This window comes from Ostrea edulis, chromosome 6 (assembly GCF_947568905.1).
Source record: "Ostrea edulis chromosome 6, xbOstEdul1.1, whole genome shotgun sequence".
In the NCBI taxonomy this organism is placed as follows: domain Eukaryota; kingdom Metazoa; phylum Mollusca; class Bivalvia; order Ostreida; family Ostreidae; genus Ostrea; species Ostrea edulis.
Genome location: NC_079169.1, coordinates 8020143 through 8164321, shown reverse-complemented (window position 1 = coordinate 8164321; position 144179 = coordinate 8020143). Strand labels below are relative to the sequence as shown.

The 144179-nt window shown below is 35.2% G+C and overlaps 5 protein-coding genes across 12 annotated transcripts in view; 2 read left to right on the top strand and 3 right to left on the bottom strand.

Moving 5' to 3' along the window:
- Positions 1–14289, bottom strand: part of LOC125646381 (zinc finger protein 271-like) — an 18085-nt gene extending 3796 nt beyond the window's left edge. The window contains exons 1-7 of the mRNA XM_048872625.2: positions 14155–14289; positions 9511–9583; positions 8447–8492; positions 8200–8305; positions 6368–7024; positions 2359–2534; positions 1–494 (exon numbers count right to left, since the gene is read on the bottom strand). The exon at positions 1–494 is cut by the window's left edge and continues 3796 nt beyond it. Of these exons, the coding sequence (XP_048728582.2) occupies positions 1–494; positions 2359–2534; positions 6368–7024; positions 8200–8305; positions 8447–8492; positions 9511–9583; positions 14155–14167 (1565 nt within the window). The 5' untranslated portion in view covers positions 14168–14289. The remainder of the gene's footprint in view (positions 495–2358; positions 2535–6367; positions 7025–8199; positions 8306–8446; positions 8493–9510; positions 9584–14154) is intronic.
- A 2089-nt stretch (positions 14290–16378) lies between these two features.
- LOC125647979 (sperm-associated antigen 16 protein-like) lies at positions 16379–26244 on the top strand. Of its 2 annotated transcripts, XM_048874859.2 has the most exons (16): positions 16379–16493; positions 18791–18868; positions 19249–19316; positions 19598–19630; positions 20612–20736; positions 21493–21630; positions 22358–22465; positions 22554–22744; positions 23176–23318; positions 23460–23593; positions 23894–24037; positions 24194–24294; positions 24462–24673; positions 24797–24862; positions 25210–25401; positions 25874–26244. In XM_048874859.2, exons 1-16 carry the CDS (start codon positions 16454–16456, stop codon positions 25982–25984), a joined length of 1884 nt encoding a protein of 627 aa, XP_048730816.2. In that variant the 5' UTR covers positions 16379–16453; the 3' UTR covers positions 25985–26244. The 2 variants fall into 2 exon arrangements, with proteins under 2 accessions (XP_048730816.2, XP_055997439.1); XM_056141464.1 differs by lacking the exon at positions 19598–19630.
- A 481-nt stretch (positions 26245–26725) lies between these two features.
- Positions 26726–27471, bottom strand: LOC125647980 (uncharacterized). Its single transcript, XM_048874860.2, has 2 exons — positions 27304–27471; positions 26726–26857 (listed from the first exon to the last, which is right to left on the bottom strand). Exons 1-2 carry the CDS (start codon positions 27397–27399, stop codon positions 26732–26734), a joined length of 222 nt encoding a protein of 73 aa, XP_048730817.2. The 5' UTR covers positions 27400–27471; the 3' UTR covers positions 26726–26731.
- Positions 27472–34800: 7329 nt separating this feature from the next.
- LOC125646164 (sorting nexin-14-like) lies at positions 34801–72722 on the top strand. 2 transcript variants are annotated; one of them, XM_056141461.1, is made up of 32 exons: positions 34801–34966; positions 35086–35154; positions 37372–37423; positions 37603–37682; positions 39053–39131; positions 39496–39539; positions 40102–40189; positions 44564–44648; positions 44854–45010; positions 48216–48291; positions 48437–48481; positions 48597–48677; positions 48822–48942; positions 52313–52468; positions 54215–54272; positions 54491–54557; positions 57459–57517; positions 58958–58996; positions 61334–61401; positions 62295–62359; positions 62887–63134; positions 63269–63318; positions 63872–63975; positions 64310–64412; positions 66099–66139; positions 66345–66415; positions 67870–68093; positions 68375–68539; positions 68661–68691; positions 68848–68912; positions 70564–70655; positions 70838–72722. In XM_056141461.1, exons 1-32 carry the CDS (start codon positions 34869–34871, stop codon positions 70895–70897), a joined length of 2841 nt encoding a protein of 946 aa, XP_055997436.1. In that variant the 5' UTR covers positions 34801–34868; the 3' UTR covers positions 70898–72722. The 2 variants fall into 2 exon arrangements, with proteins under 2 accessions (XP_055997436.1, XP_055997437.1); XM_056141462.1 differs by lacking the exon at positions 58958–58996.
- Positions 72723–77803: 5081 nt separating this feature from the next.
- Positions 77804–114883, bottom strand: LOC125683760 (B-cell CLL/lymphoma 9 protein-like). Of its 6 annotated transcripts, none has more exons than XM_048925207.2 (7): positions 114734–114883; positions 92240–92306; positions 90275–90326; positions 87912–88186; positions 86964–87017; positions 86197–86555; positions 77804–83883 (listed from the first exon to the last, which is right to left on the bottom strand). In XM_048925207.2, exons 4-7 carry the CDS (start codon positions 88087–88089, stop codon positions 80608–80610), a joined length of 3867 nt encoding a protein of 1288 aa, XP_048781164.2. In that variant the 5' UTR covers positions 88090–88186; positions 90275–90326; positions 92240–92306; positions 114734–114883; the 3' UTR covers positions 77804–80607. The 6 variants fall into 6 exon arrangements, with proteins under 6 accessions (XP_048781164.2, XP_048781166.2, XP_048781165.2 ...); XM_048925209.2 differs by lacking the exon at positions 114734–114883 and adding an exon at positions 114509–114622; XM_048925208.2 differs by lacking the exon at positions 114734–114883 and adding an exon at positions 93126–94632.
- Positions 114884–144179: the final 29296 nt, after the last annotated feature.

The following is a 144179-nucleotide window of genomic DNA, read 5'->3' as shown; positions in this document are numbered from 1 at the left end:
ATCTCCGGCGTAACACACTCTTCTTCCTCATTATCAATTTCAATGTCTGGTTTCTTCAGCATTTCCATCTCTTTCTTCATGAAGGAAACCTCCCTTTTAAAGCCCCGGAGTTGAAGTCTCATGGTTCTCATATGTTTATGAATATCCAGATAAGCATTCTTAGCAGGGATGCCATCTTCTCCTCCTTTACAACAAATCAAACACCCTTTTGTGCTTTCTCTGGCATGTTTCCTGAAATGAAATTTGAGGGCATCTGCATCGAGGAAACACTCGCCACACTCCCTGCAGCCATAAGGGCGTTCCCCAGAGTTTATCTTTATACGTCGAAGGAGGTCCATTTTGGCAGTAAACAGGGTTTTACAAGCATCACATCTACCCGGAATATCCTCAGCATGCATTTTCTCAATTTCACAATCAGCTGAGTGAATGCGAAGATGAAACTGCAGACTCCTTTTGTGGAGGAACTGCTTGTCACAAATGCCACATCTAAATGGCTGAAAACATAGAGCTAACTTACAATATAGTCATTGCATGGAAATACAGAAAGTAAAAGTTCAAAAATACAACAAGAGGCCCATGAGCCACCATATTCAAATGAGTCACCTTGTACATAAAGAATTTTAAAACTGGAACATTTGTAGTGGCTTATAAATAATTATCAAGACTTGCTATTATTGGACCAATATATACACTACATTTTAGGCAATCAGGGGCATAATGCAAACACATTTGAAAAAAATACACACAAGTTATTTTACTCACATACACATATTATTTAAAATAACATATTTTTCGATCTTATTGGGTCATTGATTTCCTCTGCAATCTTCCTTTTTTTAATTTCCTGCCAATGTATATTGCATTCTGGGATTCAATGATGTAAAGGAAGAAGCAGTACACACTCTAATAAACAGCAGAAGACATGTAGCAGGTGTAGACTATATTTTCCTCATTACCTTGAGGTGATACTTACATTTTTAGGGGACATTTTTATCAACAAATGAACAATTTTCCGCACTTCTTCGAAGAATTTGAATACTTTTTCCTGATTAAGCAAGCTTATGAGTAAAAGAAACATTTATTTTCATCTTGGGTGTTCCAGCAAAATCTGTGGTGCACATTGTGTGAAGTGAGGGGGGTTTGACACAAAATAACATTAAACAAGTTAACTAAAAATAACCTATTCAAGTGATCAAAGAAAGGAGAGAGAGCTGTAATTGATGAAGGACAGAAGCAAAGAGAGCTAACTCATTGTGATGAAAAAATACTTTTGTGCATTACTTTTCTAAATCTAATGCATTTGCAATATGCCCCTGAATGTTAAGGGATTGCTTAAATATTATTTTCACAAATTGTAATTATTTTATTGCTCTTTGAAAAATTCTTAAAGATTTCCACTGACAATCTTATATCTCTACTATTCAACAACTCTCATCTGTTATAATTAACAAATATTTGTTCATCATTTACATAAAGTGAAAGAAGAAAGTATCTTGACTGACAAAAACATGGCTATGTACACAAGCAAACTTTACTCAATCAGAAGAGTGAGTTTTCAAGTCAATTGGAGCTTTAGTGAATTAACACATGCACAGCGGGAAAATATAGTAGAAAGTAGGTGTGTGTATTGTATACAGGGAAATATTCGCCCCTGTTTTATTTTTACCCTTTTGCCCTCATTTTCAGTATGTGTATTTAACGGCAAAAGTAATACAGGGTGAAAATAATCCTGTATACAGTAAAAAAAATTTGAAAAGTGATGTAAAAATATGGAGATATAACATGGTTGTTTGCAAAAAATAATTAGGGATCTATGACTCTTTGATCTACCCCAATCCCACCCCCCCCCCCCCCCCCCCTGCAGTATAACTAGAGCAGTAAGTGACAAGACGCTCTGCCATGATTCCTGATTTTCTGTTTGCCACTGTTCATATGAACAAATTATTCTAAAATTTAATCATCAAACCTATCTGATTTCTTTTTTTGTTTGCCACTGTTCATATGAACAAATTATTCTAAAATTTAATCATCAGACCTATCTGATTTATTTTTCTGTTTGCCACTATTCATATGAACAAATTATTCTAAAATTTGATCATCAGACCTATCCTTTCTGAAAAAAAACCCACTTTGTAGTTTTTATGTAATCTTGTCCACAGATAAATGAATGCACAAACGGGAGCAAAAACCCCTATTGATGAAGGTGAAAATCTACCCTTGGCAGAAGTGAAAATCTACCTTTGATAGAGGTGACAACCTACCCACCTTGATGAAGGTGAAAACCTACCCACATTGATTAAGGTGAAAACCTACCCGAGTTGGCAGAGGTGAAAACCTACCTTGGCAGAGTTAACTAACCTTCTCGCCAGTGTGTTTGCTCTGGTGAGCTTTGAGGGAGTGGAGCTGTCTAAATGTCTCGTTACACACGCCACATTTGTAGGGGCGGTCCCCAGTGTGGAGGCGTACGTGGACCTTGTAGTTGGAGGAGTAACTGAAAGATTTCCCACACTCTTCACACTTGTAGGGTTTCTCTCCTGAAATGGGTGATTAGCACTGTTCAAATATGAACCCAAAAGGCTGATATTTTTTTACAACATGATCTAGTCCATGTACATAATCAATACATTATGTAAATACAATCTCTGATCAAAAATTCCTAATACATGTAGAAAATAAAATTCTATTTATCAGCTCAGGATAATTTTTTTTTTTTACATTCTGAATCTTACTTCTTTGATAAATACATAATCATTCACCTCATTTGCATAATGAGAAAATGATATGAACTCCTCTATAATGGTATTGTAAACACGTAAATTTAAGAATTATTTTTTGGTATCAAATGTTTGTGACAGTATTTTCTTCTGTGCTTTGTTCTTGGACAAAATTTTTCCAAAGAATAACTGCTGCATAATCAGAGAGTGCAGAAACTGACGCTTGGACGGATGGAATAATGCATGGATGACAATCAACTGATGAACAGTGATCCCTTTATGATTTTTTCTTTGTGCTTATATAACTGCATGTCTAGGGGTTAGATAGAACTAATTGGTTAGATAGAGTTACACGTGCAGATAGACCTATGTAGTTAGATTATGTGACCTGAATCACAAGGTTCGATAGATTTACAAATCACAAGGTTCGATAGATTTACATAGTTACATGGTTACATATATATAGTGACATGGATATCCTATTCCTGTTACAGAATTACACACACATATATCTTGTGCTTAAATGTGAATCTATATAACTGTCTATGTTATATGTAACAGTATGGAAATCAAACAAGAGGCCCACAGGCCTTATCAGTCACCTGAGTACTTGTTAAAAGCCAATCTAAATAACTTAAATGCCCTAAAAAGTGCATATACTGATGAAAGGCGTTACATACAGTACCCGCAACGTTATTCTTGACATTCCTATCATGCTCTATCGTGCGTGTATCCTATCATATCATGCGTGTATCCTATCATATCGTGCGTGTATCCTATCCTATATCAGGTTTTCCGTTTTCTATCGTGTTTTGCGTTTATCAGGTCTATCATGTATCGTATTTTGCGTGTATCAGGTTTTCCGTTTATCGTAAAAATCGTTTATCTTGTAGCTTCGGAAACTATCGGGATCGTATATTAAATCTAATGAAAAAGTACAATACTTTCCGAAAGCTTTATTCGTTTTGTTAAAGAAGCTATTTTTAGGAATCGAGGAAAGACAGTATGTTTGAAGGAAAACAGAAAGCTGTCGATTTTAAGGCAGAAAAAGAGCCATATGTCTGTCCAGAGAGTGTGAAAATTTATCACAATTTCATTCTAAGTAGTCTGGAAAGTAGGCAGTGGTTTGCCGAGCAAACCGAGGACAGTAAAACTGAAAGCTCCTACATCTGGAGTTCATAAAGATTTCCTTGTCTAGAATAAATTATTTGTAATTAACACTAACAGAGAAATAGGAAGTTCCGATCTGAAAGGAAAAATCAGTAAATTACATTGTTTATTACATATATTTTAATAATGGTTCTTTTTCTTCCGATTTTTTTCCACCTGTATTCAACTTATATACCAACTACTGAACTTGTGTGCGTTCTTATCTATCTGATTTTGTGTATCACCCGTGTTTTGACAGTAAACATTCTCAGGAACATTGTATTTCACACATTTAGAAGATTAAGTTTTAAAAGAGTGCAAGGGTATTGCATCTCCCAAAATTCTGCTCAATTGGGCACGATTCAGCTGTCATCGTTGTTTTGTTGTTTTTTGTTTTTTTTTATTTGTACATGTACACATGTACCAATAGTCGTACGTGTAGATACTGGAAATTTATGCTGGTTTTGATGATTATTTGAATTTTTTACATGCTAAACACAAACATTTTAAAGCGTTTCTAAATTGCGAATTTAAATCAAGCCGGGTTTCATATATGTTTTTTAATAGTTTATTCATTTTTTGTTAACAAAATATCAATTCATATAAATATGTTCCAATTACTTATGACTATCAATTATCACTCATAGTGTAGAAATACCTAACATATGAGCATATGGTGTAGTGCAGTGGATTGTTTTTAAAGCGGTCATTATGAAAATAATTGTAGTTGTTGAATGAGCGGTGAACTCAGAGCTTGATGCAAAATAACCTCCTCCTTGCTACACACAAAATATTACTTGGTTTTATTTGATATCCAAGATAATAGACATTAGAATAAGAGAGCTATTGAAGCATGATATCACTACATTATATTACATTTTGTTAATTCCCTGTTTAATTGCTAAACGCTCGGCATTAAGTGAGAATGTCATGGGTCCTCGGAGATGACCTTGAAAACAGACACCCCGTGTCACAGTAGGTGTGGCACGCTAAAAAAAACCTCACTGCTCAATGGCCGTAATTGCCGAGCATAAGCCTAAATTTAAAAGCTCTTCACCGGTCATGGTGACGTCTCCATATGAGTGAAATATTCTCAAGCGAGACGTTAAGCAAGATAAAAATCAATCACTCCCTGTATGATTCATATATTAAACATTAGGTGACAATATACGTTTTAGAATCATTGGCTGAGAAAATTCATATAGATATCAAATAATACCGCATTTAGTTTAGTTTTCGGATGTTAGCTGTAATGACGTTAAAAAAAAAAACATAAATAGAATTAAAAAAAACAACAAAAATAAACGTACAACCGTGGATAAATAAATTATACGTTTTAGGTATATATTGAATATTGAAATCCTTCAATATTATTATCAACATAATGTAATTATTTTGTACATATCAAACTTTCGTTCTGTCTAAATTGTTTCTAAATTTACAACATTTCTATCAGGTTTTCCGTTTATCGTGAAGATCGTTTATCGTGTTTTGCGTTTATCAGGTCTATCGTGAAGATCGTTTATCAGGTTTTGCGTTTATCAGGTTTACCATGTATCCTATCGCATCGTGCGTGTATCCTATCCTATCGTGCGTGTATCCTATCCTATCGTGCGTGTATCGTGTTCTATCGTTTATCATGTCAAGAATAACGTTGCGGGTACTGTAATATACATGTGTGTATTAACAATTGACTAATTTTAACCCATCCTAGAGTCAATATCCTGTGGTGGCAAAACTTTTCTGCTGCTTTTCCTAAAGATACATTTATATTTTATACTACATATCAGCAAACTAAAAGAAGTCCTTCAGATAATAAAGACAATAATCACTATATAATGGTTTTGGCTCCACCCTGAAACCTAATCCTTACCCCCCTCCCCCCTCTCATGAAATATACAATCTTAATTTGGGAAAGGACTACCTACCCCTTCTAAATATCTATTTAGTTTCAATTTAGTATCAATAACATTACGGCAGATATAATTTACACGTTTTGCACATATAAACTATATATACCAAGTTTGGCCCTGCCCTGAAGTCAGCAAATCAACCCTAGGAATCATGAAATTAAAAATTGTGGTAGAGGCTCTGCTCTACATCACTTTCCATTTAGTTCTTCTTAAAGATATGCAGTTGTAGAGAAGAAGATTTTTGAAAATTGTTAAAAAAAAATTGGGTAGTTTTTGCGCCATCCCTTAGGTCCTAGGGATGCATAAGTCCAGAGATTTACAATCCACATGTATGTCCCCTTTGTTCCACAGATGCTTCATACAAAATTTTAAAAGAAATGGAAAGGAAATTATCAAGAAGTTAAAAATGTTCATTTGTTAACACACAATTGTCTACTCAGGTGACCTAATAAAAGATTTTTAAATATAAATATATTTACATGGCTATACAGAGTTGACTAGAAATAGAATAAAAAGGTTAGTGTTTACATACATGAAGCCTTACAAGGTTAAATAAAATGAAATTCCATGATTAAATAAAATTACATGTACCTGCATGTATTCTTAGATGGTTTTGTAGATGTTCATTTTTGACAAATGTTTGACTACAGAACCAGCATTTGTAGGCAGGGTTGGTGATATGAATTTTCATGTGGGCAGACAGTGCCGTCTTGTCGCGGAGAGCCTCGTTACAGACTGAGCATTTGACGGTGGATGGTCGGTTGTGAATTCGCAGGTGGCTCTGTAATGGTCCCCGTCCACTGAATGTCTTGGAACAATGATCACAGTGGTAGGGCCTGTCACCAACATGTTTTTGAATGTGCTTCTTTAATTCTGACTTGGTATGGAACTGGTCACAGAATGCACACTTGTACACAGGCTCATGACTGTCTTCATCCACCGTGGTCACCTCCTCTGTTCGAACAACTTCAGCAACTTCCTCTTCTTCTTCACTGGCTAACTTCTCTACATGGTCTATAACACAGTTTACCTCCTGTTTATTTTGATTGACTTCCTGGTTGGTTGTCTTGTCTTCCTGGTCTGTATCCTCAGCACTGCTTGAAGCACCCTCCGTGTCAGACACAGTCTTAACTTGCTTGGTCAGTGATGCGTATTCGTGTTGGCTCAGTGGTTCCAGTACTCCTCTTTTCAGTCTGTTTTTTTCTATGGTTGCCTTCTCTTCACTGGCTATAATGCTATCTCTCATACCTGCAGAATATATTAGAGCATGGATTAACACATTCATTCTATGTACAGTAAAGCACACTTATAATGAATTAACACTTATAGAGAAGTGATTTTCATTCCCTGTAATTATATGTTCACAATGAATCAAAATGGTTTATCCTTTCTTCTTTTTTTTTTTTAATTGATTTTTGTAGGCATAATAAAGTACATAAATATAACAAGTCATATATAATTATCATTATGCGCGGATAGTGAGAAAGAGAAAAAGAGAGAGAGAGGCATGTTTTAAGTAAATAGAAAGTTCCATCTGTTCCATTGAGTATCAAATTTTTTCTTTTCACCATTCTTATCCCTAGCACTTCCCTACAAGCATGTTTTACCGTACATGTATGTTGAGTAGTTCAAATCCACAAGAGTTTAAGACACAGAATTAAGATTCAGTTGCTTGCTGTTTCTTTCTAATGATGTGTGCATGTTTTTGATTATCATTTTATGAAAGGTGAAGATAACAAACAGTGATCAATCTCATAACTCCTATAAGCATTACAAAACATAGTATTGGGCAAACACGGACCCCTGGATATACCAGAGGTGGGATCAGACAAACACGGACTCCTGCATATACCAGAGGTGGGATCAGGTGCTGCCTAAGAGGAGTAAGCATCCCCTGTAGACCAGTCACACCCGCTGTGACCCCTATATTTTCATCAAGTAAATGGAGTTTGAATGTAAATACAGTACATTCTTCTTACACATGATATGATAGTTTAGTTACCAATCTATTCATTTATAATAAGAGGGATTTCATAATAGTAAATTGGAATATACAAAAACTAAAAATACAATGTTTACTTTTTTGTGTAAATAAGCATTTTTTTTTTTTATTTGAAGTGCTAAATATACAAAACTGAAGTTTTTTGTTTATTCCAGTTATAAAAATTAAAATACATACATTCATCATAAAACTGGTACATAAACAAAACAAAAACCTTTAGTTTACACTGATTAATGCAAAAATGGTTTATTACCTTGAGAAAAACATTGCAATTATAAGCCACACTATAATTATCTAAACTACATGTAGTACTAAATCAAAAGGATTCTAAAGTCATTGAAATAAGTATTATTAGATTGATATATTTCAAAATCATAAAAACCTATAGCAATATGTGAAGAGGCTATATTGGGTTTCATACCTAGCAGCAGACTGACACCTTCAGTGTCGTGATCGTGGATAGAAACTGCCTCCACAGTGTTACACTTCTCTACTGTTACCGGGGAGACCACTGTTGCCGGGGAGACCTGTTGTTAATCAATATGAGCATACACTGTACACAGTTCCATACTAACATGATAAGTGAAAACCACACCGTACTGACCGTGAAACGTTTAATACGTGTTAGAATAATAAGATTGTTCTGAAGTCTTGGGGTGGGTACAGACCTTGCCCTTCTGTGACGCGGTCATCTTGGATTCTTTGGCATCACCACTTTAAAAAAAATCAATGAACTTAAAATTAAAATATAATAATTAGTTTATGAATATGGAAAAAATTATTCAATCTAATTAAAATCAGACTTCTTAGATCCGCGCCGAATACTCTGCATTAGAAGATCTGAAATAACCCAACTAGGGGCCATGTTCATTTGAACTTTATGTTAGCCAATCAACACCTCGCCTATGAAGTCATCGGTGTTTACAATTCAAGGAAAATGGATTGTTTGGTTTAAAAGAAAACACATCGCAGCTACATGTGACGTCACAATGCACCATTTACGTCGACTGGCGTTATATTCCTCGCATTAATTAAGTAAACCATCTTGAAAACTATTCAAATCGTTACCATCCCTATTCATACGTAAATCGCATTTCACAATTAATTTAATTTGGGTGTATTTTACATCGTACGATTTGTTGTTTGGATGAACGGAATAGATTAGGCATTGCTGCGAAAGTTTAAAATTCCTTATGTGAGAATAAACAATTTTATAGTCTGGAATATACTTTGTGGGAGAGAGATTACTGAAATTTATTTACGAATTGCCGGTAATTAATCGCCTAAATAACCATCATTGTTTGTATGGCGCAATCTGACTGGCTGATAGTTCTTATGAATATTCCAAGCGAAAGGTCATGCGGACATGACGTCACCCCTATGGGGTAATGTCAGATCCTATTGTAGCAATTGTGAGCATATCTTAGGATCTGATTTTAATTAGATTGAAAAATGATTAGTCTGTAAATGTAAAATAAGGAAAGATTTATATCTTAAGAATTTTTTTATTTTAATTTTTTATTATTCGTGCAACAAAAAATCAAGATGTTGTATGTGACTCAATTTATTTTTCAAAGTCTTTTTTTCACCAATTTGTCTAAATCCCCACTGAAAATCATGCCTCTTTTTACAATTGTCATTCTAATCATATACATTTGACCAAACCAGGTACATGTGTCAGCTTTTTTTAACTGACACTGGCTAAACATGCAACAGGTATATATGTACGTACAGTGTCACATCAATCAGTTGTCTGGCGTTTTCTGTCGATTCTGTGGATCGCTCCGGTACTTTCGGCTCTTCCCCTAAAGCAAAATAGTTTCAAATAAATGACATCACTATACATATGGCCTGAATAAAATTGTGTTTCCAGTTTAGGGCTGAAACAATACACCCCCTTCGGGATATGATATATATATATATTACAATACTTATGCCACAATTCAAAACTTTCAATATGATATAATTTAACAGAAAAAAACAATATGAGGGAAAATCAATTATCAAAATTCCCCATCATAATTTCAAAAGCAACATGTTCCCAAACTGCCAAACGGTAAGATGCCTGATGGCTCTGTAGTTCAAACCGATAACGTTCATTATTATTTTCATCAGACTCAAGGCAAACAACAGTCTGAATGTTACTTTGTCCCACATGCAGGTAAAAATAATACATACGGGCCAAGTAATAAACTATCGAACCGAAAATTGAGGTAATGAATCGAAAATTGAATGGAGCATTTATATTGATTCAAAACAGTATAGATATTTCAGTGAATCGTTTCAGCCCTATCCCAGTTATGATCCCAAGATGATTTATGTCAGTTTTAAGGAGGAATGCTACACCCGAGAAATTTGATATTGATGAAAAGTGAGGGATATGTACAATAATATTTCAAAATTAAAAACTTTGAAGTTTACTTTATTTAGTAAAAATGCAGTTTAAGTAGAAATTAACCTGGGGAAAAAATTAAAACCCCTGTTGGACTCGAACTCACGATACACAGCTCAGCAATTGACCTGCTAACCTACTGAGCTACTCATCTAGGCAATTAATTCTAAAAGGAATAGACACATAGTGTTGATATTTATACTTTCATTTGTTTTTTAAAAGGAAGTCAGCCATTATGATAATGTAATAGAATACCTCCTTAAATAAACAAAAGTGCACCACCACGGCACATGATACGCCTGTCACATATTGTTAACAGTATAGATTGTACCCATTAAAACATTTTTTTTTATATCAACTTAATTAAATGTCACAGTGACCTTAAAGTAGGATGCAACACACCTTCTACCTAAGATGCATTAGTTGACCAATTTTGGTGATTCTAGGTCTAATAGTTTTCAAGTTATGAGCCGGACAAGTTTTTGCCATATATGGCCATATCTTCTTAATGAAAAGTCACAGTGACCTGGTTTTAATGTGCGACACACCTTCTACCCAAGATGTATCTACAGACAAAGTTTGATGATTCTAGGCCTTGTAGTATTTAAGTTACGGGTCGGACACGAAAAAGCTAACAGACGGACAGACAGACGGATATCTTCTTAATGAAAAGTCACAGTGACCTGGTTTTAATGTGCGACACACCTTCTACCCAAGATGTATAGATCTACAGACAAAGTTTGATGATTCTAGGCCTTGTAGTATTTAAGTTACGGGTCGGACACGAAAAAGCTAACAGACGGACGGACAGACGGATATCTTCTTAATGAAAAGTCACGGTGACCTGGTTTTAATGTGCGACACACCTTCTACCCAAGATGTATCTACAGACAAAGTTTGATGATTCTAGGCCTTGTAGTATTTAAGTTACGGGTTGGACACGAAAAAGCCAACAGACAGACGGACATGAACGCCATACCATAATACGTCCCGTCTTAAGACGGGCGTATAAAAACCCACTTTATCTCTTTATTTTATTTTATTTTTTTTTTTGGCCCGCAATAAGTCATATTTTCATATTTAAGACTTTAGTTAAACAATTGGTCAGACAAGTAGTCTGAAAATAACACATTGTTTGGGTGGGGTGTCTAAATTTGAAACAAGGTACGTAAATATGTTTAAAGCAATTAAAATAACAAATTAAAACCACTCTCACTCTGGAAAATCACTGTCTTATTCAACACTTAGTGTTTAGCAGTCAAAAGAATCGCCCAGATGAGTAATGACATTGAATATCCTGGTTTACGACTTTACCAGTCAAATACCATTCAACAAATCCCCTAGCAAATCTATTCCTGTAAATTCATCCTGAATTGGTCAAACGGTCCCCAAAATTTAGTCAATTCATACCCTAATAGACTTTTACATGGTCAATAATGTTAGTCATTGCACCCCAAAGTTTTAGTCAAAATTGATAACACTGCAAGCTAAATACAACCAGTATTTCATCCCCTTCAAGATTGTCTGGTTCTTCTGTCTCCAAAACTTTCAACCCATCCTTAATGAAGTTTTATTTGTGTATTTTATGAGTTGGTCAAATCATTCTCTGATTTTGGTCAATCCATCTCAAGAGACATAATAATTATTACAGCTGAATACAGCAATGAGCACAAATGCACAATTTTCTTTAGAACGTGCTGGTATAATCATTTATTAATGGTATAATCATTTATGAACCAGTTTCAGGTTTTACAATATTATAATTTAAAGTTTGACAAATTCAAATAACAGTGTTTGCAATGATGATTTCAAAGCCTGTACCCTGATATGTCTGGGATTTTTTTACCTCTTCAATCCAGGGGCCAGGGCCTTCAAATTTGGGGAAAATAGCGATATTTGATTGAAATTGTGAAATTTGTTTCATACAAATGGATAAGAAAAACAAGTATTTGATAATTTATTATTAATGTGGCTGGCTTAAACAAGTTTTTAATTTCCTGTCTTGGGCAGAGAAAAAACGGACGCAAATTTTTTGCAAGAGTGGCACTGAGGTTGGATGGCCCCTTGTGGCATATTCTCATCAAAGCATCCATCATTTGGGAATTTTTTGGCATCATTTTGGAAAAAACACCTGCTTTTCAGCATTGAGAATGGGGCCGAGAATTTCAGCCCTCTAAAAGACCCTAAAAAAATCCCTGTATGTGATAAATATAATAATTGAACAAGATATGATTATAATCTGTCGATAATGAAGTCTCCCAAACGAAGTATGTAATGGCTGTATAAAAGTGGACATTTTCGTGAATACTACAATTTCTCTAATTCTACTCTCATTCTCCATTTCATTCTGTTCAAGATCAGATTAAAACTCTGATTCACTCTCACAATCACCTGTGATTTTTTAAGGCCCATTTTGGGTCTTAAAATTTAAATTAAAATTCCCCCTCCTAAAAATTGCCAATTTTTTCCCAATTTAGCTTGCATTTTTCCCCATGACAAAATTATGAAAGGAAAATGTATTTGAAAAAAATAAACATTCGATGTCAATTATATACATAAGACTTAACAAAGAGTTACGGGAATGATGATTTGGATAGAATGGTTGAAAATTTTAGAAGGTTAAAGAGAATTAGATGTGTAAAATAAAGATAATATAACGTTTGATATGATTTTAAAACTTATTTATGATAAAATTGATTTTTCCCAATTTGACTGAAATGTCGACAATTTTTCCCAATACAGAAGTTCTGAGTTCACCAAGAGTTATTTCCCTTTGTCGAACTCTTCCATAAATTATGACGTAAAATATGATGACAGTGGGTACATTTGCTAATTACTATCGTTATATTATTTCTTAAAAGATGATATCCAGAGTTTCTGAGACCATCCTATCTCAGGGAAAAGGCAACTTTAGTGAGTTTATGAGTATTGGATAACAAAATGGCTCAAACAAATATTGTTAATTGCCATCTTTCTTTGATAAAAGCGTTACTCATGTAGAAGAGGAAACGAATAATGATTCAATAGCCAATTTGATGATCTTATTCAAACAAATTATGCTTGATATGGCCAGATACCAGTGATTGATATAAACAAAAGTTACACTTTTATTATATTAATCGTACGTAATCGTTATGTATAATGCCAGTCTACGATATAATGTATACATTGTGTACCCACAATACGTCATAAAATGCGAAAGAGTTCGACAAAGGGAAATAACTTTTGGGTAACTCCGAACTTGCGTATTCAAAAGCCACAGGACCCTTGTAAAAAAAAATGTAGAAAAATCACTTATCGTTTTCATTCACGAATTAGGGCAGCTTTATGTGACTGTATAATCTCTTCACATTCTAAATGAACAGACACAGTTGAAAAACAAAAATTTTGATCCAGAAGAAGAGGTGGACTTTGGGAAGGGAAAAGTCAGTCCTATCTCCACACTAATGGAGCTAGTCTTGCCATTTTCTTTTTATATTTCAGACATTACAGTACTATAGTAATTTCATCAGACATTTTGATTTTCTATCAGTTTTTGCAAGTAGGATTGATGGTTTTCGGAAACTTTGCAATGGTATTACTAACTTGTGAATGACCATGAATATTTGCCCTACAGTTATCCAAAAGAGGTTGGTTAGACCATATTTGGGGAAAGGGTTGACAAAATTTTAAGGGACAAGTTGACGGGGTCGGTTTTGTTAGGGAACAGACCGAGGGCACCCTACCTGGTAACCAGTTTATTTGAAACTGAAACAGGGGTTAAGTGTTATGACAAAATGATAAATGAACAAGAATCATATATCCTAACACATTTAAATAAAGAAACTTTATATGAAATATCAGACATCCAATCTTTGGGCAATATGGTGACAAGCAGATATCATACACTACAGCACATCGGCGTGTCTGCATACAAAACCACGATTGTTTTTGAAAATATAAACACAACATCAAACTATTGATACGTAAAATGTAAAAGCTTACCTTTCCCCTCCATTTGTACATATAGACAGCAGTACTGACGTTCTAGTTGGCGGCAAAATAGTGATTTTTTATATAAATTAGAGACCGATTGCAAAAATTAACACCGGAAAAGAAGACGTCAAAATACTAAGAAAACCATTACGTCGATAAGACAGAAAGTTTAAACCCGGAATAAACAAAATAAAAATGTAAAAATATAATATTTGGTGATAGTGATATTATGATGAATAAAACGATGGTACCAATAGTGTTCAATACATCATCAGTTTTGCGCTGCTTGCGTATACCTATAATACCTTGACTTATCAAATTCAGTATTCAAAAATATTCACAGACATCAAGTCAAATCCGAAATCATATAGGTATTCAAATGCTTAATTTATTGACGATTACCGAACATGAGGAGTACATCATAAATTAACATCATATACTAGTATATATATAACATAATACACATTTTCAGATTAACCACAATTGTCCTGATTTCTCAATTCAGTGTATCTTAGATTAAAACACTCATTCAAATATTGACAAAAATGCTTTGTGAATGTATAATTTTCAGGATTCGTGAGGCTTTTTATGGAATTTTCATTCAAATTAATCACCCAAATGTTCTGAATATTTATTCCTTAATTAAGTGATCGTATTTTGTACAAAATGATAGGAAGTGTTTCTCATCCTCAACCTCATTCAAGCAGAATTTGCAAAATCTATTAGATCGTGGAAATGGAGGTGTACAGTATCTCCCAACCTCAATATTGAGGTTGGGAATGTGCACTTAGTCTTAGTTTATTGAGTAGAGATCTGTAAGCTTTTGGTAATGTAAATTTCAAATATTCTTGCAATTTAAAATTATAATTGTATATTCAGCTATGAAATACAAGTTTTCCACAATTTGTTTGTTTTATAAATTATCAAATTGATTACATATTTTATTTTCATAATAGTTTCTTAATTTATTGCTAAATGTTTCATATAGGAAATCTCTAGAGAGGAAAGTCCAATCATCTTTGTAATAATACTCAGTGATTTAGTCATTCTTGGACTAGTTTTTATATGAGATAACTTTTCATCCTCTTTAAAGACATCAATTAACAATGGGTTATTATTTTGGGATGCAAATTCCTTCTTTACTTTTTTTTTTAAATTTAATACCCCCCCTACACACACACACACAGTCGAAGTTACCATTTTTTTTTTAAAGACAAAGTTACTAAAAACTTTGTTTCCTTATCTTTCTTCCTTAAACAACGAACATGATGAGAGCAATCAGGATATCTAAAACTGAACTCGTTTAACTTTAAATAAAGTAAAGTAAAGTAAATTTTATTTAAAGTCGGCACTATATACATTCAACATATCAAAACACAAGCTCTGTAGAGCTTTTAAACCGACTATCACAGTCATGTATATCAAGGACAAAGACACATAGCATGCATGTACACATATATACAAACATATCACAGATTAAGAAAAGAATACAAAATAAAAGAAAACTTTCATGCAAGAATATACAGATACGAAAGCATAAGACTAAGAGGAAGAAATAAAATACTACAAGCAAGAGTATATGTATATAAAAATCATCATTAAATTTCAAGTCAATTAGCTATGTTTGTTGTTTCAAGTAAAAGCTGGATAGTATAAGAATTTTTGAAAATAATTTAAATATAATTAAAATCAATGATGGTAATAAATTAATCATATAAATATAACTCTATTATGGATTGGTATATTCGTTTCAAATGCACGTGATAAACGATTGGTATTGTCCTGCAAAAATTTGTAGTTTTAACGTCTCTGGGCGTGAGACGTCGATTATTGGATTGATTCTATATGTGTCTGTATTCTAGTTGAAAAGTATTTACATTGGTATCCCGGTACAGAATGGCTGTAGATACCATTTGAACTTTGGTTTCTATAGCGAAGTTGTACCGGGTTATCAATGTAAATGAATATTGATAAGACATGATGATCTTAACATATGTTACATGTAATATTTTAAATACTGCATTAATATTCAGTTTTGAAAAATGAACATATAGTTATTAAATCGTTACATCTTGACAGTAGTTTGTTACAGAATCAAATTATTGTTTCTGATTAGAAATTGGGGAAATTTCCGAAATCTTTGGTGTTTATTTAATCTAAATTAAACGAGGAATGTCTTGCAGGTTGTTTTCTGTTTTTGTTTTAACTGTAGTCGAATTAGTTCAGCACTGAGTTAACTTTGCATTCAAGTGCTCTCCAGTACGAGGAGGAAATAAAGCTCAATATTTCCTTAGCGACGATCTTCACAATGATGGCAGAGGAAGAAACCGAGAAATTCTACCTGCAAAGTAAACCTTTTTCATGCATATGTTTATCTATCATATACAGCCATTCTTCATTTTGAATATTCTACACTTTCATGTCCAATGATTCACGTTTAAGTCCATCAGAGTCTAATTTTCAGCAGAGTCACTAGTAGTACTAGTACTAGACAGCTAGAAGTACTTAGATCTAGGTCCTATACGGTATATCATAATCTCAACGAGATTCGTCGAGGCTGGACATTTGGACTGACGCCTCTTCCGAATCTCAGACAAGTGTCACCCAAAGTGATTCGGAAATCTTGCCTGAACTTCACTCCAAATAATGAAATATCCAGCCTCGACGAATCTCTCTGAGATTAGGTATATATCAAAGACTAACGTACTAATATGTCTTACGACGTTACCGTGTTTGAGGGCGAAGCAAAAGGTGTTGGCATTAGTATCTAGATTCATAACTGGACAAAAAATATCCTGAAATATTAGCACCTAACGTATGAGGACAGAGCTCAATCAAAGTATTCTAACTTTAGACATTTTTGATCCGCCTATTCATCGAACGTGGGAAACTCTATGCAACTGATATAAACAGTGCATTGTGACATCATATTCAGTGTCAGTGTTTAGCTAATACGCAAACAGGAGACATGGTACATTATATGCGGATTATATATGATTAAGAAAATAAGATTTACATGCTTTTACGGATTTTATGTAACATCTCAGAATGACATGAACTTGGGTACATGAGATTCAAAATGGAGAAATACATATCCATGCGCTAGTATTCGAATCGACGCCATTGGGACCAAAATTTTCAAGTTCCATAGGTATGGTTAAATTTTTCAAGTTTTCTATATTTTCCTTTTAAACATGAATATACGTGTTAATTACTTATAGGGAGAGCTCTGCTCTCACATCCCTTCGGGCTTTGCTCTCTACTAACATACATATAGATGATTAATTTTAATAGTCCCATTTGTAAAAGAGGATCCTAAATGTGCACTTAATATCTCACTTCTTCAAACAGCAGTCCAATCACCAAGGAATATAAGAATAAATTTGAATAGCATCTTTTTTATTTCCATTTAAGGAGTTTCTTTCTTATACCCAAGAATGTTGTACACCATTGTTATATAGTAAGAATATTTATTTTGAAAAAGATAAGTATAAGATAAGGTTTAATATGTTTTATGGTGTGACCGTAATCCAAGATTCCTCTCTGACTCTTACCTCCCACTTTTATATTGTGACATGTGTGGAGGTGAGTCAGAGAGAACTCATATTGAAAAGTGGGAATTCAAAAGTGATTTTCGCTGCTTTACCTACCTCTTACAACTTTATTTCGCGGATCTATCTTCCTAGACGCGAGGATTCAGTTATCAGATTCCGAAGATTATTCTACAAATAGATGATTAATACGATCCTATCACCGTTTAAATGATGGAATTTTGTGTGTCTATGTGCTGACGTCATGCACTAAGAAATTAAATGGCGAGGCGGCAACCTATTTCAAGTGATGCTTCATTTGTCTGTGTTAGGGCCGTTTATATGTAGTCCACTCTGGCTCTCCCGCACATGTCACAATATAAAAGCGGGGGTAAGAATCAGAGGAATCTCGGATTTTTGTGACCGTTGAGATGAGTGAAATTAACTCTTTTAACATCTTGCAACACGACTTTTGACATTTAATCCGCCTATATTCATTTAATGTGGGGAACATAACACAGTCGATGTAAACAGTGCATCATGACGAATCTGTGAAGTTTTTTCTTTTAAACCAAGCCATTATCAACAACAATAAAACAGACGAAGGGTATGAAAAAGCTTGTCTGGAATTCAAAAACATTTGTGATACTTTCCAAACAATTTATTTACATGTATAGGGTTGTCAGTGAAGTATATAACACACATTTTTCCAAAGCACTATGGGTAATCCTGATGAAATCTCAGCAAATCACTTGACTCAAATGTGTAATCATTGGTGCGAAGTCATCATGTCACTGCACAATGCAAATTTTGCTTGCTATTATACCAATTCTGGGCCCTTAATTGAGGGCAATAAAGCATAAAGCTTGCAACAATGCATACAATTACATGCATCCATAGTTATCTTTGGCAGTCATCATATATTTATCATTGTAAAATTGCAGTGCAGGATTCATATACTTTGTCTTCAAAAAGAAAGCACAGGTACTGTGCTTGGTATAACATTGCAAATTTGAAAAGCATACTGCTTAGATATTTGTTATTATCAGGTTTTGATTCAAAGAGAGCTCTAGAGAATCAGTATTTTCTCACGTCTTTTGTGTTTTACTGTACAGAGGAGCAGTTGACGGTGGACTCCGATGATGAGTACCAGTATGAGGAGGTCCCCATTGATGAGATCTTTATTGGGGCAGGTATGAGCATCAACCAAGAACTTTTGACTATTTCATTTAATAGAATTCAGTTTTAACTGTTTATTAATATTCTAGTCATGCTAATTTTATGTGCATTGACTGTTAATTCTTAAAATCTGTAGTTTTTTTGTTTTGTTTTTTTTAATATATCAGAAATTTCTCTTTGATAATTCAGTTTTATGATTGATAGTTACAGAAATGTATCATTAAGCTCTCTGGAGAAAAATTTGAATATACACATGTACCATTTTCCTCCAGAGTTCTACAAGCATCTATCTGATTCAGAGAAGAAAATAATAATGTCTGAATTTATAAACTATCAATTCTTCCTGAATAATAAACTTTTAGAGGTTCACATGTAATGCATTTGTTTATTGAAGAAACTGAAGAGGACCTTGACCTGGCAGTGAGGACCATAAGAGAAGCAGAAGAGGATGCTCTGGTAACTGTAAGTCTCGAGAACATAATCAGATAAAAAAAAATCAGATCAATTGTTATCTGCTATAAATGTTAGTGGAAAACACAAATATATTTCTGTTATTTACCTACAGTTTACAACTACATCTGAATAGATTGCATTTTACTGATTTTAAATGCTCTACCATATTAGAAAATAGAAACAAAATTGCATGTCTGAATGAGATAGAACATTGCATGCTGAGGCAATCTCTCTATAATGTAGAATGTAGAATATTGCATGTCCTGTACGTTATATTCCTGTACTTTTAGACTCGCACCGTCATCAGTTTTAGGTCAGATGAGGTTAGTTTCTCACGTTTAATTTTGCTAGTCCTGATTGGGTCACTGCTTTTCTCTTTTCTTTCACAATATGTTGCTAGTCAGGAGAACTGTATTGTGTGCTAATGTACATCTATGCATTTGATCTGCTATATATTTGCAGAGTACTTAATACATCAATATAATTCATTTTAATCATTGGGATAGATATTCAGAAATATCACCCCCAAAAATTGAAAATGACATTTTTTCTTAAAGGCCTTGATTGAAATATTGTTTGTTTCCACTATTTTGACCTGTGGTTATATAGGCAGGTGCAATAACTTGATGTATGGATATTAAATATTTATTTGTTAATCTGAAATGTTAATGTGAATATCCAGTTTGACAAAACTTATCTACTTTTTATTGATGGCATTTAAATCCAATGAATAACTCTACATGGCAATTTATTTTTTTTTTCACTTTGAAATTTAAACATGAAAATCAATATAGAAATGACAATAAATTGTTTTTAGTCCAGAAATATTTTCAGAAAACAGGCGTTACCCCCAAAAAATGAATTTAGTCCTAAAGGTAAATTATTAGCAATGAAGCAAATTGCGACATTTGTCAAACATTTTATGGCAAAGTGAGCTGGCTTACTATTAAAGCCAAAAATTAAAATGCACCACTTAAAATTCTGTCATTTTAAATTGTGTTTGCCTTCAATAATGATCACAACACAATGCCTCTTATATTAGCATTATTGCAAAAGCCCCTCCTGTATAACTTCCTGAATATCATTAGGTCTCTGTTTTGTAACTTTCACAAAAGTTCTTACACAACTTTATATTCTAATGGGAAAAATTTCTTCCCATTGCCTCATTTTTGTTGCACAAACTTAACTTTTTGTGATTTTTAAGTAACTATTAAATCAGCTCTGAACCACACTTGATTTTAATTGTATTTGATGTGAGCTATAATCATAGCCATGTGTTATAGAAATTTGTTCTGGTCTTGTAGTCTCAGAAAGATGGTCTGGCAAAGGCCTCCGTCACCCAACGCCCTGAAGTTGTGGATGACTTTGTGCGTAATTTCCTTGTGAGGATGAATATGGATAAGACTTTGGAGTGTTTCCAGACAGAATGGTAAAGCATTACAATGTAACATCTATAATTACTACCTACTGCAAAAAGTTTAAGCATAAGACGGTGCAGTTGCTGCTTAGTGTATGCAAGGTTAACTCCATACTCCATACTCGCATTATTATCTGATGAAAGTATATTGATATAGAAAGTGTATTTATTTCCATTTATTAGAGTTAAAAGTGATAAATTAATAAATACAATATATAGGTCATACATATACAGAATGTCATGTCACATGTCAATGTCAGAAAATTGCAATTTTTCTTAAACAAAATTTCACAAAAACTGGTTATAACGATATAATAGTATTCATAGCAATTTCATGAAACTGTTTCTTTACAAAAATATACATACAAAATGTCTGTGAAAAATAAAGGAAATCTAGTGTATAATGGACTTGATATAGAAATAATTGAAAACAGAGTTATTGCCCTTGGATTTAATTTTTTTTAAACATGTCATTGCCTGATTATTCATTTATAACTTAGACTTTTGAAATATCTTATGTTTAACAAGATTTTTTTTACAAAATTTATGTTCTTGTCATGCATAAATCTAAATAAATAATTGATTTTGCAAAATTATCTGTCACCTTTTCATGCATACATGTTACTTAGATGTATCCACTTATTGTGAAAAGGTTGAAATTAGATAGACATGAAGATAATTTCCTTGGAAGGGTTATACATTAATGATTTACACATTGGAAATTCAGCCATAGAAACTGTGTTTAAGATCCCCTATCTCTGACTGTAGGTATGAGCTTCAACAGAGAGGCTTGCTCCACGAAGAGGACATTGGTGTGGTCCCCGACATCTACAGCCGGAACCAAGATCTAGACAATGATGTCAAGTTCCTCAAACATGAAGTCAACAAGTACAAAGAGGCTGCCATGTAAGTCAATGTTAGCCAGCAATAGAGCTCTAGTAAACTGCCACGGAACAAGGATTTTCACAAACTCTAATTATAAGAACCAATAATTACTGTAGCATAGGAGAGAGGAGAAAATCTTTGTCTGCACCGGGAATCGATCCCGGGACCCCTGTATTACTAGTCAGGTGCTCAGCTACCCAGGCCGATATCTATGGTCCAAATAGCCCTATTTACTACATTCCTCCCTCCTTAACTTGTCTTCACTCTCAAAGACACACACAACCCATATTCCTTTCACCCATGGCGGGGCAACCTGCCTTGCAAGGGTGGTCAACGGCACCAACTGTAGTATAGGAGAGAGGAGAAAATCTTTGGCTGGACCGGGAATCGAACCCAGGACCTGCATACTAGTCAGGTGCTCTAACCACTGAGCTACCCAGGCCGATATCCACGGTCCGTATAGCCCTAATTATGACAATCACAATAGCATCTATAAATGACATTTTGGGTGATACACATAGTCTTGAATTCATGCACTTGGTTTGTTAACATTTTTGTGACAATCAAATTTATTGATATTGAATCTTTGTTTGATTATGAGCACAATTTTATGTGTTCTATAAAGAAACGTCTCCTCAATGGGGAAAAGTTGATAAGGGTAGGTTATTATAAAGTCTTCATCATGAAGGAAATGAAACATTTGGTAGGAAAAGCAATGTGAGTAACACATCTGATGCTTTTTTTATAGGAAAGCTAAGGAAACCTATGTAAAGCTGAGAAAGGAGAGGGATTACCATAGAATGCATCATAAAAGAGTTGTCCAGGAAAAAAACAAACTAATCAATGACATCAAGAGGTAACTGACAGGAAATATACAGAAAACTTGTAGTTGTATGATTATATCTGCACCTTTCAATCACAATTTGTCACATTTCTTATCCCAGACTAAAGCGACATTATGCCCAGTATGAGCCCACTCTTCAGCAACTAAAGAAAAAATACGAGGTGGCCATGAAGGAGAAAATGCTGTCCAAGCTTGAGAAGGACCGGGCAGTCGGACAAGTGGCCGGGCTTCAGAGTACGCTAAAGAGCATGGAGTCCTTCAAAGGAACACCACCCAGAGGATTTCAACCAGGTACCACCAATATACCAAAGATCAATGGGCCAAGGGGTTTTCAGCAGCAAATTCTTATACATGTCTATTTTTATTTCGAAAGAAAACTTTTGCACATTATCTACCTCATCTCTTATACAAATAGATATATACGCTGTAGATTCCTAAATATACGCAAGGAATTTACTATCGCGTAATTTCGCAAGAAGCATCAATCGCAAAAAAAATATTTCTCGTTTTTATTTTTATATTGCTAAAATACATGCAAAAACACTTGATCAACAGAGCTATTGTGAATTTACTTTTTCGTGATTTGACGTCAGTGAGTCATTTTGCGATTGTAAGTTTTCGCATTAATTAAGGAATCTACAGTATATATAAAGCTCTAATTCTGTGTAAGTACGAATAAACAGTGAAAGGCTGAAATTCACAATATCAACACATTGTTACAGCTACTCAGTCGGGTAAGAGGAGGGACTGGGAGGTTGATGGAGAGGGGCGGGGACCGACCCAGAGGACCCTAGCAATGGAGAGAATGAGGGCTGTGTCTGGAGATGTTAGGGACCTGCCAGAAAATTACAGACGCCATCCTGATGTATGTGTTAAGGCCATCTTGGTAGAATAAATACGAAATCAGAAAACATTTGTGAAAGATACAAGATTGATGATATTTAGATTTCTCTAGTTTTCCATGTGTAGAGCTGTGTTTTGCTTTACAAGTAATTTATCCTTTCAGGATTCCGAATTTCCAAAAGACACAGGCATCAATCCAATTTTGGCTCAGATAAAGGGTCCAACTGGTCATCTGGCAAGGAGTGGGGGATTCCGATTGTCTAATACATTCCAGGCCCACTCTCATCCCATCAGCAGGTCAGGAACTTTAAATTCTAAATGTGAATTTCAGAGAAACGAGCTATAAACAAGTGAATCCGATTACTGTGAAAATTATCAGACAAATACATAAATTTTATTTTTAGACTCTGTAATTTGTTCATCAATACCATGCAAATATGAATGAATTTATAAAATGATTCTCAATAAATTGAATATTTTCGTATGCCAATAACCTAATGAATTCATACATTTCAAATGAAAAGTAATTGACACTATTAAATGTAAGGCTATAAATATATGTTCAATTGTAGTTTTCAATGCATAACTATTATTCAGTGTTGTGCTGCATCCTCGGAAGCAAATATTGGCCACTACAAGCGATGATCATACGTGGAAAATGTGGGCAGTGCCAAGTGGTGACATCATAATGACAGGTGAAGGTCACACAGACTGGGTCTCCGATTGTGACTTCCATCCCTCGTAAGTTCTAGTAGTATTTTCAGAAGTAAACTACATTTCTATTGCATGTTACTGTTAATGATTGAATGCAAGCACAATTCTTTTTGAAGTTTAAATATATGCACTTCTATATGACTTGTGTAGAAAAGTCTTTGGAGGCTGGACATTTTTTTTCAGTGGTTCTAAGTTGGTGACTTCCAGTGGTGACACAACAGTGAAGATTTGGGACTTTTCTAAAGCAGAATGTGTACACACCTTCACGGACCACACACACGCAGGTGAGAGGGCAAAGGTGTATATAGCTCTCAACCACAGGGCTCCACAGTCGTATCTATCACTTGTTGCATAACTGAGCGAATGCATTTTCAAGAAAATTTCCACAATATATTGATTGAACAGCTATACTTGTGGTTACACTACGTTATCATCTGTTTGTGTGTTTCAGTGTGGGGCTGTACCTGGCACACATGTGGGGACTTTGTGGCCTCCTGCTCTATGGACAACACCTGTAAACTCTGGGATCTGAACAGTCTACGCTGTCGCTTCACGATGCGGGGCCACGCGGACAGCGTCAATAGCATCGAGTTCCTACCATACTCTAACACACTCCTCTCCAGCTCAGCTGATAAAACACTGTCACTCTGGGATGCCAGAACTGTGAGTTTTGTTTGTTAAGTAGGCGATGTTTAGGGATGAGATTTTGATGAGATTTGTAATTTAAAACAGTTCTTACATATTTTGCTCCACTTACATGTATCTGTTCTTCCTTTTGTACTTCAGGGACTCTGTGCACAAACATTTTATGGCCACATGCATTCCGTCAACAATGCAGCCTTTAGTCTGAAGGTATGTGAAATGGTGTATTATTCACATCCTCTTTCTAATTTTAATCTCATATATCTAAGTTCTGCAATTTTTTGTCTGTAAACATTCATCATATACAGTCTTATTTTCACTTTTGCCACAGTTTGAATTTTTTCGCAATTTTCCCCATAGGCCAAAACCTAAAAATTAATGCTGCAGCAAATATAATCTAACCATGGAATGGTCATAAAAAACAATGAATTTCAAAGTGCACGAAAACAAGACATGAAACTGTGAAAATAACAAGGAACAAGTTTAAAAGCTGTGTATAATATTGTTAATATACATTTTTGTACATGCAGTTGATATGAAGTTTTGACCTTCTATAGGGTGATACAGTGGTGTCCTGTGATTCGTATGGAACTGTCAAACTTTGGGATGTCAGAACAGTGGCCCCTATGGTCAGTTTTGATGTGGGACCTCATCCTGCCAACAGGGTGATTTTCGACCCCACAGGAGCTGTCGTGGCCATCGCCAGTAATGATGCCACCGTGAAGATGTATGAAGTATCAAACGGGAGAGTAAGTATAATTTATAGGCATCAGATGTTTATCTAGACATGTCACCCCTCAGACAGTTGGTACATGGTACTAGTTGGGACTTATAAATTATGAAGTAGATACCTTGCTCTTATTTTAAAAACATGGACGATTCTGTACTTACGTACCCTTTGATACATACATGTATACAGTATACTCCTACATAGATTAAAATCCTCGATACATTCATAATGAGCAGTGACCTCCCTTTTTCCACTGATGGAACAAGTTGAGTGAAATTTCTTGCATGCATGTGCATATATTGCACAAGAAGGGTCTTTAAGTTGCAGTTTCACAGATCTAAGACCTGTTGTGATGATTTCTTGCATGCATGCCCATATATTGCACAAGAAGGGTCTTTAAGTTGCAGTTTCACAGATCTAAAACATATTACATGTATGATGATTACACAAGATACCACGATTAACAACAACTTCTCTACGTGTGTTTGTAGATTGGAACCTTGGTGGGACATGAGGATGCTGTACAGTGTCTAATGTTTGACAAGTCGGGAGAATTCATGGTCTCTGGAGGAAGTGACAACACTATCCGTATCTGGTCATAGTTTACGCACACTCCACATGCTTGACATTACAATACGCCAAGACTTTGGAAGACTGTGGAATGTGACTTGCATTTGTGCATCTCAGTGATACAGATTTAATTTTGATGATTGTAGATTCTAATTTTTCTCTCTATGGATGAAAATTAATAACTAGATCTACAAGTGTTATTGTCATATAGGTTAATATATTATTATTGCATCCTGTTTGTTATGAATGTCCATGCTTTTTATATGTCTATGATAAAATTAAGTATAATATATTTGAAAAGGTTGCCTCCCTTATTTAACTGGAAACAAAAACCAGACTTGAACAGTTATTCTTTTCTTTCTTTTTTTTTAATTCAGACTGAGCATATTATGAAGACACAGACAAGAAAATAAGATTTGTAAAACAGTACATATCACATTCAAATTCGCACAAATATCTATCTGAAAAGCAAAAGAAAAAAAAGAAAAAAAATAATAGAAGCTAAATCTCTATATATCTATCTGAAATGCAAACGAAGAAAAAAACCAAATTGATATATTCATTTTGAGAACATATTGATATGATAAATGACATCAGTGACTCTTTTGCTAAATCTCTATATATCTATCTGACATGCAAATGAAGAAAAGAAAAACATAGATTGATATATTCATTTTGAGAACATAATGATCATTAAATGATATCAAAGATTATTTTGCTAAATAGGAAAATATATGTTTTGTAAAGATGTTAAGAATTAAGTAATACCCACATGCTAATTAGCTTCTCTCCAATTGCATAGCTCCATTAGGACACATGTGAGCGATATGGGCACTCATCATGGCCAAGTCGTGATGGGAGACCATTGTCTCATTGGCTGCTCCAATCATTTTTATCATTGACAACTGCACAAAATGTTGGCATATTTCAAATCACAATATTATGAGACAGATTGAATATTTCGTGTCAAATATTGTCCATCCAGTTTTATAGATGGGCATATATATTTGATGCTTTTATAAAAGATCTGTTTGACAACATTCTCTGACAAGGGTATCCTACAGCTGGAAAATCTCTGAAGCTCACAATATTGATAAATGTTTAGAGTGCATAAAGAAAAACATGAATTTGCTATGTACTATATAGAGATTTTGTCAATTATATTTGATGTGTGAAACACGTGGATTATTGGCAGATATTGAGGCATCATTGTTACATTCACTGCATGGTGTTACATTCATGGAGATCAATATTTTCATACCTTAACTTAATTTATAGTATACATGTAATTTGAATCAAGCAGGGGGGTAGGGGTAGGTGTAATTAATCTACTGTGTAGAATTATATGTACCTCAATCTCTACAATACTGGCAGCATCGTGAACCTTCATAGCTTCAGCATCGTCCAGCTTCATTAGGTAACATTGGGTTTCAATCTTCATTACCATGATATGCTGCAGATGTTGAATAACAATAATCAAGATATACTCGTTTAACAGTCTGGCAACGATTTGTAGCTTAATTGTCATTATGTTGAAAGGAGATATTTGATATTCCTTTGGTCATTACCACGGTGACTGGTTTACACAAGTTCTCATATATACGTCAAAAGATTTTCGAATTACTGACCAGAAATAAATTTTTCAAAAATCATTGCAAAATAGCTCACTGAGGACCATCCATGTTCACTGCAGGTAAAAAAAAAATCAAAAACTTTTGCAGTGTATTAGAATTTTAAAATCCTGGGAGATTGAATACACTTACGGTGTTGGCGTCGAAGTAAAAAGTGGAGAGTCCGTGTTCGTTGTGCTCGTGTGAGTGGGTGTGATGTGGGAGGTTGGTGTGAGAAGGGTCGTGGGTAGGGTGGGGGTGAGCAGTGTGGGTGTGATGTTGCACGGCCTGAAAAAAAAACCCCAGAATGTACTTTATCAAGTGGACAATACACATACGAAATCTATATTAATCAGATGCAACGAATATAATTGTATATTGTTTAACGTCCTTCTCGAGAATCTTTCCCTCATGTGGGGATGCCACCGTGCATTACCGGTGAAAGGCTGTAAAATGTTGGCCTTTGTTCGTCGTTTATGGCCTTTGAGCAGGGAGGGGTCTTTATCATGCCACACTTGCTGTGACACGGGGCCTCGATTTTTGCGATCTCATCCGAAGAACCGTCCCATTTAGTCCTCTCTTACGACAAGCAAGAGGTACTGAGGACCTGTTCTAACTCGAAACCCTACGGATTCCAACGAATATAAACATACCCGTACCATACATAGTCAGTTATAATCTTAAAAATATTGTTGGTTTGTATTTGTTTTTAATTTTTTTTTTTTAAATTTGGTCAGATATATACTTTAGATTAAATGTTTTACCTGCGCGGCTGCTACTATCAAAGCTAGAACAAAAATCATGATGCGCCTGTACTGTGTGGAACTTTCAAACGACTAGAGCTAAACTGCGGTCTTCCATTATATAAGGAAATTGGAAGCGTGTTAATCCCCTGAAAATGACGGGTGTCACGGTCTTTATCCGAAGAAGACGATGATCTGCGACACAGGGGAATTAACATGTTGTTCAACCATTTAATATCGTCTTATGATAATCCTTCAGGGTGATCCCATCTGAAGGTTGACCTGAAATATCCAAAGCATGAAATAGATCAATACGAACTGTTTTAATATTCACAAAAACGTTAATATAATATACTTAACAGTAATGACCTGAGTGGTACACCTTGCCCTATGCCTGTGCGATGTTTAGAGAATTTGCCTATTATATGAGGATATTTGCATTTCAAGCTGTTTTCTCTGCGATTCCAATGTGATTCCATTATGATAGTTCCCCATATACTACACCAGCATGTAAATTTCTCACTTGCATTAAAATCATGCACTCAATGGGCAGGTGCTATTAAAAGTAACATGGAATGCCGTGTGGTGTTTCAATTTCTATTAGGCAATAATGATAATAATTTTGAGATGTCGGTTTTATATTTTCATTTCAAATATGAATAATCCCGTGGGGATCCAGGTTAGAATAGGTCCTCAGTACCTCTTGCTTGTCGTACAAGGCGACTACTTAAGTGGGACGGTCCTTCGGGTGAGACCCCAAAAGCCGAAACCCCGTGTCACAGCAGGTGTGACATAATAAAGACCCCTCCCGGCTCAAAGGCCATAAGCGCCGAGCATAGGCCAAAAATTTGCAGCCCTTTGCCGGTAATGGTGACGTCTCCATATGATTAAAAAATGTTCAAGTGGGACGTTAAACAAAATACAATCAATCAATCAATCAAATATGAATATAAGGAATCGCTGTCTAGTTTGTTAGATGTGTAAGGTGACTAACGACTAAGCCTACCATGTTTTCCACTGCGGTTAATCACCCGTACCTAACAAACTAGACAGTGGTTGCTTAAATACCTAAAATAACTATACATTACATCTTACATGGTGTCATTCATTCAATTTTAAACGACCTAGCTTTCTAAATTCCGTCAAATAAAATAATCACAAATACCTTTTATGTAATCCATTTACAAACAAGAAAAATTAGAGATATACGGAATAACACCCCCCCCCCCCAACAAAAGGGGGCGGGGTACTCTTTTCCCAGAGGAATCGAAGATCCCAGTGGTGTTGTTTTACTTTGAATTGCTCCAAAATGGTCACAATTAAATACATGTATTCATCCTTGCTAAATTCATGTATCTGTTGAGTCCTGGCCTTTGGATCCGTGCATCTTATACATGTTGATTCTATTTTGAGCAACAATACTGTGACTCAAATGTATCAACTATTTACATTATGTACTATAATTATGCAGAGCTATAGCGCCACCATATAAAACAAGTTAGTGTTGTAATGTATTCTTGTTATGTGTCTGTCTGTCTGTCTCTCGCTCTCTCTATCTTTCCCTCCCTCTCTCTCTCTCATATGACAATATCTTCAAAGTTCGTTTACAGAAATATTTCCATTGAAAGAAAAGTGTGTCTTGAGATAGAAGGTCTCTGCCCAGGCTTCAATTACAAGGAAATTTTAAAAGATTCACCAGGTTCAACTGAATCTAAGTGATGCGGGTCAGCAAACCTGATATCAACACGGATTCCATCGCCAGTAATGTTGATACGAACGCTGGTCCAACTGATGTTTCTGCATCAAGTGCATGCAATGTAACAACGGCGGATCCAGAAAAGTTCTTGAACGCGGGGGCGCGGGGGGTTCATACCCTTTCCGTCCCAAAGGACGTAAGCTTTATTCTAAAACCTAAATCCTAATCTTAACTTTAAAACCCGAACTTCGCTTATACCGCTATCAGTATAGCTTTACCAGTAACCGCAACATCTTAAAAACACACACACCCTTGAAACCTTGGCCTCATCCTCACAGCGTCGTATAGGGGTTCCGAGTCCACTCGTGGCCGTGTGACGTCCCTCATCCTCACATGCAACGTCAGGGGTCTAAATACACTCGTAACCGTAGGACGTCCCACAGAAGTTCTGAGTCCACGCTCATCGCAGTGGGATGTCAGGTACGACCACGGATGGAGTCAGGACTGTGGCAAGCCCTTTTACTATTTATTCGAAAAATAAGATATCTCTTTAAATTAAAGAGATATCTCTTGTTTTAAAGAGATATCTCTTTAAAATGAGAGATATCTCTTAATCTTAAGAGATATCTCTTTAAATTATATAAGAGATATCTCTTTCACTTATAGAGATATCTCTTTCACTTCGAGAGATATCTCTTTTACTTTTAAAGATATCTCTTACACTTAAAGAGATATCTCTTTCATTTTAAGAGATATCTCTTTCATTTTAAGAGATATCTCTTTCACTTAGAGAGATATATCTTATACTTTAAGAGATATCTCTTTCACTTAGAGATATATCTCTTTCACTTAAAGAGATATCTCTTACTTTGAGAGATATCTCTTTTACTTTGAGAGATATCTTCTTCACTTAAAGAGATATCTCTCTAAGAATTCCTAGAGAGATATCTCTCAAAGTATAAGATATATCTCTTTAGTCGTTGAAAAAGAGAAAGAGATATCTCTTTCCAATATTTTTATTAGTTTGAATACTTCAGTGCTCCTCCCTAAAATGGAAATCTTACCATGATGGCTGGGGTGTTGCTAAAACGCGGAACGGAAAATAGAACGGAAAACGGAAAATATATGCAATAATGTCATGAGGAGGTCAACATTTTGCAAAATCAAAAGGCTTATTTTGAACAAGGAATGCAGAAATTACAGAGAGAACAGGAAGTCATCCTCAGAATCCACCATTTCATATTGATACCTCATACTAAAGCATTATTATGTATTTTTACACGGTGTGTTTTGCGGATGAATGTACCAAAAGTGCTTGCTTAATATTTTGCATATAGTAAGTTTTAATAAAAATATTAAGCAAGCGCCTATTGGCACCATCATTTTCCCCGGCTTTGTCACCCCCCCCCCCCACCCCAGATTTTAACAGTATGTTGTTTCACAAATGAAGAAAAACTAAATAAGGTAACATACTGAAAAGAATTGAATTATGATTTATTACTTTATTCTGGCTGGTATGGTAAGAAAAGATTTTATGAGCCCATCCAATGAATAAAAGGTACACCCCCTCCCCCGAAAACAACATTGTAAAAGATAAAATAATTCTTTGAACAATTTCCCCTAAACATAGCCTTTTTAAATCGAACGTGCTTTTAATCGAACTACAAATGTTTAAGATAACTGAATTTGAATTTAGTTCTACACCTGGTACAATAGACATTTATGTATCACATCAAATTTTAAAGCGAACGAGTCCGGTGAAGAAAAAGTTTTGCCTCATTTGGGATGAATCTATGCGAAAGTTCGTACATTTACCGATATCCTGCGGATTAGTGTTGAAACTGAAGAGATACAGCTGGAAAGAAAGATTGAAACAAAACCTATGTTAACTAGGGTGAAGTTTACGACCAATAGTAAGAGGAATTAACAGATTCATTTCATAATATATGAAGTAGCTAAAAACCTAACACAGAATTTATACTTGAATGGAATTAAAAGTCATCTCATTCTTAATCCAAATGTTAAGCTATACAAGTATTAAAATTAAAAATTAACTGCCAGAAGTCCGCACTATTTAGGATTGGAGTGTTGCGGTTACTAAGTCTCCTGTTAGTTAAAAAATGATAAATCAGACAAAAGATGTTTAACTTGTTGACTAAATAGGATCATGAATTATTATTGTTTTATACATATCACACTCCTTGTTGTAAGTACACACATACACGGTATTATGTGTAAATACGTGTACATGTGCGTCAGTTAATGACGTTTTGCCACCGGGGGGGGGGGGATAAACCACGTGTGTTCTTTTCATTCTCTACCCATAGGTTAGGTGTCACTGCTCGCTAACACCCCTGTCATTGCCAAAATTTCGAAATTCTTGTAAAATGCCTTGTAAATCTTTATACTAATGTTTAACTAAATTCAATTAATCAATTTATAATGCAAAATTTTAAGATAATGTTGTTTTATCGCTTGTAAACAATTCCCAAATTGTTGATTTTAATCAAAATGGACCCCCCCCCCCCCCCCCCCGATTTTTACCATTATCTTATGTACATTAATCATTCTAATTCTTAAATTCTGTTCCGTTTCGTTTTCCGTTCCGCGTTTTAGCAACACCCTGATGGCTGCAATCCCGTGGGAAGATTTTGCTTTTTACCGCATGTGAAATGTATATATGTACAGGTAACAGAAAACAAAGACAATAAATTGATGAAATATGCGAGCTAGACTAGATTTCGCCTCTCGGCAACTTGACAATATTACCCCAACCACCTGTAGGCTGGAAGTATTTTCAATGAATACAGGGTAACACAGCTGTGCTTTCTTTTGTGATCTCGACCTTCTGTGACCTGAGACATTTACAAGTGTCTGTCTTCTTCAGTGAACGTTTACCACTGTGTCATCTCTCTCTTCTAGTTCATCTCCCTGTACCTCTGCATGACCATGCTGTCCAATGGCTGTGTTGCCATAATCCTGTTTGCCTGTTTTTCACAATGACCAACTCCTCAGAGTCCAATGCCAGGAATTGTTACAATTTATTTTTCATTCTCCGATTACCTTCTCTTGATATATGTTGATATCGTTACACGTCACAACACGAAGACTCCGCACTAATGATACAGTGGGCGATCCAGACGGGAGGGGTGTCGGGGGTTGGACCTCCCCCTTCGTCTATAAATTTTGTTAAAAAGGTAAAAATAACGCACTTTGAGGTTGGAATCCCTTCCTTTGAAAACAAATATTAATGGTAGACCACCCCTTTCAAAACGTCCTGCCCCTGTGATATACTGTCCTTTCAGTCAATCATTATTGAATATTGTAAAATGGAAAGGTGAAGATAACGAACTGTAACCAATCCCACAACCCCCCTTAGGAATACAAAAAGGAGAGCTGGGCAAACTCGGACCCCTGGATATACCAGTGGTGGGATCAGGTGCCCAAGAGGAGTAAGCACCCACTTTCGACCGGTCACACCCACCTTGAGCCCTATATCTCGATCGGGTAAACGAAGTAATCCGTAGTCAAAATCAGTGTGCCAATAACGGCCTAACAATGGGTATGAAACACGCCAGACAGCATTTGACCCAAGGATAAGTTGTATTGGTAAACTAGATCGTTATAATGACCATATAATTTGTGAAAAGCTGACGTTAAACGAGACGGTTGAAACCTCTGTAACATCAACTCGTTTGTCAGAAGCATGTCTCGATTTAAAAACTGATCATACGCAGAACAAGCTCTTGCGTATAGAATCAGTTGAGAGATATAAACACCACATGCAGGTGACAATGGAGTATTGCTACACAACTATGGGAAGTCGACAATGGAGAAGCTGAAATCATCCTGTTTGTCACAAAGCTGAATTGTTAGTTTGTTGTTAATGTAAATTTTCAATAACATATCTAACTATGAATTAGATGTGGAGGACCCTCGTACGTGTCTTTTATTTCGAGTTCACTAGGATATATATTGAATCAACATATATGAGTGAACATGATTACATGTATTGTTAAATAGATCAAATGTTGTCGATATATATCTAAATGTCGAGTTGAATTGAAGGCCACAGCTAGCAAGAATTTTTTCTTCTCGTGTAGAATTAAAAAAAAAAAAATCTGCCTCATTAGAATATAAAATCGAGTCAGCTAACAACGGAGCACAACTCGTGCCCCAGGGAATTCCAACAAACTGTTGAAAGACCTGATCACCAAAACTACGAAGATATATATTGTCAACGAGGAACTCTATATTAATGTAGCATATTTTTAATTCAAATTCAGAGCACCTGTGCGTGGAATCAGAGAGGTGTTCAACAGAGTAATTTTTTATAGATGACTGATCACTAGATATGGATATCTCCTTTTTTCAATTTTTGTTGAAGAAACAACTATGGTGTCAAAAAGTCTAGACTTCAATTCATCGTGAAGAATGGTCGCGTAAAGTGTTGAAAAGTCATACGTTTTGATGTTGTTGACCTGAGAAAAGTTTTGCTATTTCAAACATACTAAAAGTTCTTTACATCTTTTGTTTAGAATCCAAATTTGATTTACAATCCTTCTGGCATATGTAGTGACACAGTAATTAAGTTATTAAGTTTCTTCTTCACAGCTGTTAATATTTTCGTGAGGAGCAAAGAAAGGGTTGGTAGAACATCTACTGGATCCAACACTGTATGATATATAGCAAGTGCTGGAAATTCTAAAATTTTAACATGCACATGCCCATTCCGTATACATAAGTTACACTTATCTGTGATCGAATCAACATAAAGTCAAACTATTTAGCTCGGGCTCGTAGTACATAATTTTGAGGCGTAAGGTGGCGTTGGAATTTGTTGACAGTCTGGCTAAAAATTGTCAATATGATTCCTTGGTATATAATCAAACACTATCTGCAAAAACACTCTAAGTTTTGCACGTCGACAATAATCCTTCTTCTGCTTACATTCATCTTCAACAGGTAAGAATTGTTGGTGAAGCGCAGCAATGCAATATGTGAGGACGGTTCGAATTTGCTCATAGTTACATTAATTCTGCTGAATTTGCGCCCAGTTTTATGAGATTTTATTTTCATTTCAGATATTTTTCACTCATTCTTATAATATGGTCATTTATATTTGGATTAGCAGCCACTTATAGCTGCATAAGGTATGTGCTAATGATAGATGAAACGTGAGTAAAATAAACAGGTCCAGTCCAAAGACTATTTCTACCTACGTAGCTCTTAATAGCTAGGTATTTAAACCTACTTTAAGTAGCTACTCCTACTTACTTTCACCTGTTTTTAAAAATACAGATAAATTATATATCCTATGGCTAGTGATGTTCCAATCATTTATTATAATAAAAAATCAGTCGATTATTGGCAAATTCTGAGTGCTCGATTATGAAAATTTTATTCCAAATAATCGGTTTTTAGATTTTGGTTTCTCAAAGACCGTACTTTTTAAAAGAATATTCCTGTCATGACCTATCTATTAACCTAATTTATCGAAATGGCGGTGCACATGATAGCGAAAGTATCTATATCCGGGGAATAAAGCATGTTCACATGGTCAGATAGATGTACTTTGATTCAGGCATATAAACAAAGGTCCACCCATCAAAGAGAATATTGATGCGAACAAAGCCATGTGTGAATTACATAGATAAAACCACTTTCAAAGGCCACTGCACGTACGTATCTTGTTTTCAATATGCTGACAATAGATCTGATTTGTTTTTGTAAGTTAGTGACATGAAACTTTGATATTCAGGAATATAACCGAAGCAAACTATATCCAATTTTGGCGCGTAAACCCTTCTAAAAATCATATTATCTTTTATATATGTAATTAAAGGATATTAAGAAAGTAAAAGAATAACAAATACACACAGAAAATATTCATTTACACATTCTCAGCTGCAATAGAAACATTGACAAATACAAACATAGAAAATATTTATTTACACTTTTTCAGTAGATAAATGACTTTATCATAGAATTTCTCAATGTCCGATTATAATTGATAATTAGTTACAGTAAACCAATTATCGATTATGAAATTCTCACCGATTCCCATCACTACTTACAGCGTGACCGTGTTTTAGGGCGAAGTAAAAAATATTGGCATTAGTATCTAGATCCATAATAGGACAAAAAATATCCCGAAATATCAGCACCTAACGTGGGAGGACAGAGCTCAATCAAAGTATTCTAACTTTAGACATTTTTGATCTGCCTATTCATTGAATGCGGGAAATGCTATGCAACTGATGTAAACATTATTAATTTTTTCTCCAATATTTTTGTGGTAGTCAGTGTAAGTGAATTAAGAAATTTGGTACACACCACATTGCGCCATTCCAGCGTTTGGTCATAAAATGCAAGTAATGGAAAAGGTAGGTAAAAATAGCTACCTGGAGTAGGTTTAAATACCTAGGTAGCTAAATGTAGCTATGTAGGTAGAAATAGTCTTTGGAGTGGACGTGTTAAACCACAAATGGTTAAAGTATGCATGAAATAGTGAAATGTTTATATTGATTGACAGTAAGTATTCATGCAACCAGTGAAATATAAATCATTAAAGACTAGTCATGAAATTATTATTTTAAATTCTATCCAAATCTAAATTTGAAGTAGATCTAGTTAAATAATCGGAAATCTGAACCTTTTCCTTGAAATAATAATTTATATGAAATGTATGATTGCTACTCACAGGCACTGTGTTGGTCATTAAACATTTTTGAAATGCTAAACAGAGCTGCAGCATTTTTTGTTTCCAGTCAGATTTCTACTTTTATATTTGCATTTCCAGCATTGTCCAGATAACTGCCACCTATGATCCATATCACACAGGGGGCCAGTCTAGCCTTACAGGATTAAATGTCAAATTCAGTCTTGCCGCCATTGTCGTTAACCATTTAGCTGGCCGATATATATTTGTAGAACCGATCAGACTCAATCTTATCCATGTCATTGAAAGCGGACTCAAAGAAAATCCCGCCTCCACATAAATATACACTATGCCAACACTTTCTAAAGAAAGTTTGGTACATTATATTATGCTGAACATTACCCTGGTTCGTCCATCTGTCTTAACTTGAGAAAAGAACTCATGGATAGATAAACTTTAAAGGAATCTTTATATATATGCAAGATAAAGTTCCATGTTGTTGAAATCAAGTCAAATATTTAAAATTATGAAGAACAACTTGTCAAAACAATGCCAGGATGATGTAAATATGCACTTCAGTTGCTATTTTGATTTACGGATTTGACTCAACTTTCCATCTATCAAACTCTTGATGACTCAAAGTTTTATCAAGGTCCCTTGAACTTCGAGTTATTGAGAGTCACCTATATTCTTTTTACCATCTTTTCAGTTCAGACACACTTTTACCAAGTTTCCTGTTTATGTACCAGCGGATGAAAAAGGCAAGTCACATTCTCCTCAATAATGTTTCTGTAGTACATTGAATTTCATAATAGTATAGAAATGAAAAACAGTAAGTTCTCACAGTATTTAAAACACATCTATTGACTTTATTGCAATGCTAATGGGGAAAAATTGAATTCACAAAATAATCTGGGTAAATATGTTTTATGATTTGTAGGAGGCTGAGGAAGATGATGAATTTACTCTAATGAAAACAGTGTGTACTGTTTGTGGCCAGCGTCGCTGTCCAAGACATAGGTATAGTTGTCATATATCTAATGTGTCTACCAGTTCAGATCCTACTGTCAACAAAACTTAATTAGTAAAACAAGACACAGGTTCAGCTGTCATATCTAATGTGTCTACCAGTTCAGATCCTACTGTCAACAAAACTTAATTAGTAAAACAAGACACAGGTTCAGCTGTCATATTTAATGTGTCTACCAGTTCAGATCCTACTGTCAACAGAATTTAATTAGTAAAACAAGACACAGCTGTCATATTTAATGTGTCTACCAGTTCAGATTCTACTGTCAATCGGTCAGTTTTCCTCAGGTAAGTTAAGTGCTGGGTGGGTCTAATTTTAGGCAGGTGTGAAGCCCCAAGGGCACCCTGCTAGCTGTGTATACCGTCCCCAATACACAGGACGTTATCTGTGTTACCTGCATTACCTGTACGTTTTCTAAACATTGATAAATTCAGGTAGTCGTATTTTTCTTGTGCAGGTTAATCAAAATGTTAATAATTAAATCTAATGAATCAAACAAGTTTTAAAGGCTCAATAATTTTATTTTGTATAAATGAGGACATTAGCCTTTGAAAAATTAGGAAGAATATTCTTTATTCTAAGTTTTCTTGTATCATTAAACTGCTAAACATTGTTTCCGACAGGAGTTCCTGCATATTGTGGCAGATTTTCTGGCCATGTACTTTTATCGCCATGTTTCGAGGGAAAATTACGCTTTAAGTTTTCAACTGAGTTTTAACAAGATTTCTTTGACGTATTTACTCATAATTAATTTTTCTTCCTAAACATTAATTATATATGATTACCCAATGTTTCCAACAATAGTCAGTACTTTCTGTTTAGCATAATCAATGTCCGTGTAAATTATATTTTAACAATTCATAATCATCAACCGTACCCATTCCTAAGCATAACCTACTATAATCTATTATAATTGTATGCAAAATTTACTACCATTATTGTGTGACTATCTCTACGTGAAAAAAGCCAAAACCGTTTCCCTCTCGAGCTGGTTTCCACGGTAAGCATAAAAAGATTGCACAGGCGCCTTGATCGCCAGATAAGGTGTACACAAGGGCTAATAACTAAATGTCCATCAATTTCTAGCATCCAATCTGAAGCTTAATTTCTCCTGAATGACGAGGGTTCACAGACCAGGTAAATTTGAAGGCGGTGCTTATTTTCTTGGCCTTTAATGAGTAAAATAAGACACAAGTTGAGCTGTCGTATCTAATGGGTCAGCCACTGTCACACCAATAGGGAGGCTACTGTCAACAATATTAAGTAAAACAAGGAAGGAAATGAACCGAAAATTTTCAGAGTGATCAGTTCTTCCAAATCAGTGTTTGAAACCTAAATAAAATACAATTTTAAATTTCAGACCAGAGCTCAACATACTTGCATTTCAACCATGGACTTACTTAAAAGTCCGAAAACGAGTGGATGAGTCTATTGAAGAGGTGTGATACTTTATGCAGTTAAAGGACATTGGATACAAACACCCCTCCCCTTAAAATATATCCTCCAAGAAACAAGTTATAGTAATTTGTGAAATATTCTGTATCGGTTTTATTATTGCTGCATCTATGCTTATTCTTGCATTTTGACCTAAAGCTGGCATTTATATCTATGTTAAAATTTATGTTTACGATAAATGAGTGGGGTCATTTGAGGCCAGGATCTAGTAATTGATGGGTACCTACTGACACATTTCTGAATTCTAGGCATAAATTATTTCAATCATTATCGAATATAGTGTAGTCATTTTCCTTATAAATCTTAATACATTACATCTTTAAACAAGATTTCTGTCTTGTATTTCAGTTTGCAGACATTGTTTTAAAGGAATTTCTTTACACCTGGTACAGGTATGTACATGTATGTGAGGGAAATTAGCTGTAATTCTGTGCCATCATGGCCAGTGTATCTCTTGATAATTCCAATCTTATTTATTACAATTGTTTTGATTGGACAAAAATAAAGCTGAACAAGATTTTACACATCAATAAATCCGAAAACGCGATGTATTCATACACGCCTGAAAACAAACAACATAGTGCGGGGAAACTATTCAAATTTTTGCAATTGTTAATAAAGTGAATGAATTGGAATTATAAGAATCAAACATTCTTTTGGAAGAATTTATCGATGTGTAAACTCCGGACATTTTACTCACAAACTTAGCATAAAAGTGCGAAGCACTTTTATTCAGTTTGTGAGTAAAATGTCCGGAGTTTACACATCGATAAATTCTTCCAAAAGAATGTTTAATCCTATATTAAATTGTAAAATAAGGACGTTGATATAGACTAGTGATTGGCACGTAAAATTAACTATGCAGTATTTTTATTACTTTCACATTTCCGAGTTTGAATTTAAACTTCATTTACAAGTATAACTTTGTATAATGCTTGATATGGCCTTGTGTAGAGATCTCAGTGAAGACGAAGGCTTTCCTGATGAGCTGAAGACCAGCATTCGATTCTTGGCCTCTGTTCTACTTAGAAGATTAAAGAAGGTACAGTGGTGTCATACAATGTAATGTATAATATAGAAAGTATTAAAAAGAAATTAAAGATATGTTGTGTAAGAGTACAAGTCCATTTATTGGTTACTGTAGCTGATTAAGCTGACAGCTAAATTCTATCTGGTATTAACATTACCAGTCCATTTATCGGTTACTGTAGCTGACAGCTAAATTCTATCTAGTATTAACATTACCAGTCCATTTATTGGTTACTGTAGCTGACAGCTAAATTCTATCTGGTATTAATATTGTCCATTTATTGGTTACTGTAGCTGACAGCTAAATTCTATCTGGTATTAACATTGTCCATTTATTGGTAACTGTAGCTGACAGCTAAATTCTATCTGTATTAACATTACCAGTCCATTTATTGGTTACTCTAGCTGACAGATAAATTCTATCTATCTGGTTTTAACATTTTAGAATCATCACCACTCACTTCATCGTCACAAACCACGGGTTATTGTTTCATTCTATTTCACAAATTCTTTTTGTGAAATAGAATGAAACAATAACCCGTGGTTTGCAACGATGCACTCACTTCTACTCTGCCAAATGTTACAAAACAAAAATAAAAACTGGAAAGCTTTTTCACTTAGCAAGATTAATTAATATGTATGCCCAAAAAATTACATCTTCAAATACACAGTATAGAACATCCAAACTTGAGAGAGAGAAATCGTTATGCTGTTTACGAAGTATAAAAAAACCACACTATCAGTTTTGCTTTATAAAACACATTCATTATATGCATGCACAATGTAAATCATTTTCAATCAAGGAAGCTGAAAAAAAAACGTACATGTACAGTACCCGCAACGTTATTCTTGACATGATAAACGATAGAACACAATACACGCACGATAGGATAGGATACACGCACGATAGGATAGGATACACGCACGATACGATAGGATACACGCACGATACGATAGGATACACGATAAACCTGATAAACGCAAAACCTGATAAACGATCTTCACGATAGACCTGATAAACGCAAAACACGATAAACGATCTTCACGATAAACGGAAAACCTGATAGAAATGTTGTAAATTTAGAAACGATTTAGACAGAACGAAATTTCGATACCTACAATATAATTACATTATGTTGATAATAATATTGAAGGATTTCAATGTTCATTATATACCTACATTACGGACAACGTGGATTTCTTGTTTTCCGCGTTCTCGCGATGGGAAAAATCTAACGCGGTAATCTATAGGTAACTCATGAAAATCGCGGGATGACTATCAGTTACCTGTCCCCGTCGTGGTAACATTTGTTTAAAACCTTGATCGGTTTTGTACCATATAATTTCTTTAATCCCTGGCCGTACGTTTTTTTTTTATTATTATTTATGTTTTTTATCACAGCTAAAATAAAAAAAAACCTAAGATATATACGGCATTGAATTCATTACTTGATATCTATATGGATTTTCTCAGCCAATGATTCTAAAACTTATATTGTCACCTAATGTTTAATTTATAAATTATACAGGGAATTAACTAAATGTAATATAATGTAGTGATATCATGCTTCAGTAGTTCTCTTATGCTACTGTATATTACCTTGAATATCAAATAAAACCAAGTAATATTTTGTGTGTAGTGAGGAGGGGGTTATTTTGCATCAAGCTCTAAGTTCACGGCTCATTCAACATCTCAAGTTATTGTCATAACGACCGCTTTAAAAAAAATCAACCGCACTACACCTGTTAGATATTTTTACACTATGAATGATAATCGATAGTCATAAGTAATTGGAACATATTTATTTGAATTGATATTTTGTTAACAAAACATAAATAAACTGTTTAAAACACAAACAAAACCCGGCTTGTTTTAAATTCGCAATTTTGAAACGCTTAGTGTGTAAAAATTCAAATAATCATCAAAACCAACATAAATTTCCAGTATCTACACGTACGACTATTGGTACATGTGTACATGTACAAGTAAAAAAAACAACAACAAAACAACGATGACAGCGGAATCGTGCCCAATTGAGCAGAATTTTGGGGGATGCAACACCCTTGCATCCTTTTAAAACTTAATCTCCTAAATGTGTGAAATATAATGTCCCTGAGAATGTTAGCTGTCAAAACACGGGTGATACACAAAATCAGATATAAGGACGCGCACAAGTTCAGCAGTTGCTATATAAGTAGCATACAGGTGAAAAAAAATCGGAAGAAAAAGAACCATTATTAAAATATACATGTATGTGATAAACAATGTAATTTACTGATTTTTCCTTTCAAATCGGAACTCCCTATTTTTCTGTTAGTGTTAATTACAAATAATTGTTTCTAGCCAACAAATGTTTATGAACTTCAGATGAAGGAGCTTTCAGATTTACTGTCCTCGGTTTGTTCGACAGACCACTGCCTACTTTCCAGACTACTTAGAATTAAATTGTGATAAATTTTCACTCTCTCTGGACAGACAAATAGCTCTTCTTCTGCCTTAAAATCGACAACTTTATGTTCTCCTTCAAATATACCGTCTTTCCTCGATTCCTAAAAATAGCTTCTTTAACAAAACGAATAAAGGTTTCGGAAAGTATCGTACTTTTTCATTAGATTTTATATACGATCCCGACAGTTTCCGAAGCTACACGATAAACGATTTTCACGATAAACGGAAAACCTGATACACGCAAAACGCGATACACGATAAACCTGATAAACGCAAAACACGATAGAAAACGGAAAACCTGATACACGATAGGATAGGATACACGCACGATACGATAGGATACATGCACGATACGATAGGATACACGCACGATAGAGCACAATAGGAATGTCAAGAATAACGTTGCGGGTACTGTAGCATGAATCGTATGATTTGAACAGTGAGATTACATATATGTATATACTGATACATAAGTGAAATATGTGTGATTTAGATTGATGTAAATTTACTGAAAGTACAGGTTTGTTAGAAATTCTGCAGCAATATTTTTATTTAAATCATGTAAATGGATTTTTATGTTTTTATTATTATGCTCCCCGAACAAATAGTTGCTGTCGTGTCCATCTGTTTGAGCTCATATCTCCTAAACCTTTCATCAGGAATTGAATAATTGATCACAGGTGTACCTCAAGACAAGGACTTTTGGACTAAGGTCTCTCAAGGTCATTTTGGAAAGGTCAAGATCACTCAGAACATATAAAAGTTCGTTATTCAGCAGTGTTTGATATAAAAGTTGCTTATTTCAAGTTTTTGAACATGTTATCACACAAATAAGAAATAGGTAAATGACTTTTGGACAAAGGTTACTCAAGGTCACTCAGAACATATGCCTTATGCATTGCTACTCATCATTGTGTAAATGACTTTCAAACAAAGGTCACTCAAGGTCGTTTTGTAACGGTCAAGGTTACTCATTCAGAACATATGCCTTATATATTTAAAAAAACCCTCATTTCAACAATATAGTTATTCATCACTGCGCAAATGAATATGGACAGAAGTCACTCAAGGTTATTTTGTAAAGGTCAAGGTCACTCAGAACATATACCTTATACATGAAGAAAAACCTCATGTCAATGATATTTCAACAGTTATTTATCATTGTGTGAATGACTTTACAAAAACATCTCTTCATCAAGTCATTTATCATATGAAGCAGTTCAATGGTGACATGCAGTTCAGGCAGCATCCATCACTTTTACTGATGTTCTTGTTTTCGTTATATTTCTCTGTTTTATGTTTGTCTTATTTTTATATCATTTTAATACTGAGGTAAATCAGGAGAGTAGGAAGCCGGGGATTTTTTAAGGGTCGGTAGGGGGCCGAAATAAGGCCCCATTCCCTATGCTAAAAAGCAGGTATTTTTCCCAGTTTTTGCTTTGAAATTCCCAAACAATGAAAACAAATCAAGCAGGGTAGCCAAATCGTTCATAAATCTTCTTCACAGGCCCACAGATTACAATTTTTGCTTCAAAATTCTTAAGTAAACCTAATTTTTTGGCCTCTGCTTATTTGTAGGAGGTAAGCTTTGACCAAATTGAAAGTCAGAAGGAGCCCAAATATACCTTAAAGCACTCTGAATTGGGTTTTCCCCCTATTTCTTTGTATGAAACATTTTCCCCAATTTCAAGCTAATGTCGCTATTTTTCACAATTGGAAAGGCCCTGGCCCTTGAAATCAAGAGCTTAAACAACCCCCGAAAGTTAACCAAGCCTCTTGTATGTAGTTTCGCAGTCAACTTGTTCTTGTTTTGTGTTTCCCGTGGGGTACTGGTAGTTATCTTTAAACCTCTGGTCAACTCATACACTGATTCTAGAGTAGGAGTTCACTTAGTCAGTTGTATTTGTCATATTTCATTTTAAATGTTAATCATTCCAGGTGGATATTTCAAAAATGGTTAGTGAGAAATTAATAAAAGCAGCCACTCAACACCTACATGTTTATTTGGAAGCTCGTAAGCATGGTAAGTAAATCGTACAATATCATTATGAAAGTGAAGTATCAAAGCATGTATGTCAAGGATAATACAGAGATTTAACATAGATTCTGCAGCTATTGTTGATATTCATTAGTTTGAGAAGATTAATTATGTAACGGGGATGGTGATATTAAAGAGTATTTTTTACTGTTTGACCTTTTGACACTATGCATAATTTTGTTATGTATAGCTTCCCCTGGAAGTGACCTCCAGCAAGTCACCTTGGAACGCTTGGGACCCAACATGCATGTTTCTATGCTGAGTCGAAAGTGCGAGCTGGAGTACCTCCGTCGACTGGTGGAATCCCTGTTTCCTTATATTCTACCTCCGCAGGCAGTCAAGTCTCAGTAAGTGGGGGATACAAGCTTAGCAGGGGGATGTTTTTATTTGTTTGTGTCAATGTCGAGAAATAGATAGATTGTATAACTGTGTGTTTCTGTTATTTGGATTGTATAACTGTGTATTTCTGTTATTTGGATTGTATAACTGTGTATTTCTGTTATTTGGATTGTATAACTGTGTATTTCTGTTATTTGTATTGTATAACTGTGTATTTCTGTTATTTGTATTGTATAACTGTGTATTTCTGTTATTTGGATTGTATAACTGTGTATTTCTGTTATTTGGATTGTATAACTGTGTATTTCTGTTATTTGTATTGTATAACTGTGTGTTTCTGTTATTTGGATTGTATAACTGTGTGTTTCTGTTATTTGTATTGTATAACTGTGTATTTCTGTTATTTGGATTGTATAACTGTGTATTTCTGTTATTTGGATTGTATAACTGTGTATTTCTGTTATTTGGATTGTATAACTGTGTATTTCTGTTATTTGTATTGTATAACTGTGTATTTCTGTTATTTGTATTGTATAACTGTGTATTTCTGTTATTTGTATTGTATAACTGTGTATTTCTGTTATTTGTATTGTATAACTGTGTATTTCTGTTATTTGTATTGTATAACTGTGTGTTTCCGTTATTTGTATTGTATAACTGTGTGTTTCCGTTATTTGTATTGTATAACTGTGTATTTCCGTTATTTGTATTGTATAACTGTGTGTTTCCGTTATTTGTATTGTATAACTGTGTATTTCTGTTATTTGGATTGTATAACTGTGTATTTCTGTTATTTGTATTGTATAACTGTGTGTTTCTGTTATTTGGATTGTATAACTGTGTATTTCTGTTATTTGTATTGTATAACTGTGTGTTTCTGTTATTTGTATTGTATAACTGTGTATTTCTGTTATTTGTATTGTATAACTGTGTATTTCTGTTATTTGGATTGTATAACTGTGTATTTCTGTTATTTGGATTGTATAACTGTGTATTTCTGTTATTTGGATTGTATAACTGTGTATTTCTGTTATTTGGATTGTATAACTGTGTATTTCTGTTATTTGGATTGTATAACTGTGTGTTTCTGTTATTTGGATTGTATAACTGTGTATTTCTGTTATTTGTATTGTATAACTGTGTATTTCTGTTATTTGGATTGTATAACTGTGTGTTTTTGTTATTTGGATTGTATAACTGTGTATTTCTGTTATTTGTATTGTATAACTGTGTATTTCTGTTATTTGGATTGTATAACTGTGTGTTTCTGTTATTTGTATTGTATAACTGTGTATTTCTGTTATTTGTATTGTATAACTGTGTATTTCTGTTATTTGGATTGTATAACTGTGTGTTTCTGTTATTTGGATTGTATAACTGTGTATTTCTGTTATTTGTATTGTATAACTGTGTATTTCTGTTATTTGGATTGTATAACTGTGTATTTCTGTTATTTGGATTGTATAACTGTGTTTCTGTTATTTGTATTGTATAACTGTGTATTTCTGTTATTTGTCTTGTATAACTGTGTATTTCTGTTATTTGGATTGTATAACTGTGTGTTTCTGTTATTTGGATTGTATAACTGTGTGTTTCTGTTATTTGGATTGTATAACTGTGTATTTCTGTTATTTGGATTGTATAACTGTGTATTTCTGTTATTTGGATTGTATAACTGTGTGTTTCTGTTATTTGTATTGTATAACTGTGTATTTCTGTTATTTGGATTGTATAACTGTGTGTTTCTGTTATTTGGATTGTATAACTGTGTATTTCTGTTATTTGGATTGTATAACTGTGTATTTCTGTTATTTGTATTGTATAACTGTGTATTTCTGTTATTTGGATTGTATAACTGTGTGTTTCTGTTATTTGGATTGTATAACTGTGTATTTCTGTTATTTGGATTGTATAACTGTGTATTTCTGTTATTTGTATTGTATAACTGTGTGTTTCTGTTATTTGGATTGTATAACTGTGTATTTCTGTTATTTGGATTGTATAACTGTGTGTTTCTGTTATTTGGATTGTATAACTGTGTGTTTCTGTTATTTGGATTGTATAACTGTGTATTTCTGTTATTTGGATTGTATAACTGTGTGTTTCTGTTATTTGTATTGTATAACTGTGTGTTTCTGTTATTTGGATTGTATAACTGTGTATTTCTGTTATTTGGATTGTATAACTGTGTATTTCTGTTATTTGGATTGTATAACTGTGTATTTCTGTTATTTGTATTGTATAACTGTGTGTTTCTGTTATTTGTATTGTATAACTGTGTGTTTCTGTTATTTGGATTGTATAACTGTGTGTTTCTGTTATTTGGATTGTATAACTGTGTATTTCTGTTATTTGTATTGTATAACTGTGTATTTCTGTTATTTGTATTGTATAACTGTGTATTTCTGTTATTTGGATTGTATAACTGTGTATTTCTGTTATTTGGATTGTATAACTGTGTATTTCTGTTATTTGTATTGTATAACTGTGTATTTCTGTTATTTGGATTGTATAACTGTGTGTTTCTGTTATTTGTATTGTATAACTGTGTATTTCTGTTATTTGGATTGTATAACTGTGTATTTCTGTTATTTGGATTGTATAACTGTGTATTTCTGTTATTTGGATTGTATAACTGTGTATTTCTGTTATTTGGATTGTATAACTGTGTTTCTGTTATTTGGATTGTATAACTGTGTATTTCTGTTATTTGGATTGTATAACTGTGTGTTTCTGTTATTTGTATTGTATAACTGTGTATTTCTGTTATTTGTATTGTATAACTGTGTATTTCTGTTATTTGTATTGTATAACTGTGTATTTCTGTTATTTGTATTGTATAACTGTGTATTTCTGTTATTTGTCTTGTTAGAGGCATACTTAGCAATCATGTTTATGATGGGATACATTATGATGTGGCAACATCTCTGACAATGAAATGGCAACATCTGATTATGACATGGCCTTATTTGTCTGATTATGAAGTGGCAACATCTGATTATGACATGGCCACATTAGTCTAATTATGAAACATCTGATTAAGACATGGCAATGTCTTGTCTGGTTATGATGTGGCAATGTCTTTTCTTTTATTTAACTTTTAATTGTAAACACTGATCATACAATATGATGTCAGCATCATCATACAAGAACAGAGACTTGATTAGTAATTTGATTATTTACTTTATTGTGATGGCGTCTTTGTAATTTCAGCTGTACATGTGCTTTGATCAGGGAGATTTTGGCAGGCTCAGTCCTACTTCCTGCTCTAGATGCTGTAGCTAACCCTGTAAGTTATCCATAAATTTATGGTCAGAAAAAAACATCACTGATAGCACTGTTGCTTTATAGTTAATATAAAACTGTGAGCTGTGAATCTGCATGACAGATTCATTTCTTATCAAACCCCAGGTACAGTGTTTATTCTTTTGTAGGATATGGTGAACAACTTGATACTCATTTTTCTTGATAAGACACCAGTAAGTACACTTATCTTCCAGGCCTTTGTGTATAGAGCTGTGTATATATATGTAGCTTTGTTGTTTAGTAGAAGCTTGAGATAATTTGAACGTGATAATTTATCCTGCCTTTCAGCCTCCGGTTGTCACAGAACCACTATCTCTATCTGTACCATTCCTGGAGCATTTTGCTAAACCTCTCACGAAAAATAAATCGGTATGCGGAGCAATTACACTATCTGAATGGAGTAGAATGAATTATGAACTTATAAACTTTAAAAACATTTATATACACTTAATGGTGTATAAATTATGAATGCCGGCGTGACCTGTTGAGTATTAATTGTTTGTCTGTTTATAGTGTCTGAGAGTGGAACTCAAGGACATTCTGTGCAGAGAAAGGCCTAAACATCTGTATCCATTCATGCAGTTCCTAAAAAATGAAGGAGCAATCAATGTACTGCAGTTCTCATTGGCTTGTGGTAAGTTCTCTTTGGTTTGTGGTAAGTTCTCTTTGGCTTGTGGTAAGTTCTCTTTGGTTTGTGGCAAGTTCTCCTTGGTTTGTGGTAAGAGCTCTTTGGCTTGTGGTAAGAGCTCTTTGTGTTAAGAGCTCTTTAGCTTGTGGTTAGTTCTCATAGGTTTGTTGTAAGTCCTCATGGGTGTGTAGTAAGTCCTCATGTGCTTGTAGTAAGTCCTCATGGGTGTGTAGTAAGTCCTCATGCTCATGGGTTTGTAGTAAGTCCTCGTGTGTTTGTAGTAAGTCCTCGTGTGTTTGTAGTAAGTCTTCGTGTGTTTGTAGTAAGTCCTTGTGTGTTTGTAGTAAGTCTTCGTGTGTTTGTAGTAAGTCCTCATGGGTTTTTAGTAAGTCCTCATGGGTTTTTAGTAAGTCCTCATGTGTTTGTAGTAAGTCCTCATGTGTTTGTAGTAAGTCTTTGTGTGTTTGTAGTAAGTCCTCATGGGTTGTAGTAAGTCCTCATGGGTTTGTAGTAAGTCCTCGTGTGTTTGTAGTAAGTCCTCGTGTGTTTGTAGTAAGTCTTTGTGTGTTTGTAGTAAGTCCTCATGGGTTGTAGTAAGTCCTCATAGGTTTGTTGTAAGTCCTCATGGGTGTGTAGTAAGTCCTCATGTGCTTGTAGTAAGTCCTCATGGGTGTGTAGTAAGTCCTCATGCTCATGGGTTTGTAGTAAGTCCTCGTGTGTTTGTAGTAAGTCCTCGTGTGTTTGTAGTAAGTCTTCGTGTGTTTGTAGTAAGTCTTCGTGTGTTTGTAGTAAGTCCTCATGGGTGTGTAGTAAGTCCTCATGGGTTTTTAGTAAGTCCTCATGTGCTTGTAGTAAGTCCTCATGGGTGTGTAGTAAGTCCTCGTGTGTTTGTAGTAAGTCCTTGTGTGTTTGTAGTAAGTCCTAGTGTGTTTGTAGTAAGTCCTCGTGTGTTTGTAGTAAGTCCTCGTGTGTTTGTAGTAAGTCCTCGTGTGTTTGTAGTAAGTCCTCGTGTGTTTGTAGTAAGTCTTTGTGTGTTTGTAGTAAGTCCTCATGGGTTTGTAGTAAGTCCTCATGTATTTGTTGTAAGTCCTCGTGTGTTTGTAGTAAGTCCTCATGGGTTGTAGTAAGTCCTCATGGGTTTGTAGTAAGTCCTCGTGTGTTTGTAGTAAGTCTTCGTGTGTTTGTTGTAAGTCTTTGTGTGTTTGTTGTAAGTGGTCATGGGTTTGTGGTAAGTCTTATTGGACTTATGGTAAGTTCTCTTTGGTTTGGGGTAAGTTCTAATGGGCTTAAGATAAGTCCTCATGGGTTTGAGGTAAGTTCTAATGGGCTTGAGATAAGTCCTCATGGGCTTGAGATAAGTTCTAATGAGCTTGAGATAAGTCCTCTTGGGCTTGAGGTAACTTCTCTTTGGGCTTGATAATTTTGATTGGGGGGGAGGGGGTTGACAAAAGCTGGATGAATTTATTTATTTTCCCACTGATGAAAGATTTAACACACTGTCTGTATTATTCTGTACAACTGCTTTTTATACGCCCGTCGAAGACGGGATGTATTATGGTATGGCGTCGTCCGTCTGTCTGTCCGGACCTTGTGGGCAGGATACAGACTGAACCATAAGCCCTAGGACTTTACAACTTGGTACATTTGATCACCATGATGAGAAGAAGATGCCTATTGTTTTTCAAGGTCAAAGGTCAAGGTTGTAGTATCACTTATTAGGAAAACCTTGTGGGCAGGATACAAAGCGAACCGTAAGCTCCAGGATATTATAACTTGGTATATTTGATCATCATGATGAGAGGAAGGTGCCTATTGTTTTTCAAGGTCAAAGGTCAAGGTCGTAGTATCACTTATTAGGAAAACCTTGTGGGCAGGATACAAACTGAACCGTAAGCTCCAGGATATTATAACTTGGTATATTTGATCACCATGATGAGAGGAAGATGCCTATTGTTTTTCAAGGTCAAAAGTCAAGGTCGTAGTATCACTTTTTAGGAAAACCTTGTGGGCAGGATACAAACCGAACCGTAAGCTCCAGGATATTACAACTTGGTATATTTGATCACCATGGTGAGAGGAAGATGCCTATTGTTTTTCAAGGTCAGAGGTCAAAGGTCAAGGTCGTAGTATCACTTATTAGGAAAACCTTGTGGGCAGGATACAAACCGAACCATAACCTCCAGGATATTATAACTTGGTATATTTAATCATCATGATGAGAGGAAGGTGCCTATTGTTTTTCAAGGTCAGAGGTCAAAGGTCAAGGTCGTAGTATCACTTATTAGGAAAACCTTGTGGGCAGGATACAAACCGAACCGTTAGCATATTTATGAAGTAGCGCATTCTAAGGCTATCCCTCTTTATATCTTGATATCCATTTCTACAAGCATAATAATGAATTAGCTCACAGAGGAAAGTGCTAACTTCACTAAAATATGAATCCCACTAAAATATGTTTTCCTTGAGCAAAATCTACGGGCGTATTATGCCACGTTGGCGTTGCTCTTGTTACTAATATACAAAGGACTTTAACATTCATACCTAGAGCCGTTCAAATATTGTATGAACATGACTTTTATTCCACCTTCCACAGGACTTTAACTGCACTAGTATTGACGTATATATTAACATAACTGCTAGAACATAACTGCTATACTCCAAACAATGTTACGGGGAGGTACTGTATGTTTAAATTAGAATACTTGTCTGTCCATCTGTCTGTCTGTATCTAGGCATAAGTTTGTCTGGACATACTGTATTCTGAGAGACTGACATGTGGATTTTCCTGAAAATTAGTACTCTTTATTCACCATTTAAAGATGTGTACGTGGTATAAAGATGTGTACGTGGTAAAAAGATGTGTACTTGTTATAAAGATGTCTATGTGGGATAAAGATGTGCATGTGGTATTTTCCTCATAACTGGGCATTTTATCTTCCTTTTACAGGTGTTTTTTTTTTTCAACTTTATAAACTTGTCATTTTGTTTTAGATTTTGTAAATACATGGTTGTCTCACAGAGACTATGGCATAAGTTTAGGAGAGGGTATAATGGAATAACTGTGTCTGTCCATCTGTCTAACCTGATCCCAGAGTAATAGGAGAGGGTATAATGGAATCACTGTGTCTGTTTGTCCATCTGTCTATCCTGAGCCCAGAGTAATTGGAGAGGGTATAATGGAATCACTGTGTCTGTTTGTCCATCTGTCTATCCTGAGCCCAGAGCTGTCCCAGTATTGTACAGTGTGCATGTTTATATAACAGAACTGTTATTCCTCATTACAGAGGACTTTAACACGCGTATACTGAGCCCAGAGCTGTCCCAGTATTGTACAGTGTACATGTTTATATAACAGAACTGTTATTCCTCATTACAGAGGACTTTAACACGCGTATACTGAGCCCAGAGCTGTCCCAGGGAGATTTAGTGGAGCTTCACAACATGGCTAAGGACCTGTACAGAAGTTACTGTGCTAAAGATGCTGTTGATAGAATTAAGTTTGATGAGGAAATTGTCAGTGAGCTGGCAGAGGGTAAGACCTAGAACACATTACACAATGATCTGAAGTTTGTACAATATATAGGTGACTCAAAGTTCTTGATCTCTCAAAGCGAAATCACAGTCCCGATTTATTTCTCTAATCTATGCAACTAAACAAATGTACTGTCGAAGTTCTCGATTTCTTTAAGTGTTTGGGTGCCTTAAAACATATTTCATTGTTTTTCACTCTTGATCTCTATGAATGTTGAACACACGTAGAGCGAACGGTGAATACACCCCTTCAATCATACACTATGTCCTGAATATTTTTAGGTAATTGACTTGATTTCAACAATACAGAACTTTATTTTGCACAGATAAAAGGATTTTTTAAAGTTTATGTATTTATTTGTTCTTTTCTCATGTTGAGATAGATGTACATTTACAAGACAAATTTCTCATACATGTCACTGACCACACAGAGCACAATCGTCACAATTTTCAGTCGCCTTACGCAAAGCACATACTCTGTTAAATAACAATGTTTCTTCACCATGTCTCTAAATTATGTTCTCCATATTGCTGTCTCTCTATCAAGTCCAAACAAGTCGTAAGTATGGGTATAGTCAATTTACATATTGAAAACAAAGTGTAGGGAGGGGGGGTTGTATTGACCAATCATACATGTATCAACCCTTCGAGGAAATCAGGCGATGCGTTACCTATATATACACTCGATGAACACGGTCGAACTAACCCCAGGCATTCACGGTTATACAGGGAAGGTCCTAGTGGAAATAACTTAGAGAGATCAAGAGTGATAAACAATGAAACATGTTTTATGGGACCCAAATTTCACTTCGAGAAATTGAACGTTTGAGAGATCAAGAGTAAATTTGTTTAGTTATATAGGGAAAACAATCGAGACTGTGATTTAACCGCGAGAGATTGTGGACTTCGAGAGATCGAAGTTGGAGCCATCGAGAGTCACCTGTATGTTGCTCCTCGTTCAGAAGAATTGTAGTCTGAAATATATTACAGTACATTTCATTCCCGTATTACCCACGGAGTTATGTACGGTCTTCTGTGTTAGAATTCTTTGTGTGCAATTTTACCATTCTCACAGAGTCTGGGTTTATGTTCATCCTCAGACCCTGTAGTCAGCAGAAACCAAAAAGGCCAATCATATGCAGAGTTTTAATAAAAGCCTACTAAATCTAGAGATACCTGTGTGTTGCTTTCATTGGTAACCATCGGGCTTGTTGAAAAACGAAAAGTGAGGGAAAGCATGTTTTCTTTGTACGTCTCAATAATTTCACAATAAAAACACTATCTGGGACGAAAATTATGTCTAATTGTTGTTTTGCGTTATCACAAAAGTCTTTGAAATGATTTTGATTTTTTATTGCATATTTACATAACATAGCACACTATGGCATCATAAATACATTTTGTTGTTTATTAGAACTATTTCGATGAGGTTGCTTATTTGAACAATGAAAATCACTGATTGGCTAAATATCCCATGATTTTCCTCATCCTCATAGAAATCCAGGTAGTCGGTGAAAGTTAGCATAAACAAAGAATCTGATGTGGAAGAATACAATTGTACATGTGCCTAATCTTTTTCTATTGATTTTAGATAGACAGCCATTAATGTGTGCATGTATTGTATTTAATAATGTACTTAATGGGCAGTGTAAATTTGCTGTTTTTCTCTTTGAAATAAAAGTTACAGTTGCTGTAAGCTTTATCGACAGATTCAGTTGTTATGGTGTTCTGGCGTTTTTCCTTTTAGTGGTCGACAGTCCCCCGGACCAGGTTGTGAAATTACGGACATCCACCCCTCTCTTCAAGTAAGGGTCGACCAGACAAATTTAGAATTTTTAGGATAAATAAAGTCAGTAGATTTCAGTCCTTTAGAAATATAAGCTGAAGATTTTGTTGATTATTACAGGTATCAGGGTAATATTCAGTATTCATAAAGACATGTTGATGTAGATTGATGAGTTACAGGATTTAAATGATTGTGTTGTGTCTGTTGTGCTCTGAGTCTTGTATTTTCTCTCTTTAGGGCGTATGATCACACCTATGACCTACTGGAGAACACATTTCTACCTTTATTTCATCAGAGTGATGATGTAAGTCTGTAATATTCCTACATAGAAAAAGAGACACACAAACACCCCCTCCCAAAACAAACCAAAGGCACACAAACACTAAACAAACACTAAACAAACCAAAGACACACAAACAAACACTAAACAAACCAAAGACACACAAACACTAAACAAACACTAAACAAACCAAAGACACACACAAACACCCCCTCCCAAATCAAAACCAAAGGCACACAAACAAACACTAAACAAACCAAAGGCACACAAACTCTAAATAAACACTAAACAAACCAAAGAGACACACAAACACCCCCTCCCAAATCAAAACCAAAGGCACACAAACTCTAAACAAACTCTAAACAAACCAAAGACACACACAAACACCCCCTCCCAAATCAAAACCAAAGGCACACAAACTCTAAACAAACACTAAACAAACCAAAGACACACACAAACACCCCCTCCCAAATCAAAACCAAATGCACACAAACACTAAACAAACACTAAACAAACCAAAGACACACACAAACACCCCCTCCCAAATCAAAACCAAAGGCACACAAACTCTAAATAAACACTAAACAAACCAAAGACACACACAAACACCCCCTCCCAAATCAAAACCAAAGGCACACAAACTCTAAATAAACACTAAACAAACCAAAGACACACACAAAAACCCCCTCCCAAATCAAAACCAAAGGCACACAAACTCTAAACAAACACTAAACAAACCAAAGACACACACAAACACCCCCTCCCAAAACAAAACCAAAGGCACACAAACACTAAACAAACACTAAACAAACCAAAGACACACACATACACCCCTCCCAAATCAAAACCAAAGGCACACAAACTCTAAATAAACACTAAACAAACCAAAGACACACACATACACCCCCTCCCAAATCAAAACCAAAGGCACACAAACTCTAAATAAACACTAAACAAACCAAAGACACACACAAACACCCCCTCCCAAATCAAAACCAAAGGCACACAAACTCTAAATAAACACTAAACAAACCAAAGACACACACAAACACCCCCTCCCAAATCAAAACCAAAGGCACACAAACTCTAAATAAACACTAAACAAACCAAAGACACACACAAACACCCCCTCCCAAATCAAAACCAAAGGCACACAAACAAACACTAAACAAACCAAAGACACACACAAACACCCCCTCCCAAATCAAAACCAAAGGCACACAAACAAACACTAAACAAACCAAAGACACACACAAACACCCCCTCCCAAATCAAAACCAAAGGCACACAAACTCTAAATAAACACTAAACAAACCAAAGACACACACAAACACCCCCTCCCAAATCAAAACCAAAGGCACACAAACAAACACTAAACAAACCAAAGACACACACAAACATCCCCTCCCAAATCAAAACCAAAGGCACACAAACTCTAAATAAACACTAAACAAACCAAAGACACACACAAAAACCCCCTCCCAAATCAAAACCAAAGGCACACAAACTCTAAATAAACACTAAACAAACCAAAGACACACACAAACACCCCCTCCCAAAACAAAACCAAAGGCACACAAACAAACACTAAACAAACCAAAGACACACATACCCCCCAAACAAACCAAACACACACAACCCCAAACAAACCAAACACACACACACAACCTCAGACAAACCAAACACACACTCACAAACCCCAAACAAACTAAAGACACACTCGCAAACCCTAAACAAACCAAGCACACACTCACAAACCCTAAACAAAACAATCACACACACACACAACCCCTAAACAAACTAAAGACACACTCACAAACCCAAAACAAACCAAACACACACACACCCTAAACAAACCAAACACACACACACACACACACACACACCCTAAACAAACCAAACACACACTCACAACCCTTAAAAAACCAAACACACACACAAACCCCAAACAAACCAAACATACTCACACAACCCCTAAACAAAACAAACACTCACTCACAACCCCTAAAAACCAAACACACACACTCACAACCCCTAAACAAACCAAACACACACACTCACAAACCCCAAACAAACCAAACATACTCACACAACCCCTAAACAAACCAAACACACACTCACAAACCGTAAACAAACCAAACACACACACTCACAAACCCTAAACAAACCAAACATACATACACAAACCCCAAACAAACCAAACACACACACACAACCCCTAAACAAACCAAACACACACTCGCAACCCCTAAACAAACCAAATACACACTCACAACCCCTAAACAAACCAAACATACTCACACAACCCCTAAACAAACCAAACACACACACTCACAAACCCTAAACAAACCAAGCACACACTCACAAACCTTAAACAAACCAAACACACACACACACACACACACACACACACACACACACACACACACACACACACACACACACACACACACACACACACACACACACACACACACACACACACCCTAAACAAACCGAACACACACACACACACACACACACACACACACACACACACACACACACACACACACACACACACACACACACACACACACACACACACACACACACACACACCCTAAACAAACCGAACACACACACACACACACACACACACACACACACACACACACACACACACACACACACACACACACACACACACACACACACCCTAAAAAACCAAACACACACACAAACACCTCAAACAAAGCAAAGAATTTTAAATGAAATAATCTACTTAGTGCAGCCATGTTCCTGTCCATTAAATCGATATCCTGACATAAAAGACCCCTGAGCCTTTACTCATGTGTTTCTCTTACAGATAAAACTTGCACAATTATTTAACCATTTATAAAGGTGCTACATTTGACTTTTAAGGAAGGTTGTCTTTATTTACAGTATTACACCATGTTGTGTGGAAGCAGAGAGCCTAGCCAGGTAGCACGGGCGATGCCAAAGTAAGTATTGAGGAATGGGAGGGGGGGGTGTCTGTTCGTGTCTGTTCTTAACAAGAATGAAAATCGTCTTATTGTATGACATGGAAAGGACTATATGTGTGATAAGAAGGTCTTGACATTCCTACTTTTAATACCATTTTTTGGAATTTTGACATACATGTATATCTACCATTTTACATGCAGTTTTATTTCTTGAAAACATTAAGCACTGACATGGACAAACTTTAAATTCGTGTCACTGATTTATGTTCCAGCACACGTGATACAAAAATTTGGGTTTGTTGAAAGCTGTGCTTGGTGTTTTCTGAAAGAATTGCATTCATAGAATTAGCACCTTAAATAAATTTGATTAGAATTTAAAAATTGCATCACTTTTGATGTTGTGTACTTGAAATGACTGTAGAAATTAGAGACGCAGTATAAGCTTCTGAAACTGTATAGGACATGATCTTTGATGTAAGTAAGAACGAATCCAGCTCTGAAACTTTTAAATGTTGAGTATGGCTGTATCATATGTTGTCCTTTATCATTCATTGATGATTAACAGTTTCTAATATATATAAATATAAACACACACACACACACAAAACACACAAACAAAACCAACAAAAAACACTAAAATGACCAAGTGATACATAATCAACTCTAGTTTTTATTTTCTTTATATCTTGTTGTCATTTCTATGTTTTGTATGCCTGATAGGGCATAGAAATGTTCAGTGTTGTAAAAATCTTTATTTTATCTCATTTTTTAGTTTTAAAATTGAGTACTCATATAATTTTTATCATTCTTTTCTTGCCTCTTGTTTGAGACTCTTTTGATTAATTCAATCCTTTCTTGTCTTTGATTTATGAAACTTATTTTTTTCAGTAAATTCACTATCTTATCGGGGTTGCAAGTAAGCTCATTAACTTTAGTAGCCATGAGAGCTACTGAAACTGCAACGTTCAGAAGCAATATAAGAATTATAACAAGTAAAATTATAGATATTGTTGATTGACATTGACTGATACTTTTGATAAAATGGAACCGATCGTCCATCTGTTTTCTTGTAAAACAAATATTTATTTTCATGATTACAGAATATTTTCTATTGGAAGTCCTTTTGTTTGGGTTTTTTTCTTCCTGTATATAACACCACAGGGTTCTGTCATTCTGATGCGAATGTCTAACACTCTCACTATCAGACAAACATTTAAATGCTATGCATTTTATTGGGAAAACAAAAGTGTGTATGAAATAGAAAACTGAAAGTATTTCCAAAAAGAAATCTGCCTTCCAAGTGGGTGAGACAAATTACAACTTTTGGTCACCCACTGTTAAATTGACTCACATTGGTGAGTGGGTGAGTGCTTATTTGCAACCCTGCTGATACATGTTGATAGGAAGTGTAAGTCTGTGTCCTTTCTGTTCTTTGATTTTTGGACCTTTTGATTTCAGTTTGTTAGCCCCTCCCAGACCAGCTCTCTATAACATTAGGTACAGCGACATCACCAGACTCATTATTTCAATACTGAGTCTGCAGATCCTTAATCGTAGAAAGGAATTTCAAAGCTTATGACCTGATCAACTGATATGATAACAACCTGAAATCTTATATTGATTTACTAAGTACAATTTTTTTTAAACTTTTACTTTTCACAACATTGTGATAGTTTTTGCTTTGTACATGTATTGTTAAAGTATTAATGTACTTCTCTGAGTTGGTTACCTTAATATAAGTATCTAAAAGTCAATATAAGTATCTACAAGTCAATATAAGTATCTACGAGTCAATATAAGTATCTACGAGTCAATTTAAGTATCTTTGAGTCAGTATAAGTATCTACGAGTCAATATAAGTATATACGAGTCAATATAAGTATGTACAAGTCAATATAAGTATCTATGAGTCAATATAAGTATCTACAAGTCAATATAAGTATCTACGAGTCAATATAAGTATCTACAAGTCAATATAAGTATATATGAGTCCATATAAGTATCTCTGAGTCAATATAAGTATCTACAAGTCAATATAAGTATATACGAGTCAATATAAGTATTTACAAATCAATTTAAGTATCTACAAGTCAATATAAGTATCTACAAGTCAATCAGATGTTCAGGTCATTGATCACATGACATCAGTTATTTCCACTAACATTGTTCTCTCTCCTGTAGATTAGACTAACTTCTGTACATTTATACTGCATTGTTTGTGCATGGTCCAAATACAAATATATCCATGTATATATGTATATTGCATATCAAGTTAGTTTGGCAACAAGGAATGTGGACTTTTTAGGATAAAGAGAATTTTCCAAATTTAAAATAAAACTGCAAAAATTTCTGTTCATCTGAATATTTAAGGCTAAGGATATTGCATAGAACAAAAATCCTCTGAACACCAGAAAATTAAGAACCAGCTACATTTTTGGTTATTGTGACATCACATTTGGTAAATACATGTATTATAGAAATATTTGTTTCAGGGGAGAATTTTTAAATGGAAAGGCATTTGAAGCTAATATTTGAATATTTGTTCAGCCCATAAATTTTCAAATTGGAAAAATGTTAGAAAAAGTTTGAAGATGCACTCATTGCAACAAACACTTCTGGTGTATTTTTGTCGTGTGATTCTTTTGTTAGGGAATCTCTTCAAAATATTCATGATGCCAAAATCATACCAAAGTATCCAGTGATTATAGGTGTATCTAGATGAATGTGTGTTTCTCAATGTTGTTTTTCTTTCATTCATATTATTTCTTCTCTCATTCCCAGGACAGTTCTATCTCTTACAAACTTTGTATATTTGTTCTGTTTTTGATGTATAGTCATTAGCAATAAGTGCTGAACTACATGGTAAATGTTTGATTCCACAACATTGGGGCATTCTCAGTATTCTAACTCTGGCAGATTTACGTTGGTCCTTGTCAAAATCGACATTTCTTCATTTCATACATGCATCTCCAAACACAAAAGAATCTGTAAGGAACTGGATTTACTTGAAGTAAAAGTAATTGTATTGAAAAATAAATATCCTAAAATCACAAATTTTCATGGAAGAATGACTCTTTAATACAGTATTTGTTTTTTCCTTTGCTTTAAGAAATGAAACTTATAATTCTTTATTTGATGCATGTATCAAACGAAAAATTGGATGGAAAACTTCATCAATGTGCGTAGCTCTCTCTGTCATCATAATCAATGAAAATTAACTCCCATAAAAATAAGGAATTTTACTGTAAAATATTTCTCTTCTTTGGATCAAAATTACCAACAAGTTACTCAGATACAAGTATCTCCAAAATTAAAGAGAGAAATCCCCCCACCTCACCCCACCCCTCCAAAATAGAAAAAAATAACACCAACAAGATTCTACTCCAATGGGGAATGCTGGACTGATGTATATAAGTACAGTAGTTGTAGGGGGCCATATCAGTATATCTGTTATAAGCATGGTTGTTGTAATATATATTGAGGTTTTGTTGAGCTGCATGTGATATAATTAATACTCAGTTATTCATGCATTTGAATGTATGCACATTTTACAAACAAGTTGATATATTTTATGGACCTGTTTTTATGGTTTATATACATACAATATATATACATGCACTGAATTTTTTTCTTTATCTGAAGATCAATAACATAGACTTTTTTGTGCAGTTTACGTAGATTTTCTCTGTGATATAAATTTCCTGATACATGTGATTTACAATACACAAACAGATCTGAATGTTTGATATGTTGTGTATTATTTTATGTATTTTATCCACATATTATGCATCATCACAAACTATTGAATAAATCTAATGCCTTCACAATCTTCAGGCCGGTGGAGAGGAGGGGCTTTGGTCTCTCCAATATCGGGACCAAGATCAAAGGAGTGTTCAGGAGTGGTCAGTATATCTGTTACTTTTACTTTCACTTTTATGACTGGTATGAATTCAATGATTATTACAGCATGCCCACATTGAATTATGTTTGTAAGTGGTTAAATATGATTAAGAATTTCTTTATGAACCTTTTTTATGCCCCCGAGATCGAAGATCGGGGAGCATATTGTTTTTTTCCTGTCTGTCATTCTGTAATCCTGTCTGAAACTTTAACCTTGCTAATAAGTTTTGAACAGTAAGTGATAGAACTTTGATATTTCACATGATTATTCCTTGTGACAAGACCTTTCTGTTGGTACTAAACCTTTTGACCTTGACATTTGACCTAGTTTTCAAAAAATTGACATTGGTCATAACTTCTAAATGGTAAATATTAGAGCTTTCATATTGTACATGAGCATTTCTTGTTACAAGATCTTTCTACTGGTACCAAGGTATTTGTCCTTGTGACCTTGGCCATCTTCGGAATTGGCCATTATCGGGGGCATTTGTGTTTCACAAACACATCTTGTTTATAACTTCACTTATCGTAATGTCTAATGTAAAAAGCAATAAGTTAATAAAATCAAAGTCATCATTTAATATGCAAATAGCCATATTTTATTCTTCTGTTAGGTTTATCAAACTTTATGGTGCCTTTGTGGGACCCTCCATGGACTTAGAATTAAAAGTCTAGTGCACTCAGAAAAATAAGACTTCAAAGGTGCCGACAATTTTAAAGGTCCACCGTGTTTTGGACAAATTTTTTCCACCGCGTTGCGTGGAACATGCATTAAACTCGTGTCGTGCACTGTACATTCTTCTTCTGTTAGTTTTATCAAACTTTCATGGTGCTTTTGTGCGGGTTTTGTCCAATCTACAGCCCCAATGCTAATTCTTTGATTTGTTTGCTGTAGGAGAAATGAGATCACTTCCAGAAACGGCGCCAGATTTTGAAGATTCTGACAAAATCACAATAAGTGTGAGTAACAAGTGTTGTACTGACTTACTTAGATATAATCTAACATATCAACTGATCGCTGTCTGGTGATAACTGATAATGTATGATGAGATATAATGACACGCAATAATATGTAATGACACATAATGATACACAATGATTTAAAATGATACAAAATGATACGCAGTGATACGTAATGACACATAATGATACATAATGATATGTAATGATATGATACGCAATGATACATAATATACGTAATTTGTGAACAATTTCATTGGCACATTGGTCTGTGTTTTTGTGGAGAATTTCTGGCACTGTCCTAACCTCTCTTGACAACACTCACAAAATGTGTTAACAGTCTGAAGAATGAAGTCCTCCGTGATACATTTCTTTTTATTCTAAGTCCTCTGTGAAACAAGTGTTTCTTTATCTTTGCCAGTTCTATAATTCTGAGTGCTCTGTAAAACTGAAATCTTTCTTTATTTTTACCAGTTCTATAATTCTAAGTGTTCAGTAAAACTGAAATCTTTCTTTATCTTTGCCAGTCCTGTAATTCTCTGGATGACGAGATCTCGGACTCTGTCATTGGGGACGGAGAACTCCCCGATTTTACGGAGATAAACATCCCCGATCTCAGTACATGGCGTGTTTCAATCCCGCGTATTGGAGCGAGGCCTGACCCTGATAATATGAGGAAGCAGTTTTTTGTATTCATCATAGATGTCCGCAGGGTAGACATGTCCAACGAGAATCCTGGAACTAATTCTGGCAAGCCTAATTGGGTTGTGGCAAGGTAATTCATAAAAATATCAACAAAACGCAATTTCACCGATCTACATGTAAATATGTAATATACAAAAATATTATGTGGGACATTTTATATATTTGTATTTATTTGATTTTTATAAAAACCTTTTCTTATTGCAGACGTTACCAAGAGTTTTATGTACTGGAAAACAAATTAGCTGAGTTTCATGGTATGTACTAATGTTATGTCTATGATAAAAAGCCCGTCATCGTGCTGTATAAATGTGTATTATCAAAAGTATTCAAATTTACATGTTACGTATGTAAACAATCGTGTATAAATGTGTATTATCCAAAGTATTCAAATTTACATGTTACATATGTAAACAGTCGTGTATAAATGTGTATTATCCAAAATATTCAAATTTACGTTACGTTTGTAAAGAGTCGTGTATAAATGTGTATTATCAAAAGTATTCAAATTGACATGTTACGTATGTAAACAGTAGTGGTGTATGAATATGTATCATCAGATGCATTTAAAAGATAATGTTGCCTTTGTCACCAGCAGTGGTTACTTTCTTCTGTCCATTTGTCAGTTATTCTGCCCATCCTTTGTGAATCTCACACTTAGCAGTCAATATATATATTATTTACTCTGAAATTTTAAACTTGATACATGTATTTACAGCATGCATGTAATTATAATGCTAGAATTAAATAGATCGATTCTGTACCTGTGTGATTCAAACTTTAATGATAAAGTTCTTACCAACTCTACAGAAGGCCTTCTTCAGGATTGTAAACTTCCTCCAAAAAAAGTGATCGGAACCAGCAAACAAGACTTCATTGAGGGCAAGAGGGACCAGTTTGAGACATATCTACAGGTGAGGAATATATCTGTTACTGAGATATCAGAATTATTGAGGGCAAGCGGGACCAGTGTGAGACTACTCTACAGGTAAGGATCATATCTGTTACTGAGATACCAGAATCATTGAGGGCAAGCGGGACCAGTTTGAGACTACTCTATCGGTGAGGAACATATCTGTTACTGAGATACCAGAAATTGTAGTTATAGCAGTTTTCTTTCGATAATTTCAAAAGTTCTGCTAAAATTTTAAAACATCTCTTACATGTTCATTTACCATGGATTGAATGTAGACATTGCTTGCTTGTGCTTGGGGTAATTTTGTGTAACGTAACTTCATTTTATTTCAGAAATTGTTGACTAAGCCATATTTGACGGGCAGTCAGCTCTTGTACAATTTTCTGACAACAGAAGAGGAATTTACAACAGGGTTTCTCCCGGATATCAAACTCGGTAGGCCTTGTATGATGTCCAGATCATCATGCCATTTTGGGTGTATAAGTAAACAATTTGTCTTGACTCTTTATTCCGATGTGTAAATTACATGTGAGAAACAAATTTCAAAGTGAGATTCAGATTTCAATTTTTAAAAAAAAAAAATGTGTTTGAAATAGAGACTGTAGTTATACTATTATACAGTGAAACGCTGCTTCAGCAAACACTCCTATAATGAATTCATGGTTACAATGAAGTCATTTTTATTCCCTGTAGTTTTAAAGCATATTATGAACCCATTTGATATTGTGAATTACTTTTACAATGAATCAAAATTGTTCATCCCCAACACTTAGCTGTAAGCGTGTTTTACTGATTTAACAAAACAACATGACTTGCAATTTTCATTTTCTCAGTTTATCATAAATACCTGCAAAATCAACATATAGTACAATGTAGATATTTAATGCTATATGTAGTACTTTGACTATGAATCAAGAAATTATACGTGTAGTAATGTCATGATAAACCATCAGCTGATATTTCTGTAGCCTAATTCGGCACCATTCAGTGCCGTTCCATCTGTCAACAGAGGGGCACACCAGGTCACGTGCTACAGGCTTTAACACATTAGACTTCTATTTATAGAATGAATGACAATACCAGACAACTGCGGATCTTCATTGAGATTTTTGTCAATGAATATTTAACCGAGTTGCAACAAAGTTGAACTCGGCTATTGGTTTGGTGATGCGGGCGGGCGGTTGGGCGTCAACAATTGGTTTCTGGATGATAACTCGAAAAGTTTAAAATCTAATCAAATGAAACTTTGATATATTGTTGGGTACCAGGTAAGGAAGACCCCAATTGATTTTGGAGAAAAATGGTCAAAGGTCAAGGTCACAGTGACCGAAAATAGAATGAAAATTTCAGAAAAATTTAGTTTCCGGATGATAACTCAGAAAGTTTAAATCCGAATCAAATGAAACTTTGATATATTGTTGGGTACTAAGTAAAGAAGACCCCTATTGATTTTGGAGAAAAAAGGTCAAAGGTCAAGGTCACAGTGACCGAATATAGAATGAAAATTTCGGAAATATTTGGTTTCCAGATGATAACTCGGAAAGTTTAAATCTGAATCAAATGAAACTTTGATATATTGTTGGGTACCAGGTAAGGAAGACCCCTATTTATTTTGGAAGCATATCCTTGCAAAAGGATTTATAAAAAGCCTGAATAATCAATATGGATGATGATGATGATGAATATTACTGATGATTATACCCCGTGCAGTGTTTAGTTTGTGAGAAAAATAACACTTAACCAACTTCTGGTTAGATTTCACCAAGAGTAAGGTAAAAGTTGCATGTTACTCATTTCAAATGGCATTCAGAAAGTTCGTAGACCTGCTCGCCTCATTTCTCAAGCTTCCTGTGGTCTAGGAAATGTGTGCTATGAAACCCTTTTATCTTGATTCCAATCTATATGGGTGTGGTGGAATTTTGTGTACAATGTTAACAAAAGTATGTCAGGTATCAATCTAGAGCTCAGGGCATTTATGAGAAACTGAGGAAATGAAAATCAATGATCATATCGATCAGTTTCCACCACACTATTAGTAATACATGTACATTTATTTAAGTATGGAAATAAAAATATTGCTACACATTATATTTATATCTAGAGGATTTTTATCTCTTACAGGCAAAATGTTCAAGTCAGGGGCAATGAAACTCGTGAAAGAGGTAGGTTTGTTGACAATGAACAGGATGAAACTTGTGAAAGAGTAAAGTTTGTAGACATGAACAGGATGAAACTTCTGAAAGAGGTAAGTTTGTAGACATGAACAGCATGAAACTTGTGAAAGCGGTAAGTTTGTAGACATGAACAGGGACTATTTGTGGATGTGAACTGTGTGGGCTGTGATTTTTATTTTGAGTTTCTTTTCAGAGAGGGCAGCACCTGGATCTGTACCTGAATTCTTTTGAACAGTCAACTATTGCTTCGCCTCCTAAACCAAGGTATAAAAAAGTTTCAGCAACTCAAAAACATGTACAATATTTAAAGAGAAAGGCAACCCTAACCACATTGTTGCTTTTATGAATAAAGTATTACCTACTGATATCGTAAATGACAATCTTTAACAACAAAAATCCTTGCTTAATGATCAAATCAATATTAATCTATCATTTATTTTAAATAACCCACGGCTAAGAGAGCGGCCATTAAAGTTTAAGTTATGACGTCACACCATCAGTTCCAGTTTATTTCATCAGCAGCACTGTAAACATGACAAGTCACAAACAGTTAAGTTTGGAGTCATATAGATTCCAGCCCATTCTTTTGCAAGAAGAAATTGAGAAAAGAAGATGTTCAGTCCAGTTACACACCATGCAGACGGTACACCTTTCTTCGTACAAATGTCTTGAACCTCAACTTGTCATTTCACAAATGATGGATCCACAGTTTACATAGTCCTTTCTTTTCAGATGACTTGGTTGGGTCAGGAATTTCAACAAAAAAAAAAATTCCTCATCTCCCCTTCGCATTGTGCAATTAATAAGCTTGACAGGAAGGCATCAAGCTATTCATTCGTAAAATTTACCACATGCACGTCTTTGATGACCTTAGAATCTTATCGAAATTGGAACAGATGGTGTGATGTCAAAATTATTGATTTTTGTGGTCTTGAATACAAAAGAGTTCCACATCATGGTAGCCTCTATAGATGGTGGGAATTTCAATTTTTAATGTTTTCAAATTAGTACTGAATCTTATCTAGGCCGTATATCAACAGAATAGTATGACAAATGTTTAACATATAATTAATCATATAATTTATTATGTAAAATTTTTTGGGTTGCCTTCTCCTTTAATTGTGCTAAATTTATTGAAAGTAATAAACACTTGCATGATTAATAGTTAAAAACGGCAGGGTTTGAAATTAACAGTCGCCCACTTGCTATTTGCAACTAAATTTCTGATTGGGTGACTTGAATTTTTCTTCAATACAGTGTATTTAACAGATCTTTAACGCTGTGTTCTTTTCAATATAACAGGTGTACTAATATGTGGGTGACTGAATTTTGATGTAGGCCCTAAGAATTGCAAAGTTCAGTAGCCTAAGTGGCTAACAAAGGGGTCAAATTGGTTTCAAACCTTGAAGAGATAAACTGTGTGGTGTACTTTGTTAAGGCTATGCATATTTAGAATTTAAAATTAGAGCTGATCTCTATATGGAATAATCATTAACACTTCTGTCATGTGTGATAATTGATGAAATGAGGATTTCGTATGAGTCAGTAGTATTGCTTCTGCACTATGATTTAAATCATGTTGAAATAAATTTATACATGTAGTACATGTACAGAAGAGTACAGCAATTTTTTTTAACATTGTTGAATCTTATTTTTGTGTTATTTTTCGCACCATTGAGAGAAACACACACGCAGCCATACTTTGTGATATATTTTAGCAAGCTGGAGAGGAGGGGATCTGATGTGTCCCTGAAGTCTACCTCCAGTGAGAAGCTGTGTGCGGGGTTATACGAGAATAATGCCAACTACTCCAACGACAGCATCTGTTCCAATCTGTCACGAAGTTCTGATGGATTGGAGTGGTATCCCATGGCAACCTCAGACATGGATACCTACAAAGGGCAGGAAGTTGAGGGTGCTTACGATATAATTGTGTACATTGGTAGGTTTAGTTCCTGATAAAAGCAGAATTCTTTGTCCTTATAGTTTATTGTTAAGGAATATGTAAAAAAAAAAAAAAAAAAAAAAAAATAAACACTGCTAAAAGAAACTTGCAGGTGTCATAGACATAAGATTAAATTTATTAGGAGCTCTGCATCTTTGTCACATTGTGGGATGTGTTTTTAGCGGTACAGAGAAAATGACGTTATCTGGGTGCCGTTTATTTTTGCACTCTGTATGTTTCGTTAGGCTCTTGTACTGTACAATGTACCTCTCTTGCAGCTCGTTTTGTCTATGGTGTACCAGACTGGTTCCATCACTTACTGATGACTGGTAGAATTCTCTTCAAATCCTCACTAGAACATTACTTGCAGTTATTTATAGAGAAGAAAGTTGAGCAGGTTACTCAGGAGCACAGAGTCGTGGGACTTGTGCATTTACTCAGGGGTAAGTGGACACCGTGGACTTTGTAGAACTATTTGTCGCAGACCGTTAATAACTTGAGAGATTTGTGAAGACAATGCCTGCTCTTAAGACTTTTTTACACTACGACATCTTTTTTTTCCAGATGTGTTATTTTTTGACAAAGATCCTCCAAGGTAAATTTTTTCATATAGATTCTGAAAGCAATTTCAGTTTATATTAGAAGTAAAATTTCATTGCATATTTGATCAGATTTCAGTGGCTCTATAGACTTGTTTTAATGAACATATAGAGCACCATTCTGTCTTCTATATCTTAACCTGGTTCTTTAGGACGGATGAACAGAAGAGTGAGCGATTCAGAAAATGTCTGCAGGGTTGTCTGGATTACCTTCCCAGTAAGTTCTCAGCCTTCAAAGTAGTTTTTACAGTTACATTAAAGGGGCATGGACACCTTTTTCTATTAAGCAATCTATTTGTAAACATGTTTTAAGTTCAAATAGTGTCCATGCCCCTGTAAGGTAGTACTCTACATCATCATAATGGCTGACTTCCTTTAAAAACATGAATAAAAAAATCGATATCAGCAATATTTGACTTTTCCTTTTAAATACCTAGCAGAGTAGCTCAGTAGGTTAGAATACCGACTGCTGAACGGTAGGTCACAGGTTAGAGTCCAGCAGGGGTTTTAAATTTTTTTCAGATTACCTTCTACTAAAACTGTATTTTTTGACAAAATAAATTAAATTTGAAAATTTTCATCTTCAAAATATTGTTGTACATATCCTCCACTTTTCATCTACATCAATTTTCTCTGGTGTAGCAACCTCCTTAAAGCATTTAATGTATAGCTATTACATTTCCTATCTAATAAACGGATGGTGTGATTTTTGTAATCATGGTATCATTTTAAAGGATTTATCAAATGAAAATAATCCAACATACATGTGGGAATGTACAAAGTTCGGCTCTACTGTTCGATTTCTTTCACCCTGACTTTCATTTTGAAGGCTATGGGAAGAGCATATTTCATTAAAATATTTCCAAAAGAAATTGTATTTTCATGCAGATATCATGATAAAAAGTTACTTAAACTTTTTCTTATAAAAGTATTAAATAAAATTAATCATGATTAATGGCAAATATTTTTTTTTTTTTTTTTTAGAAAATTAGATCTTTCTTATTTAATTGAGGGTGGATAACTCTTCCAAAAAGTTTCACTTGCAAAAAGATCGACTTCTAATTATTTACCAGTCATGTGAATTTGATCTAATTCACTTTCATCATTATCTATAAATAAACCTTTATCTCCATTTAAATCATTCAAAATTGTTCAAACACCTAAGATACATGGAATACCTTAAATCCCTGTATGACTGGAACAGAACCAGGGTGTGTTGTTCGTGCAGTAGGTAGCACCATAACTTCTCACTGAGGTAACATGATCTCGAGTTTCTCACTGATATTACAGAAGATTTAAGTTTTTGTCGTATGTGAGAAAATAATTATGGTGGTCACTTGCTCAGACACTTTCCTTTGGGTATTAAGATTTCATTTCATGGTAATCTTTACAACAAATCAGATAAGATTAGAAATGTGTTACCAAATGCCTGGAAACATAAATCCAAGTATCATAATGTAACATTTCACAGCTTTGGTTTTCTTTTTTACCGAGAGAATTGTTTGACTATAGAACCTCCTTTTTGGAGTAGATTTATTGTTTCTAGAATCTGGATTCAGTTTTGGAAATCCATGCACAATCAAACTCCCCAGATTTTTCTTCTGGATTAGGTGTTTTGACAAAATTCACATAAAATCAAACTTCCCAGATTTTTCTCCTGGATTAGGTTTTAATGAAATCCACATACAATCAAACTTGGATTTTTCTCCTGGATTAGGTTTTAATGAAATCCACATACAATCAAACTTGGATTTTTCTCCTGGATTAGGTTTTGATTTAATCAGTTGCCATAACTAAATATAATTTCATTGTATTAACTACAGACTAATTTTCTTTATTTTGTCTGAAATATTACATCATTGTTGAAGGTGCTTTTGTCTCAATGGTTGGTAGAAGGAACCACGAGCAGGGGACAAAACTCCTATTGGAAGTTCTACAGCAACCCAAACTGAACAAGCAGGTAACCCATTTTCACATTTAACTGTCAGTTAAGGATACTCTTTAATATTGTAAAATTATCTCCTTTTTCGTTAATTCTCAGTTAAGGATACTCTTTAATATTGTAAAATTATCTCCTTTTTCGTTAACTCTCAGTTAAGGATACTCTTTAATATTGTAAAATTATCTCCTTTTTCGTTGCAGTTGTCCTATGTGTTTTTAGACATTCTCGTTCAGGAATTATTCCCGGAGCTGAGAGGATAGACCTTATTAGTACTTTAGTATCCTTCATCCACCGTGTTGTTCTACAAACACTCACATTTTACCTGTGTTTGTTACACTCAGTCAGTGTCATTTTGGAATTTAATTCTCATGGTAGGATGTAGTGAAACAGTTGATTTTAAACAAAACAAAAAATGAAATGAAATAAAAACAGTATCAAGAGGTTTGATTTGATGTACAGTATTGGATGTGGATTTGAATTGAAAAGTTTTTATTTTGTTGTTGCGGTCTTCTAATTACATTGAAAAAAGTATGTAAAAGGTGTATTTTTAGGTTCCCCCGAAGTCAATTTAATTGATATTGTTGAGTGTGAAGAAAACAATTTCTAAGGTAATATTTGAAATATAAAAAGGGTAAAAAAGTATTTATTGTATGTCATAATATTTATTTTGTCGCAGTTTGAAACTGAAAATGGCTGGATATATTGCTGTCAGCGTAGAGAAAATCAAAATGCTCTTTGTTAACCGAAATGATTTGGATTTTTTATAGTTTGATTGTATTGTGCAGATATAGGAAGTCACAAATTTAAGATGGTACAATTTTGATCAAGGGAAACTTTAAAGGGATTGGTTCACAATTTTTTATAGTAATATTTTTCATTTTTGATGGTAAACATTAAAAATGTAACTCATTTAATGTTGACAGCCAAAATTTTGACCTTCTGAATGCAAGAATAAAAGCAATATTTTAGCCTTAAATCTTTGTTATGTAAACAAACATTTGAGTCTTTTTATGTATACAAACAAACAAGTGAAATATTGATTTTGTGATATAAAGCATCTTAATTTTGCATCGTCATAAATTTGAAGTTTTAGATGAGACATTTTACCCCAAAATTGCTTGAAATATGAAAGATATAATAAACTTAGATCGATATCCATTTCTTTAAAAAAAATTGTAAACAATAACATACCGCAATCTTTGTTTACAAAACAAATAATAAACTCTCTAAAATGAGCTTCTGTGATAAAATATAACGTAATTTTTTATGGGAACTCTTTTAAACACATTAGACAGTAGATTTTGATCATTAAAAGTGAAAAAGAAAGTTTTAGGGAAAATCGTGAATCGGTCTCTTTAAGTTTCTCTAACATTTGTGTACAGCAGCAAGGTCCGGCATTATTATAGAATTAAACTTCAATGTTATCTCTCTCCACTAATTTCATCCTACATTAATGTATTTATGATGTTATTAGATTGTTGATATTTATTATATTTGTTTTTCTGTCCAAGAAATGTTTTGTGAGAGTATTACATGTAATACTATGAAGGATAGATTTTTTATTGAATACTGTGATATGCATGTATGTTGTCACGTTTTGAATACCTTCTAAGTGTGATTTTCATTCTCTCTCTCTCAAAAAAAAAGAAGTATGAAGTGTTGGATAAAATAAAAAAAAATTCATTTGTTAAACAGTGTATTAATACTATTTGGCTGACAGGTTTTTTTTTTGGGGGGGGGGTGTTGTTAAGACATGCTCCATGTTGACAAATTTATAAAATACCAATGTATTAACAAAAATTAAACACATGACACATATATGGTTAAGCTTAGTTTTAAATTTTTGGGTTACAGATTAGAAATTTTAAAACTGCAATCATCTTTGTAAGAATTCTGTCTCATTATTTGCTCATGATTATGGGAAAGCTCTGTTCAAAAATGTGTTACACAATATTGTGTAAAGTGATGTTTTATTATTTTATTTCACGGTTTTATTGCAGTAATGTGAAATATTTTGTTGAATTGCATAATCAAACTGTACATGTGCAATATTGTTGTCTGTGATAATAAATGTGTGACACCCTGTACATGGCCTTTTGAATTAAGGAGGTATTCTACATCATCGTAATGGCTGACTTCCTTTTCACACATGAATGAAAATATGAATTTTAGCAATATTAGTCTAGTCCTTTCAGACTTGATTGCCAAACTGAGTAGCTCAGTAGGTTAGCACATTGATTGCTGAACTGAAAATCGCGGCTTCAAGTAAAGCAAAGTATTAACGCTCCCAATTTTTTTCAGATTGCTTTCTGCTAAAACTGTTAGTTTTTTTTTCTAAATAAAGTAAATTTGATAGTTTTCAATTTCAAAATATTGTTGTACATATCCTCCACTTTTCATCCATATCAAATTTCTGTGGTGTAGCATTTCTCCTTAGGTCCAAATTCTCATATAGGGCAAGATAATTCGGGTGCATGTTGTAGCCCATGGTCTGATCACCTCCATCTGAAGATTATGTCCTAAATTTGGCAATTTTAACAATTTACCAGGTCTATGAATGCAGAAAACCCCTTTTTTTTTAATTTCTAAAATTAAATCTGTAGTCTGTTTTTAGTGTACGCAGTTTAGCGTATTTTTCTCATTCAAACTTGTCTGTACTTTTAGTGATTCACGATAAAATGTAATGTATTACTTAACTTTGATATTAAAAGATATCAAAATGCAAGTTGTGCTGATTGATCTTGATTAAAATTTTCTACATCAGACTCTTCATCTAAAACAGTGTTGGGTACAAGATAAGTATATTTGAATGTAGGCCTAACCCATTCATAAAACAATTTTCTTATGAAATTGGAAATCATTTCTATTTATTTCAAATTTTACTTTTTACCATGTTCTCTTATGGGTGAAGGTCTTTTTTCATAAACCAAACACAAGTTTATACTGGTACAACGAACAGATTATGTTTTTAAATTCATCAATCCTCGATGATTATTTGTTGGTCTCTGGTTGATGGAAAAGCATTGAGGTCTCAAACACTATACCCAATACATTTAGAAATTTGGATGTTGATATAACAAAATTACACTATTGTGGTTCTTAAGAAATTCTACAAAGTTTCTCTAGATATTCCCGTGTAAAAATCTAACCCCTATTCAGATCCCTCCCTGGTTTCTTACTAGTCTGGGCCTATGGTTCAGTAGTTCTGGATTGTTTAACAGACTTGTATTCCCTTCACCAAATGATGATCGATGGCAAGTTTGGTTAAAATTGGCTCAGCAGTTTGGGAGGAATTGGATTATCTTTTAAACAAATGAAAACAAATTTAAATTTGATCAGAAAAGCTCACTTGAGTCTCTGGCTCAGGCGAGTTAAAAAGTCATGAAAAGTTGCAGTAGTTCTCCAGAACAGAAATGCCACAGCATCCTTAGAGTACATTAAATTTGTTCACAACTCCAAAGAGAACATGTCCTGAAATAGTTTTTATGCATGATGAATATTGTTTTCAACGATGCCATGAAAAACTTGGACTGCAAATGATCTCCTATCTAACAGTAAGTCATTGTCAAAATGTGCAAGCATGTATAGTGTAAATTCATGTTCGGTCTGAATTGGGATGTTTGGGTAGACCTTGGGCATTCTAGATTTATCTACATCAGTCACAAAGTGTACATGTTTCTGGAATCAAGGGCAAAGGTGTACATAATCTTCACCCTGTACAGGGCATGTGTTGGTAAATGTACCGAAAAATTCAATATGTGGCTGAAAAATGGAGAGGTAAAATGTGCAGATTTTTCTCTCAGACATACTTTGTTAACTGTAAAGTATATAAGAGGATAATTTCCAGTGTATTGTATGTAGTCATTTACAAGAGTTCAAAATTTATTTCAAACAAGAAATGTTTGCAAAAATAGATGCCCTCCATGGTGCAAAATTGAAAAGGGTTATACACATGCATCATTTAATTGATAGTAGTGCCAAACCAATTCAAAATATTGAGCAGATAATATCTTCCTATTTCAGGAGTGGATTGACCATGTGACCTATAAATCAATAGGGGTCATCTACTCCTTATGCTGTATCAGTGCACCAAGTTTGGTGTTAATCAAGCAACTGATTCTTAAAATATAGGAGGCAATACATTACTATGTCCAATTTAACCATTGACCATATGAACCCAAATTTTATAAGGGCCATCTACTCCTTATGATGCAACAAGTTTGATGTCTGCCAAGCAAAGGGTTCTCAAGATATAAGTATGTTCCTATGTCTAGTTTAACCCTTGACCAGGTGACCTCAAAATTAGTATGGTTATCTCCTTATAAGATGTATCAGTGCACCAGACAGTATTTTCTTATGTCCAGTGTCAAACAGACCCAAGTCATTAAAACAGGTAGTGACAGTTCCATCACCAAATGCTCGGCATCAGGTGTCCTCGAAGATGACCTTAAAAATGGATGTCCTGTGTCACAGTAGGTGTGGCATGCTAAAGAATCTTCACTGTTCAATGGCCGTGACTGGCGTGAGCACCGAGCAAAGGCCTAAATTTGGAGCCCTTCACAGGCAGTCGTGACATCTCCATATGAGTGAGAAATTCTCGAGAGGGACGTTAAACAAGATGCAATCAATCAATATGTCCAGTTTGACCCTTGACCTCAAAATCAATGGGGGTCATCTATTCATTACGATGTACTAGTGTACAAATTTTGATGTCTATCATGTAAAGGGTTCTCAAGATATTGAGCAGACAGTATATTCCCATGTCCAGTTTGACCCTTGACTTTTGACCATGTGACATCAAAATCAATAAGAGTCATCTTCTCCTGCAGATCTACCAGTGTACTAAGTTTGATGTCTGTCAAGAAAAGGGTTCTCAAGATATTGAGCAGACAGTATATTCCCATGTCCAGTTTGACCCTTGACTTTTAACCATGTGACGTCAAAGTCAATAGGGGTCATCTACTCCTCACATTGTATCAGTGAACCAAGTTTAATGTCTGTCAAGGAAAGGTTTCTCAGGATATTAAGTGGACAGTGTTTTCCCATGTCCAGAGTGGATTGACCCTTGACCTGAAAATCAATAGGTCTTCTTCTACTCGTAACTAACCCACATATAAAATACCATTACGATCAAGTGAATGGCTCTCAAGATATTGAGTGGAGATGTGGTCTACTGACTGAAATGTGCAAAACAATATGCCTCTCTTGAAAGGGGGGGGGGGGGATAAAAATAAATGGAAAATGCCAAAATTAAATCAACAAATATTTTCTAGAATGACATGGTATTATTCAGATGAACACTGTATGTAGGCATTTACAATATTGCATATTAAAAATATATTTTTGTGAAAATAAAACTTAAAAATTCTAGTAATTATCTTTTTTGTACTTAATTTGCATTAAATCTTTTTTAACTCTTCAATGAGGATCGATGTCCTCAGCTGCTGAAGGTCCATATTGAATATACTACACGTACTACACTACACCAAATTCCCTTGATTATAAGGTGTAAACCAAAAACATCCGTTTAGACCTTCCAATTTCTGAACATTTATTGGTGTGTACCTGTGGGGTCACTGCTGGGGAACCAATTTAAGGTAGCTCACTACACTAAAGCTTATACTCTGTATGACACCATGTCACAAGATGGCGATTTAAATGTTTTGTGAAATTATTTGTATCGATTGATTTGTTTATCATCGTAGCTCAGTGGTTAAAGCATTGGGCTGGTGAACCGCAGATTTCGAGTTCAAATTCCCCAGTCTTTTATTCATGCGTGTTGAAATAATTTTTTAGAAAATCATGTTTTTATCCAGATTTTGCCTTTTTGGCATTTAAACTTATTGTATATCATCATATCTTTTATAACAAGAGATGTTTGTAAAACACATATGCCCCCCATGGTGCAAAATTGAAAAGGGTTATACACACATCATTTAATTGATAGTAGTGTCATCAATTCAAAATATTGAGCAGACAATATCTTCCTATGTCAAGAGTGAATTGACCATGTGACCTAAAAATCAATAGGGGTCATCTACTCCTTATGCTGTACCAGTGTACCAAGTTTGGTGTAAATCAAGCAAATAATTTTTAATATATAGGAGACATATATTACTATGTCCAGTTCAACAATTGACTTTTGACCTCAAAATCAATTTGGGTCATCTTCTCCTGAAGATGTACCAGTGTTCTAAGTTTGATGTCTGTCAAGCAAAAGGGTTGTCAAGATATTGAGTGGACAGTATATTCCAATGTCCAGTTTGACCCTTGACCTTAAAATCAATAGGAGTCATCTCCTCCTGAATATACACAACTGTACTAAGTTTGATGTCCGTCAAGCAAAGGGTTCTCAAGATATTGAGCGGACAGTATATTCCAATGTCCAGGTTGACCCTTGACCTTTAAACATGTGACCTCAAAATCAATTGGGATCATCTTCTCCTGAAGATGTACCAGTGTACCAAGTTTGATGTCTGTCAAGCAAAGGGTTCTCAAGATATTGAGCGGACAGTATATTCCAATGTCCAGGTTGACCCTTGATCATGTGACCTCAAATCTTCTCCTGAAGATATACCAGTGTACTAAGTTTGATGTCTGTCAAGCAAAGGGTTCTCAAGATATTGAGCGGACATTATATTCCTATGCCCAGTTTGACTCTTGACCATATGACCTCAAAATCAATAAGGGTCATCCACTCCTTAGGATTTACCAGTGTGCCAAGTTTGATGTTTTTCAAGCAAAGGGTTCTCAAGATATTGAGCGGACATTATATTCCTATGTCCAGAGTAGATTGACCCTTGACCTGAAAAACAATAGGGGTCCTCTTCTACTCATAACCAACCCACATATGAAATATCATTATCATCAAGTGAATGGTTCTCAAGATATTGAGCGGACGTGGTCAACCGACCGACTGGTGCAAACCAATATGCCCCTCTTCTTTGAAGGGGGGCATAATTAAATCAATTCCTACTGATTTGAGAAACTATTTCTAGGTGTAGTGAGCCACCTTAAGGTGTCTCAGATGAAATTCTCATCTTCAGTCACTGCATCCATCTTAATCAATGTCCCCATTCCAAAGTAGTGGGGAAAATTAACAGCATAGGGGATGAGTGATAAAACTGCACCCACTCCCTCCATCCTAAATAAACAAGGAACATGGGTGTTGTGAATGACATTTTAATGTTTGAAAAACTGCCTACATAGAACCACATTCAGTCTCTCCAATAATCAACATTTTGTAGAAAAATTATAACCAATCACTCGACAGATTCTAGTTCACAATAAATTAACTGACAAGGAAGGAAAGGACACGTGCAACAGTTCACACACTGAATGGCACGTTCTGCGACATACTTTACAGTGTCAGACTGATGTCTCAGCAGTCCACAGTATAAAATGTATCAAAAATAGAATTTTCTACTCTGTACTTTAATTCCTCTTTTCAACAATTGTTAAAACTATCGAGGCTTTCACCTGAAAGCCCTGGTTTGTTCAACAATGTAGTTTTTGTAGTTCACCTTCCAAAGAAAACAAAATAAGCATGGATTCTGTTTAACAGTTTCTTCTTCAACAATTATTACAAAATATATGTATTTATTTTTCAATATCTTGTACTTCATTGAAATAGTTTTAGTAAGAGAGAGAGAGTCTTGAGAAATAGTGAACGCAGAGAAGCTACATGTTGTCTTGTTATGGAGCCACATTGTTTTGTCCAGAATTCACTCATTCCTCACTTGTTTTATAAACTACGAATAAAAGTCTAAATATATTGGTGCTTGTATTGCACGAGTAGAACTTCAGGAACAATCAAAGGTCAAGATCAAATCTCCTTGACAACAGATATATATAACAGTAATTATATAATCCTTCTACATCAAATGATATGCTCTTTGTAGACCATTAAGTACAGAATGAAGACTTATTTACAATAATATGGATGGAGGTTTATCATCAATGAAACGATGATCATATAGTTCAATGTACATGAGATATTTACAATATGTAGACATAGATATAATAGACATGTGTATATAATATATATATAACTATCAAGTCTGATAAAAATGGTATAAGTGTAGCCAAAAGTGAAGTCCTAATTGAATATATCAAAGAAAAAACTGTAAGTTTCAGGAAAAAAAAATGACAAAAATATACATGTCAACAACCACTCATTAAATACGTCATGCTTTGCTGGGTGTTAAAATCTTTTTTCGATGTTTAATCAATGGCTTAAAAATGTTTGAATACATAACCCACTTAGCAAAATCATTAAATATTATAATATCACTGACAGATGTAAACATAAACTTGTGTGATGTAAAAATGAAAGACATTTTAAAATCCAGAGAAAGTATGAATCCAGGCTGCTTAATGCTCAATTTGGCATCAGAAAAATCTAGAAGTAGATCCTTTGGTTAAAAAAAAAAAAACAAAAAAAAAACAACCTGTAAAGCTATTTGTACAATATACTTCCCAAATCCCAAGACAAATTAGAGGGAATAATCGTCAAAGAAGTATGCCCCTTTCTCAGAGAGCTCCAAGTTTTACTATAGCTAAGTTCATAATCCCCTCTATCGATGTAAATGTGGATATTTTCCTGTCAACCATTGTCATTTCTGTGATGTTCATATACTGTGTGGAGTAGTACAAAACAACTGACGCACAAAAAAACAATTTAGGCAAAAAATTCCGTATCGTGTCAATAATAATGCGTTTCTCCGCAGCATGCGATACCCTGTTCCAAATTTTACTCCGTACCCTTGTTCATATTATCAACACAAGTGCATATACACTAAAACTCATAAAAAAATATTGAGCTTTTTAAAATAATAGATCTTCATCTGAAAATCTTACAAATTAAAACTTGCTTCTTTTTCCTATATCCAAGATACAATTCTTTAATAATTTTTTCAGACAATACCACTGAAAAAATTGGATTATGCATGTAGCACTGATCCAAAAGTTTCCACCAATTTTTCAGTTAATACCTAAATCAAAGGGTCACTTCTTATTATCATAATTCCGTTCATTGATTTTTAAAACTATTTATAATACTTTATTTAGATAAAAACACTACACACTATATCCTATGTTCTGACGTTAAGAAAGTTTAAAACGATGTGTTGAATAAAAACATAACATCGCTCCGTATATTTTTCAGTTGATGCAGGAAATTAAAATTTTTTTCTATCCATCAAAATTGCGGGATCATTATCAATCTGACAAAAATTAAATGACTAAAACAATCATCAAGAGGTTTGGCCTTTACCAAATCAACCATTTTCCTGTTTGTAAATCTTTCATGGATGCTGATATTAGGGAGAAAATAAGAGTGAGAATGCTTTTGAGTATTCTGATTCATCTGTCATTAAGTAAAATTACACAGTACAATAAAAATTTGGTAGCACTTTGAAAAAAAAAAATTCTTGGTATCACAACCTGCAAGTAAACTGTCAGCCTTATCAAGATATTGTATACAGTAAAACACAGTTATAGCCAACATACTTATGATGAATTCACGCTTACAGCAAAGTAATTTATATTCCCCGTAGTTTTAAAACATGAACTTATTGGATATAACGAAATACTTTTGTAATGAATAAAAGATGCTTGTCCCAGAACTTTGATATAAGCATGTTTTACTGTAGTACAAAATAGCAGCATCAACTTCTCAAAACATCAGCCTTTAACAAAGTAGACTTTGTAGAAAATCCATCTTGAAGCAGTAACTTAACAAAACATCAATACACATGTACCCTAGATATTAGCAGACATTGTTTGATATACAATTGATGTGGTCCCTGACTAACAAAGATTGTGACTTTTTCAAGCAGTTTTGAAACCATATGTACATGTATACCCTTAGAGGACACTTTATGTTGACACATTAATGAAAGTAGGACAGAGAAATTCACATAATAATAACAATAACAGGTTCATCACTTTATATTGTACTGTAAGGTCACTATGGCCCAGGCATATTGGGCATCATGCCCATATACTGTCCACCCGGGCCAGGGCCTCCAATCATTCCCTCCATAGGTGACATTTGTCGTGGACGTCCTTGAGAATACAACTGTTGTTGGAATTGTTGATACTGGGCACTATAAGAAGGGTTTCCGCCCTGCGGACCCCCCATAGCCATCGCAGGCCCACCTGGCATTCTCATTCCTCCATGCGGAGGCATCTGTCCTCCATGAGGTGGCATTGATGGCCCAAAGTTGCTCATTGCTGACAATCTTGCTGCTGAACTGCCCCCTGACATCATTTCCATTGATGTTGGCCCTCTGCCCCCAGGCATCATCTCTGGTGGGAACCCTCGTGTTGGCCTCCTAGACCCCATTGGTCCCGCCATCATTGCTGGTCCTGGCCCCATCATCTGCTCAGGTCCTATGTCATATGGTGGTGAATTTGGATGAGACATTGGACCCATGGGGTCCATTGCCATCATCCCCGGTGACACTCGCATGTTGCCCTGCATCATACCCTGTTCATTCGGCCCTGGCATCATTCCTTGTGGCATGTTGCCCATATTTGAACCCATGTGGCCTCCCATACTCTCAGCCATGTTATTCATCATCATTTCGTTTATTCCACTTATTGGAGGCCCACCGGGTCCAATAGAGGAGAACTCGGGCCCTGCTGATCCCCCCCGCTGCATCATATGTTGCGGAGGCATCCCTCCCATCTGTGGACCTCCCGCGAATGGGGACATCCTACCTGGCCTCATAACTTGATCTTGGGGGTTGGGGAAATACTGCATTTTAGAGGTGGGTACTTTCGAATCAAAGTTGTTCATTGGTGATGAAAATCTTTGCATAAAGTTGAGATCAGGAGGTTTCTGTGGTGCATTTGGCTGATTGGCCGGTGGATGGGCAGGCAGATACTGAATTGTATTGGGGGTCTTAGACTGAATTTGTACACTGGCATTTCCCACTGTATTGCCAGGGTGCATGCTGGGAGATGCAGAGCGACCACTTTGTTGGGATTGGGCCTGGGCCATCATCATTTTGTTGCCCATTTGAACAGATGCTTGTTGCTGCTGGATTTTATTAATGTCTCCTTGACTCATGCTGGGGTTACCCATCATGGCTTGACCCTGAGACATGGACACAGATGCAGGGGGCATGTTGGGATGTCCTGGCCCTTGGGCCGATACTGGCATACCTCCCATTTGCTCCATATTCATTTGTTGCACATTCATTTGAGGATTTGGATAATTTGGCCCTCCAGGGCCTGCATTGACACTTTGGATATTCAACTGTTGTATGGACATGGTGGCATTCACAAATGTATTGTTAACACTAGGTGTTGTGTTTGTTTGTGATGACATTTCTGTTGATGACACAGATGAAATCGTTGAGGATTGCGACGTATTTGTATTTGATGTTGCTTGCTGTCCTTGCATCTGAATACTATGAAAGGGTCCTCCCTGCATCATGTTTTGTTGCATTTGATTTGATAAATGTTCAACTCCCTTTGCTAAGTCCGCGAGGGATGATGATGTGATGTTGGAGAGTGATGATTTGTTTGATGGGGTAAGGGGAGCACTAGATGACACATTTGTTGATGACATGGTATTAGCTATAGAGTTTGTCACAGGGGGTGGGTCAAAATGTGAGAGTCTCATGTTGGCTCCAGAATGTGGGCTAGGGCCTGGTACTGACATCGGGCAAGGCCCTGGGCTATTCAGTGGTCCTCCACTAGACGTCTGGCTTGAGTTGGACATAGGACCTTTATTTGTTCCTGAATTCATATGCATGGGTGAATGAGCCACTGGATTTGATCCAAACTGATTTCCAGGTCCATGGCTTTCTTGTGTACTGGGGTCACGATATGCTGAGTTAAGCTGTTTTGTAATTGTTAGTTCTTGTCCTTCGAACTGGTTGAGGTAATTTATTTGCTGAGGAGAGGGTGTAGGTTGTAGATTTTTGTACAGGTCCTCCTCAATTTCGGATCGTTTCCTTTTCTGTGATTGTGCATGTTGTGCATAGCTAGGCGGCGGCTTACTCACACTCGTTCCAACACTGGTTCCCGAGGAAGGTCGACTGGGAACCAGGTCAGGTAAAAGAGGCTCTGGGTTACCTACACGCTGTAGTTCTGAAGAACTACTCCGACGTGACGATTTTTGCTGTCGTCCATGCATGGGACCAGACATGCCAGGGGCCACAGCACCAGATCCTGGCATGTTAGTCATCATAGGATCAAAATGTCCACCGGAAGTCATCCCAGGATTCATCATACCAGGTCCTTGTTCGAGAGATCCAAAAGAAGACCTACGTGGTCCTTGAGAGAACATGTCATGTGAATCAAAAACACCCTGTGAAACCATTGGGGGAGACCCAAGCGGTCCATTACAGTTCGGAGAGGTAGAACTAACAGAGCCACGTTTTTGAGCAATTGAGTGTTGGTATGAAGGTGGTGGAGGCCCATTTCCTGACATTTCCATGTTGGGATGATTCATGCGCTGAACCATAGTTTGCCGGTGTGTTTTCTCAATGTAGAATTCACGCTGCAAACGTTGCCATTCATGTTGTGCTGGAGTTACATTATGCATCCCTTGTGGGCCTGGACCCCGAGGTCCCATAAAAGATGGCCCGGGGCCATACTGAGACATGGGCATCATGCTATTCGGAGACCCCATCATGCCATCAGGTCCCATCATGCCTTGTTGAGGCATCATGTCATGGCTAGGCATACTCTGCTGTGTGTTCATTCTTTTGTGAGGTGGAGACATCATATTCTGCTGCATCATTTGTCCTTGCATTCCTTCCTGCATCATTCCACCTGCTACTGCCTGTCCTGGCCCAAACTGTTGGTGTTCTGGAAACAACATTTCTTGTATTTTTTGCAAGTTCTGCAAGGCATCTTTCCTTTTCTTCAGCTGTTCGGGAGTTAAATTCTCATTGGGGACTTTCTGTTGACTCAAACTTGGATTGTGTGGACCCAATGGTATACCCCCCATTCCTATCACATTAGAATCAAACACCTCTCCCATCATTCCTCCCTGCCACTGGGGCATCCCTGGATTGTTTCCATTTCTAGAGTTCATCATGGGAGGGAAATTGTATTGTTCCTGCAGCTGAGCATTCTGTTGCTGGACCCACTGTTCCACGGAAGAGTTAGGAGGGAAGGTTCCCCCCATTCCTGCCGGGTTCTTCATCGCCAGGCTTGGCCTCACATTTCGTATTGGCATGCCACCAGGACTTCCAGCAAATGGATTTATTTTCATCTGATGTTTCTGAAAAAGCAAACAACAGTCCTAAACAAATATATCAAACATAAACCCATTCTAAATCAAATTGCTATTCAATACACCTGATATAAGGTATATTGGAATTTCACACTACATTTAACACCCATCGGGATATGATGATAAATCAACAAATTAATCTGTAACACTCATTATCAACTAGACCTATCCTATTGGGATCAACACCCACATGAAGTTCACAGATTTGAAGCCACAGGAGCTTTTACAGTCCCTCCATATACATGTATAGTGAAGTATCTGTCTTTGTTTTACATCCCAATGAGAAGTCTTCACTCATATTGAGACATCACCAGCTGTAGGTGAAGTGCCTCCATTTTTCAGGTCTAATCCGAAAGACCCACACTCTCACTTCTAAATGCCAAACATTTGGCAAAAGAGCAGTCACTACCCTGTTTTTGTCTTAGGTCCAATGCATCTAAGGAACAAGCAGGGCTTAAACAATCCCCCACCTCCCCCCCGGATGAAGAAGTGAACACTCTAATTTGCATATCTTGAATTTTTCTCTATTCTGTTACTTCTGTGTCATTTACAATTGATGCCCATAGTTTTGAAAATATTTTCTTCTAGTCATTTTGTTCAACTGGAGACGAAAGTCAGTACTTTTCAATTTTTCAGTTGTGTGGATGAAGTGATGATATTCTACTTCACTGTAGATTTCACTGAAAATCGAGTCCCCTATCACTCCCCACATCCTATTTTAGTGATAATTGATACAACAGTTTTTACATTAAGCAAGAAAGAGTGGTATGGTCCCATAACCCACATGTTTCATAATTGAAGAAATTTTATATAGTATGTACTAATGATGTCAATATTCTATTTTGTGTGAATGATCACAATAATTCATCTCAAAGTGTTCCTTGTATCAATATTGAAAGAGGTATGACATACCAATGAATTAAAGATAAGACCATTCTTTTTATCTGTATTCAACTGTGAAATGTAAAATTTACAGCGCAACCATAATAAATTCAAACTTAAAGCCTGAGCCATGTTTTATTTGTTTCTGTTTTGAATTAGTCTGCACATAGCTTTACAAACCCCAAGTTCATGAAACAAACTACCATTTTTCAAAAGACGATTTAGCTCTTTCCATTTGCAATTCATTAATGACATTGACTGGCACGTACTGCATTAAAATACAGTAAACTTGCTGGCTTTAGTCACTTAACATAAAATTGTGCTTTGAAATACATGCCACATATATATTCAAACAGGCTGTAATACCATTGTCCCTCTGTATCACTGTTTTCATTACACTGTTTTTCTTCATTGATGGTACCGTTTTCAAATTCTGACTCAAATGTATATAAAAAACTTAATATTCGTCCAATGGTAAAACATTCTGTTTTTATAGTTAACACCTCCCAATTACCCTTTCATTATTCAGATGATGAAAACCACTTTTCTGCTATTGTTTTTTTTTTTTGGTCAACATGTTACTATTCTTTTTTTGTATGCTGCTCTTTACTTGTATGCCCTCAAATTGGTTTCAATAAATCTAATCTAATTTATTGTTTTAATTGTGGGGGTGTTCATTGAATTTGGACTTGCGTTTTTCAAAATTTTAACCTAAGGTTTCATCAATATGATGAGATATGGCCACCACAAAATTTCTCCTTGACCTTACTTTCCCCGGATGATGAGTCTCTGTGTCACCTATAAACAATTAGTGCTATTTTCTTACAATACCCCCTCTCCCAAATAATAAATAAATCTTAAAAGTTTTCTTTCACTGACCTTCACCTTGTCCAAGTGACCTTTGGTAGAATCAAAATAAACTCTCAGATCATGAAAAATCTTTGGGTCAATTTTGACTATCTTATTTTTCTTTTTTACACGGTAAAGAATATCTAAATTTGTCTGTTAGTGACCTTGCCCTTTCCCAAATGATTTTGGGTCAGGTCATGACCCATCCTCAGGTCACAGGCAAATAGATAAGCCAAACATGAACACCTAATCTTGCTTTGTTACAAAGCTATGGCCCAGACAAAAATTTCAAATTTACATCCAAGTGACCTTGATCCTCTCCAAATGACCATGGGCCTTAGGTCACAAGCAAAATCCAACATGAACATTAAATGATGCTTTTTTTTTTGCAAAGTCATGACCCAGACACAATTTAAAAGTCAGACAGACATGAACAAAATAGACAAGAATGATTCCGATACTACCCGTCAAACTTTATGGATGGTGTAATAGTAATTACAATGCATTATATTTACAGGATATTATATTTTCTCCATGTTGAAAACTTTTACTGATCACAATATCCTATACCTGCAGAAACTTCTTTGTGCTGGGTTGGTCCATGTGGAACGACAGAATGTTTTTATACTGTCCTGCCATTACAGTCTCAGCTGCATCGTTTGCCATCTGCGTCGAGAACACAAAAATCTGGCTCTGCTGCTGCATGAACTGGGATTCTCCACTAGTGGGTGGGGCCTGCTGGGGGTGAGGTACCATGTGACTGGTTGGAGGAGTTCCCTGTGACGAGATGGGTGGGGCTGCTATGGGGGACTTAGACATTTTGGGAGGCTGGGGCGTCTTGTTTGGCCCCAGTGGAGTAGGGACTGGCTTGGCTGGCGAAGATCTTCTCTCATCTGGATCCTCGCTGAGTACTTCTGCCAATGTTTGAGCTGACAAAAGAGAACAAAGTATAACAATTAGAATAAAATAGGCCAATTAGCAAGTCACACTTTCCCTTTATTTCTACTGGTTGATTGATAGTCAATAAATTACATCCTTCTTATCTATTAGAATATTTCGATTTTTAATAAAGTCAATACTCAGTGTCAACCAACGCATTGTACAAAATGTCTCTTACGCAAGTAAAATGGTTTGTTTCTGCACCCAAGAAACTATGTTTGGTCTCAATATGATGATGATTTCTATATGTCTGTTTTGAGTAAACCTTCAAGTCCTAATGATGATTTGAAAAAAATACTTAAAAGGAAGCTAATTTTCTAGCACAAGAAGTCCACCTGCTTCCATCACATGACTTAAGATTTACTAACTTTAAACAAAAGACACCATGTCCTACTTACGGGGCAGTTTCTCTTCCTTCACTTTTGGTTTCTCAATGGCATGATTGTTGTTATCTGAAGATACAAAAAATTCAAATTAAAAAAAATTTAATACGAGGTTCATGGGCTACACTGTTAACCTGTGTCATCTCCAGGTTACAGAGTTCTAATTAAAATCAATAAACCCTAGACCTCTTCAAGTGATCTCAGTAATTTGTTTACCAACATCCACCTATCCATACATGAATGATTGCCTTGATACACCCCCCTTAAATAGACCTTAATCCTAATGTCTTATTAACAGTGTATTCTTGGATTCTGGAATTGTTGCGATTCTTGGAATTTACAAAACTGTCAGAAAAAGTCAATACTCACAACTAATTAGTAATAACAACTTCAAAATTATATGCCAAGTTAGGTTATATGCCAAATCAGGTTAGTCACAACTAATGTTAAAACACTATTTCATTAAAAAAAAATTAATGTCTTTTTCAAACAGTTTTTTTAAATTCCATGATAATGCCAGAATAAAAAAAAAACCCAGTACACATTCTTATTTAAAACTTCTGACTGCATTTGTGATTCCATCCAGGTTCTAGACACCCTTTCTTTTAGTCTTGTCTTCTCTGGTTCCAGAGGAGAACAAATTTCATGCTATGTGCCAATTCTGCTTGTATATAACCCAGTGATTATAAAGAAGCATGTGAAAGGTTAACAGATAGAGACACCAATACAACAAGCTTTTATCAGAATCATTTTTACTTTCTTTTTGATTTTTTCCCCCTTTTAAATCTATCTCAAGTTTCAATAGCAATTCCGTATTTTCTACATAAACATTCCATTATCCAAAAAATTCACCATATAAATAAGTTATTTCCTATTAAAAAATTCTGGAAACAATAGCTCACTAAAAATTCATCTTCAATGAAATATATACTGAAGACAAGACTTAAAACCACTGGTACAAACCTGTTTCTCCATTGGTCAGTTTATTGCTGGGTGGTCCTGAGGGGTTAGTGGTGCAGGGAATGGATTCCATGTTGCGTTTCTCCTCCATAGGTTCCTCTTTGACTTCGACCTTGACCTCTGACTTGACAGCAGTGCCATTTAGTTCAGTGCCCATTTTCTCGGCCGACTCGGGCAGCATGTTCGTGGCGGACAGCGTGCCCACACCTTCCCCTGTCTCCAGATTCTGTTTTGCTTCACTCTCCAGTTTCCTGCTTTATATAGACTTCTCTATTTTCCTGTAATTCAACAATACAGAAGAATTTTAACAGTTTACAAAATGTATGTATGAGCATGGTTATTTTTTTTTTCTTTTAGCATTCAAGATGAAATTGAAGTAGTGTCACTGCATAAGAAAAATCAATAACACCATCAGGTCTCTACAAATATTAATAAAGGGAAAAAAGTGTTGGTCTCTCATTGGATCATTATTTCATTTGTCATAGAAATCTAACAAAATTGACTACACAGAAGATCTTCGGTTTCCTTCAGCTTTACATACATTTCTTGCATTTAAATGGCCAGCATTTTAATTAGCATTAATATCGATATATGGGATATGAACCATGACTTTACTGAACTTTTTTAAAACTAACATAGATACCCATTCTAATATAACACATAATTCTTTAAACAAAAAAGCTTGCAGGTCAACCGAAGTAAATTATTTACGTATGCTGATAGTGCGCGATCTGCCTTTACGACACCATAGCAGATTCCGCAACACACTACATTAGAAATCAATAGACACAGGATTACTACTATAAAAGTTAAATAATCACACCATCACTTCCCTCTCCACTGCCAGCTACAGAGACTCTACGAACCTTTAATTATGTTACATTCTAAAAATTAATTTTCTCCCTTTTTTTCTTAGTTTGCAGTATGAACTGCAATTTAAATTGTTGATGATGGGCCTGGTGTACAGGAAGATCAATATAACTATGCTCAATTAATCACAAAACGACTGATCATGTTAAAAAAACCAATTCACACCTGCTTCTGTGATTTTCCTCTAAATTATGTTAAACCTCCAATTTCAAACCAGGTTATATAAACTCTCTGCAGTACAAAAACAGTCAATTGGAAAAGAAAAATCTAATGTGAAGATCCATTGTGAAACAGTGCAACATCTTGTCTGATCCTTCAGTTAGCAAGCATTCATCAGATGTTGCAGCGCTGTATATATACATGATTATATATCTCAAATGAATTAAAAAAGATATTTTTTTTAAAATACGAAAATTAAAGAAAATAGGTCTGGCAGTTTTAACATTGATGAGAATTTCCCTCCTTAGGATGTGGCATACAGCTAGATTCATTAGGAAAAAGGGTTTAAATTAGTGTTGATGATATGAAAATAAGAATTAACACCCCCCCCCTTTAAAAAAAAAAGTAGCTTGAGCTTTTCTGTAAATTTTCACATGGTCAATGTCTTCTGCAGAAGATTTAAATATAGCCACATCAAACTTTAGCAGAACACACTCTCCTCTAAAAATTGTAAAGTCTACTATACAAATAATCATTCATTTAAATCTACTTTGTTCTGACTCCATGACCATTAAAACTGAGAATGTAGTGAAGTTGAATTTTCAAATTGATCTTATCTATGGAATATGGATTTATAAGTCAATGAAATTCAATTTGAGACAATGTTTTAACAATGTAAGGGTACATGTATTTACATACATATTCGTAATTTTGACTTGTCAATGAGTCTATTCTCAGTTGATGGTCATGAGACCAGACTTTTAGATAATAGAGTTGTGACCAAAAAAATGCTGGTTTTAAGACTGGAACAGTTCAATATGGAGAGAAATTAATATATAACAGGTGTTCTGAGGACTATACAATATAAACTGTACACAAACAAATTTGAAGTGGTTTATGGACATTGCAGCTGACTATTTATTTCATATCAAATTGAAGGTTATTTTCATAAATTGCTTGGGGTCGATAGAAATGTGTTACGTCCAATACAATTTTAGGAGTTGCTAGTCGAAATGTTTGACACCAAAAAAAAAAAAAAACCACACAAAAGAATTGAACATTTCAGAGTTGATTAAATGTGGTCATAGTCTAAAATATTTTTAAAAATTGGTAAATTATTGCACTTCTTGCATCATACTGAGAAAACTGTGATGATGCAATATGTTATAAAAACAATCATAGAATGAATGTTTTTCTGTTAGTTCAGGAATGACACTACAACCACTGCGAAAAAAACCGGACTTTGAATGTTTGGTAAAAAATATTGATCAACAACTGGGGCTAATAGAGGGGCTTAATATTCCTAGCTCCTCCACAACACAATTAATGGAACTTACCACATTAATATGCCCTGATCATGTACACATCGTGTGTTTGGCATTTTACCACCTGAAACAGAAAATATGATCATGATCATCACCTAAATCAAAAGTGTGTTATCCGGTTCAATGAACTAATTACACACCAACAGCACAAGAAGTTAGCCACTAGGACACCAGATATACCCCCTTTACTTATTGATATTTATTTCCTCAAAAACAATACAAGCTTCACTTGTTGTGTGTAGTTAAATTATCTTTAAACTTAGCATGCAATACATGATTATAACACAGGAGACTGCTCTCTGTCCCTCCACTCTCCCTAGCCTAACAATAAAATGACAGTATGGTCTTCTTCCCTCCTCTCTCCAGCCTAACAATGGCAGTATGGTCTCTCTCTCCAGCCTAACAATGACAGTATGGTCTCTCTTTCTCCTCTCTCTTTCCAGCCTAACAATGACAGTATGGTCTTTCTCCCTCCTCTCTCTTTCCAGTCTAACAATGACAGTATGGTCTTTCTCTCTCCTCTCTCTCTCTCTCTCCAGCCTAACAATGGCAGTATGGTCTTTTTCCCCCCCCCCCTCTCCAGCCTAAAATTGACAGTATGGTCTCTCTCTCTCCTCTCTCTCTCAAGCCTAACAATGGCAGTATGGTCTCTCTCTCCTCTCTCTCCAGCCTAACAATAACAGTATGGTCTTCCTCCCTCCTCTCTCTCCAGCCTAACAATGACAGTATGGTCTCTCTCTCTCTCTCTCCTCTCTCCAGCCTAACAATGGCAGTATGGTCTCACTCTCTCTCCTCTATCTCTCTCTCCAGCCTAACAATGACAGTATGGTCTCTCTCTCTCCTCTCTCTCTCCAGCCTAACAATGATAGTATGGTCTTCCTCCATCCTCTCTCTTCAGCCTAACAATGACAGTATGGTCTTCTTCCCTCCTCTCTCTCCAGCCTAACAATGGCAGTATGGTCTCTCTCTCTCCAGCCTAACAATGACAGTATGGTCTTCCTCCCTCCTCTCTCTCTCTTCTCTCTCTCCAGCCTAACATGACAGTATGGTCTTTCTCTGTCCTCTCTCTCTCCAGCCTAACAATGACAGTATGGTCTCTCTCTCTCTCTCTCCTCTCTCTCTCTCTCTCCAGCCTAACAATGACAGTATGGTCTCTCTCTCTCCAGCCTAACAATAACAGTATGGTCTTCCTCCCTCCTCTCTCTCCAGCCTAACAATGACAGTATGGTCTCTCTCTCTCTCTCCTCTCTCTCTCCAGCCTAACAATGGCAGTATGGTCTCACTCTCTCTCCTCTCTCTCTCTCCAGCCTAACAATGACAGTATGGTCTGTCTCTCTCTCTCCTCTCTCTCTCAAGCCTAACAATGGCAGTATGGTCTCACTCTCTCTCCTCTCTCTCTCCAGCCTAACAATAACAGTATGGTCTTCCTCCATCCTCTCTCTCCAGCCTAACAATGACAGTATGGTCTTTCTCCCCCCTCTCTCTCTCCAGCCTAACAATGGCAGTATGGTCTTTCTCCATCCTCTCTCTCCAGCCTAACAATGGCAGTATGGTCTTTCTCCCTCCTCTCTCTCTCTCTCCTGCCTAACAATGACAGTATGGTCTCTCTCTCTCTCTCTCTCCAGCCTAACAATGACAGTATGGTCTTTCTCTCTCTCCAGCCTAACAATGACTATGGTCTTTCTCTCCTCTCTCTCTCCAGCCTAACAATGACAGTATGGTCTTTCTCTCTCTCCAGCCTAACAATGACAGTATGGTCTTTCTCCCTCCTCTCTCTCCAGCCTAACAATGGCAGTGTGGTCCCCGGTGACAGGAAGGTCAATGTTTTCTGTTTTTCTGGTGCTTCCTCTTTTTGTCTCTGACAGATACACAGCTTAAAAGCATTACACCCCAATGACACACAGTGTTTCTTCCTAGTGACTTCTGTTAAGCATTATATATGTTGTCACTTTTTAAGTCATTTCATTCTTTCTTTACCTGACATCTTTTCTTTCAGTTTTACTTCACCATGTCTGATTTTTCCCAAATTCCTTTCACATTATATCTGAAATGATAATGAAAGAATGGTAAAAATTAATGCTGTTAATCTTCACCAATAGCATATGACAACACATAACATATACATGAATTTCTTGTTTTGGGTCAGTACAATTCTATCCTTTTGTCATCTTTTTCTTGTACATTTATAATGTCCTATTTTGTCCTTCTTAGTCTCTGAATTAAAAAACAAAAACATACTCTATTCCTTTCATGTCAGAGATATTCATGACATCACTTTTTTATCTTTTTCACCTTAAATTACTCTTTCATCAATGACACTTTTGCAATGAATATTTATTGATTAAAGATATGAAATACATACATACATACACACACACACACACACACATATATATATATATACACACACACACACATAATCATATATTCCAGGGCATTTCATGACAACATATTAGGACCTAAAATGAATACAATATCTACACACTGCTTACTTTCACACCTATAATACTGACTAATGTTTGGAATTTTACTATACAACAAATGAGACTCAGTACAAGTCTAAGTGCTCTGCTGTGAAAAGCTGACAAATGCTTACATGCACTCTTTCCCTGTAAAAATAATTGTACATCAACAAACTAACTCTCCACGTTCACCAAGTGTCACTCCAACAAGTGAAAGCCCTTTATCTTTAGACACACTCTAAAAAACTGTAAACATGGAACAAGCATTGTGTGTGTATGGAGGCACTTCAACATAAAGCACAACCCATGCAGTGCCCCCGCTGACGTTTTCCATGTATCACTGTTAAATTTGTCATAAACACTATTTATCAATGAAATCATCTTTTTCTCACCAGACTGACCTGAACCTGAGAGAGTAGCCTCCCTTGGTGCTGGGTGACAAACACTGCTAAACGATACCTTTCCAGTTTGATAAATTCATGTGTGACCTTCCAACTGAAATCTCTTTATCACTAAACATGCTGTACACAATATAATCGGACTACATTCCTTTAATTGTAGCTCGAACATTTAAACTACCTGAGCATTCCTCACTGACCCTGCGACCTTATCCAATATAAAAAGCCAACTTAAATATCTACAGAGAAATTGAACTTCCCACTGATTAATGAGATGTAAAGACAGAAAATTTGCATTATGACCTAATAATCCCGCAGCCTTCATTGTTATGATCTAAAGACAACACACACACACATACAGATTTTAAAGTTCAACCAGTGTGAAAATGAAACCTGAGCCGACTGGGTTTTGGGGAAGTTTGTTGGTTTGGGGAGGGGAGATAGAGCTCTCCTCTGATTCATCTTCTGTAAGGTGACCTTAAAAACATTCACTGATAAAAAAAATATATCTTTCACAGGTAAACCTAGACCTCCAGAGAAAACTTTTACTTCATGCTTAGCATTTACTCCCCTTACTACTGGTATATGCATCAGTGAAAGTTATTTCCTTGACCTGTTTAACCTTGTCAATGCAGGTCATCCCCATTTTTACCTGAAAAAGTGCATTGCTTTGTTAAGATACTTAGATTCACAGGTAGCCAGCAAATATGTAAATTGACTCATAGCTTAAGAATTTAAAATCTTATAAAGCTTTTTATCGTTGTCATGAGAACCTGAAGCGACAGTGCGATACATATAAGGTTTCTTAAAAGTAACGCTAATCAAATACACTTTCACTGACAAATACACTTTTAAAGACAACGGAAAATGTCCAACCATATTTATTTTATGCACAATCGCATTTCCTTAATGAATTAATGTCTAGAAAGTTTAATATACTAATTATGTGCATTTGATATTAAAATTGCTTTCTTCAGACTTCTTGCTTCAAATGTTCTCAGAATGAAATTGGAATATGAAATTAATTTCAAGCTCCACACAAGAAGAGGCCCATGGGTCAGGAAGCTTACCCGGAACAGCCGCTTCTTATCGGAATTTAGAAATCTAAATATTTAGTTCTGTTACTATCATGGGAAGAGAGACATCTGATTCAGTAATTACTTATTAACTGGTCATGAATGTGAAAGCACATTTATGATACCCTTGAGAATCAAACTATGGCCTGGCATGAAGGGAAGAAGAGCGATGAGTCAAGAATTTGCAATCAACTCAAATTACCAGTAAGTAAGTGTTTTATTATACCAAACAATTAAAGTTAATCAATAGCTTTGAATATAACAACCACTGAGCTGCGATTTCCTTTAAAATTCTGTTCTCATCAGATTTGTACCTGTATCTGATTCTGTAAAATTTCACCACTGGTATTACTCAACAACCTAAAGCATCATTTTAAAATCTTTAATGGTGCAGATTTCTAAAATAAAACTTTAAAAAAAAAAACCACCAAACCACCCAATGAAATAACTCCGTGCCCTCCTTACAGACGTGATTTGCTTAAATTGGTTGCTTATGATTGTGATGCGAGACTGATACTTAACATGTGGAATCCTAAGACGACAGCTAATCGTGATTCATTATTTTAAAAATCATACCAAAACTTCAATCGGAAGTAATACCGTACAGCGGGTTTATTCCGGGGATGTAAAATTTGGTGATTTGCTGGCTCAAAGGTATGTGAATAATTTTAGCGGAATAAATTTTGGGGGACAGGGACGAGTTGTCTCTCTTTCAAATACTGAAATCGCAATTGGGTGCATATTTGGTGAGTGAAATTTTGGCGGAAAGCTATCCAACTGCTAAAATAAGCTAATATTATAACCTCGTGGGAAAAAACCACTATACGGTAGTTTAGAAAACTGTCACCACTTAAAATGCAGAGTCAAATTCTCAATGGTCAATTGACCGAAGAATCAGTCATATTGTTCTAAGACCTATCGGCTGACATAGGTATACTATAATGAATATATATAGACCTGGTCCTTATAGAGAAAAACGTATCCTCAGAGATAGAAATCATTTTGAAATTCTGGTTGGTCCAAAAAATAACATTTTTTTGTATTCCAAGTCTGATGACTTGCATACTACCATTCTGAAGGAGATGAAAAACCAAGTTGTGTCTGTCACATATAAATACAACAGACAGACATATGACCAAGTTCAATCAGAAAAGCTCCCTTGATTCTATGGCTCTGGTGTGCTAAAACTCTTGAATAATTGGAGAATTAAATATGATTTAGGTCAGGGTTGTGTCTTTCTATGATGTGGAATGAAAGGAGGTCCTTATAAAACAGCACCTTTTCCATAAGTTAATCAGGACAATGAACTATCGGCACAGGTAAGTCAGATGTAGGTATAACACCAGCACTACAGATAAACATCCACACTCATTAGTGTGTCACCTTACAGATCTTCTACGTATTTAACTTGTTCAATTGGAACAAGCCTTGTCCACCAGCCAATGAAATGTAGGAGGACTGAATCATTTTACAACACATTTCTGAATCAGAAGTAAACTTAATAACATTACACCAGAATTCCTCCTTTGACATATCGCTTTAGTTTCACTTTGTGAAGTTTGTAAGCTTCCCAGGAAATCAATACATATCTTTATGCACAAAGGGTAACTTAAAATATTGCAGTGAAGATAATGCCAAGGCCTTAAAGTGTCTCACTGGAAACATTTACGGTGTCCCCACTCAGCAATACTTGTTAAATAGGGACGATTTATTACAAAGATACACATTTCTTTCATATTTAATATATTGTAATTAAAATAGCCATCTTTGTTATCTTTCTCTTAGTACCTACCAAAATTAATTACCAATAGAAAACGTCTCTCCATCAAGGGTGAACAACTGGAAATTTTATTCCAATTATGTGGGGAAAATCGCCTTTCAATGCCAGATCTTCAGAATATAAAATTACAAGTGCTTTAATTTACAGGATTATTTAATCATTTACATTTCACCATATTCTATTTATTAATGAACCTTGTACTATTCACTGTATTTTAATTCTAAACTTGATATAAAAACCTGAGTAATATATAATCATAAATAAATGTAAATAATGTTTACCACTATATAAGTTGTATAAGGATGTTAGTATTACCAGTATATAAAACAATGGGTGCAGCAAGGTGGACTCCTGCTTTCCATTGTTTTTACACCCCAATAAAATTTATATATATATATATATATATATATATATATAGAGAGAGAGAGAGAGAGAGAGAGAGAGAGAGAGAGAGAGAGAGGCAGGCGAGCTTCTTATGAAGTGACTCAAATATCAACTATGAGTGTGTAATAAACAGTTAACTGTATATAAAGATCTAGACCACCTTTGGATGACAGTCAAGGTCAAATCATTTGAGTAGAATGTATCTTGTTAGAAATTTTAAATAATCCAAGGGCAGATTACTCTAAGCACCAAAACTAAAGGTCACATATTCCACCTTTCTTAAATTGGAAGAATTTATCCTCATCAATCTGAACACAACCTCTATATTTTTCAAATTGACAAGAATAGACATCCCCATTTTCCATATCATAATATCTAGTCAATCCTCCAGCAGAGAATATTATCTATAGCACTTCTTGGAATTCTTCAGTGTGCAGTGTTTGAAGGTTACAATAAAAAATTACATGCAATGTAAAAACAGTACCCGTGAAAGGACTTCTCCTTGCATTGAACTTACATACCTTGGTTTAAAAAAAATCGGTTACATAGCAGTTTGTCTTGTATTTAAATAGATTGTTTAAATAAATGATCCCATGACTGCTTGCCAGTTACTGATGCAAGTTTATATTGCAGATAATATCTTCCTTTTTTCAGAATATTGTTGATAGTCCATAAAACATGACCTTGTTTAAGTGTTTTATCAATTATTCAACACTGACTTAAAAGCATCATTCCAATGAGTGGTCTGCAAGTCTTTACAAGGCAATTTCAGCATTCAAGATTTCTGTGACAAGTAAATTCCATGCTCATTTTCACAGAATGAGATGTAGCAGTTTTCCAACTCTGGAATGAGATGACCACGTGAACAGGAAAACTGGAGGCTCATGAAATTTTCAGGCAAGTTACTATCACCAAGACATGTGGGTTTCACTCACTTTCAAATTTAAGAACTTTGGTAAAGACAATATTGAATTTCCTCGATTCCTTCATTGTAAAACTATGGTACTTTAGCACAATGTTATTCAAAGCATGGGCAGTATTGCTTGCCTAGATCAGAACCAAAGTGTGGCATATTGCCTTTCCTATGAGGTAATCATTGTATGTCACATCTCTATGTGCTTGTCTGGTTGACTTTTATTCAGAATTTCCTTTTTTCCTCTTACAGCCTCTGCACTACATCATTCACTTCCTAATATACTCAACTCATCACTATTGACCTGGGAACAATACACAGGAGTAAAAATATAAATACCATATTCTGAAAGACCTTGTACACAATAGCACATTAATTGAATTAAACTGTGGGATGATGCTCTTCATTGTTCATGCCTTGAATAACACTACACAGAGAATACCAAAATTCTAGTGAATGAGACTGAGAACATCTCAAATAACACTACACAGAGAATACCAAAATTCTAGTGAATGAGACTGAGAACATCTCAAATAACACTACACAAATACCAAAATTCTAGTGAATGAGACATGGAGAACATCTCAAATAACACTACACAAATACCAAAATTCTAGTGAACAAAACGGAAAACATCTCAAATAACACTACACAGAGAATACCAAAATTCTAGTGAATGAGACTGAGAACATCTCAAATAACACTACACAGAGAATACCAAAATTCTAGTGAACGAGACACGGAGAACATCTCAAATAACACTACACAGTGAATACCAAAATTCTAGTGAATGAGATGGAGAACATCTCAAATAACACTACACAGAGAATACCAAAATTCTAGTGATTGAGATGGAGAACATCGCAAATAACACTACACAGTGAATACCAAAATTCTAGTGATTGAGATGGAGAACATCTCAAATAACACTACATAGAGAATACCAAAATTCTAGTGAATGAGACATGGGAGAACATCTCAAATAACACTACACAGAGAAAACCAAAATTCTAGTGAATGAGACTGAGAACATCGCAAATAACACTACACAGAGAATACCAAAATTCTAGTGAATGAGACGGAAAACATCTCAAATAACACTACACAGGGAATACCAAAATTCTAGTGAATGAGACATGGAGAACATCTCAAATAACACTACACAAATACCAAAATTCTAGTGAATGAGACATGGAGAACATCTCAAATAACACTACAAAAAGAATACCAAAATTCTAGTGAATGAGACATGGAGAACATCTCAAATAACACTACAAAAAGAATACCACAATTCTAGTGAATGAGACATGGAGAACATCTCAAATAACACTACACAGAGAATACCAAAATTCTAGTGAATGAGACGGAAAACATCTCAAATAACATTAAAAAAAGAATACCAAAATTCTAGTGAACGAGACACGGAGAACATCTCAAATAACACTACACAGAGAATACCAAAATTCTAGTGAATGAGACGGAAAACATCTCAAATAACACTACACAGAGAATACCAAAATTCTAGTGAACGAGACACGGAGAACATCGCAAATAACACTACACAGAGAATACCAAAATTCTAGTGAATGAGACACGGAGAACATTTCAAATAACACTACACAAATACCAAAATTCTAGTGATTGAGATGGAGAACATCTCAAATAACACTACAAAAATTCCAAAATTCTAGTGAATGAGACGGGGAACATCGCAAATAACACTACACAGAGAATACCAAAACTCTAGTGAATGAGACATGGAGAACATCTCAAAAAACGCTACACAGAGAATACCAAAATTCTAGTGATTGAGATGGAGAACATCTCAAATAACACTACACAGAGAATACCAAAATTCTAGTGAATCTCAAATAACACTTCAGGGAATACTAAAATTTTAGTGAATGAAACGGAAAACACTATAGAGAGTATAATAAGACCCAGTGAATGAGAGATTGTTCCCAAAAACTAAAACTTTGTTGATGTATCTTTAAGTTGAAGACCACAAGAAGAGACTTCTTCTTTTCATCATGTACAAGCTTTTGAATAAATTCTACTTTGTAAGAATATAAAAATAAAGGAGCACAATTCATGCTCCTATGTTGATCCCAGCTTGTGGTCTAATTTTGTTGTGCCATCTTTTTACATGTTTTTTCTTGTTGTACATTTTTATGGTAGTGTTTCAGGGCATATTTGGCAACAGATGATTTCGTCATGCACTAATCTCTCTATACAGTCTGTATGATGTCTGATCGCTTTGTACTGCAGTTGTACAATGTATGTTCTTGCACATCATTTATTATAAATGACAATTTCATTTCAGAAAGTGTTCAATTTATGTTATCTAATTCAGCAAAAACTAGCATCAAAATGATCATTGCAATGCATTTTGAGACATTTGAGTATTTTGCGACCGGTACATGGAATTCGGAAACAATACCTGACTTAGTGACTAGGTTCAGAGTTTGACCAATTTAACATTCATTAAATCAATTTCTTTGACCAAACTGTTGAATATTGCATATTATTTACAGATATATTATTTTGATTCGTTAAATCTGTAAGAGAGCTGTCAAGATTTATCTTAACTATTAAATCAGAATTGTATATAGTACTTAGTCAAAATTACTCCATCACTGCCACAATTTGCTACATCCACTTAAAATTCCGTCATGTGAGTTTTTTTGTTGAATGAAAATCTCTTGTTTTTATCAATACATGTGTGTTTATCATTGCATCACAAACAGATTTCTATTAGAAAATACAATGTACATCTTTGTATATAATTATAATATAACATTGTTATTTGTAAAATAATTTCAAATTTACATCACAGTGATATATTAAACACTGAGGAAAGAGTTACTCTCCTTAGTTTAAGCAACAGTAATCTCCCCTCCCCCACTAAATCAATGTTTATATATTTAAAAATTGTATATATATTTCCTCTGCTTGACTGCTAGTTTTTCATTGCTTTATAAATACAAACTGTGAGCACATGCTTACCATGTTGTGTATTGTGAAATCCATACTTGTTGTGTTTTTTTTTCTTTCTTTCAAATTAGCAGAAAAAATTGTATCTTTGGGGTGTATAATTAATGATTATAAGCTGTTGATAAGCATGTCTGTTTTTCTACATAACAAACCCCTCATAAACAAAACTAGAAAGCAGGTGAATGAACAGAATGAAAAAAAAAAAAAAGATACAGCCAAATATAAATCTAGCTGAATATATAAACATTATCAGAATCTGACAAAACATTTCAACACAGTTAAGCTGAACTACTGGTACCAGGAGACCTTGAAGGGGGGAATTGTTACACAATCAGGCAATGTGGTTCTGTTTGTACTGAAGCCAACATTTAATGTGCTGTGTTCTTAGAATGTACCTCTCTCAACAAAACTTCTCCACAACACATGGTATGCCACACATCCTAAAAACGCTATAGATCATACAGGGTTTGATAAGAATTCTGGTGAAATGGCAGAAATTTAAAAATACAATATGATCAGCATCTTCATTGTCTTTCATTTAGTAACTGCTCTGTTCCTCCTATTGCTAAATACATCAGCTGAATGTACATTATCAAACAATCACAGGTCTAAGGTCCGCGTTGGTCAGACATCTCTCGTTTTCATTTATTTTGTGCCTGACCAATGGTTTTAGTATATACAGAAGACACAAGTATGAAGACTTTTTCTGGTATTGACAAACGGCACTGCACGGAGGATCACAGACTACGGAATCAATATATGTCACTCAAGTAGGTCATCGTATATCTTTATGTGGAAAAACAGATTCCAGGCAATATCCAAGACTTCCATCCCCTAAATTTCTTAAACAGTTAACTCAAATTACAATTAATTATACAATTGTTCAGTTTCCTTTACCCACTAGTACACTTCATCAGCAGTATGTAAATCTAACTCGGGTTATAGTATCTGTCTCTGTTTATCACCCGACCAGCTGTTGATAAATCCATGTGTATGTATTGTACCTAAAACAAACCCATACTTAAAATTCTTAAAATACACGGCAAAATCAAATTGTAAATTCTTTTTTTTTTTTGGTGTCAAATAATTTTGTTAACCATCATTTCACCAAATTATTGTTTGGAAGGAAATAATTCAGGTGCAATATATATGCATTGATGTTTATCATATAACATGTAAAACTAAGTTCATTCTACTAATAAAAATTGTGGAGACCTATACAATATCTCTCACCAACAGTGTGTTGTAAGGACTATATATATATAAATGGTTGGTAACTATTCATTATGCCATAAATGTAAAGATTTTCTATTGTGCCTATATGTATCTTTATTTTCCCTTTTAACATAGGTATTTCTTGAAGACTTGTGTATCAATAGTAAGCTGTAGATTCTATCACACTATATGATAAGACACAAACACAGTATTAGATATCATCATGGCCCTATCATGTCATATAAAGTTTTTTCTTCTTCATATTTTTTCTTTTTCTTTTTTACCTTCAAGTTTCACAATATTAAATGAAAGTATCTCATATCACAACCTTTTTCTCTCTCTCTCTCTCTGTGTGTGTGTGTGTGTGTGTGTGTGTGTGTGTGTGTGTATATATATATATATATATATATATATATATATATATATATATATATCTCTACCGCCGGCCTCAAGAGTCCATAGAGGATATGTATGTATGTATGTATGTATGTATGTATGTATGTATGTATATATACCAAATAAAAGGAATGATCATTTCCTCCCTGAGGTCATGAACACGTTCAGGGTTAGTTAAGCTGGAGTACATTAATCTTAGTCTGTGATGCTCTGAAAAGTTTAAATCTTGAAATACACTGTACCTCTGGTAGGAAACAGGTTTTTACAATAACATTGCTGACTGGAACATAAGTCTATATTGACAACACTGGGACACAGCCAGATTCCAACCCCCGACCACTACGTTTGTATAGTTTCATCTCTCTCTTCTGCATCACAGAACGTGCCTATATTCACAATGCGACTCTCACTTTCACCTGGTTTGAATTTCAATTATCTAAGTTACAATTCATTATTAAACCTGGTGATTTATCAACTTGAAACCATTTCTATATATAAGCATGTGGAATCTACATTATACTTTCAATTCATCATTAGGAATCATAATGATTTCAATGAGATGAAATTTATTTAACGCGTATTTTCCTAAATTCAAGGAAAAAAGATAGTTGATCTTGATACTACACTGTTCCCAATAGAAGTACATGTATGTACTACCACCAGTATACATGTACTAGTATGTACTACCTCCAGTATACATGTACTAGTATGTACTACCTCCAGTATACATGCACTAGTATGTCTGGGGGATATTCATGTTTCTAAGAAATAAAAACAATAAGGTCAGTTTTAGAGAGTGGGCATGTCTTGTCCATGAAAACTTTTCTGATTTGCATTCTACATCCGATACATGTCACAGAGATGAACCATTGAATCTACCAATGGAATGGTCACCAGCACTTCCTGTCTGTAGGATGTGCTTATCACCCATCAAGAACTACATTCACATCAACACTTAACAACAGGCCTTAAATATCCCAATAAACTTGACAATTTAGAGCAAAGGATTGCAAATTTATGATTACAACTCCAAATTTTCTGATACTTAATATTATCGATAGGTGTTGGCAAAAATTGCTCATCTTTGAAAATTCTTCTAAAAGTACACACACATGTAAAAAATGATGTGAACACAGAATACTTTACGTGCAACAAGAGAACCAGACTTGAAAACATTGAACAAGAACAGAAATATCTCTCCTCGGGTCAGGGAAATGTCCAAAGTACAAAAAACCCTTCCATCTCCAATCTCACAGACACTAAATTCCTCAGAAACGTTTCAAAGATTTTTGTTTATAACCATAATTCAAAAATATAAAGTATATTAAAAATAGCATTTTATACTAATACCTCTGTTAGACGTTCTATGTATCCCCTACGGTATATTTTATGTGTAGGTAATTATATACAAGTATACCTTCAAATTGGATGACAAATTACAAAACACTCAAAAACGGACAGGTGAAATGCATACTGATTTTACGAGGCCGTCATCAAACTTGTAAAAGAAAGCTTACAATAGAAAGGGACCTGGACAACCAAGAATGTGTACAGACTTAATTCTAGATGTGCAATCAGAATAAAAATCTGTACATGCCTCAAACCAGACCAGCTAATAGGATGAACTTTAATGATTTTTTTGATATAACTCTTGTTTCTGGTTATAAGTCTAAATAAACCTCCTCGTGTTGCACACTGTACAGGACATTGGGGGAGTGATTCATATTCAGCATTTAACATGTCATTTTACAAGTTCTTCAACAGTGAAGCTTCATTTCTAATATATATATATATATATATATATATATATATATATAGAGAGAGAGAGAGAGAGAGAGAGAGAGAGAGAGAGAGAGTCAGTCTATATATGATATAAACACCTACAGGGCAACAGAAAGTAGGACACCCTCTCCATATAGTGCATCCATAATCTAATTATAACTTACAGAGTTATGTTCATTTAAATTACTATCATATAACAAATTGGTTAATAAGATCAGCACGTCTACGTTTTTGATCAACACTCACTACAGCGAGTCTATCGAGTTTTAAATTCCCGTACCAATGACATGTGACTCTTACTTACAATCTACCAACTAACTACCAAAGTCTACCTTTAATACATTGACTGTGTGGACGGTAAAAACCAGTCCCATGGGCTCTGCACTCAGTGCCTTCTAAGACCGTCTCTATTCCGAGGAGAAGCTATCCTTCATGAAGAAATGTCCATTATTTTGAATACATTAATCATGTATTAATCTCCTAGCAAAACAGCAATAGTGCATTCAAATTGATTTGTCTATTAATAGACAAAATAATTCTTTAAATACAGAACTGAAGATTGATTTTTCAAGGTCCACAAAATGCACATACCACTCACCATGCGAAATCAATCAATAACTGATCCTCATAGTCTAATAAATTATTTTCATAGTCTACAGATAATGTTTTCTAGAATGATTGCAATTCTAAATTCTTCTTAGGATCCCATCCACTATTCTTAATGTGCCATCCTAAGTGTAACCCTAGACAAACAACACATTTTAACACGAGTGGGTATTCCCATAGATATGCAGACAGTGGATCTGATATCGATATCCCTTTTCTTAAAAAATGAAAATACAGGTAATATTGTAATACATGCAGCCATGTCATATATACAAAGTTATGAAAACCCTATAATCTGGTGAAAACTTGCAACAACTGACAGAGCTGATAAATGTAGTGCTTCTGAACACACACACATAAAGAGAGCAAAGACTTATATTCCTTCATTTTTCTCTGAATCCAATTGGTACCGCATTTACAAAATGACCTTCACATTTGAGGAACGAAACTTATATAATTTGATGATCGACCTTTATAAATGCTGTAAAGATTGTGCATCGTGAAAATAATACCAATTAAAGTTTAACATAATACTAAATTTTGCAAAGAAAATTCAATTGAAATTTGTGTAAATTGGAAAAAAATTGCAGAAAAAGGGCAATACATGCATGTCCTAGAAGTATATATGGAAATGTCCTGCACTAATACCACCGACTATAAAACAATTAAAGCTCTACTTTGGGCTTGTTTTATTGATTATGCCTAAAGAGTCGAAGCTTCTTCACTGCAAAAATAGTTGAAAAATGTTAAAAACCTCTCAGTGACATGTCAAAGACGCGAGACAAATGCTGGGTGTCTGGTGTTCTCTTTATTCCTTAAATTGATACTGTTCTTCATGAAGAAACTAAATGTTACTATGGGGACCCTCAAAGAATCTCTACCTACCTCCACCACAGCATGAAGTGAGACCTTGATAAAATGGAGGACTCTAAGGATTTACACCCAAAATAACGTTTAATTCTTTTTCAATTCAATCCACTAAGCGCACAAGTCTGTCTCTATAAAGGTTTACCGTATTCATCCTAGTGAGTGTCTCAAATGCTGAGAAAATTGGAAAATTTAAGAGAGGGTGGTTATTTAAAACATTGTTTTGAAATACTTTCAGTGATATTTTGACTTTGAGAAATGTTTAAATATATATAGATATTAAATTATGAATGAGTTATTGTTATATTTTCCTTTATGATTATCATATTATCCATTCAGGTCTTATTGACTAATTATTGTAAATTGTCAAAACAACATATAGTAAATACTGAAAGATATAGTAACTATATTACTGGTATTTACGGTAAGTTGTATTGTATTTAAAATGGGAGGCTCTTAATTTTTTGAGAGTCGAAAAAAGTCCCTGGGGAGCATTTATAGGGATCCTGTGGGGATCCTGGTTAGAATAGGTCCTCAGTACCCATTGCTTGTCATAAGAGGCGACTAAATGAGACAGTCCTTCGGATGAGACCGTTAAAACCGAGGCATCGTTTCACAGAAGGCATGGCACGTAAAGATCCCTCCCTGCTCAATGGCCACAAGCGCCAAGCATAGGCCCAAATTTTACAGCCCTTCACCGGCAATATCTTCACATGAGTGAAATATTCTTGAGCGGGATGTAAAACAATATATATACAATCAATCAACATTTATAAGGTAGGGGCACTCAATAAGATGAATACGGTATTCCAAAATGTTGATGTCAAAATAAACCATAACTATATTCACACGATTAATTAATTAACAGCATACAATTTCTACTTCCCCATCCAAATTCACTGTTATCTCTTAAGCTAGACGTCAAGGTAGTGGGGTGATTTTAGCTGATGACTTTATAAATATAACATTATAAATTCTGTGATTCAGACACAACACTACTTTTGTTCTGTCACCCAAAACTTGCAAATACTTTCTTGGTGTGCTTGACTTGTTTAAATAGTCTGTGTTCAGTGTTCTCTTTCTACACAGTTGTGATAACTGATCAAAGCTGTTTTAATAGATTGTCAAACATATTTGTGTTTTGAGCACCTTCAACCAACCATCATGCAGGGACAATAAATCACTTCAGACGATAGTCAGGCTACAGACAAAACAGGGTACGAGAGTGCCTGTCTACTTCTTGTACCTGAAAACTTAAATATATCTACCTGAACCATGGCTAACCTTTATGTGTACTCAACTATCTGAAGTCAAACAATTTTGCAGGTAAATTAACAGCAAAGAGAACCTACCAGATGATTTGCTGGAACATTATTTACAACTTCCTTTTTCAGAAGTGCAATTAATATGTACCATAGTGGTAGATCTAGATAGAAAAACTTTAAAGATCATTAATATAAATTTCTTACACATTTTCGTGTAAACCCAATCTCCAGAAGCACCTTGGTGATTTTCAGCTAGTAAAATAAATTTGGCATTACTTTATACAGTGATAAACACTTCAAAGTATGTCAATAGAGATACCCAGGTCAACAGAAAGCCCCAATATCTTGTTATCACAGGCCATAAGAATACAGATAGCAAGATATTGATCTTTGTAAAGTATCTACATTTCTAACACAGTAAAACCAACAACATGCCACAGACACTTCAAGCTCACCTGATCCATTCCACCACTTTGTACAATTTCATTCAATATTCAATGCAACAAAACTAAATCAGGTTTACAAATATTACACATCAAATTTCACTTTATCATGCCTACATATTTCAAAAAAAAAAAATTGTGTCTACATTTTTGAATGATGACTATTTTTTTCCCCGTTCATTAACCAAAATCAATCACTTTCCAATGATAATGATCACAGTCTATGCGAAAGACATCGGATCGACGGACCTGACCGATGTGCAGTGCCTCAGGTCCGATGCATCATTTTTTTTTTTTTTTTTTTTTTTTTTTTTTACACCGGACCAGAATGTCCAATGTCTCAGTGTCCGGTTTTGAATCATTTAAATGTTTGTTATAAGTAAAAAATATCACACAAATCCAAATATGTAAATGAATGTGATTAAAACCGCATGGACTGTCTAAAGTATTATACAGGAGGGATCCCTGGTATAGTATTACTAGAATAATAAATAAGACTTCTTTGGTTTTGCATTTTCACGTGTTTCACTTTTTTAAATTAGGTTTTTTGTTCTGACAAATCTGGTTCGGTCAGGTGTGTTCATTGATTACACAGGACCGAATGTCCTGTGTGGTCCAAAAAACTTTCGCATAGACTGTGATCAAAATCAAATTCTGTTTCCAGAATTACAACATCTTTGATCAAGGATCTCAAGGGAATAGTAGTATGTGTGTGGGACTGTATCATCCCACCACCTCTTCCATCCTAGCTGTGAGGGACACCCTAGCTGTGAGGGGACACCCTAGCTGTGAGGGGACATCCTAGCTGTGAGGGACACCCTAGCTGTGAGGAGACATTCTAGCTGTGAGGGGACACCCTAGCTGTGAGGGGACATCCTAGCTGTGAGGGGACACCCTAGCTGTGAGGAGACATTCTAGCTGTGAGGGGACATCCTAGCTGTGAGGGGACACCCTAGCTGTGAGGGGACATCCTAGCTGTAAGGGGACATCCTAGCTGTGAGGGGACATCCTAGCTGTTCTAAGTGTTCATTCTAAGTGTGAGAAATTTTAAAAACATTTGAATAAGAGTAAGTAAAAGAACAATGCTCACTTATTAAGATCAGTAGATAGCAAAATAATAAAATTAATAATCTGGAGAAAGATCAAATCGCTGTTAATTGATTATAAATTCATGTAGTATATCAATTTCAGGAAAATCTACATGGAAGATTGGTGAGGGTTCAATTTCAATTCTATCATGGTAATGCATTAAATTTCAGTGATTATAAAGACCATGTCAGATGAAGTCATGTTTCAGCAACAAACTGTATTTCACAAATTTCCATACTGGCCCTGTTGTGTCTCTGTCCAGTTAACAAAACTGCATCATTAGACAACAGCTTACAAATTGTTGTGTTTCTGTCAGAAAACTGCATCATTAGACAACAGCTTACAAATTGTTGTGTTTCTGTCAGAAAACTGCATCATTAGACAACAGCTTACAAATTGTTGTGTTTCTGTCAGACAATCCAGTTATCCTTAGTCAACAGTCTACATACAGTGGAGGAGATCTGGGACACATGCTAGCCTTGTCATCATTAGACAACAGTCTACATACCATGGAGGAGATCAGAGACACGTGCTAGCCTTGTCATCATTAGACAACAGTCTACATACAGTGGAGGAGATCTGGGACACGTGCTAGCCTTGTCATCATTAGACAACAGTCTACATACAGTGGAGGAGATCTGGGACATGTGCTAGCCTTGTCATCATTAGACAACAGTCTACATACAGTGGAGGAGATCTGGGACACGTGCTAGCCTTGTCATCATTAGACAACAGTCTACATACAGTGGAGGAGATCAGGGACACATGCTAGCCTTGTCATCATTAGACAACAGTCTACATACAGTGGAGGAGATCTGGGACACGTGCTAGCCTTGTCATCATTAGACAACAGTCTACATACAGTGGAGGAGATCAGGGACATGTGCTAGCCTTGTCATCATTAGACAACAGTCTACATACAGTGGAGGAGATCAGGGACATGTGCTAGCCTTGTCATCATTAGACAACAGTCTACATACAGTGGAGGAGATCAGGGACATGTGCTAGCCTTGTCATCATTAGACAACAGTCTACATACAGTGGAGGAGATCAGGGACATGTGCTAGCCTTGTCATCATTAGACAACAGTCTACATACAGTGGAGGAGATCAGGGACATGTGCTAGCCTTGTCATCATTAGACAACAGTCTACATATAGTGGAGGAGATCAGGGACATGTGCTAGCCTTGTCATCATTAGACAACAGTCTACATACAGTGGAGGAGATCTGGGACATGTGCTAGCCTTGTCATCATTAGACAACAGTCTACATACAGTGGAGGAGATCTGGGACACATGCTAGCCTTGTCATCATTAGACAACAGTCTACATACAGTGGAGGAGATCAGGGACACGTGCTAGCCTTGTCATCATTAGACAACAGTCTACATACAGTGGAGGAGATCTGGGACACGTGCTAGCCTTGTCATCATTAGACAACAGTCTACATACAGTGGAGGAGATCAGGGACATGTGCTAGCCTTGTCATCATTAGACAACAGTCTACATACAGTGGAGGAGATCAGGGACATGTGCTAGCCTTGTCATCATTAGACAACAGTCTACATACAGTGGAGGAGATCAGGGACATGTGCTAGCCTTGTCATCATTAGACAACAGTCTACATATAGTGGAGGAGATCAGGGACATGTGCTAGCCTTGTCATCATTAGACAACAGTCTACATACAGTGGAGGAGATCTGGGACATGTGCTAGCCTTGTCATCATTAGACAACAGTCTACATACAGTGGAGGAGATCTGGGACACATGCTAGCCTTGTCATCATTAGACAACAGTCTACATACAGTGGAGGAGATCTGGGACATGTGCTAGCCTTGTCATCATTAGACAACAGTCTACATACAGTGGAGGAGATCTGGGACACATGCTAGCCTTGTCATCATTAGACAACAGTCTACATACAGTGGAGGAGATCTGGGACACATGCTAGCCTTGTCATCATTAGACAACAGTCTACATACAGTGGAGGAGATCTGGGACACATGCTAGCCTTGTCATCATTAGACAACAGTCTACATACAGTGGAGGAGATCTGGGACACATGCTAGCCTTGTCATCATTAGACAACAGTCTACATACAGTGGAGGAGATCTGGGACACATGCTAGCCTTGTCATCATTAGACAACAGTCTACATACAGTGGAGGAGATCTGGGACACATGCTAGCCTTGTCATCATTAGACAACAGTCTACATACAGTGGAGGAAATCTGGGACACGTGCTAGCCTTGTCATCATTAGACAACAGTCTACATACAGTGGAGGAGATCTGGGACACGTGCTAGCCTTGTCATCATTAGACAACAGTCTACATACAGTGGAGGAGATCTGGGACACATGCTAGCCTTGTCATCATTAGACAACAGTCTACATACAGTGGAGGAGATCAGGGACATGTGCTAGCCTTGTCATCATTAGACAACAGTCTACATACAGTGGAGGAGATCTGGGACACGTGCTAGCCTTCCTTAAATAATTTGTATATTGGTCCGTACCATCACCTGTAGTTACGCAAGGAAAGCCAAAAATTTGTTAATGAAATTTAATATCATAATTTGCAATGCAAATCAAACAATTTCAGTGTGATCTTCAAATATTCTATGGATTTCTTGGGCCATTTGACTTTTTTATGCTGTTGTCACACATCCTGTTACTGCTGAAAGGTTTAATCAAGTTCCTGTAATGTCATCCAACTTGATCACATAATTACAGTATTATGCTGATAAAAAGAAAAAAATGCACACTATATACCTATATGCAAGACTTCAAGCCCACTGACTGTAGATACATTTACCTTACATTCTTGAGAAATAAGAAACTTCAACTACTGTAAGTGCTTCCTGAATATTGATACTCTGTGGAAATACTATCAACATATACCTGTGCAGGTGTGAATATAGATAAACTTTTGTGTGTAACAATTAAAATCTGTTGTCCTTCCTGGGATTTTTACCTGGGTGTTTCTTCTGCATTGTAAGAGATCTTAAGCACATGATTATCAAACAATATAGCTATTTGCTCCCTTTCATATTGCATAAGTTGTTTTTGTTTGGGTTTTTTGGATGACATAATAAATACAACAGAAGAAATTCTGGTTGGGTATTGTATCACTGTAAAGATGAGAAAAAGTGTGTACTGTAATAATGGGATAATGATAACAGCATGTTGTGGATGCTGGCTCCTCCCCATAACATGCTGATCTTGGGCTGCTCTGTGTTGCCAGTTACATTACACTTATCACAGCTGCCTGCATTAAAATCCTTCTCCAATCTTTATCCAAATTATTGTTTTCTTTTTTTTTCAAAAAACAAACCAAATATTGGTTACGGTAATTACTTTTTAAAAACAATTCTGCTTATCTCTAATATTGAGACCTACTTTTCCATTGACACTCAACATCAGCTCAACCTTTTTTTTTCAATGAAAACTCGTTATTGCTTAAACGTGTTGGATGCATAAATATCACCCGCTTTCTTATCTCTAAGCTCTGTCAAGATGGCTGACAAATAAGTATGGAACATTCAACCTAATTCAAAAGCCCAATTTGAAACCCAACATCGAGGGGGGAAATCACCCCATATTAACAAAGGTCACTGACTCCTAACCTGTATATATAACAAAGAGAAAATACCACAAGTTTGTGAATGTGCACATCCATTCCATTCTACTTTTATGTGTAATAATCAATTGGTTGGTAAAACCTGATTACTCTGATCAGGAGAGGGTGGGGTATAAATTACCGATAGAGGATACAGGCCTGCAACTTTCTCTGAAGCGTGGAGCAACAGCATCACACATAGACGTATGTGCTGACCAACTCCATGTTAATGATGTATGTCTTCTGTGATATATAAAACCAAATTGTATATATGCAGTGATTTTTTAAGACCCATTTTAGGTCCGAATATCGACCCTTTCCCCTCCCAAAAATTACCATTTCCCCCCTAAATTTAACTTGCATTTTTCCCAATAATAAAAACTGGCAAAAAACGTAATTTGTTATAAAATAAGTTCAATGTGATTAGTTTATGTACGATATGACAAAGACACATCAATTCTAGATGATTTAGAAAGAATAGTAGAAAATTTTAAGAGCTTACAGAAAAGAAAGTTAAATATGTGTAAAATAAAAGAAGAATGACATCAATTTGTGTTTGATTTCTTGTTTGATACGATATATTTAGCATATTTACAATAATGACTTGGTTTTCCCAATTTGATCAAAATGTTGACAATTTTTCTAAATTCAAACCACAGGACCCTTTTGAAAAATGTTGAATAATCACTGATATGTTACAGTACACAGACAATTACAACAAGAGAGATGGGGCGAGTTATTGGTTATCGTTATTAAACACTTTCTTAAACCACTCAGTGGACTCCTGCATTACAGAGAATATGTGCTTCAGTGATAAAAACCCATACAGTACCGTGAATCAGGCTCTGGTTTATTATTGATATCGGACGACCAAGTGTATAAAGTGTTCAATATCATTTAAAAGACTGGACAAAGAAAACACCAAATATCTATGTACACTCATTCAATCAATTTCAAAACATTATGGAGAATTTATCATAAAAGTGAGACACAATTAGCCTGATATTGGAAGAAAAGAAAATCACAAATCCTTAGCTACAATTACAAAGGATCCTGCTAGGGGTTTGCTTATCGTGTAGAGTGATTTTTAAGCTTGTAAATAGCAGACTGGGTGCTTGCCAGATTGATCAAATTTAAAGGTCCAAATAAAAAGCTGGGTCTAAACAAACATTCAGAAGTCAAATAGCACCATTATGTTAGTATCGGTGGTAAGATCATGGAAGAATAAGACCAAACTATTGTCATGATGTGCAAAACACTCGATTGCTCAAATGAAGTCATTTGATGCAGGTGCAATTCACAATTTCAACATTTAATATTGCTCAATCATTTTTATCCATTTAAAACTCTAACCTGAAATGCTATCTCATTCAGCCCATAAATGTGGTGAAACGATTGTGCATGGTTTAAAATCCAAAAAAAAATAAAAATCAAGGTTATTGAGAAGAAGCTTTCCAGTTTAACAAATGAATATAATTTTTTTTGTATAACAGATCTTAAATATCAGGAGATGAATCACTCGGTTTTCAACTTTCTCGGGTTGTCGTGAAGAGACAGAATTACATATCAGATACACTTGTTACTGAATTTGTTGCACTCAAAATATTTTCTGAATGGTGTGTGTAAACTTCAGGTGATTTTGCACCCATTCTTTGTAGTGATATCGAATCTGCTAAAAAAAACTATAAACAAGATAATAACAAAGCATCAAGCCTCATTGAGCAGGGTATACTAGGTACATAACAAACTCACTTATATAAAGATTTCTCCTGTCAGTATGATTAATCAGACATTTAAAGGTTGTTACATGTATTTCATACACATATATGGTAATGGTTGATTTTCACACCACATATTACTGTTTTCTACATTACCGTATTCACCACTTTAATGCCTTTAAGCTATCTGAAGTAATGAACTCTTATAAACTCTACCAATTAATATTACTGCTTGTATCTTTAATAGACACTTTAACTTAAAAACACATGTACATCACATTCCCATAAGGAACAGTAAATGGAATTTCAAGATTTGTTTTTATCATCATAATTTTGTTTGCTCCTTGATCACATTTTAAAATCTATCAAATTGAAATGAACATTAGTGTTATTCTTAAAACAGTCCTTTATAATAGATGGACTCCATACCAATCCCATCCCAACTCAAAGTGGGGTAAAACATAAAATGCATGCAGCACAAGAAAACAGAATAGGGTTAAAATAAGGTAAGTTCAATAAAATAATGTCAAATTATTTAGGACTTTTCATATCATGAGTGAAAACTTATTTCATTTAAATCTACCAGCAAGGACCCACAAATATTTTTAATTACCATGTTTACTAAACACTAAGTGTTTATATGCTTTTGATCAATGGTTACTTATTATATGCCAGCAAAATTTAATACAAATATAATTTTATTTTTCTTAATCCAAAGTAAAATTTAAACCCAAGCTTGTACAACCATCTAACAAAATAAGTATGATTATGATATCAGTTAACCATTGTTAATCATGATTGTTAACCTGATTAAAATATCCCCTGACCCTTAAACTATTTATATCATCATATATGTTGCTATAAAGCACCCGGTGATCCATACTGATGCATCTAAGACGTTAGATAGTCTCAACCCTCTCTTTTTTAAGAAGTTGGTTTAACAACAGTAAAAAAAAAAAAAAGCCAAAGGGGGGTAACTCAAACAACTACCACTACGACTACAAAACATGATCTATGACCCGTTTGTGTTTGTAAATTCACTAATAAGTAGCAAGATATCAGCTAGAATAATAATTTTCAAATAGTTAAAACACTTCAATAAGACACGACGGTGATCTGTGACGGTGAGACACCGGTTCGTCATGTAAACAACATTCCTTCGCTTTGTCTTCGGAGACTCGCTTCTAGCTACCCCCATTCCTGGAGCAAAGTAAAAACTGTGTACAGAAAACTCCTTACAATAATCCTCTATGTCAGACTCAGTGCATCAATCAATCCACAGGACTCCTCAAAGTTTACAATGAAGACTCATTTACATCATTACCAATCCTTCCATATCTAACTTTCATTCACAAACTGACAAATATTGATACGACTTTACGTTTTGAGACTAAACGAGAAAGCAGAGAGGCGCGAGTTATTACTAAGGACTCGTACATAATCATCTCAGTTCGTTTTACTCACCTGTATCTAAACCAATTAGTAGAAATCGTGTCACTCTATTTGCACTCTGTGCACACCACTGTCTCAAATCATTTCTTGACCTCCATATTGAATGCGATCACGTGATTAAATCAGGTTCATTGATTGGACTGTGTCTAAAATCGAATTTCGCGCAAAAAAGCAAACAACAATATAAAGAATACAGGTATTTTATAGGAAAACAATTTAATTGATTTTCTTCACGATAACATGACTTGTGGGTAAACATTTAAAAACGAATCTGGATTCCCCTGCTTATCGATTTTATGTTCAACAATAGATCTACGAAGTATGGCGCTAAACAAGATCTTCCAGCATGATCTTGGTGAAATTAATTTTTAATAAAACAATGAAAATTCTTAATATAGAGATATGTATTGTTTAACCAATTAAAAGCGTTTAATTTTGCATGATGTCATTATTAATTCAAAATACGTCTGATGGGGGAGGGGTTGTGGATTTTAGAGGCACAATTATAGACCAATCTATAATTAAAATCAGACTTCTTAAAGTAGATCCGCGCCGTACACTCTGCGTAGGATTGATCTAGCGATTGTGAGCGTATCTTAGGATCTGATTTTAAAATAATTAGATTGAATTACAGACTGCACGCAGAAATTTAGAGTGTGTGCACGTGCAAATCCTGCGAAATATTCTGATATCCCCCCCCCCCCCCCCCAAAAAAAAACAACAACCAAAAAGCCCCCACAAACGACCCCCTTTTTAAAAAAAAACCAAAACATACCAACCAACCAGGTTTACTTCCCCTATTAATCTATTAATTTGATTATGTATTGTATTTTAATCCCTAAAACTATATTTTCAAGCTGACTATGGCATACATTTTATATTAAGATATTGTTTTAATCCCCCTCTCTCTAGATAATAGTGTGTACATGACAAAAGTGCTAAATTTACTAAACAATTTATTATTAAGAAGGCACCGTATAAGAACTAAAGTTTAATTTAAAACACTTTATTAAGATATATATAATATATACGATCAACCAAAACATTGAGAAACGAGCTACTGAAAGGTTTATATAATATTAATTTCACTAACTCATTTTACAAGTGAGAATTGAGGGACAATTTTAAGTACAAATACAAGTCATGCCATTGATAACAATGATAAAGGATCGAATTTTTTTTTTTTTGTATTATTCAGCATATCTTAATTAAATTACTGGCATATAGATATTAGACAATTTAGATGACAGTTTTCCGCTCTACTCAAATTTGCATACACTTTATACTTCAATATTGAGTATCAGCAAAAATGAATTATCAAATTAGATTTGAGAAAAGGAATATTTTGACTATAACTTTCGAATTTATCCCATAAACTTATGATTGAGGAGGGTATACAATTTGGAATACCACGAGAGGAAAGATTGCGTTCCATTTGAGTCAAGGTAGCAAGTTCCATCTTAACGTGACTTATCAATATATCAATGATTGAAAGTGGAAAAACTGTGTTAATTTCCACTCAATACAAAAACAGAAGTAAATATCAACATAAGAAAATCACACATTTTCGTAAATCAGAAGGATAAAAATAGTTAAAAAGGATTTGTTCAAATGACAAATTTTTAACGTCAACAGTTTAGAAAAACTGCTAATTTATGAATATGTATAAATTGTTTGTAGATATGATTATCAGGGAAATTATTGTATAATGAACATACAGTACTAAAGAAAATACCAGCATAGGAGTTATTGCCCTTGACTTTTTTAAAAAAAAAATCATTAATAATTGATTATGTATGGAAAATAAACACTTTTCACTATATATCAATAGTTTAACAGATTTTTTTTTTTAGTTTATCCCGTGAATAAGATTCCTTTAAAGGATTTGTTTCTACCATATGCAAAATTTTATCTAATAAAGATTCGTGCAAAAACCTATGGCATTTAAAAGTAATATAAGATGAAATACATTTTCGTTTTCATTATCTATTCCATTCTCTTTCTAGAGAAGATCAGCTTTCTACAATTTCATTAAAATGTCATTAATGATGTGTCTATCAGTAACCAATATTTATGTTCAAATAAATGTGAAGATGCTGATGTATTATATGCAAACTACGTGATTTAAAAAAAAAATTATAATAGACACAGGACATCGTACTCGTAGTTTTACTGAATAAGTATTTGTTGTTATTTAGTCAGGGGATAAATGGATCCCGATTTTCATCCTTTAGCACCGTCTCTTGCTGTCCATTGCAGTTTGTGTTTACACTCACAGTTCATACACATACCTATAACACCGTCTCTTGCTGCCATAATTGTTCAATCAATTGTACGTGAATATATGTGAAGTGTTGTAAAACAAATATATTGCAAATAAACCCCCTCCCCCTCAATGATATATTATAGGATTAAACATTCTTTTTGAAGAATTCATCGATGTGTAAACTCTGGACATTTTACTCACAAACTGAATAAAAGTGCGAAGCACTTTTATGTTAAGTTTGTGAGTAAAATGTCCAGAGTTTATACACATCGATGAATTCTTCAAAAAGAATGTGTGCTTCTTATAATTCCAATTCGTTCCCTGCATTATCAATTTCAATAATTTGAATAGTTTCCCCGCACTATGTTGTTTGTTTTCAAGCGTGTAAATTCTCGTTTAGATTTATCTTTGTCCAATCAAAACAATTGTAATAAATAACATTCAATGTCCAGAATTATGTACCTATACAATGAGAGTGTGATGTGTATACATATTCTGATCGGTAATATACACACATACCATTGAATATAAATGAGAGTATATCCTGTAACATACTCTTGAACTATTTTTATAGTGTATGTAATGTTTAATTATAACTGTTATTTGTGAGGCCCTGATTACTGCTCACTTCATTACAAGGAGTGAAGTACACAGATACCCCCAGAACAAATAAATAGTCATATAGAATATAAGAACTGTAATAGATCCAAGAAACGTCAGTCATAAATATTCATCTAGTTGTCGCGGGCTGATTTTTTGCAGCCTGGTGTAGGATGAAAAACCGTCCCAATTTCATATCTCACTCTTCTGGACGGATTATCTAACTTAGCATTAAAAGAGTCCCAAGAATACAGTGGACGAATTTCTCGTCCGAAGAAAATGATTCTTTTTCTTAAAAGGATAAATTAGGATAGGTATTCTAACGCGCTTCCTTTGCAGTTCATACCCTCATGCATTTTAAAAAAATGAAATTGATTTTCTAAGTGTATGTTGCATGCTTAAAAAACTTCTGATATTCATGATTTTAAAAAATTACACCAAAGCTCTATGTCATACGAAAGATCATTTTCGGAACTGAAAAAAAATCGCGTTATAACGCAAAGAATAAACACATTCGCGTTATAACGCGAAATTTTAGCCAATAAATGCATAACTTTCATGCTATAACGCATAACATTCGCAAATAAACGTGTAAACTTTGCTTTATAAAATGAAACTTTTTCGTTATATAACGCATAACATTTGCGAATAAACGCGTAACCATCGCGTTATAACACGAAACTTTCGCTAATAAACGCGTAACCTTCTACAACGCGAATAAAAGCGTAACTTTTGCATTATAACGTAAATATTCTATATATATATATATATATATATATATATATTATGCATTTTTAGGTAACTTTAAAGTTAGGAACCATATACAAACGCTAACATGCTTACTTTTACACATGCATATCTTAGATTGTTTGGGAAATACATGTATGCTATTGATGTTTTATTGAATCAAAGTAGAATTTGTAATCGATTGATAAGAGTGTTACTTAATTAACAACAGCTTTTAATAAGCGGGTATAAAATTTCGTCAATTGAAATCAAGTCTTTAAATGTCACAGAATTTCAAAGAACTATTGAATATTGATTATCAATCACCAAATCTCTGAATTATGTTGTATTAACAAGTAAACAATACTTAATCTACATTTTCTTTTGATTCATCTGATAAACTGAAAAATCCATCAGAATGTCTTTAAGTAATTTTCTTCCGATAATAGATGAATCTATCCTTTTCAAAAGTTATGTCCATTGACTTCCATCTTTGGGGAAAACCTATAGAATTCTCACAGCAACCTTTGTAACTTATTGTTTAATAACTTTGTGCTATATATTTGGTTTGAACATATTGTTACAATAAAGTTTTTAAAACTGAGAATGACAACGCGAAAGTTACGCATTTATTCGCGAAAGCTTTGCGTTTTAACGCGATTGTTCTCCCCAGCTACGAAAATGAGCTAGATATGCTTAAATGTAATCCGACAATTGTCTTGGCACATATCGGATATATCTAAACACTACAGGCCACTTTCATTTTTTGTGAACTGACTAGTCTACCCATAGGGAAGAGAGGAAATTTGTCGTTTAAGGAGGAATAACGCATTGTCATAATGGCTGACTTCTTTTTCAAAAAATATAATTATCCTCCACTTTCCATCCATATCCGATTTCTCTGGTGTACGTGTTACTCCTCCTTAACTGAGACAGTGAGGTATATCTGTCTGGTTAGATTTCCTCCCATATAAATACCCTCACGTTTCTGCCGGACCAAGATCTGTCGCCAGCCTCTCAGAACACGTGTCTCTTATATCTCATACGCTGTACATTTCTTTGCAATCTAACACTCGAAATTCAACGCAGAGAGTCAAACTGACCAGTCTGTATAGCAGAAACATTTTGCCCTCCGATATAATTTTTTTTAAAAGCAAAACTTTCCAAACACCCTTAAACAAAACTAACTTTAGCAGGGCCGTAAATTAACCTTCAATTTGGAGGAGGCAGGAAATTAGGCGGGGGTCTGGGGGCCGCCCAGGCCCCCAGACGCTGAGCACATTTTGTGCACACTGAACACGTTTCGTGCAAAATCCTTGATTCTAGGGCCTTCTAAGATGTTACTTGACTAACTCATTCTAAAAGAAAGATTTGGAATGCTTTTTAAGGGAGGTATCATGTTCATAGTTATTGGAAACAACATAAATTCTAATGAACTTTAAATTTTAATTTTTTTTGGCTCAAAAGTTGGAGGAGGCAGCTGCCTCCTCCGCCTCCATGTAATTTACGGCCCTGCTTTAGAACTTTTAAAATGAACAAAATGAAATGAAATAAATACCGGACCAGACCGTAATTTTCGAGGCTCTGTGTCACACCAGAAGTGACACGATATAACGATCCCTCCCTGCTCAAAGACCATAAGCGCCGAGCATAGGCCTAAATTTTGCAGCTCCTCACCGGAAATGGTGACGTCTTCATATGGGTGAAAAATTCTCGAGTGGGTCGTTAAACAACAACCAACCAACCAGATTTGAAATGGGATGCGAGGCACGTCCTCTTTAGCCACCAAATGGACATCATTCGGCTTTTTACGGAGAGCAAAAAATCTTTTGTCAAATATAAGACGAGCACTATACAAACCTCGGAAAAGGCTGGGTATATGATGAGTGAGTATATCTTGAGTGTAGCGATTTTGGGAGGTTTGATTTGGTAGGAGCGATTCCCCTCGGACACCGCTCTGTAACGCGGCGATATTCACGATCCAAGTGGATGGGCGTATTCTTGAGAACACTGGTTTTGAGTGGCATGTAGGCTAGGTGTTTGTTATTTGTGATTATTATTTAATAGCGTGCTCTTATGTTAACACTATCAGGGCCGTAAATTACATGGAGGCGGAGGAGGCAGCTGCCTCCTCCAACTTTTGAGCCAAAAAAAATTAAAATTTAAAGTTCATTAGAATTTATGTTGTTTCCAATAACTAAGAACATGATACCTCCCTTAAAAAGCATTCCAAATCTTTCTTTTAGAATGAGTTAGTCAAGTAACATCTTAGAAAGCCCTAGAATCAAGGATTTTGCACGAAACGTGTTCAGTGTGCACAAAATGTGCTCAGCGTCTGGGGGCCTGGGCGGCCCCCAGACCCCCGCCTAATTTCCTGCCTCCTCCAAATTGAAGGTTAATTTACGGCCCTGACTATTCCCTTTAGAGAAGTGAAATATTTCTATATAAATCTACATGGGTAGTTGACAATGAAAAAGTTGTAATAAAGATTTGTTGTTAGTTTGTAGTTATTAATTTCAATGTTCTGTAAAATATTCCATGAAGCTAATGTGGACGACTCTGTATTTTTTTTATTTCGTAGTCATCATATATTGAATCGACACATACATGAATGTGAACATTGTTGATAGCGAAAGCACCGTCGATGTATTTAGATGTTGAGTTGAAGGCCACCGCAAAAGAATTTTATCTCCCCATGTACATTCTGCCTCTAAAGGATACAAAATCAGGTCAGCCAATAAAGGAGCACAATTTGCACCCATTGCGATTCCAACATACCTTTGGAAAACCTAAGATATTGTCAATGAGGAACAGTAGCATCTTTTTAATATTAAACTCAGAGTACTTGTGCGAAGAATCAGAATGGTTATTAACAAATTAATATCTTTGATGAATGATCACAATATATGAATATTTCCGAGTTCCATTCTTATTGAAGAAACAGATGTCAAAAGGTCCAAAAATACCGTACGGTTTCTTCACGGATCACTGCATGTGGGCGGAGCTCATCTATGGTCATTGTTATTTACCTGGCCAAGTGATTAGGGTGTTGTGTATACTTTTGGTCATATTGTTTGTATGATGGTTGTATCCTTAACGGTAGCTAACATACAGTCTACACCCACCCACCCCTTTCTCTCTCTCTTTCGCTCAGTCACTGGCTCAATGATTCATTTCTTTTATAAATTGAAAATACAATTCTTCATTGGTCATAACACTCACTTTAGATAAACATAAAAATCTCCTTAAACAAAAGAAAATTAGATCAATATGTTGTCGCCACACAAAAATTGTAAAAACTAAAACTGGACTAAGTTATACACACTACAGGTACAAATTCACGGCTCCCATGTTTATATCTCGATCTGGGCAGTTGCATTTCTTTATTTTCTATTGTAATTATGAAGGATAAATTTTAGATTGTAAATTATCAATTTGAAATTTTCCAATCCATTTACTTAGTATTTGAAAATGAAGACCACTTCGCTTTCTCAATCTTTTAAGTTCTGAAAATTCAGTTGTTGATATTCGGATAAACAAAAGTATAATAAACAGGGGTGTGATCAATAAATGTTTGAGAAAGTAGATAACACCGTCAATATCTCTCTTCTTTTTTTTTTTTTTTTTTACAAAACTGAACTGGTTTCATATCAACGAAATAAAAATGAGATGATTTAGGCTACAGGTACGTGTGGCTGTGTGATTTTTGGCCAGGGAATCTTTTTTGCTCACCTACACCGTGGACAAGAGCAACGGCCGCGTGGTCGCATGTGGGATCCGTTTTGAACAAGCATTCTGAGAGTATTGCATAGCAATATATAGTCCCCTACCGGAGGGGAAAATATTGGACCACAACAATATTCGACGTTCATGATGAGACTAAGGTTATGTTAAAAGGTTAGATTGGGAAACCAGGATGGGATTGGTTGGAAATCAACTACTATTCAGGTACAAAGACTAGACCAGGAAAACTTCAAAATTGATCTGTACATATAACTTGTTATGGCAAAGCAATCATCATGATGTACTGAATATCAATTGAATATCTGTAAGCACAACAACAATAAAAAAAAGTGTTAGGAAAACTGACAATTCATGCTATTTTTTTAAGTCCAAAGGCCATAACTTAATGAAAAATCAACGGATCGAAAAGAAATTCGAACTTGATCTGTAACTTGTTATGGCAAATATTGTACCAAATATCAAATGAATAGCTGCAAGCATATCAAACATAGGTCCGGAAAACTGATAATTCATGCTATTTTTTAAGTCCAAGGGCCATAACTTAGTGAAAAATCAACGGAACGTGAAATATCCAGTGTATCAATAAAAATGGTTGATTGAAAGTGAGTATCCTTACTATCCAGTTAATGAAAAGTGAATGAACGTCAGTATTCTATGGTCCAATTAATAAATAAGTAATGACTGAATACCACCGATCTAGTGCTACTAAAGATAATTTTATACTGAAGTATTAGAGACTTCTCACCATATTGAGCATCATGGGCTGATGAAACATCCAGTTTCCTGTTTAGTACAAAACCATCACTGAAATCATAGGCTGATACAACATCTAATATTACAATTTTACAGAGTGAACGGGGGTTGCTGAAATCTTCTAAACCAGTGACACCAACAATAGGTATTGTTATTTGATGTAGAACCCCAATAGTACGTGTTAGTGAATGAACAAGTGGGTGATTGAATGAGTCAAGTCAATGGTACACCAGAGAGGAAGTAAGTGGGCGGGGAGTCGGTGAGTGAGTGAGCGGGGAGTTGGTGAGTGAGTGAGCGGGGAGTCAGTAAGTGAGTAGGCGGGGAGTCGGTGAGTGAGTGGGGGGGGGGGAGGCGTTGAATGAGTGGGCGGGGAGTCCGTGAGTGAGTGAGCGGGGAGTCAGTAAGTGAGTAGGCGGGGAGTCGGTGAGTGAGTGGGGGGGGGGGAGGCGTTGAATGAGTGGGCTGGGAGTCGGTGAGTGAGTGAGCGGGGAGTCGGTGAGTGAGTGAGCAGGGAGACAGAGTGAGTGAGCGGGCAGTCGGTGAGTGAGTAGGCGGGGAGTCGGTGAGTGAGTGGGCGGCGAGGCGTTGAATGAGTGGGTGGGCGGGGTGTCGGTGAGTGAGTGGGCGGGGTGTCGGTGAGTGAGCGGGGAGTCGGTGATTGAGTGGGCGGAGAGTCGGTGAGTGAGTGGGGAGTCGGTGAGTGAGCGGGGAGTCGGTGAGGGGGCGGGGAGTCGGTGAGTGAGTGAGAGCGTAACGCTGATATTCTACATGCAAGTTGCATCTGGTTCAAAGTTAGGATTATGAAGATGCCCAGTTGCGAGGTGAAGTTCAACTTTCGTGCTGTGTCATTCTGGCATCGCAAACGTGGATACGACAACGAGTGGCTGAAAAATATAAAAATACCTCATTTATAGAGAGAAATGCTTGTTATAGATCAAGCATCATACTGCAAGTGTAATCAGCCCTACGATGTCCTCCAAAATATCGGTCCAGACATATTCCTGGTGTTGTGACTGCTCATCAGACAGATCACGATCTGAGATCATACTTCAATTTGTATCAGACTTTGCATGTCATCAGAAGCATGTGCGCTGGTATTGGAAGTATATCCAGTGATTTTTGGGGCGTCACCTTTTTCATATTTGGAACAACAGTAGATAAACCATCTGTAATGAACTACTAGTATGCAATTCTTTTGTGGATACTCGCAATACGATGCTGAAAACGTTTATACAGAAAACTATTTAAACTGTTGTGTGAAGGTCATAACCAGAACCTAATCATCACATACTAATTTATACTGCATAGAAAAGCTTCCTTGATTTGATGTATTTTGTTGTGTTTTTTTTCGATAAAAGAAAGGTGAAGATAACGAACAGTAATCAATCTCATAACTCCTATAAGCAATGCAAAATAGAGGGTTGGGCAAACACGGATCCCTGAACATACCAGAGGTGGGATCAGGTGTCCAGGAGGAGTAAGCATCCTCTGTCGACCGGTCACACCCGCCGTGAGCCCTATATCTTGATAAGGTAATCGGAATCATCCGTAGTCAAAATCAGTGTGCTAAGAGCGTCCTAACAATCGGTATGAAACACTTCAGACAGCATTTGACCCGATGATAGGTTGTATTGGCAAACTAGATTGTTATAACGACCATAGAATTTGCGAAATGCTTACTTTAAACGAGACTGTAGGAACCAACGTGACGTTAAAAAGAAATTAAGCAAATAGAAATAAATAAACATGAAGCACCATGTCCATAATTTTCAGTCTTGCTTTTCTTGCATCATCTGAAGAGGTGGGGATTCTAAATTTGCTGATTCATCAGAAGCCCTCTCTACGGTATCTTGAATGATGACCGTTTCTTGTCGACAACATTTTCAGCGAAACATCTTGGTCTCATTCCAGTGTTGCCATTTGCCCTTTTCTCATGTCCTGATGAAAAGTAATGCCATGTTGCTATTCCTGCAAACATTGTTCTCACATACCGAAGTCTTGTATGTTTATCCTCCGTTTTTCGCTTGACGGTAAACGTAGGCGTGCAGTGCAACTTTGATATCAAATATGTATTTATTTCTTTACTAGAATAATTGCGAGTCTGTTAAAAAAATTAAAACACAATCTAGACTGCATAAGGTTAATCTCTTCAGTTGTGATAAATAATCGCCCTTAAGCTTTGCAAATAATTACAATGCGTATAAACTATGGTCGGAAACAAAGCCCACATCGTCTTTTCGAATGGTCTTTTCAATGTGAGTGAAACATTCTCGACGGGACGTAAAACAAACAATCAAATAGTCTTAACTGTATCTATCCATGACAATTAGGTATTTTTTCAGCTTGTACATGCACTTAACCTCTTTCCATATGAAGCTCGAAATCCTCAAACTGCCTCTTAGTTCTTTCGATGGAATTTTTCCGTGTTGATTTCTACATAAACAGTTTATATTCTACCTCTATCATCCGGATTACTCTCTTACGCTGTACACAGGACCTTCTTATTCGTTATCGTCTCTAGATCCTCACTAACCTTCTCTGTTGTATGTATTGTATTCAGACATATCTCTAGATCCTCACTAACCTTCTCTGTTTATGTATTGTATTCAGACATATCTCTAGATCCTCACTAACCTTCTCTGTTTATGTATTGTATTCAGGCATATCTCTAGATCCTCACTAACCTTTTCTATTTATGTATTGTATTCAGGCATATCTCTAGATCCCCACTAACCTTCTCTGTTTATGTATTGTATTCGGAATTTGGTGTCAGGACTTGTACAAACGAATCATACTGAAAAAGAATATCGTACATTTTAAAATTACCCGTTTTAATATTTGGTGACCGGACATAAAACATTATATTCATTTGAACATATTCTATTGTAGCAATGGTATACAACGTTGCATTGGAACGGCCACGGACCATACCAAAGCTTTGCCATACGTTTGACATAAATGTATAATAAACTAGAGCAAAGCTCGTTGCAAAGCAACGAGAGGTCTTCCGTCGGAGCTGTGTGACATAAAAACCTTGAACTTGACCATATGTCCTTGGGTCAGGTCCTAATGCAGCCTCAATTAACATGAAAATCTGTTGTAAGTATGAAATCTAAATGTTTCTTCATTACAGCATATGGTCAGGACAGGGTTTGTATTTTCAAAAAAGTGAACTTGACAATATGAGCATGGGTCAAGGCCAGGACGCTTTCTTTGATCATATGGAAACTTTTCTTTCAGTATTAATTAAAATTTGCCATTAGTTAGATCTATTAAGACTCTAATCAATTTTTAACTTTTAGACCTTTAGAAATGGTGCAAATAACCTTACATCAAGATTATTTATGTTATTGTCATTAATAATCTTTATGTGAAGATTGAGCTAACGGTGTATTTTTAAAAGTTGCGGTCTGGGCACATTTGCACGGATAGGCGGACTTGGTGATATCTTAAACTTTGTTTGCTGGAACTATAATTAGTGTTCGGTAATATTGCTATCTGTTCTTCCGGCTCGAAGAGACAGTCTCTTTTGTTAGATTGTCAGATATTAATGGGAAGGTTTTATGAAAAGTAGTGTTTTATGATGTGGATATCATAAAAACATTGCTTTTCACCAAGGTGCAATGGGCAATAACGGTGACGGTTTTCCATTCCCAAAGTCAAAAATCCTATTTCGGGGGGTGGGGTGGGGTGGGGTGGGGTGGGGTAGGTTCCAACTTTTCTGTACACCAAAAAATTTGTTCTTTACATAACATTAGCGCATTTCACTACAAAAGTGGGGGGGGGGGGGGCAACAGGCCTTCCAATGACCATTTTCATAGTAAATTAACAGTAAAACGTTAGGTTTCCTCCCCCCCCCCCCCCCGGGTTTAACGTGCCTGGAAAGGGCATGACCGTAAATTAACGATCTGTATTGTATACTGTCAAGCATATGTTGGCAAAAATATTGGAGGGTGGGAACTGGAACTTCCTGTCCTTCCACCAATCATTTGAAAAATCCGATTTTATTAAAAACATAATTTTCTGTAAATCGTTGTGTTTGCAAATTACATTAAAACGGTAATGTTTTTGTGTGTACATGTATTGCCGCTGATCGCTGGTACACATGCGATGGCTCCGAACTCGGGCAATCGAGCCATGGGTTACGTAATTGTAAACAAGAACAAACCCCGGTGTGTATGTAAAATGCTTGCAGTTAATGACTGAATGAAATGAGACTGATTCGATGTGGATTTCTGATGATTTTCTATACATGTTTAGAGTTGGTATAATCATGATAAGAACCTGTGATTTAAAAAATAAAGTTTATAAATTATTTGTTATGCTTACAAAAAGGATCCATTTTTTTTCACTTTGTAGAGAATGCAGAAAGCTTGTGTATCAACTGGCTAAAGTAGAGTTAAATCACAGATTGCTTGTCCACATGTGATGAATCTCCAAAATTAAACACAATAAGACGCTTGAGATGTATATATATATATTTGGGGCGCTCTTGCCTTTTTCATTTCACTTATAAAAACCGCATCTACTTGCACGCATGATTGTATTTAGATGAAATGAAATGAACCGACAAATAAATCCTTCTGTATGCAGACAATTATAAGTTAATAAAACTTAAAACTACTTCATTTTATTTAGTACGATTTTTTCTGACAATTAGAAACGTCACATACCCTTACCGTAAACTTATTGTGAGGAAAATGACAACCCGATAAATAATCAGGAAAATTGTGTAGGTTTTTTTAAATGTATGTATAACTTGACACAAATATTATGAGGTCCATTGATCACTAACTCGAAATGTTTGCGGTAGCATCTTTACAATTACTTTATAATTGAAATAAAACATAATATAATTGTTAATTAAGTATGATATAATGTAAAAGGATTCAAAATGATTTCAAACATAATTTTCCAGTAATAGATGTGTTTATTTATGCGATGGACGAAAGCCGAGTTAGCTTCGATGTTTTTGTTTTGATTATGCAAGCTTGTCACTCTGGCCACCTGCGAGCGAGGCGAGAGTTGGGTTACATAACTGTATAAACAACGCTGACCGTGAAGAATGTAAACAGCTTGCAGTTATTGACCATGATTTATTTTACGTTTGAACGTTTTATTTTTATGTATATTACTTATTTTAATTCTAATATGAAACAAATAAAAGATAATTTATCTCTCTCCTTTTGTTGTTGTTGAAGGTTTGTTTATGTTAAAACGAAAGAAAAAGAGAAATGTATCACTAAATAATTTGTATTTGAACCACAGAGCATGTTAAAAACCTTATTTAAAATGAATATTAGTATCTATTGTAGTCAGGTATGTTATTTTTAGCAAGTTTATTTCAGTTATACGCATGAAGAGTTCTCGCTCACTTGCCAAATGAAAATGGCTACTTGTTTACGGGTATAGCTTTTTACTCTAATATAACACAAGATTAGAACAAAATAACAATTTCATGAGATAAATAAGATGTTAAAGAACAACTTTTCCATCGGAAGCCATATCGAATTCTTTGCCGTTTTTGAGCTATAAAGCGAAAACTTTTAGGGGCCGCAGATCCCTAATTTAAGGGGCCAGCCCCTTTTTACTGGTGTCAAATAAAAGCTCTTAAAATTCTACACAACTTTTATTTTACATGTCTTAACAAAATATTTTTAGTTTAAAAGATACAAAGGAAATTATGTGCAAATTTTCGCTCTTTCAGGCGTCCTGATTTTTGAACCCTCTCTATCGCCATTTTAAATGGCGAAATCAAAAAACAAAATATGATGTGCACAACTACAATGCTTCTACTTTACCAATTCAGTGTTTTCTCTGCTCCAATTATTATAGTCTCGGAGCCTTTATCTGGAAACCAAAGCCCCTAAAATTTCACTAAAAGGGAAATAACTCGCAAGCGGAAGAGAATATCCAAAATGTTTAAAAGTATTTTGAAAGTCTTTAGTAAAATGTATTAAAGCTGAAAATTTGAGCAAAATTGGTTGAGGAATGAGCGAGATATGAAGCTTTAAAGTTAGCGTCTAGGAAAAGAAAAAAAAAAAGAATAATAAGAATAATCTTAACCAGCACAATAAGTAGAAGGTCTTCCGTTGCTACGGAAGACCTTAATAAATCATACAGTTCAGTTTTCAGCGTCACAAATATACCTATATGAAGTTGTAATCAATATTTTGTGATGATTGATTTTATAGATAAACATAGTTGATTTTTATGTGCTTGGTATTACATCACGGTTTCCGTTCTGTAAGGTTGTAGTAAGCAACTGTTTATCTATGCTGAGATTATGCTATCTCTATACAAGAAATTATTTATTATATAGTGAATATTGATTATATAATATTCCCTGAGACAAATGGGATCTCAACGAAAAAAATTATGTTCATTTATTCTCAGACATCCTTCACTTATCTCTCATATCTCAGATACCATTCAGGCATATTTCAGACACCATTCAAGCATATCTCAGACACCATTCAGGCATATTTCAGACACCATTCAGGAATATCTCTGACATCATTCAGGTATATCTCAGAGACCATCCAGACATATCTCAGATAGCATTCAGGCATATCTCAGAAACCACTCAGGCATACCTCAGACACCATTCAGGCATATCTCAGACGCCATTCAGATATATCTCATAAACCATCCATGTATATCTAAAAAATCATTCAGGAATATCTTAGAAATCATTCAGGCATGTCTCAAAACCATTCAGGCATATCTCAAAAATCATTCAGGCATATCTCAGAGACCATTCAGGCATATCTCAGACACCATTCAGGTATATCTCATAAACCATTCATGCATATCTCAAAAATCATTCAGGCAAATCTCAGACACCATTCAGGTATATCTCATAGACCATCCATGCATATCTAAAAATTCATTCAGGCATATCTCAGAAATCATTAAGGCATGTCTAAAAAAACCATTCAGGCATATCTCAGAAACCATTCAGGCATATCTCAGAGACCATTCAGCCATTGCTTAAAAACCCATTCAGGCATATCTCAAAAACCATTCAATCTGCAAGAGACTATTGTGTTATCTTTTAAATACCACTCTGTTATCTCTCAGATTTCTCTCTGTTACATGTCAAAGATCACTCTATTATCTTTCCAATATCACCCCGTTTTCTATCAAAGACATTCAGCTGCTAAGTATCTCTCGGATAACGCCCACTTATCTCTTATAGACGATTCATTTATCCTTCAGCGACTATTCTATCATACGTGAGAGGCCATTCAGAAATTGATCAAGGGCTACTTGATATTTAGTATTCTTCCTGCTGTCTTTCAATCACAACCCAGTTGTCTTTCAGGGCCAATTTCTTTATCTTTCTGGACCCATTTCTTTTTCTTTCAGGGCCAATTTCTTTATTTTTCAAGACCCATTTCTTTATCTTTCAGAAACCGTTTCTTTATCATTCATAAAGGTTTTCCTTTATCTATCAGGGACCATTACTTTATCTTTTATATATAATTTTTTATATCTCAGAAATCATTTTTCTACAGGTAATTTTAGAGACTATTTCAGAAACAATTTCATCACCCTTCAGGGACTCTTTCTGTATCTTTCAGGGATCTAAGACAAAATTTGTTTTTAACGTTCACATACCATTTCGTCATCTTTCAAATATCATCTCGTCATCTCTCAGAGACTATGTCTTCATCGTTTAGAGACCATTTCTTTGTCTTTTAGAGACCATTTTCTTTATCTACCACAAACCTTTTCAGAGATTACTCAGATATAATTATGGGACAATTAAGTTATCAATCAGTAAGAATTTATTTATCTTTTATTGATATAAATGTACATTTTTGGTTTCATTTCAATTTTTATTCATGACTTATACACATATTGTTCTATTAGTGATTTTAAATATCTGGTACATAATGTATGCTCAGAGGTCCGTGTTTGCCCTATTCTTAACTTTGTATTATTTATAGGAGCCATGAGATTGATCACTGTTCGTTATCTTTACATTTTCATCGAGTGTATTTTAAAATTTTAATCAATCATTAGAAAGAAAAATATTCATTCAATATGGGATATCGGAACTAGAAAATTTTGGAACTCGGAACAGAAAAAGAAGTTACGAAAATTATGCGTCACTTGGGCAACTCCTTTCCCAGATCGGTAAAGTTGGCTACTAGTAACCAGCTACTAGTAACTGGCTACTTAAAAAGAGAAAAGTTGACTACTAGTAGCCAGCTACTTGAACCAGGAAAAGTTAGCTACTAGTAGCCAGTTACTAGTAGCCAGCTACTAAAAGTAAGAAAAGTTAGCTACTCGTAGCCAGCTACTACAAAATATAAAATTTATAATTACTGATAGCTCGCTACCAGATAAAGGTTAATGAGTTTGAAAATTATTATCTATCAGATTTATTTCTAAAGAGGACGAGGAGTCGTATGAAATTTCATGCTCAATTATCCCCAATTACATAACGTTGCAATGCAAAATACGAATACACTTTTTCAACTGAGTGTTTACTTTAAAAGTGATACGGATTGAATTCAGACCTTCAATCATTTGATATACCATCCATTTTGAGATATCTGCTACTTTTACAATTTGATTCGAGTTACCCTGAAATTTCAACATAAGTGTGAATACCGTAAGAAACTTTATGTTTGTATTAGATATCTGACGAATTTACGACTATACATATGGCAAGAAGTGATACATGCTGTTTTGGTACGCCACGAATTTTCAGATATCGCTCTTTAGGAAATCAGTTACTTATACATTTTGATTACCGGTACAATGAAATTTCAAGATCCGTGTGAATACCATAAGAAACTCCGTATTTATATCATATATTTAACTAACTTACAACGATACGTATGGCGAGTAGTGATATTTGGGGTATCGTGATATGTCATCAATTTTCAGATATCACGCTTAAGGAAGTCAGCTACATATATCTTTTGATGGCAGGTAAACTGAAATTTCAAGTTTTTCGCAAATATCTTAAGGAACTCTGAGTTTATATTAGATATCTGACTAATATGCAATCATCAAAGTGAAGAAGAGTGATATTAGGTATCTTGACATGCCATAAATTTCCAGATATCACGCTTAAGGAAGTCAGCTACTTATACCTTTTGATTCCTGGTATCCTGAAATTTCAAGTTTTTCAAAAAATCTTTAAAAAACTCCTTGTTTGTATTACATATCTGACTAATTTTCAACTATCAATGTGAAGTAGGATGGTATTAGGTATCTTGATATGCCATCAATTTTCAGATATCTTGCTTAAGGAAGTCAGCTACTTATACCTTTTGATTGCAGGTAACCTGAAATTTCAAGTTTTTCATAAATATCTTAAAGAACTCTGTGTTTGTATTAGATATCTGACTAATTTTCAACTATCCATGTGAAGTGGGATGGTATTAGGTATCTTGATATGCCATCAATTTTCAGATATCACCCTTAAGCAAGTCATCTACTTATACCTTTTGATTCCAGGCAAGCTGAAATTTCAAGTTTTTCATAAATATCTTAAAGAAATCTGTATTTGTATTAGATATCTGACTAATTTACAACTATCTACGTGAAGAAGTATGATATTAGGTATCTTGACATGCCAACAATTTTCAGATATCGCCCTTAAGTAAGTCAGCTACTTATTTATTTTGATTCCAGGTAACCTGAAATTTCAAGCTTTTCCTAAATATCTTAAAGAACTCCTTGTTTGTACAACTATCCATGTGAAGTGGAATGGTATTAGGTTTCTTGATATGCCATCAATTTTCAGATATCACCCTTAAGCAAGTCAGCTACTTATACCTTTTGATTCCAGGTAACCTGAAATTTCAAATTTTTCATAAATATCTTAAAGAACTCCTTGTTTGTATTAGATATCTGACTAATTTAGAACTATCCATGTGAAGTGGAATGGTATTAGGTATCTTGATATGCCATCAATTTTCAAATATCTTGCTTAAGGAAGTCAGCTACTTACACCTTTTGATTCCAGGCAACCTGCAATTTCAAATTTTTCATAAATATCTTAAAGAACTCTGTGTTTGTATTAGACATCTGACTAATTTACAACTATCCATGTGAAGTGGAGTGGTACTAGGTATCTTGATATGCCAACAATTTTCAGATATCACCCTTAAGGAAGTCAGCTACTTATACCTTTTGATTGCAGGTAACCTGAAAATTAAAGTATTTAGAAAATATTTAAGGAACTCCGTCTTTGGTTTAAATATCTGGTTAATTTACCAATGCACATATGACAAAATCTGATATTAGGTATCTTGATATGCCATCAATTTTTAGATATCATGCTTAAGGAAGTCAGCTACTTATACCTTTTGATTCCTGGTAACCTGAAATTTCAAGTTTTTGATAAATATCTCAAGGAACTCTGTGTTTGTACTAGATATCGGACTAATTTACAATTATCCACGTGAAGAAGACTGATATTAGGGATCTTGATATACCATCAATTTTCAGATATCGTATTTAAGGAAGTTGGCTACTTATACCTTTTCATTGCAGGTAAACTGAAAGTTTTATCAAATATTTTAAGGAATCCAGTGTTTGTTTTAGATATGTGATTAATTTCTCAATCCACATATGACAAGATGTGCTATTAGGCATCTTGATATGCCATCAATTTTCAGATATCTCCGTTAACAAAGTTAGCTACTTATACCCTTTCAATCCTAGTAATCTAAAATTTCAAGTTTTCCGTACATATCTTAAGGAACTCTGCGTTTGTAATAAATATATCATTCATTTACCATCTCATATATGACAAGGAGTGATATTATGTATCTTAATATGCCATCAATTTTCAGATATCACGTTTAAGGAAGTCAGCTACTTATACCTTTTGATTCCAGGTAACCTGAAATTTCAAGTTTTTCATAAATATCTTAAGGAACTCTGTGTTTGTATTAGATATCTGACTAATTTACAAATATCCACGTGAATAGGAATAGTAGGTATATTGATATACCATCAATTTTCAGATATCAACCAAAAGGAAGTCAACTACTTATACCTTTTGATTACGTGTAGCCTAAAATTTCAGGCTTTTCGCAAATATCTTAAGGAACTCCGTCTTTGTTTTATAAATCTCATTAATTTACCATCTTACATACGACAAGGAGTGAGATTAAGTATCTTAATATACCACCAATTTTCAGATATCACGCTTAAGAAAGTCAGCTACTTATACCTTTTGATTCCAAGAAGCATAAAATTTAAAGGTTTTAGCAAATATTCTAATGAAGTCTGTGTTTGTATTAGATATCGTATTAATATACCAGTAAACATATGACAAGGCGTTACATTAGGTATCTTGATATGCCATCAATTTTGAGATATCACGCTTAAGGAAGTCAGCTACTTATACCTTTTGATTGCAAGTAACCTAAAATTTCAAGTTTTTCGTTAATATCTTAAGAAACTCTGCGTTTGTATTCGATATCTGACTAAGTTCCAACTATCCATGTGAAGAGGAGTGATATTAGGGATCTTGATATGCCATGAATTTTCAGATATCACATTTAGGAAGTCAGCTACTTATACCTTTTAATTCCTCGACACCTGAAATTTTAACTTTTTCATAAATATCTTAAGTAATTCTGCTTTTGTATTAGATATCTGACTAACTTACTACTATCCACATAAAGAAGAGTGATATTACGTATCTTGATATACAATTGATTTTCAGATATCACCCTTAAGGAAGTCAGCTACTTATACTTTTTGATTCTAAGTAACTTGAAATTTGAAGTTTTCCGTAAATATCTTGAGGAACTCTGCATTTGTATGAGATATCTGACTAACTTACAACCATCTACGTGAAGAGGAGTGATATTAGGTATCTTGATACCTATTATCATACCTCTTCACGTGGATAGTAGTTTACTAGTCAGATATCTAACAGAAACACAGAGTTCCTTAAGCTATATACAAAACACATTAAATTTCAGGATGTCTGGAATAAAAAGCTATCAGTAGCTGACTTTGTCCAACATGATATCTGAAAATTGATTGCATATCAAGACACTTCATATAAAGCCCTGTAATATCGGCAAAGATAAATTAGTCAGATATCTAACATATCTATCTGAAAATTGATGGCATATCAATATACCCAGTACCACTTCACTTCACATGGATAGTTGTAAACTAGTCAGATATATAATACAAACACAGAGTTCTTTAAGATATTTATGAAAAACTTGAAATTTCAGCTTTGCAGGAACAAAAGTTATAAGTAGCTGACTTCCTTAAGCGTGATATCTGGAAACTTATGGCATGTCAAGATACCTAATATCACTCTTCTTCACTTTGGTAATTGTAAATTAGTCAGATATATAATACAAACAAGGAGCTCCTTACAATATTGGTAGAAAACTTGAAATTTCATGTTACTTGCAATCAAAAGGTATAAGTAGCGGACTTCCTTAAGGGTGATATCTGAAAATTGATGGCATATCAAGATACCTAATACCACTCCACTTCACATAGATAGTTGTAAATTAGTCAGATATCTAATACAAACAAGGGGATCTTTAAGATGTTTATGAAAAACTTGAAATTTCAGGTTACCTGGAATCAAAAGGTATAAGTAGCGGACTTCCTTAAGGGTGATATCTGAAAATTGATGGCATATCAAGATACCTAATACCATTCCACGTCACATGGATAGTTGTAAATTAGTCAGATATCTAATACAAACAAGGAGATCTTTAAGATATTTAATAAAAACTTGAAATTTCAGGTTACCTGCAATCAAAAGGTATAAGTAGCTGACTTCCTTAAGCGTGATGTCTGAAAATTGATGGCATATCAAGATACCTAATATCATTCCACTTCACATGGACAGTTGTAAATTAGTCATATATCTAATACAAACAAGGAGTTCTTTAAAATAATTATGAAAAACTTGAAATTTCAGGTTACCTGAAATCAAAAGGTATAAGTAGCTGACTTCCTTAAGCGTGATATCTGGAAATTGATGGCATGTCAAGATACCTAATATCAGTCTTCTTCACATTGATAATTGTAAATTAGTCAGATATCTAATACAAACAAGGAACTCCTTAAAATATTGGTAGAAAACTTGAAATTTCATGTTACTTGCAATCAAAAGGTATAAGTAGCTGACTTCCTTAAGGGTGATATCTGAAAATTGATGGCATATCAAGATACCTAATACCACTCCACTTCACATGAATAGTTGTAAATTAGTCAGATATCTAATACAAACAAGGAGTTCTTTAAGATATTTATGAAAAACTTGAAATTTCAGGTTAGCTGCAATCAAAAGGTATAAGTAGCGGACTTCCTTAAGGGTGATATCTGAAAATTGATGGCATATCAAGATACCTAGTACCTTTCCACTTCACATGGATAGTTGTAAACTAGTCATATATCTAATACAAACACAGAGTTCTTTAAGATATTTATGAAAAACTTAAAATTTCAGGATACTAGAAATCAAAAGTTATAAGTAGATGACTTGCTTAAGTGTGATATCTGGAAACTTATGGCATGTCAAGATACCTAATATCTGTCTTCTTCACTTTGATAATTGTAAATTAGTCAAATATCTAATACAAACAAGGAGCTCCTTATAATATTGGTAGAAAACTTGAAATTTCAGGTTAGCTGCAATCAAAAGGTATAAGTAGCGGACTTCCTTAAGGGTGATATCTGAAAATTGATGGCATATCAAGATACCTAGTACCACTCCACTTCACATGGATAGTTGTAAACTAGTCATATATCTAATACAAACAAGGAGATCTTTAAGATATTTAATAAAAACTTGAAATTTCAGGTTACCTGCAATCAAAAGGTATAAGTAGCTGACTTCCTTAAGCGTGATGTCTGAAAATTGATGGCATATCAAGATACCTAATATCATTCCACTTCACATGGACAGTTGTAAATTAGTCATATATCTAATACAAACAAGGAGTTCTTTAAAATAATTATGAAAAACTTGAAATTTCAGGTTACCTGAAATCAAAAGGTATAAGTAGCTGACTTCCTTAAGCGTGATATCTGGAAATTGATGGCATGTCAAGATACCTAATATCAGTCTTCTTCACATTGATAATTGTAAATTAGTCAGATATCTAATACAAACAAGGAACTCCTTAAAATATTGGTAGAAAACTTGAAATTTCATGTTACTTGCAATCAAAAGGTATAAGTAGCTGACTTCCTTAAGGGTGATATCTGAAAATTGATGGCATATCAAGATACCTAATACCACTCCACTTCACATGAATAGTTGTAAATTAGTCAGATATCTAATACAAACAAGGAGTTCTTTAAGATATTTATGAAAAACTTGAAATTTCAGGTTAGCTGCAATCAAAAGGTATAAGTAGCGGACTTCCTTAAGGGTGATATCTGAAAATTGATGGCATATCAAGATACCTAGTACCTTTCCACTTCACATGGATAGTTGTAAACTAGTCATATATCTAATACAAACACAGAGTTCTTTAAGATATTTATGAAAAACTTAAAATTTCAGGATACTAGAAATCAAAAGTTATAAGTAGATGACTTGCTTAAGTGTGATATCTGGAAACTTATGGCATGTCAAGATACCTAATATCTGTCTTCTTCACTTTGATAATTGTAAATTAGTCAAATATCTAATACAAACAAGGAGCTCCTTATAATATTGGTAGAAAACTTGAAATTTCAGGTTAGCTGCAATCAAAAGGTATAAGTAGCGGACTTCCTTAAGGGTGATATCTGAAAATTGATGGCATATCAAGATACCTAGTACCACTCCACTTCACATGGATAGTTGTAAACTAGTCATATATCTAATACAAACACAGAGTTCTTTAAGATATTTATGAAAAACTTAAAATTTCAGGATACTAGAAATCAAAAGTTATAAGTAGATGACTTGCTTAAGTGTGATATCTGGAAACTTATGGCATGTCAAGATACCTAATATCTGTCTTCTTCACTTTGATAATTGTAAATTAGTCAAATATCTAATACAAACAAGGAGCTCCTTATAATATTGGTAGAAAACTTGAAATTTCAGGTTAGCTGCAATCAAAAGGTATAAGTAGCGGACTTCCTTAAGGGTGATATCTGAAAATTGATGGCATATCAAGATACCTAGTACCACTCCACTTCACATGGATAGATGTAAACTAGTCAGATATCTAATACAAACACAGAGTTCTTTAAGATATTTATGAAAAACTTGAAATTTCAGCTTTCCAGGAACAAAAGGTATAAGTAGCTGACTTCCTTAAGCGTGATATCTGGAAATTTATGGCATGTCAAAATACCTAATATCACTCTTCTTCACTTTGATAATTGTAAATTAGTCAGATATCTAATACAAACTCAGAGTTCCTTAAGATATTTGCGAAAAACTTGAAATTTCAGTTTACCTGCCATCAAAAGGTATATGTAGCTGACTTCCTTACGGGTGATATCTGAAAATTGATGACATATCACGATACCCCAAATATCACTACTCGCCATATGTATCGTTGTAAGTTAGTTAAATATATGATATAAACACGGAGTTCCTTATGGTATTCACACGGATCTTGAAATTTCATTGTACCGGTAATCAAAATGTATAAGTAACTGATTTCCTAAAGAGCGATATCTGAAAATTCGTGGCGTACCAAAACACCATCTATCACTTCTTGCCATATGTATAGTCGTAAATTCGTCAGATATCTAATACAAACATAAAGTCAAACATAAAGTTTCTTACGGTATTCACACTTATGTTGAAATTTCAGGGTAACTCGAATCAAATTGTAAAAGTAGCAGATATCTCAAAATGGATGTATATCAAATGATTGAAGGTCTGAATTCAATCCGTATCACTTTTAAAGTAAACACTCAGTTGAAAAAGTGTATTCGTATTTTGCATTGCAACGTTATGTAACTGGGGACAATTGAGCATGAAATATCATACGACTCCTCGTCCTTTTTAGAAATAAATCTGATAGATAATAATTTTCAAACTCATTAACCTTTATCTGGTAGCGAGCTATCAGTAATTATAAATTTTATATTTTGTAGTAGCTGGCTACGAGTAGCTAACTTTTCTTACTTTTAGTAGCTGGCTACTAGTAACTGGCTACTAGTAGCTAACTTTTCCTGGTTCAAGTAGCTGGCTACTAGTAGTCAACTTTTCTCTTTTTAAGTAGCCAGTTACTAGTAGCTGGTTACTAGTAGCCAACTTTACCGATCTTCCATTCCCTTCCACAGAGTTATCGGTCCTTTCTCTCCCTTATAAGGGAGAGAAAGGACCGATAACTCTGTTATAAGGGAGAGAAAGGACCGATAACTCTGTGGAAGAGAATGGGGCAACTCTTGTATACAAATTAGTGACGGCTAAAGACAACTCATTTCTGATACAAAAATATCTGCCTGGTTAAAGATTATGTTTCAGAATGTTCCAAGTGAATGTCCTAGCACCAAAACATGAGTTATTGGATTAAATTTCTGATGTTTGGTAGCAGAGATAAAACAAAAGAAAAAGTATATTTCCAACACCGTATGCACTTATGTCGATATTTACTTTATGAGATTTTATCGAGTCATTAAGACATCCGACCGCTATGAACTGATATAATTAATCACAATAAATTATCTATAAATCGATCTCCAGAAACGTACATGCAGCAACATGTAGCCCCCCCCCCCCCATTTTCCTGAGTTTGCGTTAAATTATCACACAACATTAGTTGTAATTTAAAGTACATGCAAAGATCGATTCATTAGCTGGTCACTTGATATAGTAGCGGTGAATGGTAGTGGAAATGCAAGGTTGGATTGATGAGTTCAACTTATGAACTGAAGAATACCCCCCCCCCTCCCTCCCTCCCTTTTTTACAACTTAGGGGTTGGGGAAGAACGGCTTTTCTTGCTAACTAAGATTTTTCATATAAATATAACGGCACTTTTTTTCTTCGTTCGTTTCCCACCCATCAACTTTCAAAAACGACGCTAAAATGTGCCTGAACTCAATTGGCAATGCTAATTGGCAATGCATCAAATTCACTCATGGATGCCACCGTATTACATCCGAGATCTATGTCGAGTACGCGAGACATTCGAGGAGTTCCGATTGGAACTCACTATATCTGATAGTAAATAAGTAACATGTGCTTGTTTACCGAAAAGTTGCCCAAGTTAAAGCAGAAAATGTGATCTCGTTGAACATACTAAATATTAAAACCAGGACGGAATCGGAGACGAAATAATGGTTCCGATATTCCGTATTATACAAATAAAAGAATTCCAACCCATCCTAATATGGATTGGTATACACCGTACGCTTATGTGCATCTATTCACTTTGGTTCAATTTATTTCCTTGTAGATGTTTCATAACATGGCGCGAGAGGTACTTCCTTCAATCAAATAAATACACCCATCTATATTTCCTGTTTTAGCTCTTCACTCTCCGGAGTCGTGCTGTTCTTTCCTGCTTGTGAATACTTTTCAAATCATAATTACAATTATTTTCATAATGATCATTATGATTACTACGCTCGTGTTATTTACATACGTCAGATAGGCTATAGGCTATAATGTTTACACGAGTCACGTACGATATCCTACGCTATATGAGAAATGTTCTGATAAGATTTCATTAGTGACCAACACTACAAAAAATGAAAAGGTGAAGATAACGAACAGTGATCAATCTCATAACTCTTATAAGGAATGCAAAATTAAGAGTTGGGCAAACCTGGATATACCAGAGGTGGGTTCAAGTGCCTAGGAGGAATACGTATTCCCTGTAGACCGGCCACGCCCGCCTTGAGCCCTATACCTTGATTAGGTAAACGGAGTCATCCGTAGTCAAAATCAGTGTGCCAAGAACGACCAAACAATCGGTATGAAAAACGCCAGACAGCATTTGACCCAGAGACAGGTCGTATTGGTAAACTAGATCGTTATAACCACGATAGAATTAGCGATGAGATGACTTGAAACGAGACTGATGAAACCCCTGCAACATCAACTTGTTTGTCAGTAGCCTGCCTTGATTTAGAAACTGATCATACAAAGAACAAGTTCTTGTGTATCGAATCAGTTGAGAGATATAAACACCATATGCAGGTGATAATGGAATATTGCTACATGAATATGGAAAGTTGACGATGAAGAAGCTGAAATCATCCTGTTTATCATAAAGTTGAGTTGTTAGTTTGCCGTTAATATCTATTTTCAATAAAATATCAAAGTAAGAAGTAGATGTGGAGGATTCTATGGTGTCTTTTATTTCGAGTTCACTAATTAAACCATAATTTGAAAGGAAAACTGAATCAGTATTACAAGGATAACTATGAATGAATGCAATTGTAACCGTTTCGTTCTTGGAAGGATAAATATTTCCATTCCTTTCATGAATAAACCAAAGTATTATTATTTACCAATCCCACTCAAGACTACTAATGTAGGCCGAGAACGTGCTGAGGGCTTGGCTATGTTTTGTTTGTATGTTGTTGTAAGTCCCATTCGAACAATTTCCACTCATGTGGAGACGTCAGACCTACACGTGACACTCATATGGAGACGTCAGACCTGCACGTGACACTCATGTGAAGACGTCACTAGCTGTAGGAACAGTGTCCGTCTTTAGACGGACACGTGACACTCATGGCAGTAACATTCGAAAAACCTAGTGTCGGGCGCATGGCGGAGGAACAGTAGAATATATATTTCAAATGCCAGTAAAGCCTGGTCATTTTCAAACAGTTATCATGACTACTAATGTAGGCTGAGAACGTGCTGAGAGCGTGGCTATGTTTGTTTGTATGTTGTTGTAAGTCCCATTCGAACAATTTCCAGTTATCCATAATATAACTTAGTTTTTCAGTAATATGACCACCGTATATCTTCCATAATGCATGCATATATTAAGTGTCATGGCATTACCATGCAGAATTTCAGAAGACCATTGTCATTTCAATTTATAAGAAATTGTCAACCTGTCCAATACGCCAGTTCAGAGATAAGAGCTCCTCTGAGTAGAGGTGCATTTAGTGGAACTTTAAATGCCTAAGTGGGAGAGAGTGGACATAAAGTCAGTGAAGAAGACGATAAAATGTATTAAAAGCTGTTTTTCTTTGAATATGTAAATGTAGGAAATACAAGATACTATTGAAAGAAATGTTTTACTAAAGCGGAAACAGAAAACAATGTCATATTTGCAAGTGATATCCTGGGTATGATACGTACGAGCAACGACATGATAATAGGAATTCCATGTATTTAATTACTTCCTGAATACTTATCATTTACTTAGTTGGTATATCAGTCGAATTCGGGTATTGATATTGTGTATGAGAAACTTCCTGGACACATTCACTCATGCAGTGATGGATATTTGTCCCACTCCCGCATATAAACAAGGCGTTTCGCGCCTTACTATGAACGAGAGTTCTCCAAAGGGAAATAACTCGAACGTATCTCGAAACCGACGTATTCCGGAAGTGTGGATTGCCATCCATGACCGTTTTGTGTATTTTCTTATATATTAAGTAGCTTGAGTTCATACTGGTTACTTGGCACCCAAGACCTTGTACAATAGGTGGATAGTATATTCCTTCCGGGAGAAATTTTTAATAACCGATTTTCGACCATATATAACCTTTATTTCAATGGGTGTACTGATAGCCTCAACGGTCATCTGGGTAACACACCACAAAACCCTTACAATGAATGCTGCACAAGAGCATGCTTCAAACATTTACAACTGAATGGTGTCAAATGTGTGGTAAATGTTATGATTTTTACACTTCTAATGATTTCCGATGAAAAATTCACGGCCTGAAGGAATTTTGATAGACTTGGTCGGAATCCCTATGACCTTGGTCCTAAGTAATGGTCCAGGATCATATAATGACACACCTTTCGTATATGAGCAAGTTAGCAAGCAGTGGTTTACCTATTATACACCAGTGACCTTAACAAATATCTTGGTTCATGATCATGACCTTTGTGCCATATATGGCATGATATTGCAATTACAAGACTTTAGAAGATCATTGTCTTGAAATTGCAATATCATGACACGTGACATCTATCTATAACATTTTCACTTGACATTGACCATCGTTAAAATGAATTCTATTTAAACTCACTCCGAATTATGTGGTCATACTCAACCTTTACCGTGTTAATGAACTTCTGAACTCTATATATATATATATTACCAAATCATGACTCAGGCATAAAGGTGTGTTCATTAACATTTTTCAGTGGGCGGATAGCAAGACAGATATGCGTAGTGATTCCTATATCCTAACAGATCAGATCCTGGAAATCCGAGTTAGAATAGGTTCTGTAAGTACTCCTTGCTTGTCGACAGAGGCGACTAAATGGGATGGTCCTTTGGATGAGACCACAAAAATCGAGGCCCCGTGTTACAACAGGTGTGACACGATAAAGATCCCTCCCTGTTCAAAGGCCGTAAACGCCGAACATAGGCCTAAATTTTGCAGCCCTTCACCGGCAATGCTGACTTTTCCACACGAGTGAAAACTTCTCAAGCGGGATTTAAATCAATATACTACCAACCAACTACAACCCAGCTATATAGAAGCTAATTTCAGGAATAGGGAAATCATTTTTAATGATTAAAAAGGTTTTCATAATTTGATCCAATAAGTCCAACATTGTCGCTTGAACCCCTAAAACGTCTCCATATTCATGAGTGAAAAATTCTCGAGAGGGACGTTAAACACGAAACAATCAATCAATTAATGAACCCCTGAAACTTGCCGCTTAAAAATCATTATTTTGGTAGTTGCTTTTATACTCTATATTATTTCATTATTATGATCCCACCTCTGGTGTGTCCAGGGGTCCGTGTTTGCCCGACTATCTATTTTGTATTGCTTATGGGAGTTATGAGATTGATCACTGTTCGTTATCTTCGCCTTTCATTATTGATATTTTTGAGGTCAGTACGATGCTTTGATTTTTCTGAGGTCATTACGATGCTGTGAATTTTTTGAGGTCAGTACGATGCTTTGATATTTTGAGGTCAGTGCGATGCTTTGATTTTTTTTAAGGCTTTAGCTACCCGAGAAGTACAACATTCACCGAGTTCGATATAACAAGCGTGGCTGAGAAAATGTCAGTGAATGTTTTATCAAGTGATTGAATAATTTAAAGCATCGAATCTGGTTATTAGTTCCATGCAACAAAACGATACCTGGTCGGCCATTTTTGTATACAGCTAGACTGCGATTAAAACCTAGTGAGAATCTATTAGAGACGCAATGTTTTGTTCATTATATGTATGATTACATAATGTAAGACTACTAGAACTTACCAAACGATATTTGATCGGGTGTCATTA

What these genes read in the sequence shown, in the direction of transcription:
- LOC125647979 (XM_048874859.2), top strand. Translation starts at nt 16,454, where the DNA reads ATGATGGCAGAGGAAGAAACCGAGAAATTCTACCTGCAAA. An exon ending in ATTACAGACGCCATCCTGAT is followed by an intron (nt 23,319 to 23,459) that starts GTATGTGTTAAG and finishes TTATCCTTTCAG; the next exon opens with GATTCCGAATTTCCAAAAGA. An exon ending in CACTCTCATCCCATCAGCAG is followed by an intron (nt 23,594 to 23,893) that starts GTCAGGAACTTT and finishes ACTATTATTCAG; the next exon opens with TGTTGTGCTGCATCCTCGGA.
- LOC125647980 (XM_048874860.2), bottom strand. Translation starts at nt 27,399, where the DNA reads ATGGTAATGAAGATTGAAACCCAATGTTACCTAATGAAGCTGGACGAT. An exon ending in CCAGTATTGTAGAGATTGAG is followed by an intron (nt 26,858 to 27,303) that starts GTACATATAATT and finishes CATTTTGTGCAG; the next exon opens with TTGTCAATGATAAAAATGAT.
- LOC125646164 (XM_056141461.1), top strand. Translation starts at nt 34,869, where the DNA reads ATGATTCCTTGGTATATAATCAAACACTATCTGCAAAAACACTCTAAG. An exon ending in GCCACTTATAGCTGCATAAG is followed by an intron (nt 35,155 to 37,371) that starts GTATGTGCTAAT and finishes CCATCTTTTCAG; the next exon opens with TTCAGACACACTTTTACCAA. An exon ending in TCTCCCGGATATCAAACTCG is followed by an intron (nt 64,413 to 66,098) that starts GTAGGCCTTGTA and finishes TATCTCTTACAG; the next exon opens with GCAAAATGTTCAAGTCAGGG.
- LOC125683760 (XM_048925207.2), bottom strand. Translation starts at nt 88,089, where the DNA reads ATGCTGCCCGAGTCGGCCGAGAAAATGGGCACTGAACTAAATGGCACT. An exon ending in ACTGACCAATGGAGAAACAG is followed by an intron (nt 87,018 to 87,911) that starts GTTTGTACCAGT and finishes TTGTATCTTCAG; the next exon opens with ATAACAACAATCATGCCATT. An exon ending in GCACAAAGAAGTTTCTGCAG is followed by an intron (nt 83,884 to 86,196) that starts GTATAGGATATT and finishes TTGCTTTTTCAG; the next exon opens with AAACATCAGATGAAAATAAA.